Source organism: Triticum urartu, chromosome 5A, assembly GCF_056163025.1.
Source record: "Triticum urartu cultivar PI428250 chromosome 5A, HENAU_Tu73, whole genome shotgun sequence".
In the NCBI taxonomy this organism is placed as follows: domain Eukaryota; kingdom Viridiplantae; phylum Streptophyta; class Magnoliopsida; order Poales; family Poaceae; genus Triticum; species Triticum urartu.
The window spans coordinates 6,741,916-6,884,389 of record NC_141877.1 but is presented as its reverse complement, the minus strand read 5'-3'; the positions used below and the strand labels follow the sequence as shown (position 1 = coordinate 6,884,389).

The 142,474-nt window shown below is 44.9% G+C and overlaps 8 protein-coding genes and 3 pseudogenes across 11 annotated transcripts; 7 read left to right on the top strand and 4 right to left on the bottom strand.

The window, feature by feature from the left end:
• Positions 1-52,719: 52,719 nt before the first annotated feature.
• Positions 52,720-54,437, top strand: LOC125555411 (MEIOTIC F-BOX protein MOF-like). The gene is made up of 3 exons (XM_048718379.2): positions 52,720-53,547; positions 53,772-53,927; positions 54,023-54,437. The coding sequence occupies exons 1-3, from the start codon at positions 52,720-52,722 to the stop codon at positions 54,218-54,220; spliced, it is 1,182 nt and encodes a 393-aa protein (XP_048574336.1). The 3' UTR covers positions 54,221-54,437.
• Positions 54,438-55,242: 805 nt separating this feature from the next.
• On the bottom strand, positions 55,243-58,373 carry LOC125555698 (protein ALWAYS EARLY 2-like; annotated as a pseudogene).
• On the top strand, positions 58,238-62,044 carry LOC125555410 (obtusifoliol 14-alpha demethylase). The gene is made up of 3 exons (XM_048718378.2): positions 58,238-58,351; positions 60,123-60,626; positions 60,911-62,044. The coding sequence occupies exons 2-3, from the start codon at positions 60,138-60,140 to the stop codon at positions 61,892-61,894; spliced, it is 1,473 nt and encodes a 490-aa protein (XP_048574335.2). The 5' UTR covers positions 58,238-58,351; positions 60,123-60,137; the 3' UTR covers positions 61,895-62,044.
• Positions 62,045-65,522: 3,478 nt separating this feature from the next.
• Positions 65,523-66,735, top strand: LOC147967397 (uncharacterized; annotated as a pseudogene).
• Positions 66,736-68,165: 1,430 nt separating this feature from the next.
• On the bottom strand, positions 68,166-69,213 carry LOC147967396 (uncharacterized; annotated as a pseudogene).
• Positions 69,214-72,795: 3,582 nt separating this feature from the next.
• Positions 72,796-87,809, bottom strand: ALY3 (DNA binding protein). 4 transcript variants are annotated; one of them, XM_048671541.2, is made up of 21 exons: positions 87,660-87,809; positions 87,274-87,371; positions 83,966-84,096; positions 83,206-83,301; positions 82,420-82,482; positions 81,914-81,991; positions 81,194-81,383; positions 80,121-80,380; positions 79,661-80,033; positions 79,080-79,163; positions 77,950-78,230; positions 77,804-77,851; positions 76,658-76,969; positions 76,380-76,558; positions 76,030-76,312; positions 74,985-75,143; positions 74,694-74,858; positions 74,454-74,594; positions 74,146-74,370; positions 73,245-73,535; positions 72,796-73,143 (listed from the first exon to the last, which is right to left on the bottom strand). In XM_048671541.2, exons 3-21 carry the CDS (start codon positions 84,068-84,070, stop codon positions 72,970-72,972), a joined length of 3,507 nt encoding a protein of 1,168 aa, XP_048527498.2. In that variant the 5' UTR covers positions 84,071-84,096; positions 87,274-87,371; positions 87,660-87,809; the 3' UTR covers positions 72,796-72,969. The 4 variants fall into 4 exon arrangements, with proteins under 4 accessions (XP_048527498.2, XP_048527500.2, XP_048527499.2 ...); XM_048671543.2 differs by having other exon boundaries at positions 80,121-80,368; XM_048671542.2 differs by lacking the exon at positions 87,274-87,371 and having other exon boundaries at positions 87,660-87,805.
• Positions 87,810-90,680: 2,871 nt separating this feature from the next.
• On the bottom strand, positions 90,681-96,724 carry LOC125506832 (uncharacterized). The gene is made up of 9 exons (XM_087523113.1): positions 96,396-96,724; positions 96,103-96,287; positions 95,764-96,019; positions 95,298-95,520; positions 95,075-95,195; positions 94,648-94,860; positions 94,314-94,367; positions 93,309-93,773; positions 90,681-91,592 (listed from the first exon to the last, which is right to left on the bottom strand). Exons 2-9 carry the CDS (start codon positions 96,262-96,264, stop codon positions 90,681-90,683), a joined length of 2,406 nt encoding a protein of 801 aa, XP_087379239.1. The 5' UTR covers positions 96,265-96,287; positions 96,396-96,724.
• A 10,589-nt stretch (positions 96,725-107,313) lies between these two features.
• LOC125506831 (Leucine-rich repeat protein kinase family protein) lies at positions 107,314-111,164 on the top strand. The gene is made up of 13 exons (XM_048671535.2): positions 107,314-107,512; positions 107,597-107,735; positions 107,986-108,057; positions 108,177-108,248; positions 108,371-108,442; positions 108,541-108,612; positions 108,702-108,773; positions 108,945-109,051; positions 109,161-109,343; positions 109,429-109,761; positions 109,883-110,137; positions 110,363-110,496; positions 110,640-111,164. Exons 1-13 carry the CDS (start codon positions 107,395-107,397, stop codon positions 110,862-110,864), a joined length of 1,854 nt encoding a protein of 617 aa, XP_048527492.2. The 5' UTR covers positions 107,314-107,394; the 3' UTR covers positions 110,865-111,164.
• Positions 111,165-118,264: 7,100 nt separating this feature from the next.
• On the top strand, positions 118,265-119,396 carry LOC147967395 (uncharacterized). Its single transcript, XM_087523112.1, has 3 exons — positions 118,265-118,326; positions 118,775-118,964; positions 119,093-119,396. The coding sequence occupies exons 1-3, from the start codon at positions 118,265-118,267 to the stop codon at positions 119,195-119,197; spliced, it is 357 nt and encodes a 118-aa protein (XP_087379238.1). The 3' UTR covers positions 119,198-119,396.
• A 2,240-nt stretch (positions 119,397-121,636) lies between these two features.
• On the top strand, positions 121,637-123,035 carry LOC147967394 (uncharacterized). The gene is made up of 3 exons (XM_087525271.1): positions 121,637-122,378; positions 122,463-122,599; positions 122,685-123,035. The coding sequence occupies exons 1-3, from the start codon at positions 122,201-122,203 to the stop codon at positions 122,796-122,798; spliced, it is 429 nt and encodes a 142-aa protein (XP_087381397.1). The 5' UTR covers positions 121,637-122,200; the 3' UTR covers positions 122,799-123,035.
• Positions 123,036-130,042: 7,007 nt separating this feature from the next.
• On the top strand, positions 130,043-130,961 carry LOC147967393 (uncharacterized). The gene is made up of 3 exons (XM_087525272.1): positions 130,043-130,323; positions 130,427-130,581; positions 130,682-130,961. Exons 1-3 carry the CDS (start codon positions 130,152-130,154, stop codon positions 130,796-130,798), a joined length of 444 nt encoding a protein of 147 aa, XP_087381398.1. The 5' UTR covers positions 130,043-130,151; the 3' UTR covers positions 130,799-130,961.
• Positions 130,962-142,474: the final 11,513 nt, after the last annotated feature.

Below are 142,474 nucleotides of genomic sequence, written 5' to 3'. Positions count from 1 at the left end.
ATCTGTGTTTCCAGCTGCCAATGTTTAATGCTTGCGTATGCATCGCTTAATGCTTATCTCTGCAATGTTTGAACTATGTTCCTGTAAATACAAAGAAAAGACTGGCATGGTGGTTTAGAACCAAACGGGTTTAAACACCTAATGTAGAGCCAATACAATTACCTCGATAAAAACAGAGACAAATATAAATTCGATCTTTTTTAGTTAATGCAGCAGGTAAGCGTGTATAAGTAATGACCATACCTGATCCCTTTTGATCCTTAGATCGCCGGTTTACGTAAGCCGGGTGACTGAATTTGATAACTCAATATTTATGAAAAGCTAATGCTTCTTGAATACTTAATGATCATTATACCTTATTAGCTCATGCCTTTTGATCCTTGAACCGCTGGATTGAATGACCCGGGCGGCTGTGTTGTCCAATAATTGAGCCGATGAAGAAAACCAGGCTAATTCATTTGTAATATTGAAACAACAACAAACTAAAAAGCAAGCAATAAATAACAAGCATAATTTTAATCTTATATTCAAAAGGTTGGGGGTTTCTGATCCGAATACGACCAGTAAACCGGACCAAAGGGGTTAAGCTAAGGTTCGAATATGACCGTATAGCCCCCAGTGGCTTTGGCGTTGCGCCGATCAAGAGGGTGCCGACAACTATGTTCTCTTTGGTTCGAATATGACCTATGTTTGAACAGGAAGCCCCCTAATGACCTTGCGAGGTTTTTAACGACCCTGATTCGAATACGATCCAAGTCAGACTCAAGAGGGGTTAAGCTATGATTCGGATACGATCAAGAAGCCCCCAAGTGAGTTTGGCCTTGAGCCGATCAAGAGGGTTACGACAGCTATGTTCTCTTTGGTTTGAATACGGCCTATGTTTGAACAGGAAGCCCCCAAGTGACCATGATACTACAGCTTAGATTCGGATACGATCATTAGACAGACAAAAAGGGTAAACTTGATTCAAATATGATCAGCTCCTTAATAGTCATTTGAAAAATAAGATTTAACAAAGATGCATAATCTTTGAAAAGAAAAGAGACCGATGGTCTTACTCTATTGCTTAACATGGTATATACAATGTTAAAATATGTACATGATGAGAGCCTGGTAGCTCAGGTGTAGTATGGCCGAAGTTGAGCAATGTTCCACGGCCGGCGGGTCTCCTCCTCTGACTTACGTGAGTCTGCATGCTCTCGAACATCAATGAGGTAATATGACCCGTTATTTAAATTCTTGCTGACCATAAAGGGTCCTTCCCAAGGTGGGGATAACTTGTGTGCATCTGAGAGATCCTGGATGAGCCGGAGCACCAAGTCGCCTTCCTGAAAAGTCCTGGACTTAACCCGGTGGCTGTGGTATCGGCACAGGTCTTGTTGATAAATTGCCGACCGGGCTGCTGCTAAGTCTCTTTCTTCATCCAACAAATCAAGTGCATCCTGTCTGGCTTGTTCATTATTAGCTTCAACATAAGCCGCCGCACGGGGCGAGTCATGACGGATGTCACTAGGCAATACTGCTTCTGCTCCATAAACCATGAGGAAAGGTGTGTAACCCGTAGACCTATTGGGCGTAGTATTGATACTCCATAATACCGAGGGTAATTCCTCTACCCAACAACCCGGCGTTCGTTGTAAAGGAACCATAAGCCGGGGTTTGAGCCCTTTCAAAATTTCTTGATTGGCTCTCTTAGCTTGACCATTGGATTGAGGGTGAGCTACAGAAGAAACATCAAGCCGGATGTGTTCTCGTTGACAAAATTCCTCCATAGCTCCTTGGGATAGATTAGTGCCATTATTAGTGATAATACTGTGTGGAAACCTGAAACGAAAAATTACTTTTTTCATGAACTGAACCGCCGTGGCTGCGTCACATTTACTCATAGGCTCCGCCTCAACCCACTTGGTGAATTTATCAACTGCCACCAGGAGATGTGTCTTTTTATCCTTAGACCTTTTGAAAGGTCCCACCATGTCAAGCCCCTAGACCACGAACGGCCAAGTGATTGGAATCATCCGGAGCTCTTGAGCCGGCACATGCGCTGTCGTGCAAATTTTTGACATCCATCACATCTGCTGACCAGATCTTCTGCATCAGCGTGACCCGTCAACCAGTAAAAACCGTGACGAAACACCTTGGCCACTAAAGATTTTGACCCGGCGTGATGACCGCAATCGCCTTCGTGGATCTCACGAAGGATTTCTTGACCTTCTTCAGGGGAAACACACCGTTGAAACACTCCGGAAACTCTGCGGTGATATAACTCTCCATCCGAAATCATCATGGCTTAGATCGCCGGGTTATCTGTCGAGCCAGGGTCTCATCCGCTAGCAACTCTCCCCGGGTCATGTAAGCCAAGAATGACACCGTCCAATCTGGGATGACATGAAGAGCCGCTACCAACTGCGCCTACGGGTCAAGAACAGCTAAATCTTCTTCGGTGGGCAACTTGACAGAGGGGTTATGCAAAACATCTAAAAAGGTATTAGGTGGCACCGACTTATGCTGAGACCCCAGCCGGCTTAAAGCATCAGTTGCTTCGTTCTTTCGACGGTTAATGTGTTCCGCCTGATAACCTTTAAAATATCCTGCAACCGCATCAACCTCTCGGCGATAAGCCGCCATGAGAGGGTCCTTGGAATCCCACTTACCAGATACCTGTTGAGCCACTAGATCTGAATCACCAAGACATCTGACCTGGCTCAAGCTCATCTCTTTTGCCACTCGAAGACCCTGGAGCAAGGCTTCATACTCTGCTGCGTTGTTAGTGCAAGGAAACATCAACCGTAAACATAACAAAACTTGTCACCTCGTGGGGAAGTTAGCACGACTCCAGCCCCTGAGCCTTCCAATTGCCTGGATCCATCAAAATGAATAGTCCAATACGTGTTGTGTTGGGGTACTGATCCACGGGCACCTATGGGACCGGCGGACCGGGTCCCTTTCGGTTCGGCGGGGGCGGAGATTGTGCAAAGAGCGGATCGAGGTGATGCACGCGAGCGATTTACCCAGGTTCGGGCCGCACGGATGCGTAAAACCCTACTCCTGCTTTGTGGTTTGTATTGATTTCTTGCTCGGGAGCGCGGAGTGCTATAGTACACACCCGCAGCTAACAAGACCGAGCGTGAGTGTTTGAACTAGCTAACCCCCCTCTACGTTGCACATGGGCCTCCTTTTATATGCTCAAGGGGTTACCGACAGGTGGCAACGGAGGTAAAGGGCAAAAATGGAAAGGGGCTGTGGTAGGCACAGCTACCCGCTACAGTGTATCATACCTAACCCTGACGGCAGGGGACAAGGGCCTTAAATGCCTGTCTGTGTCGCCTAAACAGTGCGAAAAGGGACCGCCAGGGACACCACCGTTCGCCATGATGGCGATCTTGTCAGCGCCGCTTGCCACCGCACGCCGCTGGCTGCACAGCCTCCCGCCACGTACGCCTGGAAGGGCCCCAGAGCGACACGTTGGTGGATGTGCTAGAGCGCGGGCCCAGGGAGGTGGCTTGCCGCGGCAAGCGCCGTGCCGCTGTCGTTGTCTTGTCGCGTCCGGGAGCTTGTCGCTCACCGGGCCTTGCCGGGGCGCGTGGTGCGCCGCGGCAAGTTCCTTGCAATGCCTTGGGTGGCCTTCCCGGCAAGCTCCTCTTGCCGGGGTCTTGGGATGCTTTTGTTAGCCTTCCGGGCAAGCTCCTCTTGCCGGGGTCTTGTCTTCTTGGCTTGGACACTTTGTTATTGAATGGCTCCAAAGGAACCACGGAGGACCTTGGCGGTCACCCGGCAAGCCTTGCCACGGGATGCTGCGACTGCCCGTGCACAAGTTCGGGATACTAGGATACCCCTACTCTAGTACACCGATAGGAGCCCCCGGGCCTGGGCCATACATGGTGCCGAGCGCTGTTGGGCCAGGCCCAAAACAGGGCACGGGCACGCGCGGCCTAGGTTACGCCGTATCTTACTCCGTATCCACCCCCCCCGAACGGCACGCGTCGAATGCGGCGTCGTGGGAGAGATCATGGGGGTTTCTTTATTCGGAAATGCGGAACGTCCGCCCCCTCCCCCTTTATAAGCAGGGGAAATAGGGACAGTTCGCCCATTCGCCCGTTGCTGTTTCCAATCTCAGAAATCTCCGCCGCTCCCTCGCCTTCCCAGAGCAGAGAGAGAGAGAGCAGCGCCCCGCCCCCCGCCGCCGCCAGCATCACCAACGCCGTCGACCTCCTCCACTGCTTCCGCCATGGCTCCAAAAGCCGACAAGGGGAAGGCCGTGAAGTCGACCGAGGCGCAGCGGCTCGCGGCGCTGCGGAAGGAGCGGGCGGTCTTCCCCCCCAAGCTTGGCGCGAAGGAGCTGAGGGAGAACTACTACCTTTTCTGGTCGGCGGAGACACGAGCGCATCCGCGCACAAAGGTACTCCCCGCCGTCGCTTGGAAGAAGGCCCCGAATGGATACCCCTTCTTCGCTCTGTTCTTCTACTGCGGGCTCTGCCCGCCTTTCTCTGATTTCTTCTGTGACATTATGAATACCTATGGATTCCACCTCCTCGACTTCACTCCCAATGCCGTTCTGACCATGGCAGTTTTCGCACATCTCTGCGAAAACTTTGTCGGAGTCCTTCCCAACATAGCCCTATTCCGCCACTTCTTCATACCCCGAGTAGAGAGAGGAGAGCCTCTATCCGGCGGAATTGCCTGGATCTCAAGGGCCGGCAAGAAGGAAACCTATCTGGAGGGAGAGTTCCACGGCAAGTGGGAGGAGTGGAGGGCAGATTGGTGCTGGATTGACGAGGAGAATCCGCAGCCATTCACCACCCGGCGCCAAACCCCAGTAGCCCGCGGCAACGATTGGAGTGACGTGGCCCCGGAAGACGACAGGCTGAAGATTGCCGTCACCAGGATCCTGCGCCTCAGGCTTGCCGGACTCACCATTGGCGCTGTTGGCGCAGACTTCCTTCACCGCCGCATCGCCCCCCTGCAGGAACGGGGGAGGCCCACTTGGGAGTTCAAGAACGCGGCGGACATCATGAGGCTGAGGCCGGGCCTCAACTACAACTTTACAGTCCTGGAGCTCAACGCAATGCTCCAGGAGCTCTTCAAATATGACCCCCAACATCCCGAGGTTTTCAGGTTGCCGGGGGGCGTCGTGCCGTTGTGCAACAATTCATCGCTCGACCGCATCCGTGCAATGATGCCCGAGTGCGACTCGCATGGAATTGTGCCAACTTGGCAGGAGCCTGCAGACGAGGTCGTTCAGCAGTTCTTCGACGACTTGGTGGAAGTGCCAGTCCGCCCCGACGAGAAGGACGGCCTCACCCGCGACACCACGGATGCGGAGTTGGCGCTCATCGCCACTAGGCTGGAGGAGGTGGTGGCAGCCGCAGCCGCGGGCGAGTTCGGATTCACTGTGGAGGAGGCTGATGCAGTGGAAGCGGCAAGCCGTGCCGAGCGAGGGGAGCCCGCCGGCAAGAAGGAGCTTGCCGGGCGTGACGCCGAGCCGAGCGAGCCCGCCATGGACACGAGCGGCTCGTTGGAAATCAACTCTTCTTCCTCCTCATCTTCGAGCAGCTTGCCGCAAGCGGAGCCTCCATTCCCACCAAGAAGGCGTCTCCGCAAGGCCGGTGACGTGGCGGAGCGGCAAGCGGGTCAACAGTCGCCGCGCCGCGTGACACGCTCTACCGCGGCAAACACCGTTGCCGCGGGAGCGCCTCATGGTGCGACGGCAACTGGAGCGGAGTCTAGCCGGACCACCGCTTCAATCCCTGCCGCTACTCACGCCGCGCCGACAGCCGGAGCGGGGTCGTCTCAGCCCACCGCCACCGCTCCCGCCAAGCGGCCAAGGGAAGCTACCCCTCCGCCTCCTCACGCCGGTTGCGCGCCGAACTTCGACTTCTCCGCGTTCAGCTCCGACGAGGAAGAAGAAGAAGAGTAAGCTTCTCTTGCTGTACTTATAGTTCTTTGATTCTTACTGTTTTGTCTTGTTTCTCACTTGCTTTTCCCCGAACCTGTTCCTCTTCAGGACTCTGGCCCAGAGAGCGGCGAAGAGAGCTAAGGCCCCGGTGATCGTCATCGAGGACGAGCCCACTGCGACAGCAGGTGGCGCGCCCGAGACGACCTTGCTGGACCCGGCGACTTTTCTCCAGGGCAGCCCCCAGCGTAAGTGTATGATTTACTTTCTGCTGCGAGGCGCGCTTGGGTACTTGTCTTTGTTGATATTTGCTTGTTGACTTGTGTAGGAGCCGAGCAGCCTTACCAGGAGCCGAGGGAGAATCCCCCGACAAGGGAGAATTCTCCGGCAAGGGAGGGCTTCCCGGTAAGGGAGAAGTCTCCGGCAAGAGAGGTTGAAGTCTCCGGCAAGGGAGGGTTCTCCGGCAAGGGACAGCGCCAGCGGCCCCCCGACGGCGGAGACCACGACTGCAGAACCTAGTGCAGGTACTCCTCTTGCTTCAAAACTTCCCTTGGGTTCTTCTTCTTCTGATCTTCTTGAGTTTTTGCTGGATTTTGCTTGACTCTTCCCCCTTTTCCAGCCGTCAGATCCATCCACTGCGGAGCAGATAGAAACCGAGGTCGCCGCCGACGAAGCAGCCGGTGGTGGCGATGCCGCCGGCGCAGAGGCCGCCAAGGCTGACGCCGCGGCAAATGGCGAGGGGTCCGGCGATTGCACTGACGGCCTTGAGGCCGCAGGAGCGTCAGGCGCTACACCGACCACCGACCCGTCCGCCGCTGCCGCAGCGCCAGGCTCCGGAGAGCCCCAGCCAGGCGTATACCTGAAGGTCGGCGATGACGTCTTCATCAATCTTCCCTGGGCATCAAGCTCCAGAGCGCCGGTCGAGGGGGAGATATTCGACGGAGAAGTTCTTGCCTCCGCGGGGTTGACGCTGGTCGACGCGCCAAGCAGCAGCAACAACAAGCCCGAAGAAGAGCGGCTGCTGCGGAGGTTGATGTCGCTCTACCGCGCGCGACAAGCCAAGCTGGAGTCCCGCGAGGCGCTTGTCGCGAAGGCGGGAGCAGACATTGAAAAGCGCGCGGAAGAGCTCGGGGGTTTCCACCGGGAAGCCCTCTGATCCCTGGCGGAGGAGCGGGAGCAGCTCGTTGAAGCGCGGAAGGCCTTTCTCCTCGAGAAGGCCGAAGCCGAAGAGCGCCAGCGACTTGCCGCTGTGAAGCTAGACGCGGAGGAGGGCAAGCTGGCGCAGCGGAAGGTCAACCTTGACGCCCACGAGGAGGAGCTTGCCTCGCGCGAAGAGAAACTTGGCGGAGCCCTCAAGCAAGCGGAGGATGCTGCCGCTGCCGCCGCCGCCGAGGCCGCCAAGGAGGAATTGAAGACGAAGGTGGCGCGGCTGGAGGCCAATCTCTCCGAGAAGGGCAAGGAGCTCAGCGCCGCCAAGGTCTCCAACGTGGATCTTGAGTTGAAGCTAACCACTTTAACCAAGACTCTGGATAGCGCCAAGAAGCGGGAGGCGGCCTTGAAGGAGGAAATCAAGGCCGACAAGGCGCTACTGGAGAGCGCTGCCACCTCCCAGAACGCCTTCAGGGAGACCGTGATGCACTGGACGGAGAGCCTCGTGAACGCCGCCACGGACATCGACAAGGAGCTAGCGCAACTGGGGATGGAGGATCTCGGGTATCCCTCCGACGACAGCCTCCAACCCAGCGCCAAGCTCGTTCTGTTCTTCAAGGGCGTGGCGATGGCCCTTCAGCGACTCCGGGAGAGGATCCCCAAGCAACTGGCTGATGAGTCGCGCGAGATCTGCGCAGGGGCCCTCCGGAAAGTGTTGATGAAGGTGGCCTTCCGCAATCCGGGCCTCCGCCTCACCAACATCCTTAGGTCCTTGCCGCCAGAAGCTGATCTGGAGGAGCTCAAGGCCCTTGTCACACCCATTGTGGACAAGGTGAGCGGGATCAAGAGGGTTGAAGGCGACCGCGTAGATTAGGCCGCCCATTTCTTCTTCCCTTGTCGCTATTTATCATGTCATGAAAACAATCTATTAGAGCTGCGACAAGCTATCTTTGTAATATAACTCTATTCTGGGCAATGATCGCTACGTTATTCCCTTTACTCGATTCCTCCCTTTGTATGTTTTTTTACCCTACGCTTTTTAGGGAACTTGCCGGTGCAGGCACCTGAGCCGCGAGCGCTGAGTGCGGGACGTCAGCAGCTTGCTGGCGGTGCCGCTACCGGCAAGAAACCTTGTTGCGACTAGTTGCAGCTCACTTAAATTGTCGAGCGGACTCGAAACAAAGTAAGGGCGCTAGCAGCTCACTTAATTTGTTGAGCGGACTCGAAACAAAGTAAGGGCGCTAGCATCTCACTTAAGTTGTTGAGCGGACTCAAGACAAAGTAACGGCGCAACTAGCTACGAGTTGGTTCCTCCGCGCACAGGTTTTCCATACAAAGTGCGGTCGTTCAAGGGAAATAACTTAAATTTAAAAAATTTGATTGCTCAAACTTTGGCAACTTAGCTTTTCTATTATTTGCTTCCCGGCAAGGCGAAACTTTCTTGAACGACGCCTGGTCCATACCATCATCTTCTCCTCTCCCTCCCGGCAAACTTATGGGCGAGGGGAACCTTCCTTTCAAAAGAAAGAAGAGACAATACAGATATGGAGCTTTACGGCTCGTTATTGCTTACCGTGGAGTAGGTGCTGCACAAAGCGTCAGATCATATATGCCAAAAAATAGAAAGCATAAAATCGACAAAATGCGCGGGGCACATGAGCTTTACTTATGCACAGGGTCTGCGCCCGGCTTTGTACAAAGGATTACATGCAACAGCAGCAAGACTTGTACAAAAGGTGGTTGCTGGAACAGGTTCCGGCAACCGCGCCTTACGGGTAAAACTTACGAAGATGCTCAATGTTCCAGGAGTTGCTCACCGGAATTCCATCTTCGGTCTCAAGGCGGACAGCGCCAGGCCTAGTGACTCGTTTCACCCGGTAAGGGCCTTCCCACTTCGGCGTCAACTTGTTGGAATTCTTGGCGGACTGAACGCGCCGAAGAACAAGGTCGCCTTCCTCGAGACTTCTGGCATTAACTTTGCGGCTATGGTAGCGGCGCAAAGCTTGCTGGTAGCGAGCAGCTCGCACAGCAGCCTGAAGACGGTCTTCCTCAAGGAGCAGCGCGTCATCTTGTCGCAGCTGCTCTTGTTCAAGCTCATCGTAAGCGAGCACTCGAGGTGACTCGTATACGAGTTCCGTGGGGAGAACTGCCTCTGCTCCATAGACTAGAGCGAAAGGTGTCTGGCCAGTCGCCCCCTACCTGGCGCGCCAAAGATGCCGGGGTACTGATCCACGGGCACCTATGGGACCGGCGGACCGGGTCCCTTTCGGTTCGGCGGGGGCGGAGATTGTGCAAAGAGCGGATCGAGGCGATGCACGCGAGAGATTTACCCAGGTTCGGGCCGCACGGATGCGTAAAACCCTACTCCTGCTTTGTGGTTTGTATTGATTTCTTGCTCGGGAGCGAGGAGTGCTACAGTACACACCCGCAGCTAACAAGACCGATGTGAGTGTTTGAACTAGCTAACCCCCCTCTACGTTGCACACGGGCCTCCTTTTATATGCTCAAGGGGTTACCGACAGGTGGCAACGGAGGTAAAGGGCAAAAATGGAAAGGGGCTGTGGTAGGCACAGCTACCCGCTATAGTGTATCATACCTAACCCTGACGGCAGGGGACAAGGGCCTTAAATGCCCGTCTGTGTCGCCTAAACAGTGCGAAAAGGGACCGCCAGGGACGCCACCGTTCGCCACGATGGCGATCTTGTCAGCGCCGCTTGCCACCGCACGCCGCTGGCTGCACAGCCTCCCGCCACGTACGCCTGGAAGGGCCCCAGAGCGACACGTTGGTGGATGTGCTGGAGCGCGGGCCTAGGGAGGTGGCTTGCCGCGGCAAGCGCCTTGCCGCTGTCGTTGTCTTGTCGCGTCCGGGAGCTTGTCGCTCACCGGGCCTTGCCGGGGCGCGTGGTGCGCCGCGGCAAGTTCCTTGCAATGCCTTGGGTGGCCTTCCCGGCAAGCTCCTCTTGCCGGGGTCTTGGGATGCTTTAGTTAGCCTTCCCGGCAAGCTCCTCTTGCCGGGGTCTTGTCTTCTTGGCTTGGACACTTTGTTCTTGAATGGCTCCAAAGGAACCACGGAGGACCTTGGCGGTCACCCGGCAAGCCTTGCCGCGGGATGCTGCGACTGCCCGTGCACAAGTTCGGGATACTAGGGTACCCCTACTCTAGTACACCAACATGTTGTCTGGCTTCTCTTCTGGCATCTGCATCTCTATCCAGTCATTGATGAAGTCAACCAGGGCTTGAGACTTAATTGCAGTACGTGGGACATACTTCAACCCATGAGACCCAAGCTCAATTGCCCACTTGGCGACTCGCCCCATGGCTTCTCTGTTTTGAATAATGTCTCCCAAAGGAGCAGAGCTAACCACAGTGATTGGATGTCTCTGAAAGTAATGCTTAAGCTTCCGGCTCGCCATGAACAACCCATAAACAAGCTTCTGCCAATGTGGATATTGTTGCTTAGACTCAATTAGCACTTCACTGACATAATAAATCATACGCTGAACTAGATGCTCTTTGCCAGCCTCCTTGTGCTCTACCACAATAGCCACACTAACAGCCCGTGAGTTGGCAGCCACGTATAACAATAGCGGCTCTTTCTCAATTGGAGCAGCCAGGACCGGCGGCTCAGCCAGCTGTGCCTTCAGATCCTCAAAAGCAACGTTCGCAGCATCGCTCCAAACAAAAACATCCGTTTTCTTCATCAACTGATACAGAGGCATATCCTTTTCCCCTAACCGGCTTATGAACCGGCTCAAAGCAGCCACACGACCCGCCAGCCGCTGAACATCATTGACGCAGGTTGGTTTGGCTAGGGATGTAATTGCCTTGATTTTCTTCGGGTTAGCCTCAATACCTCGGTTAGACACCAAAAAACCCAGGAGCTTGCCTGCTGGCACTCCAAAAACACACTTGGCCGGGTTAAGCATCATTTTGTAAACTCAGAGATTATCAAAAGTCTCTTTCAGGTCTGTGACCAAGGTTTCCTCTTCCCTGGATTTCACCACTATATCATCCACATAAGCATGAACATTGCGCCCAATTTGATTGTGAAGACAATTCTATACACACCGCTGGTAAGTCGCCTGGGCACTCTTAAGCCCAAAAGGCATAGACACATAGCAGAAAGCTCTAAAAGGAGTTATAAAAGTTGTCTTCTCTTGATCCTTGACTGCCATCTTAATCTGATGATAACCGGAATAAGCATCCAAGAAACTCAACCGTGCACAACCCGCCGTAACATCAATGATCTGATTAATATGGGGAAGATCAAAAGGATCAGCCGGACAAGCCTTGTTCAGATCTGCGTAATCCACACACATACGCTAGGTGCCATTCTTTTTTAGTACAAGCACCGGGTTAGCTAACCATTCGGGGTGAAAGACCTCCACAATGAACCCGGCTGCCAAGAGCCAGGCCACTTCTTCCCCAATGGCCTTGCGCCTTTCTTCATTGAACCGTCGGAGAAACTGTCTGACTGGTTTGAACTTTGGATCGATGTTAAGAGTGTGCTCAGCGAGTTCCCTCGGGACACCCGGCATGTCTGAAGGTTTCCATGCAAAGATGTCCCGGTTCTCACGGATGAACTCGATGAGCGTGCTTTCCTATTTTGGATCCAAGTTTGCGCTGATGATGAACTGTTTGGATGAGTCGCCAGGTACAAAGTCAACCATCTTGGTGTCATTAGCTGATTTAAATTTCAACTCCGGCTCATGCTCTGTTGTTGGTTTCTTTAATGACGTCATGTCTGCCGGGTCAACATGATCCTTCTAAAATTTTAAATCCTCTGTTGCACAAACAGATTCAGCATAGGCAGCATCACCTTCTTTACATTCCAAGGCTATCTTCCGGCTCCCATGTACTGTAATGGTGCCTTTATGACCCGGCATCTTGAGCTGCAAATATACGTAACACGGCCGAGCCATGAACTTGGCATAAGCCGGCCGCCCAAACAGAGCATGATATGGGCTCTTGATCTTAACCACCTCAAAGGTTAATTTTTCCACTCTGGAATCATACTCATCCCCAAAGGTACTTCTAGCTCAATCTTACCAACTGGGTATGCCGACTTACCAGGTACCACACCGTGAAAAACAGTGTTGGATTGTTTAAGATTCTTATCCGTCAATCCCATCCGGCGGAACGTCTCATAGTAGAGGATGTTGATGCTGCTGCCTCCATCCATGAGTACCTTAGTAAACTTGTATCCACCAACCTGAGGTGCCACCACGAAAGCCAAGTGACCCGGATTATCAACCCGGGGTGGGTGATCCTCTCTGCTACACACAATAGGCTGCTCCGACCAACGTAGATACCGTGGAATTGCCGGCTCAATGGCATTGACAACCCTCTTGTGAACTTTCTGGTCCCTCTTACATAAACTGGTAGTAAAGACATGATACTGTCCGCTACTCAACTGCTTCGGGTTGCTCTAATAACCGGATTGCTTCTGCTGATTCCCTTGGCCGTGTTGCTGATTATATCCTCCTTGGTGACCATGATAACCCTGACCGTGAAAACCTCCTCCGCCTGAACCGGCGCCCGGGCCCTGAAAGCGGCCTCCTCCTGAACCGCCACCTGGGCCATGACCCCCATCAAATTCATTTGAATTCTTGAATGATTTCATGATCGTGCAATCCTTCCACAAGTGGGTGGCTGGTTTCTCCCGGGTGCCGTGTTTTGGACAAGGTTCATTCAACAACTGCTCAAGGGTGGGGCCTGACCCGACCGATCGAGGGGGTTGTCTGCCCTTGCGCCGCTGATTACCACCCTGCACATTAGTATTAGCAACAAACTCATCAACTTTACGTTTATTACCTCCCTGATTCTTCGGGTTATGCTGGTGACCCTTGCCGTTGCCGTTCTTCTTTCCCTTCGTTGCCTTTTCTTTGTCAGACACCGGGTCCTTGGTGGTATCAGAATCAACATACTTGACAAGAGCCGCCATCAACGTTCCCATGTCATTACAGTCACGCTTAAGCCGCCCCAACTTCTGCTTCAGAGGTTCAAAATGTCAATTCTTCTCCAACATCAAAACTGCTGAGTCGGCATCCATCTTATCAGATGAATGTATTATCTCCTTGACCTGGTGCACCCAATGGGTTGTAGATTCACCATCCTCTTGCTTGCAATTGGTCAGGTCCACAATTGACATTGGCTGCTTACACATGTCTTTAAAGTTTTGGATGAACCGCGCTTTCAACTCTACCCATGAACCGATAGAATTGGGTGGCAATCCCTTCAACCAAGTCCGAGTTGTTCCATCCAACATCATGGTAAAATACTTGGCCATTGCAGTGTTGCTAACCTCCAATAGTTCCATAGCCATCTCATAACTCTCAATCCAAGCCCCCAGCTGTAGGTCAGCCGTGTAATTAGGCACCTTACGAGGCCCCTTGAAATCCTTGGGCAACCGCTCATTGCATATGGCTGGTACCAGGCAAGGCACGCCTCTGGTTCTTATGGCCACTCCTGCCTCAACCTAGGTTGCTGGATAAGCCGGAAAGGTTTGGTGAGCCGCCTGCTCTGCCGCTATCTGAGCCGCTCGTTCCGCCTCTTGACGAATCATCTCTTGATCCGCCAAGTTAAGGGCTCCAGCCCGCACCGGCTCATGCCTATATGGCCGGTTGTGGCGTTGAGCATTACTTGACATCTCTGCGGACTCCATGTGCCTACTGTAACTCGGGCTCCGGCTTGGGTGAGGAGTTGAATGAATCCTGTCTCGACTGTAGGAGTATGCATCCTGCTGGGCCAGAGCTGTCTGAAGTAGTTCCCTTACCCTCCGGGTTTCAATTGCTTCTGGCGAGTCGCCTTCCATTGGGAGAGCCGCCAAACGAGCCGACGCTGCGATGAGATTTTCCATAGGGTTGGATAAGTGACCCGGAGGTGCTGATGCATAACGAGGAGGAGTTGTATTTATGCGAGGTGGCTCCATGGCGCGTGGCTGAACTAGTGCACCGGGTGTCGTGACCCGGTTTGCCTCCCGCGGGTTGCTCCCCCCAGCCCCGGGTGTATGGAACAGGTTCCTCGGATCCAGTGTTAGAGGCAGACGCGATTGAGTTTTCTGATGCCTCCTCCTCATGACCTCGTTTGATGCATTAAGATCCACCGAGTGCTGGAAAGTTTCTGCTTGAAGTTGCTGAGCACGAGCATCCAGAGCTGCTCGTTCTGCTACCGTCCGGGTTTCCTCCATAGCTAGATTTTCCTTAGCTTGCACCATCTCCTCCAACACGCGTGCCACTTCTGCGTCGTGCTGGGCTTTATCCGCCGGTTCTACCATAGCGGTTAATAGAGTCGTCAGCCTATCCATGAGGTCCATTAAAATCTGAGCCGGGCGGTGCGCGGGGTCTCCAGACCCGGCTGCTGCCGACCCGGTAGCTGCTGCCGCTACGGTGGAATCCTGCCCGGGCTGCATCCCCGCCATGAAGACTCTGGCCCAGTTCGGCGGCTCAAGGGGGTCCGGAATACTGCTGCCATCAGAACAGCCCCCGAGCATGCTGTCTTGCAGCTGGTACAACGAGTCCGTCTCACCTGTTGATGAAGCAGTATCAGAGCAGATGGTTGTCTCCCCGCCTTCCACCGATCCTTCGGAGTATTCACCGTCGTGGATGCAACCTATGAAGGCGTGTTTCACGACAGATTGAACACGGGTGGTCCTGGCGCGCTGAGCCGTTTCGATGAGGTTGGTGTGGACGTCCGGCTCAGGGCCCGATGATAACCCACAAGTATAGGGGATCGCAACAGTTTTCGATAAGTAAGAGTGTCGAACCCAACGAGGAGCTAAAGGTAGAACAAATATTCCCTCAAGTTCTATCGACCATCGATACAACTCTACGCACGCTTGACGTTCACTTTACCTAGAACAAGTATGAAACTAGAAGTACTTTGTATGTGTTGTTGGATAGGTTTGCAAGATAATAAAGAGTACGTAAATAAAAAGTAGGAGATGTTTAGATAAATAAACAATAAAGTAAATATAGCGAGTGTGGAAAAGTGGTGGTAGGAGTTGCGAAATTGCCCCTAAGCAATTGACTACTTTAGTAGACCGATAGCAAGTATTATGTGGGAGAGGCCACTGCTAGCATGTCATCCCTGACTTGGAATTCTATGCACTTATGATTGGAACTATTAGCAAGCATCCGCAACTACTAATGTTCATTAAGGTAAAACCCAACCATAGCATTAAGATATATTGGTCCCCCTTCAATCCCGTATGCATCAATTTCTATGCTAGGTTGAAGCTTCTGTCACTCTTGCCCTCCAATACATAGTCCTATCAACATACAACTAACCCTAGGGTGTGATCTACGGGCGCAATCATATGATGGGCACCAAAGGATAGCAACATAACCACAAGAAAATTAAATCAATCATAGCAATTCATCAACCACTGATAGGACAACGAAAATCTACTCAGACATCATAGGATGGCAACACATCATTGGATAATAATATGAAGCATAAAGCACCATGTTCAAGTAGAGGGTACAGTGGGTTGCGGGAGAGTGGACCGCTGTAGATAGAGGGGGAAGGTGATGGAGATGTTGGTGAAGATGGCGGAGGTGTTGGTGTAGATCGCGGTGATGATGATGGCCCCTGGTGGTACTCCAGTGCCACCGGAAGCGAGGGGGAGAGAGCCCCCCCTCCTTCTTCTTCTTCCTTGACCTTCTCCCTAGATGGGAGAAGGGTTTCCCCTCTGGTACATGGCCTCCATGGCACGGGAGGGGCAAGAGCCCCTCCGAGATTGGATCTGTCTCTCTGTCTCTCTATGTTTCTGCGTTCTCAGATTCTTCCCTTTCACCGTTTCTTATATTCCCGGAGATCTGTAACTCCGATTGGGCTGAAATTTTAACACAATCTCTATCCGGAAATTAGCTTTCTTGCGGCGAAAGAAGGGCTCCAACCGCCTTACGGGGTGGCCACGAGGGTCAGGGGCGCGCCTGACACCCTGGGGCGCGCCCCCTACCTCATGCCCCCCTCGGGCACCGTCTCGCGATGATTCCACTTCCCAAAATTCATAAATATTCCAAAATAAATCTCCTTCAGTTTTTATTCTGTTTGGACTCCATTTGGTATGGGTTTTCTGCGAAACAAAAAACATGCAACAAACAGAAACTGGCACTGGGCACTGGATCAATATGTTAGTCCCAAAAAAAGTATAAAAAGTTGCCCAAAAGTATATGAAAGTTGAATAATATTGGCATGGAACAATCAAAAATTATAGATACGATGGAGACGTATCACCCGACTCGCTGATCCGGCCGATGAAGACATGAATGCCACCGAAGGGGACCTGGTACCCGTACTTGATTGAGCCGGCCTCAGGGCCCCAGCCTTCGTCGTCGATGTAGAGCTTGCCGCGACGACTCTTGGTCATCCGGCCCATAGCGTATCCCTTGAGCCGTTCGAAGTTGCCCTTCAAGAACTCAAATCCACCGTGCGCAGGCCCCACGGTGGGCGCCAACTGTCGTGGACTTGACACGGCAGATGTCCTAGAGCAAGGACTTAGTCATAGGGCCATCACACTAGGAAGCTTAAAGGGGTTAATCGGGACAAGGGGCACACGAGAGAGTTTTTATACTAGTTCGGCCCCTTACGATGAAGGTAAAAGCCTACGTCTAGTTGGGATTGGTATTGCTGAAGCTTCGATCTCCAAGAGGCTCAGCTCGCCGGCTTGGTTATCGATTTGGTTGTTTTCTTGCCTAAGCCGCCACCGGGTCGTCCCCTTATATACATGGGTTGACGCTTGGCGGCCTACAGAGTCCCGGCCGGCTCATAATCGTGTCCGGCTCGGTGACTTCCTTTACATGCCTTTCTTTACAAGTCTTTCCTTACATACGGCGGTTTACAATATCGGGCCTTAAGCCGGCCCCAGGCCTTTGGGCCTTCTATATGTTCAATAAACTATCATCTTGAATGTATATTGGGCTTCTTATGTAACCCGCCATTAGGGTTGACCCAGCCCCTCCTGGGCGGGTCATACTGGTAGTAATATCCCCAACAATACCGCTCAAAATATTATTCACCTCTATTTCAAAACCGAGCTCTGACACCTCTATGATGACCCACAAGTATAGGGGATCTATCTTAGTCCTTTCGATAAGTAAGAGTGTCGAACCCAACGAGGAGCAGAAGGAAATGATAAGCGGTTTTCAGCAAGGTATTCTCTGCAAGTACTGAAATAAGTGGAAACAGATAGTTTTGTGATAAGATAAATTGTAACAAGCAACAAGTAACAAAAGTAAATAAAGTGCAGCAAGGTGGCTCCATCCTCTTTGTAGCAAAGGACAAGCCGGAACAAACTCTTATAATAGGAAAAGTGCTCCCGAGGACACATGGGAATATCGTCAAGCTAGTTTTCATCACATTCATATGATTCACGTTCGATACTTTGATAATTTGATATGTGGGTGGACCGGTGCTTGGGTGCTGTTCTTACTTGAACAAGCATCCCACTTATGATTAACCTCTATTGCAAGTATCCGCAACTACAAAAAAAGTATTAAGGTAAACCTAACCATAGCATGAAACATGTGGATCCAAATCAGCCCCTTACGAAGCAACGCATAAACTAGGGTTTAAGCTTCTGTCACTCTAGCAACCCATCATCTACTTATTTCTTCCCAATGCCTTCCTCTAGGCCCAAATAATGGTGAAGTGTTATGTAGTCGACGTTCACATAACACCACTAGAGGCTAGACAACATACATCTTATCAAAATATCAAACGAATACCACATTCACATGACTACTCATAGCAAGACTTCTCCCTTGTCCTTAGGAACAAACGTAATTACTCACAAAGCATATTCGTATTCATAATCAGAGGGATAATAATATGCATATAGGATCTGAACATATGATCTTCCACCAAATAAACCAACTAGCATCAACTACAAGGAGTAATCAACACTACTAGCAACCTACTAGCACCAATCCCGGACTTTGAGACAAGAATTGGATACACGAGATGAACTAGGGTTTGGAGATGAGATGGTGCTGGTGAAGATGTTGATGGAGATTGCCCTCTCCCGATGAGTGGAGCGTTGGTGATGACGATGGTGATGATTTCCCCCTCCGGGAGGGAAGTATCCCCGGCAGAACAGCTTTGCCGGAGCTCTAGATTGGATCCGCCAAGGTTCCACCTCATGGCGGCGGAGTCTCGTCCCGAAAAGTTCCTTCTTATTTTTTTTCTCATCAAAAGACTTCATATAGGAGAAGATGGACATCGGAGAGCCACCAGGGGGCCCACGAGGTAGGGGGGCGCACCCTAGGGGGGGCGCGCCCCCACCCTCGTGAGCAGGGTGTGGGCCCCTTGGCCTTCATCTTTGGCGAGGATTTTTCTTTATTTATTTTAAGATGTTCCGTGGAGTTTCAGGACTTTTGGAGTTGCACAGAATAGGTCTCTAATATTTGCTCCTTTTCCAGCCCAGAATTCCAGCTGCCGGCATTCTCCCTCCTTATGTAAACCTTGTAAAATAAGAGAGAATAGCCATAAGTATTGTGACATAAAGTGAAATAACAGTCCATAATGCAATAAATATCGATATAAAAGCATGATGCAAAATGGACGTATCAACTCCCCCAAGCTTAGACCTCGCTTGTCCTCAAGCGAAAAGCCAATAACAATAAATATGTCCTCATGTTTAGAGGTAGAGGCGTCGATAAAAATAAAATACGGACATGAAGGCATCATGATTATTCTCATAACAGCAACATATATAGATTTTGTTATATGATTACTTATGTTCAAGTGATGATCTATTCACAATGCAAAAGTATAAATCATAAACCTTATTGGGCTCCGACAAAATATAATATCAGTCGTTGAAGCAACTGCAATTTATCATAACATCGGAAAGAGTCTATGTCGGAGCTAAAAAGCAAGTCCACATACTCAACTATCATTTAGTCCTTCATAATTGCTAACACTCACGCAATACTTGTTGTTACGGAGTTTTAATCGGACACAGAGAAAGATAGGGGCTTGTAGTTTTTCCCCACAACCTTTTTCCTCAAGGGTAATGTCAACAATAATAATTCATGCCCCCCTACATCCAATTAGATATATATATCATGTTCTTTCCAACATGCTGAGCTTGCCAAAGGATAAAATGAAAAAGAAAAGGTGAAGATCACCATGACTCTTGCATAAGGTAGAAGATAATAATAGAAGATAGGCCCTTCACAGAGGGAAGCAGAGGTTGCCATGCGCTTTTATGGTTGGATGCATAAAATCTCAATGCGAAAGAACGTCACTTTATACTGCCCCTTGTGATATGAACCTTTATTATGCAGTCCGTCGCTTTTATTACTTCCACATCACAAGATCGTATAAAGCTTATTTCTCCCACACCAATCAATCATACATATTTAGAGCAATTTTTATTGCTTTGCACCGATGACAACTTAGTTGAAGGATCTTACTCAATCCATAGGTAGATATGGTGGACTCTCATGGCGAAACTGGTTTAAGGGTATTTGGAAGCACAAGTAGTATTTCTACTTGGTGCTGAGAATTTGGCTAGCATGAGGGGGAAAGGCAAGCTCAACAAGTTAGAGGATCCATGACAACATACTTTATCTCATATATAAGAAAGACATAACTCATTACGTTGTCTTCCTTGTCCAACATCAACTCTTTAGCATGTCATATTTTAATGAGTGCTCCCAATCATAAAAGATGTCAATGATAATATATCTATATGTGAAAACCTCTCTTTCCTTATTACTTCCTATTAATTGCAACAATGACCAAAGCTATGTCTGCCAACTCCCAACAACTTTTAATCATCATACTCTTTCTATGTGAAGTCATTACTCTCAATAAGATCAATATGAACTCTTTGTTTCTTTTTATTCTTTTTCTCTTTTCTTTTATTCACCCAAGATCATGGCAAAATAATCAAGCCCTTGACTCAACACTAATCTTTATTATATATAGCTCACGGGGTCGATTACAAAGAGAGATCATAAAGCAAAACTCAAAACTAGATCATGCCATAAACTTTATTCTACTAGATCAAGATACTACTGTTAGGATCAAACTAAGAAAAATGGTAAAGGTAGGAGTTGTGATGGTGATACGATACCGGGGCACCTCCCCCAAGCTTGGCAGTTGCCAAGGGGAGTGCCCATACCCATGTGATTATATCTCCTTCGTCGGTGAAGAAGAAGGTGGAGGTGACGGATAATCGCACATCGAGCATAAGAGGTCCTCCAACTTGTGAATAATTCCCTTGAGTGCGACAATATGCTCCTTCAACAAAATATTTTGTTGTGTGAGATACTTGTTTTGTATATGAGCTAACTCAATCATCTTGAAAGCTTCGATCTCAGTTGGGGTAAGAAGGTTATGATCAAGTTGAAGGATGTCTTTTGCTGCCGGAGCTTGATCCTCCGTGGCCTTCTTGATCCTTTCATCCTTGTTGACCCTCGTGGGTTCTTCCCTCTTCAGATCTATCTTCATTAGCCAAGCATCGTTGTCGCCATTGTTGGAGGAGGGAGACGACATGATGCCTAGCCTAGAAAACCCTGACATAAAACAGCTCGAAACAAGAACAGAGGAGGTTTGCGTGATATGGGAATCAAAACCTTCGGGAGAATATATAATGAAGTTTTACCGACCAAAATACGTATCGTGCAAGAAAACGGAGTCTGGAAGGCGCACGAGGTGCTCACGAGGTAGGGGGCGCGCCCAGAGGGGTAGGGCGCTCCCACCACCCTCGTGGGGCCCTCGTGTCCTTCCCGGACTGCTACTTATTTTTCTATTTTTCTAAATATTCCAAAACGGAGAGATATTGCCGTAGAAATTGTTTTGGAGTTGGTTTACTTACCGTACCACATACCTATTCCTTTTCGGAGTCTGAAACGTTCCGAAAAGTGCCCCTTATTTATTCCTCCGGGGTTATGGTTTCAATAATATTGGTTTCAACATTTATGGGATTACCTGAGATATAATGTTTGATTCTTTGACCGTTTACCACCTTCGGATTTGTGCCCTCGAAGTTGTTGATTTTTATGGCACCAGAACGATAGACCTCTTCGATAACGTAGGGGCCTTCCCATTTAGAGAGAAGTTTTCCTGCAAAAAATCTTAAATGAGAGTTGTATAGCAATACATAATCACCTACATTAAACTCACGCTTTTGTATCCTTTTGTCATGCCATCTTTTAACTTTTTCTTTAAACAACTTGGCATTTTCATAAGCTTGGGTTCTCCATTCATCAAGTGAGCTAATATCAAATAACCTCTTCTCACTGGCAAGTTTAAAATCATAGTTGAGCTCTTTAATAGCCCAATATGCCTTATGTTCTAGTTCGAGAGGTAAGTGACATGCTTTTCCATAAACCATTTTATACAGAGACATACCCATAGGATTTTTATATGCATGTCTATAAGCCCATAATGCATCATCAAGTTTCTTAGACCAATTCTTTTTAGACCTATTAACAGTCTTTTGCAAAATTAATTTGAGCTCTCTATTGCTCAATTCTACTTGACCACTAGACTGAGGGTGATAAGGAGATGCAATTCTATGATTAACATCATATTTAGCAAGAATTTTACGGAAGGCACCATGAATAAAGTGTGAACCACCATCAGTCATTAAATATCTAGGGACTCCAAACCTCGGAAAAAATAACTTCCTTAAGCATTTTAATAGAAGTGTTATGATCAGCACTACTAGTTGGAATAGCTTCTACCCACTTAGTAACATAATCAACAGCAACTAGAATATGTGTGTATCCATTGGAGGCAGGAAAAGGTCCCATATAATCAAAGCCCCAAACATCAAACGGTTCAATAACAAGAGAATAATTCATAGGCATTTCTTGACGTCTACTAATATTACCAATTCTTTGACATTCATCACAAGACAAGACAAACTTACGGGCATCCTTGAAGAGAGTAGGCCAATAAAAATCGGATTGCAATACCTTATGTGTAGTTCTATCTCCAGCGTGGTGTCCTCCATAAGTCTCGGAATGACATTTGCGTAGGATCTGTTCCTGTTCATGCTCAGGTACACAACGTCTAATAACACCATCTACTCCTTTATGAAGATGTGGGTCATCCCAAAAGTAATGTCTCAAGTCATAGAAAAACTTTTTCTTTTGTTGGTATGTGAAGCTAGGTGGTATAAATTTAGCAACAATATAATTAGCATAATCAGCATACCATGGAGTACTACGAGAATTACTTATAACATTTAATTGTTCATCAGGAAAGCTATCATTAGTAGGTAGTGGGTCATCAAGAACATTCTCTAACCTAGACAAGTTGTCTGCAACGGGGTTCTCAGCTCCCTTTCTATCAACAATATGCAAATCAAATTCTTGTAGCAAGAGAACCCATCTAATAAGTCTAGGTTTAGCATCTTTCTTTTCCATAAGGTATTTAATAGCAGCATGATCAGTGTGAATAGTTACTTTAGAATCAACAATATAAGATTGGAATTTATCACAGGCAAATACAACTGCTAAAAGTTCTTTTTCAGTAGTAGCATAATTTCTTTGAGCATTGTCTAGAGTCTTACTAGCATAATAAATAACATTTAATTTCTTATCAACTCTTTGCCCTAGAACAGCACCTACAGCATAATCACTAGCATCACACATAATTTCAAAGGGTAAATTCCAATCAGGTGGCTGAACAACAGGTGTAGAGACTAATGTTTTCTTAAGTATTTCAAATGCTTCTACACAATCATCGTCAAAGACAAATGGTATATCTTTTTGCAATAAATTAGTCAGAGGCCGAGAAATTTTTGAGAAGTCCTTAATGAACCTCCTGTAGAATCCGGCGTGACCAAGGAAACTTCTTATACCTTTGATGTCCTTGGGACATGGCATCTTTTCAATAGCATCAACCTTGGCTTTATCAACTTCAATACCTCTTTCAGAAACTTTATGCCCCAAGACAATACCTTCATTAACCATAAAGTGTCACTTTTCCCAATTCAAGACAAGATTAGTTTCTTCACATCTCTGCAAAACTCGATCAAGATTTCTCAAGCAATCATCAAAAGAGGAACCATAGACGGAAAAATCGTCCATGAAAACCTCACAAATCTTTTCACAAAACTCAGAGAATATAGCCATCATGCATCTCTGAAAGGTAGCAGGTGCATTACATAAACCAAAAGGCATACGTCTATAAGCAAAAGTACCAAAAGGGCATGTAAAAGTAGTCTTTGATTGATCTCTAGCCGACACAGGTATTTGAGAGAATCTAGAATAACCATCTAGAAAGCAATAGTGTGTATGTTTGCATAATCTTTCTAGCATTTGATCAATAAAAGGTAAGGGGTAATGATCTTTCTTAGTAGCTTTATTTAATTTACAGAAATCAATTACCATCCTATAACCTGTGATAATTCTTTGTGGAATCAATTCATCTTTATCATTAGGAACAACAGTAATACCTCCCTTCTTAGGGACACAATGGACAGGACTTACCCACTGACTATCAGCAACGAGATAAATTATACCTGCCTCCAGAAGCTTGAGTATTTCTTTTCTTACCAGTTCTTTCATTTTAGGATTCAAACGTTGTTGAGGATCACGAACTGGTTTGGCATCTGCTTCCAAATTTATTTTATGTTGACATAGAGTGGGACTAATGCCCTTAAGATCATCAAGAGTATATCCAATAGCAGCATGATGCTTCTTCAGAGTTTTCAATAATCTTTCTTCTTCATGCTCTGAAAGGTTTGCACTAATAATAACAGGATATATCTTGTTTTCATCAAGATAAGAATATTTAAGATTATCAGGCAAAGGTTTAAGCTCAAACACGGGATCACCCTTGGGTGGAGGAGGATCCCCTAAAATTTCAACAGGCAAGTTGTGTTGCAGAATAGGTTCCTGTTTAAAGAATACTTCATCTATTTCCCTTCTTTCATTCATAAAGATATCATTCTCATGGTCTAGCAAATATTGTTCTAATGGATCAGTAGGAGGCACAGCAATAGAAGCAAGACCAATAATTTCATCCTTACTAGGTAATTCTTCCTCACGATGTTGTTTACTAAACTTAGAGAAATTAAACTCATGAACCATATCATCCAAGCCAATAGTAACAACATTCTTTTTGCAATCTATCCTAGCATTAACAGTGTTCAGGAAGGGTCTACCAAATATAATGGGACAAAAGCTATCTTGTGGAGAAGTAAGAACAAGAAAATCAGCAGGATATTTAGTTTTCCCACACAAGACTTCAACATCTCTAACAATTCCCATCGCTAAAATAGTATCTCTATTGGCAAGTTTAATTGTGACATCAATATCTTCTAACTCAGCAGGTGCAATTTCATGCTTGATTTCTTTATACAAGTCATAAGGTATAACACTAGTACTAGCACCCATATCACATAAGCCATGATAACAATGATCTCCTATTTTAACAGAAATAACAGGCACGCCTACCACAGGTCTATGTTTATCTTTAGCACAAGGTTTAGCAATTCTAGCAGTTTCACCTTCGAACTGAATAACATGCCCATCAATATTATCAGACAAGAGATATTTAACAATAGCAATATTAGGTTCTACTTTAACTTGCTCAGGAGGTGTATAAGTTCTAATATTGCTTTTACGAACAACAGTTGAAGCTTTAGCATGATCCTTTATTCTAACAGGGAAAGGTGGTTTCTCAACATAAGAAGTAGGAACAATAGGATCATTAAAAGTGACAGTCTTTTCTTCAACTTTAATAGGTGCAGCTACTTTTACTTCTATGGGAGGATGATATTTAAACCACTTCTCCTTAGGGAGATCAACGTAAGTAGCAAAAGATTCAGAGAAAGAAGCTACTATCTCAGAGTCAAGTCCATATTTAGTGCTAAAATTACGGAAAATATCGGTATCCATAAAAGATTTAACACAATCAAACTTAGGTGTCATACCTGACTCCTTACCTTTATCGAGGTCCCAATCTTCAGAGTTGCGTTTAATTCTATCCAGTAAATTCCATCTGAATTCAATAGTCTTCATCATAAAAGAGCCAGCACAAGAAGTATCGAGCATGGTGCGATTGTTATCAGAAAGCCGAGCATATAAATTTTGAATAATCATTTCTCTTGAGAGCTCATGATTGGGGCATGAATATAACATTGATTTAAGCCTCCCCCAAGCTTGAGCGATGCTTTCTCCTTCGCGAGGCCAGAAATTATATATATAATTGCGATCATGATGAACAAGATGCATAGGGTAATACTTTTGATGAAATTCCAACTTCAATCTTTTATAGTCCCATGATCTCATATCATCACATAGCCTATACCATATCAATGCGTCTCCCATCAAAGATAAAGGGAAGACCTTCTTCTTAGCAACATCATTGGGTATACCTGCAAGCTTAAATAATCCACAAACTTCATCCACATATATTAAGTGCTCATCAGGATGCTTTGTTCCATCTCCTGTAAAAGGGTTAGCTAGCAGCTTTTCCATCATACCTGAAGGAAATTCAAAAGGAGTTTCATTTTCAATAGGTTCAGTAGGTTGAGGAGCAACTCTTTGCTCTACTGGACGGGGTGAAGATACCCTGAACAAGCCCCTCAGAGAATTACTTTCCATAGTAACAAGTGACAGTAAATTTCAGCACACTATATAAATTTTTCCTTACCAAATTCCACCTACCAAAGGCGCTACACTCCCCGGCAACGGCGCCAGAAAAGAGTCTTGATGACCCACAAGTATAGGGGATCTATCGTAGTCCTTTCGATAAGTAAGAGTGTCGAACCCAACGAGGAGCAGAAGGAAATGATAAGCGGTTTTCAGCAAGGTATTCTCTGCAAGTACTGAAATAAGTGGTAACGGATAGTTTTGTGATAAGATAAATTGTAACGAGCAACAAGTAACAAAAGTAAATAAAGTGCAGCAAGGTGGCCCAATCCTCTTTGTAGCAAAGGACAAGCCGGAACAAACTCTTATAATAGGAAAAGCGCTCCCGAGGACACATGGGGATATCGTCAAGCTAGTTTTCATCACGTTCATATGATTCACGTTTGATACTTTGATAATTTGATATGTGGGTGGACAGGTGCTTGGGTGTTGTTCTTACTTGAAAAGGCATCCCACTTATGATTAACCTCTATTGCAAGCATCCGCAACTACAACAAAAGTATTAAGGTAAACCTAACCATAGCATGAAACATGTGGATCCAAATCAGCCCCTTATGAAGCAACGCATAAACTAGGGTTTAAGCTTCTGTCACTCTAGCAACCCATCATCTAATTATTACTTCCCAATGCCTTCCTCTAGGCCCAAATAATGGTGAAGTGTTATGTAGTCGACGTTCACATAACACCACTAGAGGCTAGACAACATACATCTTATCAAAATATCAAACGAATACCAAATTCACATGACTACTCATAGCAAGACTTCTCCCTTGTCCTCAGGCACAAACGTAATTACTCACAAAGCATATTCATGTTCATAATCAGAGGGGTAATAATATGCATATAGGATCTGAACATATGATCTTCCACCAAATAAACCAACTAGCATCAACTACAAGGAGTAATCAACACTACTAGCAACCTACTAGCACCAATCCCGAACTTTGAGACAAGAATTGGATACAAGAGATGAACTAGGGTTTGGAGATGATATGTTGATGGAGATTGCCCTCTCCCGATGAGAGGAGCGTTGGTGATGACGATGGTGATGATTTCCCCCTCCGGGAGGGAAGTATCCCCGGCAGAACAGCTCTGCCGGAGCTCTAGATTGGATCCGCCAAGGTTTCGCCTCGTGGCGGCGGAGTCTCATCCCGAAAAGTTCCTTCTGATTTTTTTTCTCATCAAAAGACTTCATATAGGAGAAGATGGACGTCGGAGAGCCACCAGGGGGCCCACGAGGTAGGGGGCGCGCCCTAGGGGGCGTCCCCCACCCTCGTGAGCAGGGTGTGGGCCCCCTGGCCTTCATCTTTGGCGAGGATTTTTCTTTATTTATTTTAAGATGTTCCGTGGAGTTTCAGGACTTTTGGAGTTGCACAGAATAGGTCTCTAATATTTGATCCTTTTCCAGCCCAGAATTCCAGCTGTCGGCATTCTCCCTCCTTATGTAAACCTTGTAAAATAAGAGAGAATAGCCATAAGTATTGTGACATAAAGTGAAATAACAGTCCATAATGCAATAAATATCAATATAAAAGCATGATGCAAAATGGACGTATCACTCTACATATCCCTACTTCCCTCTGCGAAGGGCCTATCTATTTACTTTTATGCCGAGTCATCATCCTCTTATTAAAAAGCACCAGTTGGAGAGCACCCCTGTCATTTGCATTCATTACTGTTAGTTTACATTGAGTATGACTTGACTGGATATCTTTTACCATGAATTACAATGTCTAGTCAGTCCTTGGTCTTTAAAGGTGCTCTGCATTTATGTTTTGCGTTCTCAGAAAGGGCTAGCGAGATACCATCTTGTTATATCATATTATGATTGTTTTGAGAAAGTGTTGTCATCCGAGATTTATTATTATTGCTCGCTAGTTGATTATGCCATTGATATGAGTAAACTTGAGACCTAAGCGTTATTGCTAATGTGGTTAGTTATAATCTTTGCTGAAAACTTGAATGATGGCTTTACATATTTAAAACAACAAGAGCAAACAGAGTTTGTAAAAGTTTTTCTTTATCACTTTCAGTTTGTCAACTGAACTGCTTGAGGACAAGCAAAGGTTTAAGCTTGGGGGAGTTGATACGTCTCCATCGTATCTACTTTTCCAAACACTTTTGCCCTTGTTTTGGACTCTATAACTTGCATGATTTGAATGGAACTAACCCGTACTGATGCTGTTTTCAGCAGAATTACCATGGTGTTATTTATGTGCAGAAACAAACGTTCTCGGAATGACCTGAAACTTCATGGAGCAACTTTTTGGAAAATATAAAAAATACCTGCAAAAGTTGAAGGCCAGGGGCCCCACAACCTGCCCATGAGGGTGGGGGCGCGCCCCCTACCTCGTGAGCCCCCTGGAGCTCCTCCGACTCCAACTCCAACTCTATATATTGTGCTTCAGGGAGAAAAAAAATCAAAGAGAAGAATTCATCGCGTTTTATGATACGGAGCCGCCGCCAAGCCCTAAAACCTCTCGGGAGGGTTGATCTGGAGTCCGTTCGGGGCTCCGGAGAGGGGAATCCGTCACCATCGTCATCATCAACCATCCTCCATCGTCAATTTCATGATGCTCACCGCCGTGTGTGATTAATTCCATCGTAGGCTTGCTGGACGGTGATGGGTTGGATGGGATCTATCATGTAATCGCGTTAGTTTTGTTAGGGTTTGATCTGTAGTACCCACTATGTTCTGAGATTGATGTTGCTATGACTTTGCTATGACTTTGTTATGCTTAATGCTTGTCAGTAGGGCCCGAGTGCCATGATTTCAGATCTGAACCTATTATGTTTTCATCAATATATGAGTGTTCTTGATCCTATATTGCAAGTCTATAGTCACCTATTATGTTATGATCAGTTAACCCCGAAGTGACAATAATCGGGATACTTACCGGTGATGACCCTAGTTTGAGGAGTTCATGTATTCACTATGTGTTAATGCTTTGTTCCGGTACTCTATTAAAAGGAGGCCTTAATATCCCTTAGTTTCCGTAAGGACCCCGCTGCCACGGGAGGGTAGGACAAAATATGGCATGCAAGTTCTTTTCCATAAGCACGTATGACTATATTCGAAATACATGCCTACATTACATCAATGAACTGGAGCTAGTTCTGTGTCACCCTAGGTTATGACTGTTACATGATGAACCGCATCCGGCATAATTCTCCATCACTGATCCATTGCCTACGAGCTTTCCATATATTGTTCTTCGCTTATTTACTTTCCCGTTGCTATTGCTATCATCACTACAAAATCCCAAAAACATTACTTTTACTATTGTTACCTTTTGCTACTGTTACCACTACTATCATATTACTTTGCTACTAAACAATTTGCTGCAGATATTAAGTTTCCAGGTGTGGTTGAATTGACAACTCAGCTGCTAATACTTGAGAGTATTCTTTGGCTCCCCTTGTGTCGAATCAATAAATTTGGATTGAATATTTTACCCTCGAAAACTATTGCGATCCCCTATACTTGCGGGTTATCATAAAGCATGTCACTTACCTCTTGAATTATAACATAAGGCATATTGGGATGTTAAAGAGCTCAACTATGACTTCAAACTTGCCGGTGAGAAGACGTTATTTGACATTAGCTCACTTGATGAATGGAGAACCCAAGCCTATGAAAATGCCAAATTGTTTAAAGAAAAATTTTAAAGATGGCATGACAAAAGGATACAAAGGCGTGAGTTTAATGTAGGTGATTATGTATTGCTATACAACTCTCGTTTAAGATTTTTTGCAGGCAAACTCCTCTCTAAATGGGAAGGTCCTTACGTTATCGGGGAGGTCTATCGTTCCGGTGCCATAAAAATCAACAACTTAGAAGGCACAAATCCGAGGGTGGTGAACGGTCAAAGAATCAAACATTATATCTCAGGTAATCCCATAAATGTTGAAACCAATGTTATTGAAACTGTAACCCTAGAGGAATACATAAGGGACACTTTCCAAAATGTTTCAGACTCCGAAAAGGAATAGGTACGTGGTACGGTAAGTAAACGGACTCCAAAACAGTTCTAATGGCAATATTTCTTCGTTTTGGAATATTTAAGAAAATAGGAAAATAAGAAGCAGACCGGAAAGGACACGGGGCTTCCACGAGGGTGGGAGGCGCGCCCTGCCCCCTTGGGCGCGCCCCCTGCCTCGTGGACACCTCGTGTGCTCTCCGGACTCCGTTTTCTTGCATGATACTTCTTTTGGTCGATAAAAATTCATTATATAATCTCCCGAAGGTTTTGACCACCGTATCACACAAAAATCTCCTATTCTTGTTTCGAGCTGTTTTCTGCCAGGGTTGTCAAGGCCAAGCATCATGTCATCTCCCTCCTCCTCCAACAATGAGGGCAATGATGCTTGGCTAATGAAGATAGAGCTGAAGAGAGAAGAGCCCGGAGAGATCAACAAGGATGAAGGGATCAAGAAGGCCACGGAGGACCAAGTTCCGGCAGCAGAAGACATCCTTCAACTTGATCACAATCTTCTTATCCCAACTGAGGTCGAAGCTTCCAAGATGATTGAGTGAGCTCGTATACAAAACAAGTATCTCACACATGAAAATATTTTGTTGAAGGAGCATATCATCACACTCAAGGGCATTATCCGCAAGTTGGAAGACCTCCTACGCTCGATGTGCGACTATCCATCATCACCAACACCCTCTTCACCGACAAAGAAGGAGATAGACACACATGGGTATGGGCACTCCCCTTGGCAACTGCCAAGCTTGGGGGAGTGCCCCGGTATCATATCACCATCACTTTTATCTTTACCGTTTTTCTTAGTTCACTAGTAGAAAATGGATCAAATGTGAAGCACATTAGTGCCGGTTTGATTTTGAGCCGGCACTAATGTGTGCATTAGTGCCGGTTCCAATGGCTAGCCGGCCGCTCTCATTAGTACCGGTTCATGCCGAACCTTTAGCACCGGTTCGTGCCACAAACCGGTACTAAAGTGAGTGGTGGGAGGATGTTGTCAGTCTGGGGCCCCTCCAGCACCTTTAGTACCGGTTCGTATCACGAACCGGTACTAAAGGTCGTCCTACATAAACCCTTCGTCCACCCGAGCTCGCTGTGTTCTTACCCTTTCCCCTCTCCTCTCTGTTCTTCCCCTCTTCCTCTCAATCTCATCACACATTTTGCCCAAAATTCGTCAAGATTTGAAGGCCCCCATCCATTCAAATGATCACAAAGGTTAGCAACTTTGTCCTTTCATCTCTCATTGCTAGATTAGCTCTTGCAATGCTTTATATAGTGATTGATTTGTGAGTTTAGTAATTTGGGAGGAATTATATATATGTGCTAGATTAGCTCACCGCGGTCGGCGCGGGTGCGGTGGCCATGGGGGCCTCCCGGAAGCTTCTGCAAGGTCGAAGCAGGGACGGACGAGAGCGACGGCGGGCTTGTGCTCGGGCAACTCGTCTCGTCCGATGACGACTTGCGTTCTGTGAGAGGAGGAGGGCATGGGGGAGGCCATGGACGGTGGTGAGCTCTGCCGGAGGGAGTTGGAGGTCGGGGCGGGAGGGCGAGTGGTTCTGACTTGGATTGGATCTGGGAGGGAGAAGGGGGCAGCGGCGGCTGGAGTGGGAGGGGAGTTAGGGTTTGGGTGGTTCGGCTGCGGGTGGGACAAGGGGTGAGAGGTGAGGGGGGTGTGGGCCGTTGGATCTAGGAGTATCCGACGGTCTGCGATGCTTGATCTGCGTGACATGTCCATAGGCCAATCAGAACGAAGTATAGGCTTTGATGATGTTATGACCATGTAAATTGGTCTTAATCGATTAACAATAAGTAAAGAACTACGATTCAGCCAGATGATTTTGTCTAGAAATCATCCGCCTAGCTAGCCGCCCTATCTGCGAATTGGCTATCGTTCGATCACATAAATATGTCACGACAGCCCCGAGCGTCAAAAAGTTTCAACGCGGCACCGATAACATGCCCACGAAGCTCCATTACAGCTCTCAACAACGTGCTAAGAGCTCTAACGCAGCACCACGGTGCCCGATGAAGCTCCGTTGCTGTCTTGGGGAGATCCAACGCAGCACCACAATGCCCGGCGGTAAGTTCCCTTCTCTTTTAATGACAATGTTTACGTATGGTTCCCTCAAATAACTAGAGGTAGTTTCATACTAGGTGGGATTTTTGTTGATTCACTACGAAGCGGGTCAAATTTTAACTATAGCTGCCTCATAGTTTGTTCAAATGGTCTCATATTGTGCACAAGGGTGCATCTTGGAATTCCAAACAATGTTGCCTAAGGGAGTTTTCATTTTCTTTGCACAGAAAAATCATTTTCCATTTTTCGAGTGCCCAAAATGAGTTTTTTTGTGAAGGACCTACCATATATTTGTTGCAAAATTGGACCGAATCAATTTTATAAAATACTAGGCCATATTTAATGCACAATTGGCAAAATGGTTGGGTGTCAAAAGCTTTGATCCATCTCTGGTGAAAAAGACAAATTTCCGCCGATTTAGTAGGAAGCGGGTCAAATTTGAACTGTAGCTGCCTCATAGTTTGCTATTTATTTTTTTCCAAAAATCATTTCTAGGTACATAAGTATCTATTTAACCAGAGAAACATCAAAAAAATTCCAAGATTCAACCACTAGCTAGGAACGGTCAAGCCCGCCGTTTTGACCGCATTTTGAAACGGGCATAAAAATTCAAAACAAATCAAAAAATTTGGAAAACCTTCGCATTGTGTCATCATATGTGACCAAGTTTCCAGGAAAAATAAAAAACTTGTAATATAACAATTATTTTAAAAAAGTGTTCTCAGAAATGAGCTATCATGCGTGAACATTCATGGCTTTCAAGCCAAATGATCAATCTTATGGCCACATTCATGGCATAGTTTGTTCAAATGATCTCATATTATGCACAAGGGTGCATCTTGAAATTCCAAACAATGTTGCCTAAGGGAGTTTTCATTTTCTTTGCACGGAAAATTCATTTTCCATTTTCCGAGTGCCCAAAATGAGTTTTTCTTGTGAAGGACCTACCATATATTTGTTGCAAAATTGGAACAAATCAATTTTATAAAATACTAGGCCATATTTAATGCACAATTGACAAAAAATTTGGGTGTCAAAAGTTTTGATCCATCTCTGGTGAAAAAGACAAATTTCCGCCGATTTAGTAGGAAGCGGGTCAAATTTGAACTGTAGCTGCCTGATAGTTTGCTATTTATTTTTTCCAAAAATCATTTCTAGGTACATAAGTATCTATTTAATCAGAGAAACATCAAAAAAAATTCCAAGATTCAACCACTAGCTAGGAACGGTCAAGCCCGTCATTTTGACCGCATTTTGAAACGGGCATAAAAAATCAAAACAAATCAAAAAATTGGAAAACCTCCGCATTGTGTCATCATATGTGACCAAGCTTCCAGGAAAAATAATAAACTTTTAATAAGACAATAATTTTTAAAAAAAAGTGTTCTCGGAAATGAGCTATCATGCGTGAACATTCATGGCTTTCAAGCCAAATGATCAATCTTATGGCCACATTCATGGCATAGTTTGTTCAAATGATCTCATATTATGCACAAGGTTGCATCTTGAAATTCCAAACAATGTTGCCTAAGGGAGTTTTCATTTTCTTTGCACGGAAAATTCATTTTCCATTTTCCGAGTGCCCAAAATGAGTTTTTCTTGTGAAGGACCTACCATATATTTGTTGCAAAATTGGAACAAATCAATTTTATAAAATACTAGGCCATATTTAATTCACAATTGACAAAAAATTTGGGTGTCAAAAGTTTTGATCCATCTCTGGTGAAAAAGACAAATTTCCGCCGATTTAGTAGGAAGCGGGTCAAATTTGAACTGTAGCTGCCTGATAGTTTGCTATTTATTTTTTCCAAAAATCATTTCTAGGTACATAAGTATCTATTTAATCAGAGAAACATCAAAAAAATTCCAAGATTCAACCACTAGCTAGGAACGGTCAAGCCCGTCGTTTTGACCGCATTTTGGAACAGGCATAAAAAATCAAAACAAATCAAAAAATTGGAAAACCTCCGCATTGTGTCATCATATGTGACCAAGCTTCCAGGAAAAATAATAAACTTTTAATAAGACAATAATTTAAAAAAAAAAGTGTTCTCGGAAATGAGCTATCATGCGTGAACATTCATGGCTTTCAAGCCAAATGATCAATCTTATGGCCACATTCATGGCATAGTTTGTTCAAATGATCTCATATTGTGCACAAGGGTGCATCTTGGAATTCCAAACAATGTTACCTAAGGGAGTCTTCATTTTCTTTGCACGGAAAATTTATTTTCCATTTTCCGAGTGCCCAAAATGAGTTTTTCTTGTGAAGGACCTACCATATATTTGTTGCAAAATTGGACCAAATCAATTTTATAAAATACTAGGACATATTTAATGCAAAATTGACAAAATAGTTGGGTGTCAAAAGCTTTGATCCATCTGTGGTGAAAAAGACAAATTTCCGCCGATTCAGTAGGAAGCGGGTCAAATTTGAACTATAGCTTCCTCATAGTTTGCTATTTATTTTTTCCAAAAACCATTTCTAGGTACATAAGTATCTATTTAATCACAGAAACATCAAAAAAAATCCAAGATTCAACCACTAGCTAGGAACGGTCAAGCCCGTTGTTTTGACCGCATTTTGAAACGGGCATAAAAAATTCAAAAAATTTAAAAAATTGGAAAACCTTCGCATTGTGTCATTATATGTGACCAAGTTACCAGTAAAAATAATAAACTTGTAATACAAAAATTATTTTAAAAAAGTGTTCTCAGAAATGAGCTATCATGCGTGAAGATTCATGGCTTTCAAGCCAAACGATCAATCTTATGGCCACATTCATGGCATAGTTTGTTCAAATGATCTCATATTGTGCACTAGGGTGCATCTTGGAATTCCAAACAATGTTGCCTAAGGGAGTTTTCATTTTCTTTGCATGGAAAATTCACTTTCCATTTTTTGAGTGCCTGAAATGAGTTTTTTGTGAAGGACCTACCATGTATTTGTTGCAAAAGTGCACCTAATCAATTTTATAAAAGACTAGGCCATATTTAATGCACAATTGACAAAATGGTTGGGTTTCAAAAGTTTTGATCCACCTCTGGTGAAAAAGACAAATTTCCGCTGATTCAGTAGGAAGCGAGTCAAATTTGAACTGCAGCTACCTTATTGTTTGCTCTTTATTTTTCCCAAAAATCATTTATAGTTACATAAGTATCTATTTAAGCATAAATACATGGTTTGGTGGCGATATGTCAAGTTTTGGATGGTGGCCCAGGGCCCCAACTCCAAAGCACGTAAACTCGCATGCCCGCCGCGTGGTCACCGCGTGACCTTGGTGTTGACATGCATTCTGGGAGGCCTAGGCATGTCTAGTGGGTTGGGCACTCCCCGGGTAGGTTCTAGGAAGAAAATTACAACAGAAGAATCTCACGAGGAGACCGACCTATGTTCAAAGATGAATTAGTAGCCAAGTGTTTGATTAGCGGTACGGGAAATGCATGTGGCCAATGGGCGTGAGTTTTGGTTGAGAATGATCATCTACTAAGAGGAATGTCTTCAAAAAATTTCAGTTCAAAAGGAGGATCCTATGTGGTACTTGGTTTGCAAAGTACCACACTAGACAAAACTATGAATGTTGAAGCTGGGCTCAAAATAATGAATGGATTGAGCTGAAATTTGGTGGAGGATGGTTATTTGGGCATAGGAAATCACTGTAGAAAATTGATACCATTTGGACATGCCAAAGTGGTACTTCCTTCACAATGCTCTTCTCTGGACAGAAACTTGGGAAAATTAACGAGAGAAATTGGATGAATGAAATGAGCTCAAATTTTGTGTAGGTAAGTTACATAGGTATGGTCATGCGCTTGTAAATTTTCAGATCATTTGGGTAAGTCTAGCTAGTACTTACTTCACAATGCTTCTCTCGAGGTAGAAACTTTCGAAATTTCCCGAGAAAGATTTACCAGGAAAATGGAGCTTAATATTATTATGTGGTGATGATTTGGGTATGGAAGAGTGCCCAAAAAGTTTTAGGGTAATAGGAGGGGTCTAGATAACCCTTGCTTTGCAACGTGCCAATCTGGCCGTAAAATATAAATTGAACCTGGCCTCACATAGATGATTTAAATGATCTGCAATTTGGAGGAGGGTGATAATTTGGGCATATGAATGAACTATATAAATTTCATGTCATTTGGATATATAAAAAGGTACTTCCTTCACAATGCTTCTAGGTGGACAAAAACTTGGGAAATTTGCCGAGGAAGATTTGCTAGGAAAATGGAGCTAAATTTTGTCATGAGGCAATGATTTGGATAGGAAAAAGTGCCCAAAAATTTCGAGGGCAATCAAGAATATATAAATAGCACTTCCTTCATAAAGTCATGTTGTGAACAGAATAGGAAAATGAATATTGTTGAATTATTTTTGAACTAGGAAAGGAAGGATTTTTACATATTTGACGAAGATATGACCCAAAGAATTTACGAGAATTTTTTGAGAATTTTGGGAATGACGGAAATATAGGTTGCTTCACAACCTAGGACAAAAATTGACACATGGACATGACACATAGGCAAAACTGATGAGGTGGCGCCAAGTCATACTAATCCACCACAATTTACAAGGTTATGACCATCTATATTGGTCATGATCAGCTAGAAATAAGGCAGTGGACTAGTGATGTCTGCTTTATGACCATTTCGTGTGAGGAAATTACGACCTTTGTGACCAAAATGGTCGATATAGTTTAGGGTTTGGAGCCCCCCGAACAACTTTTGACCAATTGGTCTCAAATGGTCATAGATCTATGACCAATTCTTCCAGGGTCAGTAACAGAAGGTCACTAGTTGACATATTTCTTGTAGTGCGACGGGGCGACGCAACGGCAGCGCGAGGGACGGTGCAGCCTCGGGGACGACCTGGAGCGGACAGCCTCGGTGCGGCGGTTGACCGCGGGCCACGGCACTACGGCCCGAAGGGGCGACGCAGCAGTAGCGTGCGAGGTGGTGCAACCACGGGAACGGTCTCGGGACGGCGGTGTGGACCACGTGACGTGGCACTACGACCCGAAGGGACGACGCAATGGCGGCGCAGATCGGTGCAGCCATGGGGAGAACCACAGGGTGGCGGCGCTGCGGCCCAACGGGGCGACATAGCGGCAGCCCGTTGCTTGATCGGTGGTGGGGCGCGCTGAACTTGGGAACATGGCGGTGATGGCCGGTGCAGGGCGACAGGAGGGCCGACGCGGACGGCGACGGGAGGGCCGACGCGCGGACGGCGGCGGGCCCTGACGGGCTGCCTCAGCGTGCGTGGGTGTCGGGTCGGTGAAGAGGCCGGTCGGTCGTTCCGGTGTCGGAGTAGAGGTGCATGGGGGTCGACGGCGGCAGCGGTGGGCGACGCAAACCGATCAAGATTAGATCGAAAAACTAAAAAGAAAAACGCCGATCAAAACGACCGGCAAGAGAGCGAAAAACCCGGAGCAAGGGCTCGGGAAAAAGACTCTCTAGGGCAGCCGGCCAACACGGCCGGTGGACGAACCCTAGGTACAGGCGGCGCGGCCCCCGGCGGTGGTCATGGAGGCCGACTGCACCGGGGGCGGCGCGCGGGTGCAAAAGTGGTGGCGGCTAGGGTTTAGAACCCGAAAACTGATACCATGTTAGAAGGGAGAGAGAGAGAGATTTGATGGAATATTTTGACGTATAAGTGTGTTACCTAGTCTCTTTCATCAGATCGGTCTGATGGGTGAACTGGTTAGGTGCATAAACTTACAACCAAGAGGTTCAGGGTTCAAAACCCAGTAAACGCAATTAATAATTGCGGCCTGCCCCCGCTTTCGTTGCTCACGTCATATAGCTCCAAAGAAGAATAGACGTGAAGGGGAGTATTGGAGCATAATGTCGTCCGGCCCTCTCCCTTAGATCGGTCTTTTGGTTGCATTGGCTAGAGCATGCACTTCTACATGGTATTGGAGCTAAGAGTATTAAGTTCAAGACTCGGTTGGCGCAATTAAATTGCAGCCCACTTTCGGTCCATGTTTAGGCCTAAGGGAGCCACACGTGAGGGGGGTGTTGACGTATAAATGTGTTACCTAGTCTCTTTTATCAGATCGATCTTTTGATTGCATTGGATAGAGCATGCACTTCTACACTTCTCATTCAGCTCAAGACCAATTTTAACATAGTATCTTTTTTTAAAAGCCCTAGCGTTGCTGCTTCAAATATCTTGAACCAAAGAATGCGAAGATCGACAAATATTTCACTTTTTTGGAAAAGGAGGATGCACCCCCGGTCTCTGCATCTGGGTGATGCATGCGGCCATTTTATTAACTATTCACAAAGACCTTACAAATTAATACATCAGTAAGCCCGAAGCCACCACCTAGACGACACATGTCACTACTCCTATCCCCTTGATGAAGGGGTGCCGAATGTCCGAGCCAAGTACCAAACAGACATCACACCAAAGTCTAACATCTAAAGCCGGATACCCCATCTAAGCCACAAAGCCGGGACTGGGTGACACACCGGTCCGGCGCACTCTCAGTGAGCACCACACACGCATGCTGCAAGGGTCGTCACCTCCGTCTTCCATCGATCTATCCTCAAAGAAGATACTGACGCATCGACCTTGTCAGGTCGACGCCACCATGACGCCAGACATCGTCGTCCTCCTGCGCGAGTCCATCACCACACATCAGACACCGAGCCTCCACTGCTCCACGTTGTCGAGATCCGCCGCCATGAATATCTAGAATGAAAAACCGCGCCACCGAAGATGTTGTCCACTGGTCCCTTGAGCCCGAGTGCACCTCCAAGAATGCCACCCCCAAGAGGTAACGACACAAGATTGCCGCCGTCATCCAATCAACTGATCTAGGGTTTCCCCCGGAGGTATTGGGTGGGGTTGGGGCCTTCACCTCGATGATGCCTTCATGAAGGAAACGATGATATGGGCGTCGTCATCACTGGCTCTGGCCACCGACCAAAGACTAGGTTTTCACCCGGATCCGTCCCAAGAAATCCACCCGACAACCTGTGCACCGTCTCGATCGCCTTCAAAGCCCCAGATCTAGCCACCTAGATCTGGCGACCAACCGCAACAGCAGTGCCACTGTAGGAGTCCTACTGCACCGGCCACTGCTAGAGTGTGACACCATTGGAGCCTGGGAGGAAGGCTCCCACCCAACCACACCAATACCGGGAGAGCCTCCGAGATGGACCCTGCGCTCATCACTATCTCTGATCCGAATCAATCCATAGCAAATACCACCAGATCGCCGGTGCAGATCCGCCTTGGACAGGGACTGCACCACGCCATGCCACCGCGGGAGCCTGAGCTTCACCCGCCGCCACCTTCCAGGGTCGCCGCCCCGGGATCCAGACAAAACATCGTCGCTGCACCGGCCACCGTGACCAAGGCCGCCATGACCAAGCGAATCCACCGAGTGGCCAGTGCCACTAGATCTTCCATGAAGCCTAGCAGCTCCGCCGCCTCCGCCTAGCACCATGGCGCCACCTTGCGCCGTCGCTGGAGGCGGACAGTCGCACCACCGCAACGCAGATCGGGGAGGAACGCCCAGGCGCCACGGGGTGACCTGCCTCACCCAATTCGGCGCGGGAGGGAAGAGGGCCTCCGCCGCCGCCATCAGCCACCCAGGGCTTCGCCCGGCGACCTCCTCCAGCGGCGGCGGAGGGGAGGATGAGGATGCATGTGCCTGGTCGCCCTAGCCTCCCGAGCTGCCCTAGCGTGGGGCGACGCGGGGGTCCTATCTGTTTTCAGCCATCGGCAGATTCTTGGTCTTGGATGACTCGGCACTCCTCCCCTTTTCCCCCTTTTGTATATGGACGTGGATAGACAGCGCTCGTGCGCTCGATGAATCGTCTAGGCACACTTTCCATATAAAGCAAATATGGTTCGATCAGACATCCAGACATTAAAAATAGAAAAAAGCACCCAGTCCCCATGTCCATGTGCATCCTCCGCACCATGCTTTCTCAGACAAGATCCGTGTCCATTTATTTGGGATTTCAAAACTTTAAAAAGCTGTAACTTTTGATTCGAGTGTCAGTTTTCTGATCCGTTTTCACCACCGGGTTTCTCTTGACGAGTTCTTCAGAACTAGATTCCATATGTGTATGTTTCTATGAAACTTTTTTTAGAGCAACTTTGGGTGCTACATAGGCAACTTTAGTACTATAAGAAAACAACTTATTAGTTTTCCTAATATGACTCCCTACCAATGGGAAGTCCTTACATAGTTGGCTACCATGACTATTAAGTTAACTAGATTCACCTCTAAGTTGCCTACCATAAAACTATGGTTCAAATTATAACTACTCGAGCAACGATGATGGACAACTTCCATAATACTATAGGCAACTGATTATCAATGTGATCCTGTTGGGCATCATTGGTAAGAAACTAGTTAACAATATCTATCACCCTTATAGCACCCATCATAGGCAACTAACTATTAATGACAGACAACTGAGCATCGACGATAGACAACTTTGTAGTATTCGAGGGAATTTAGAAACAACAACATACAAGTTTCAATGGAATGCAACCTGGAAGTAGTAGTGAGTAAGTTAGCAGAATGTTAAACAAAATTATCTAGAACACTAAATGTAGTTAAGTTGCCTTTTGTATAACTTGAGTTGTCTCTCGTAGAAGAAAAGTTGCTTAGGAAAAGTGATGTGATATTATCGACATCTATTTTGAAGTTGTTCACTGTTGCTAACTAGTTGCACATTGTTGACTACTGGTTTCTTTTAATGGAGGGAAGTTGTCTACCTTTTTAGCACTAATCCTAATTTGATCGACATTTTACGTTGTAGGCAACTTCAAAGAAAACTAGGAGGATGTTTTACTGCCTTTTTAGAAAACATGGATACGATAATAGGACTGTGTATGCATAATATATGTTGTATGCACCTTCATAACATGAGTTGCTTTCTTTAGTGCCGAAGTTACCTCTGTGTAATGCCAAAGTTGCTTACAGTTGATGCTTAGTTGGCTATATATAATGAAAAATTTTCTAGCATGGTTTTTATGCTAGCTACAATATACTTGCTAGATAAATCCACTAGTACATGGGGCACAACAAAGTTGCTTCTGTTTAGCACTGAAGTTCCCTCATCTGGAACCAAAGTTGCTTTTGAAAAAATTCATTAAAACATGTCCATATGGGATCTAATTCTGAAGATCTCGTCGCAAGAAACCTAATGGTGAAAACGAATCTTAATATTGACGCCCAGTTCACAAGTTATAGCTTTTCAAAAAAACTGAGATGAAATAAAATAGTATAATGTCAGCACATGCATGCAACTAATCTTTACGGACCATCCATCATTAGACTATGCCCAAAATAACTATACATTACATGCGTGGACATTTGCCCCTGACGCATAGCTGTCAATTCAAATCAGACAGCCAGCACAAGGGTGCGCCCGACACAGCAAGATAGCGCAGCTGCACTATTAAGTAATTAGGTTTGTATATTTGCTTGCTGAGGAACGCTCCCTCCCCGACAGCATAGTTGACGGAGATGTCAAAGGGCTCTCTCATCGTCTGCGGGGATTTGTGCCCGGTCTTGTGAGTCAACTCCGGCCATTGGAGGCCAGAAGAGAAGACGATGATCACGTATGTGTCGGGCACTTCGGTCAATTACTTCTTGGCCCAATCAGTTACTAAGCTTTGAAAATGTGCTGCCCAACTTCATCATAAAGAGAAAAAAAATGCTGTTGTTACATGATTGTATAAACCTTAAAAATCTTCTCACATAAAGTCATTCCATCTCCAAAAGCTACAATTGTGCTATTTGTGGTGAGAGTCAGGAGGAAACTCTTTCTTCATCTCTGCTGGAACTGTCCTTTGGCAGAAGACTGTTGGCAGAGTTTTCTTCCTAATAAGCGAAGGGAAATTTCTTTATGATGAAAGCCTGTGAGCAATGCAAGAACTGCCTAAAGCTATTGCTCTAGACATCATGATCAGATCATGGAATGCTAGAGAATATGAAACCAACGAAATGGTAATATCTTTCACGATGCCACTCCTTATGTGCAGAGTTGGATCATAATCTTCAAAGATGGCGTCAAGATCACAGAATTCGGAGCTAAACGTCAAAATGGACCCCATGTCAGGAATTAAATAGATCTCAGCCTCTAACACTCCATGTAAGATGTAACTGACTTGCTTCTTTCTTATCTTAATGTAAATAACTAAATATCTTGTACATCAACACTTTTTAACAAAAAAATACCATAGACCGATACAAGGTACAAAAAATAATTCTCCAATGAAGTGCGGATGACCGGAATCGATTTGGTGGTCAACTGCATAAGCGGTCTTCCAGGGCGCCCCTATGTCTCGCTTATAGTGAGATGCAAGGAACCCGACGTGAAGGCAAGCGCCAGATGGGCCGGCACAGGTGCATGGGAAGCCACAACCTTGTTATTTTTCACTTTTTTTGTTTTTATTTTTTTACTTTTTTCTATAGTTCCAAATATTCTAAATATACATATTAGGGAAAAAATCTACATAAAACATTTGGAAAATGCTAACCAAGCACTTGAAAAATGTTAAAAGTATATAGAGAAAATGTTTCTCACGTGCACAAAAAATGCATACAAAAAATACAATGTGTATGAAAACAATTGATCATGTATTTCAAAAATGTTAATCAAGTATTTGAAATAATTTAATCAGGCATTTGAAAATGTTAAAATGTGTATATAAAAGTGTTGGCCATGTATTAAAAATTTTAATTTTGTATTAAAAAATGTTAACCATGCATTTGAAAAAAATGTGCATAGAAAAAAGCTGAACATGTATTAAAGAAATCTTGTATTTAGAAGATGTTAATAAAGCATTTCTAAAATGTGTATAGCAACATTGTTAACCTTGTATTCAAATAATATTAAATTTTATTTTCAAAATGTTAAACATGTATTAGAAAAATGTATTAGATATATATGCCAAAAATGTATAATGTGTATGGAAAAAATAGACATCAAAATATATCAATTTAAAAAGATGTTAATCACGTATTTTCAAAAGTGCTAAATGTGTATATAAAAATGTGTCTGATGTATACAAAATATTTTGATTGTGTCAGGAAACAAAGAAACAAGAAGAACCGAAGAAAACCAAGAAAGAAACCAAACAAACAAAGGAAAAACGATGGAACCAAAGAAATAAGAAAAACAAAAGTAAAACTGAAAAAAAACAAGTGCAAAAGAATGAAAAACAGTGATACCAAGAAATAAACAAAAAACCAGATGAAAATCAAGAAGAAAAACTGAAGAAAGAAATGAAGAAACTAAGTGAAAACCAAGAAAGAAATAAGAAAATATCAAAGGACTACCAGTTGAAACCGATAAAGGAATAAAGAAAACTGGTAAAAAAAGAAAATTCGGAGAAAACCGAAAAACCAAAGAAAGAAACAAATCTATACTTCTCTACCTCTCTATCTCTAATCTCTAACTAATATTAAAGGACGGATCGTTTCTCCACTTTTTTTGGTTTGCGGTGAGACCAGGTAATTTTTCGTCCGTCGGACCCAGCCGCGCAGCTTTGAACAAAATACGAAAAATAAATCGAACTCCCGATCTAATGCTGTATACCAGCGAAGCCAACCATCCGAGCTAGCGACTTAATATAACTACAAGGCGGTCCAAAAGTTTTTTAAACCCTAACGACAGCAGCAAGTCCGTTTATTCGAGATTTCTTTTAGATGGTACGTCGCTCGCATCCAGTCCCGATTAAAATTGGCAGTCGCTACTGCCTGGGCCGTAGCCCATAACCTGCACTATGGCCCAACTACCCCGAGAGACGGCCAATTAATGTCCATGTGTGAAACTTCACGTACTAAGCCAGCTCCAGGATGATTGGTATGTCGGCTACTTGGCTGTGTACGCCAAAAAAAAGAAACGGACGCCAGGAGTCCAAGGACGCTACAAAAAGGTCGATAGGTCTCACGCTTTCTCAAATATAAGATGGGAAATTAAGTCGAACAAGGACGCTACTACAAAGGCCAACTATATATCCAATTAATTAACTCGTACGTGAACATCAGTTCCGTGCAAAATATGGATTTCTTCCATCAGTGGAATAAAGCAAAAATCATATCCTTCCATGGAAAATATGAATTATTTCCATGACTGGAATAAAGCAAAAATGCCAAAGCAATTGGTCAAAAATGCCAAAACTACGGTACAATTGGAAGGGGAGGTGGCGAGACGCGGGAGAGAAACAAGTTGGCTTTGCTTGCTGTTGTTGTTGTTACAATAGATTATGTATTTAATGTTTTGTTAATTTGGTAATGTTATTTTTTAAAAATTACTTATAAATTTTGGATTGGAAGGCAGAGGAGGTCAAAATCTTTTAATAATGTTATTTTTCCAAATTTAATTTATATTTCAGAATGGAGTAATAATTTAAACTTGACGTGGTTCATCCTAATCCATTGACCTGGGACCACATCACATGGTCTAAACTAGGGTCTTGAAAAACTCTACCTTCAATCAATCCATTGTTTGACATGTCAGAATTATAGGACGTAGATATGTGGTCTGTGGATGGTCTTGAGCATGCTTATCAAGCTATGAGGTGTGCTATTTTTTATGTCCCGTTACAATGCACAGGCATATTTATGACTAGTACTAATAAAGTACTGAGCGTTTCTACCCATCTGTCGTATTTTTTTTAAACAGATGTTTTCTTTAAGTAATCCGCAGTCCAGCGTTTAGTGCCCTGTCCTTCCTGTATCTATATTGGTCTTTGGCCCAACACCAGTAGCCACTGTCTCGAGCGCTTGAGCACTCGTTAGTGCCCCGCGTTCAATCATAGGCCTAGTTTGCTCTATTTTCAGCCCTTTTATGTACCTAGCCTTTATTATATATGGAGAATATGTTAAATATGATCCTGCTATAATTTTGCAATTGTAATTTGGACTAAAATAATTTGTATATGTAATTTGACCCAAAAATGCATAGTTTCTAATTGTGCTATTATTTTGTTCCTAATAACCACTTTAAAATTATGTTTAAGGCATAACATGTCAGGACCCCGATTCTAAGTCACACCTCTAGCATGTAACACATTATATCACTTTGCAGCCTCACACACGGTATTCCCACGGGTGCCACCTTACCTGGCCCGGGACCGTTTGCGCCTTTTGGCTCACGTATATAATAGTGTCGCTAGCATTCATATGACAGAGAACCCGGGCAGACATGACTAGTTGTAAACCCAAAGTGGCGCTAAGTCACAGAGACAGGCATAGATGACCCAGCAATGAACGTGTCGGTCATCAGCGAGTGAATTCGGGTTGTAGCAACTGGGCTAGCAGGACTCCGGGAATCCGGGCTGTACCAGGCTAATAGGACTCCGAAGGACACCTCGTGACATTTTTCCCGAAGGGACAGACACATCATCGAAGAAGGACACATGCCGACCAGGGCCGTACTTAAGAATCTGGGGGCCCGGTGCAAAATTTGAGATTAGGCCTTTACATGGAAATACTAATTAAGTATTTATTAACTGGAAGTAATAGGGTTCAAACTCCACGGAAACCGAAATTCAAACATTTTTCCTTCAAATTTTATGTTTCAAAGAATACACACATACCTATCGATGTATACTACTTTTTGCAAAGTTTGATGCCAAAATATGTTTTATGCAGGTACACAAAAATAACCAAATTATGTATTTCTTGCACATACTATCCACTATAAAGTAGTACATACAAGATTTGTTTTTTGTACAACTCATACCAAAATGTATTTCACAATGAAATGTTTACACAAATCTACAAGTACTTGTGTGTTTATATTCTGTTTTTTTAACTTTAAAAATGTCGATGTTTGAAAAAATAAATAAATGTGGAGCCTGAGAGCTAAAAAGGCTCACTCATTTATTAGCATACAATAAACATAATCTTCTGAGTAATAACACAAGAGCGATGGATGATGGGAAGAAAAACTAAATAGATGACAGCAGAGCGTATGAATCCATTTCTTACCTCAAATATCTCTAAAGAATTTGCAAAGTGATTCGCTGAAATGAGAACAGAGAAGATGTCCCTTTGGATTATGATGCATGCGAAATTTTCTAATTAAACTTGTCGTTGATTAATATCACTAACTGCTACGTACTATTAGAGAGAGAGAGAGAGAGGGGATGGGTACTGGTTGGCGTTGGAAGCTGGAAGGTTCCACTGGACGTTATACATTTCTTCACTGTCCTCTTGATTAACGTTGTTAGTTGCTATTTAAGATAAATTTGGGGGCCCTAAAATTTTACGGGGCCCTGTGTCATTGCACATTCTGCACCTGCTTGTGGTACGGGCCTGATGCCGATCAGTCTAAGTGTTCCGGAGTAGTAGCAACTGGGCTAACAGGATTCCGGTAAACTGGGCTGTAGCAGACTACCATGACTCAGTGGAAGCACTAGACTACAATTCCCCATAAGAGAGGCTACCAAGGATAACAACTAGGTTGTCGGATCCCACACATACCAAGCATTTCAATCATACACACAATATGCTCGATGTGTGCAAATACAACATGGCATCACAACAAAACTCTACGACTCAAAGTATTTATTCAATAGGCTCCGAGGAGCGAGATATTACAAACATGGGTCTCATGACCCAACATTCAGAGCATACAAGTCAAAGCACATGCGGAAGCTTAACATGTCTGAGTACAGACATCTACAAATGAAAAAGGCTGAGAAGCCTGACTATCTACCAGATCCTGCCAAGGGCACAAGATCGTAGCTAAGGTATCAAGCTAAACGTCGAAGTACACGCGGAGCTACTAGCAAGACTGGAGTCTCTCTGCAAAAACATAAATTAAGCAAACGTGAGTACAAATGTACTCAACAAGACTTATATCAGAACTAGCTACATATGCATCAGTATCAACAAAGGGGGTGGTGGAGTTTAACTGCAGCAAGCCAGCTTTGACTCGGTGGCTAACCTGAACTATGGCTGCAAGTAACTCTTTTGAGGTGGCGCACACGAGTCCACATCTTCACTAATCAATACACCATTATGGGTCCGCTCCCGTCTCCTTATGAGAACGCCATCCATAGCACTCACGCTTATCTTGCGTATTTTAGAGTATCTACTTTCACTTGTCTATGAACTGTTATAGGCAACCCAGAAGTCCTTTACCGCGGACGCGGCTATTCAAATAGATCATTTATAACCCTGCAGGAGTGTACTTCTTTCACACATGTTTCCACCACTTAGCGTCTACACACGACATGTGCTCGGCAAACTTCAAGCGAAAGCCGGCGTGGGTGTAGACCACGACCTAACTAACCACACAAGTCTCTAGTCCAGGTTTATCGCCTATTTAGGTTTCATCCGTGAGGAGATCCGGCCGGGGTTTCGCTCACAGCCCCAAACGATGTGTGCAGGGTTCCCGAGGCACCAAACGGGCGCCGGTACACCGTGCCACGGTGTATCTACCGCATCATAGCCCACCCCTAGGGTCAACGCTACGCACGACCTCCAACACATATCTTACAAACACCAGAAACTAGTTGCAACTCCTGGACAGAGGACATGGGCGGCTAATAAGTCAAGTGGGGTCATATTTCAGGGCCCAACGTGTGGTAGTAGCTGTTCATGGATCACAAACACAGAACTCAGTTCCTAAGGACGGCTTCAATGAGACAACCGACCATGTACTCCTACATGGCCTCTCACCGCTACCTTTACCAAATCGTGTTCACACACTTAGCTCACACACAGTAGGACATGTTCATCACCATTCCAAATCATCCCCGATGAATCAGACCTGACTCAACTCTAAGCAGTAGCAGGCATGAAAAACAAGCATGAATGAGTAGGCACATCAGGGCTCAAACTACTCCTACTCATGCTAGTGGGTTTCATCTATTTACTGTGGCAATGACAGGTCATGCAGAGAAAATGGTTCAACTACCGCAGCATGTAACAGTTGAATCGTTGTTGTCCTAATGCAGTAAAAGAGAGTAGGAGCGAGAGAGTGGGATTGTATCGGAATGAACAATGGGGTTTTGCTTGCCTGGCACTTCTAAAGATAGTATAGCTCTTCATCGGTGTCATCGATCACGTCGTTGGAACACGTCTATCGAGAGGGAACAACCACCGAGAAACAAAGAAGAAACACAATCAATGTCATGCAACAATATGATGCATGAATGTGACATGGCAATATGTTGTTGATTGGCCTAATGCAACTAGCAACAAGTTAAATGGAGTTGGTTTGAACACTAGGTTCAAATTCAAACTCCATATGTGCTTTCTTAAATGCCATTTAATTGAATTGTCCTAAATAGAGGACATAAGTTGCTCTAACATGCATGCAAATGCCATAAACAGATTCTTTGGATTTTTCTGATCATTTTTCATATATAAATTATTTCCATTGGAGTTATAGATTATTTTCTATGGATTTTTTAAGTTTAAGTCATTTTCTGGAATTTCTGGTTATTTCAAAAATAAACTAATTCCAGAAAAGATTAACTACGTCAGCATGACGTTAGCAAGTCAACAGGGCTGGTCCAGGTCAAACCTGACCAGTGGTCCCACTGGTCAGTCTCATAGTGCTGGCTCGTGTCACAGACAGGTGGGACCGGTCCACGGACACGTCAGCAAGGTCAATGCTGGCGTGTGGGCCCCCGTGTTTGATTAAATCTAATTAAACTTAACCCGAGGTTATTTAGTCGGTGGGTCCCTATTGTCAGTGGCTGAGGTGATTGAACTAAATGTGATTAGGCCATAATTACGACGCCACATCAGCACCACCGGAGTGTAAACGCCGGCGACCAAATCCGCGGTGGAGGGCATCGAGAAAGCGCTATGGGCGGGGGTTTGGCGCGCTGAGGGCACCAGGGCATAGCCCAGGCTCGTCCGCATCCAGGGGAGCAAGCAGGAGGCTGCGGGGACGCCGGAGCTCGCCGGAAACGAGCTCAGGGCGGCGACTGAAGCACGGCCAAGTGCGCGCACGGGGCTGCAGTGCATGGCAGGAGCTGCGGGCGGCGGCCAAAGCACGGCCAGGTGCGCGTGCGGGGCTGCAGTGCATGGCAGGAGCTGCGGGCAGCGGCGTTGGCCTTCTGGGAGGCTGCTGAGCGCGGGAACACGCGCGGGCGCGAGCTGCGGTGGCCCTGGCCATGGTGGCGACATGAAACGGTGGCGAGGAGCTACGGCCATAGCGGGGAACGGAGCTAGAGCACGCATAAACGAGGGGGAGAAGAGAGGTTCGAAGCAGGATCTCACAGCGGATCCAGCGGCGTGTTCTGTGGGCTCGTGGAAGGACGTGTGGCGACGGGGCGTTGACAGCGATCTCGGGCGGCCGGCGATGAAGAAGACGGCGGTGACGGGTCCGCGGGGCGTCCGGCGTCTCGTGGCTTGACGGAGAGGTAGCAAGCGACATGGCGGAGCTTCTGGGCGCATTGGCGAGGCGTGGGGTGGCCGGTGGCCGCGGTGGTGCTCGGCGTCGCGCTGCGGTGCGCTCGGGCGTGAGAGAGAGGAATCCAGGGAAGGGGGTGAGAGCGAGGAAGAGTGAGAGAGAGAGGCAGGGAGGGGCGTGGCGCCATATGGAGTCGTCCAGGGCGTCGGCAGAAGCAGGAGGTGGCCGTCAGTGGCCGCGGGCGTGCTAGTGCACCGCGGGCACACGCCCTCATGCCCACTGGCACGAGGTTGAGGACGACTGGCGCCAGCAAGTGGACTGGGCCGGCACAGTGCCAGGCCGGCTGGGCTGGACAGGTAAGCCAGGTGAGTTTCTAACCCTTTTCTATTTTTGTTTCTTTTTCTATTTCTGTAATTTGTTTTGGCTTTAATAAAAATGCCAGAGCATTATCAAAAACCCTGAAAATATTTGTAGGCTCTGTTTAGATTATTTCCAACAGCCATCATTTACTTTCAAGATCATTTGGACATTTAAAATTATTTATAGCATTTAAATGTCCAAGAACAAATAATGTATGATTTAATTCAATAACCCAGAATGTCCTAAAAAAGTGTGCATCATTTTTGGCAGAAGTTCTGGACCAAAACAAAAATGATGAACATTTATGAGGGGCATTTTGGGTTCATTGAAAAGATTTAACTTGGCCCTAGTTGAAATTCATTTGGTGCTAGGGTTTCAACAATCTCCATTTCAACTTTCAAAGAAATTTAGACATGATGCATGGATGCTTGTGCAACTATTTGCAGTCAAATTCTAGGGTTGTGACATAATATTAATTAACCTAATTAATTGCTATGGTGTATTAAGTCATAGGTATGTTTTTATGGCAGCTCGCTGGCGAACGCGGGCTTCTGCCCCAAGTTGTTGGGTACTGTCACTGGCTTGATATATTAGGCTGGTCGTAATGGGAATATCATAAGCAATATCATGCATGCCAAGTAGACTTTTTGAATGATGTGGCACACAATTAAATTAGGAAAAAGAGGATGTGGTATCATATCATGATACCATATCATATTAAATGTTGTACTATCTTGTGTTATGCATGACAATTAATAAGGCAACCTATAAGATACTAAATTATGATACTATGCATTACGGAGGTAGTATCATATTATTTTGTTTTTCTTTTATTTTTTCTTATGCATGATACTAGTATATGATACTTTCCATTACAACCAGCCTTAAATGAAGTATGTTAGTGCGGCCTGCATTGCACCGTCCAGATGTGTGTGTGTGTGTGTGTCTATTAGAAAAAAAACATTATCATAATGGTGAATAAGTATTAAAAAATGTTGAACAAGAATTTTAAAAAATATTAAACAAGTATTTGGAAATGTTGAATAAGTATTATAAATGTTAAACAAATATTTAAAAATGTTGAACAAGTATTTTAAAATATTGAGTAAGTATTATGATGTTGAACAAGTATTTGAAAAATGTGAATATTCGTTCGGACAATGTTGAATGTGTATACAAAAACTTGTTAATCATTTTTGACATATACGAAAATGTTGAGTGAAAAAAACATAAGAAAAAAAAATAGAGAAGAAAAAAGAAATCCAAAAAATGGACAAGATAAATAAAAACCAAACAAGATAAATAGTCGCAGAGCGAATCAATCTGTGGTTGAGTTGGTTAGGTGGACAGTGGTATCCTCAACCCACCAGGGTTCAAATCCTGGTGTTCGCATTATTCCTGGATTTATTTCAGGATTTCTGGCGATACGCTTTCAGTGGGAGGAGACGTTCCCGTCGACGACGAGGGCCTACGGTGACTTCGTAAATCTCAAGATGATATGCCGGCTCAGTCTTTCGGAGGTGTTCATAAAGGTAAGGTGTGCGTGTGTGCGTTCATAGGGATGAGTGTATGCGCGTGTATATGAGCGCTTGTGTCTGTACTGATGCTAAAAAAAAAAGATAAATAGTCGCAGCGGGTTTTCAACGGGTCGGCTTTCCATTAGACGTTGATTTTGCTTAATGGTCTGCCACCAAACCGGGCCTAACTATTACAACAGAAAGCAGTCGGTCCAGTTGCTCAGCAGGAAAAACAAGACGAGCCGACGCACAGCATGAGAGAGCGAGACGCCGCCGGTTGCTTCGCACGGCCGCGTCGCCGCCGACGACGCTGCCGGCGACCAGGAGGCAGGACGCCGTATCGCCTCGCTACCGGCTACTACAAGGCAAGGTCAGCGCGCCATTCCTCCAGCCAGTTAGTTTCTTTCTCACAATACGTACGGAGATCGATCGGAGGGCGAAACCCTAGCACTATATCTCTTTTCCCCACCCAACTGTAAGTAAATCTCAGTACATATCCATGCATGCGTGCTTCGGATGATTCCATCGGTCAAAGCCCTAGGTTGCTATATACTACCCCCTCAGTCCCACAATATAAGATGTTTTTACAAGTCATGTTAGCTTTGCCTGTAGAGCACCATCTTTTTCCTCTTGCTGCTCATCAACATCAAGCACAGCGTTTCTTGACCACCACATATGTATTTTCCGTTTTTCTTTCTCTACTTTTCTTTTTCCTTCTTTTTTCTGGAAATCGATGTAAGTGTAACCAAACTGCTCAATGATGGTAATCCTTTTTTATACTCCCTCCGGTCCTTTTTAGTTCGCATATAAGATTTGACTGAAGTCAAGCCTCGTAAAGTTTGACCAGTTTTGTCAAAAAAAGTGTCAACGTTCACAATCTGAAATCAATACCACTAGATGTGTCATGACTTCAAGTTTCATATTATATAATTTTAGCATGGCAGATGTTGATATTTTTTCATATAAAAACGGTCAAACTTTGTGAAGTTTGACTTCAGAGAATTCTAATAAGTAGAGTAAAAAGGACCGGAGGGAGTATCTTAAGACTTGCTGGATTCCTGAATAGGCCTAGATCGTGTTTGGGTGTCCTTGGGTTTTCGCCCCATGGTAAGCTGCTCGATGACGAGTGCTTGCAGTGGGTTTTCCAAGGATGCGTTGAACTCGCGTTCCCCTTTCTAGTCTTCTTAGTAGTTTCAGTATGAGAACTTTGTATTTTCGTTATGTCAAAGTAATGGAAAGGGGTTACGCCCGGTTCAAAAAAAGTGTAACCAAACTGAGTTTCTTAGTTTGGTGCTGTACGAGGTTAATTTTATTAAGGTGGTCATCTTATTTCTGGAGTCTACTCTAAACTGGTAGGCAAGTCTTTTTAATACTCCCTCCGTCCCATGTAATATAAGAAGTGTAAAAAACATTCTTATATTATGGAATGGAGGGAGTAATTTGTACCATGCTAGCTATCCGGTCCCATCAAATAAACTTCCTTTTTTTTTGAAGAGCGAAAGGATTCATAGAATTCCTTGTACTGTTTTAAGGATTATTCATGATTTTTTAGCCCACAAAATAAAGGTGACGAGTTTGTAGATACGTGGTATTCATATCATGTTTTTGGATAAATCGTCCCATGAATGGAACCGGGTCATCTCTCTTTGTGTTTGTAACTTCTAACATGTCTCTGCGGAGTGTACATCTGTGATTTTGACTATTGATTTATTGCCCTGTGCTAGATACATGCAGCTGGCTGTTTGATGAGATGTCGGAACTAGCTTCAATCCCCTGCACTTCCAAGAGGGCGCGAGGCACCAGTGACGGTGTCGACAGGCTCAGCAGCCTTCCAGACGAGCTGCTACACTGCGTGATGTCCTTCCTGCCGATGCCGGAGGCCGTGCGCACAAGTCTGCTCTCGCCAAGGTGGCGTAATCTCTGGGCCTCTGCGCCATACATCCGCATCGACCACCAGGACTTTATGGATGACGACAAGCTGGAGAAATTCGGGGACCGCCTGCTGCGCATGCGCGATGGAACTACTTCCTTGGATAAAGCCTGGATCTCTGTGCACCATGCTGTTGATACGACCATGTGTTGTGACTGGATTCGTCATGCCATCATGCACAAAGTTCGTCTCCTTCATGTTTCTGCATCTGCCCTTTTGGATAGCACAGCCATGTTTCCTTCACAGCACCTCAAAACAGTCAGGCTCCAATATAACTTATTGAGACATGGGTTCTTTAGGCCACTGAACTGTGACTGCCCAGTGCTTGAGCATTTAGAGCTGGAGCATTGTGGTTTGTGGGACCTGAAGGAGATATCATCGAGGTCACTCAAGGTTCTACGTATCATTGGTTGCCATATCTTTGGTGGTCTCGTGATTTGTGCTAGCAACCTTACCCATGTCTCTATCGTTGACCCAATGTGTGATCCTGGTGCTATAGTAACTAGGGATCTGTCTTCTCTAGTAACAGCCTCGGTTAGTCTAACATCTAGGTTTCATTATTATAAGCGAAACACAATAGCGGATCATCGTCTACTTGATGGCCTCTCACATGCCACCACCTTGGAGTTGCATGCACCATTACCTGAGGTACAAACTAGTTCTTCTTTTCATCATATTTGCTTCCTTAGTTAGATTTTGTTATATAGTTGCTTCTCGGATTTAAATTCAGAGGATCTTTGCGTTTTGAGCTTACTTGTTTCTGTCTTATGTGCTGGTCTTATTTTAACAAGCTAGCATGGAAATATCGAGTAATCAAACTATTAACCTCACTGTCTTTGATCATTTCGATTTTACCTCTGATATATATGAAGGTCTCATTCGAGAGGAGTTTGAGGACATGCCCTATGTTCAGCAACCTGACAAGCCTGGTGCTGGGTGAGTGGTGCATTGCTGCTGACTTCTACCCGCTGCTTCGCATTCTCCAGCGCTCGTGCAAGCTGAAGGAGCTAAAACTTAAGCTCACAATGGTATACTTGCTCAAAACTATGTATGTACAGTTATACACCAGTTGATCTGCTAGGGTAGTAGAACCTCTGACCAATAATATGTTGCGATTATGCAGGAGGAATTTAGTACATGCAAGGATTCTGAATCTGCTCTGTCGTCAACCAGGGGAGCACCGCTGTCGGGCTCAGGCAGACACCCTTGCATCGAGAGGGTCAAAATCTACTGCCATGAAGATGATCCAAGGGCCAGCTCGTTGGTGCAGGTGTTGCAGCCGGTTGTTGGCGATGTGAAAATCAGCATCGAGCATCACTGATCTATGGTAATCAAGACCTTGTTTTTGTTTGGGGGACCTGCAACCCTTGGCCAGTGCTGAGTTAATGTGTGGAGACAAGATTGCTTTGGAGACGCTGGCGTTAATGACACAAGGGCATGCTTTAGACAATGGGTGTGAATGTGGTCGAATTTTGCTATAATCCACATGTGATGGTTAATCTGAGTAGTGTCATTTGCATGATGGATTATGAGCTAGTTCTTTGAAAACGCTATGTAATGTTTTAGATAATGGGTGTGAATGTGTGATCGAATTTCGCTATCCACATGTGATGATTGATCCGAGCTAATTCGTCATCGTAGACTAGTTGTGTCATTTGCATGATGGATTTCGAGCTAATTCTTTGAAAATGTTATGTGTATTTGTACATATAGCAGTGTTTTAGCTAAATACTGGATTGCTATCTTTGTTTGCGTGCTGAGAAAGTGGGAAGGTCACAGAAGCCGATGAAAATGCGGTTGGTGAACTGCAGTGGCATCACAGCCTTTCTCATGATTTGCTTTCTATTTGTGATGTTGGCACAACTCATTTGTTTCAAAGTAGATTGTGTGAAGAATCATTTAGGAAACTGTGTGAAGGATCTAGATGCACTGTGTTCTCGTTGTTTCATTCAGCTCAAGACCAATTTTAACATGACTCTCTTCTTCAAACCCCTAGCTGCTGCTGCTGCTGTTTCGGATATTTGGAACCAAGGAATGCAAAGACCTTTGATAATGTTTCACCTAGCAAGGCTTCTTGGTTTGGCAATTTTTCAAAAGAGATCTCTTGTCTTTTCTTTCGGGTTGCCGTGCGCCCCTTTCTTTTGCACTTATTGGTTTTAATATTTTTATAGGGAGACTACACGATAATAGTATAATAATAACTAATAAGATAGGTTAGGTTCACCTTATCCAGACTCTTGTAAGCTTTTAGAAGACAAGCCACATACCATTGTCAAGTTTCTTTCTTCCTACATATGTATATATAAATAACAAAAGAAGAGAATGTTTGGCCATGCATGAACACTAGCCACTAGGGGTGGGTATATATCAGCGCCAGCATCTGGTTCTTGACGATACCCATGCACATCTCAATCTCTCTGAAGATGGGGACGTTCTGCGAGCTGCACGGTTGCAGCCGCGACAGCGCCGAGTCGAGGATGTGCGCCACTTCCGCAGGGTGATACTGCTTCTCGGTGCAATTCTGATGCATCAAAAAAGATGGCCCGTTACATTACAACTCGTAAGATGACCCCGGAAACATTGTGACTGAAGAAAGAATTCGTAAGATCTCTAAAGATTGATCTACTTACCTGTATCATCAGGATGGTCGCTAAACAGGACGAAATCGGCTCCGATGGGAACTGGGCTTCGGAGTCGCTGCCGTTGGGCAATACTCTTGGACTGAAATGTTATTAGTTGCTGCAGCAGGGTCAAAGCGGCCCGAGGCGCTGTTATCTGAATTCGCCTGCCCCGAATCGGGTGGTATCCGTCTTATGCCTAGTATGCTACAACCAGTGCCGGTGCCACGGAGGTTCAGATTGTCTAGTGCTTCCCCTATTTTGGCAAAAGCATTCTCTCCTTCACTTACTTTGCACGTTGCCTAGTTAAACAAAAAAGAGGCACAAAGCAAACATGTATATACATTAAAACAAAAGAGGCACAAATTGCAGTAAAAGTACTTATCTTTGATCAATAATCCTTTTATGACAATTTAGAATGCACATACGGATATAAATATCTGTATATTATTGTCTAAAAAGATACACTTGCCATGCTTCTTTTATTTAGCAAATATAATACAGTACAAACTTGTGGTCAAAACTGTGTTCTGGACACTATGTTGGTGTCCAAACCAACACTTCTTTGTGAATGGAGGACTAAGCAATTGGTAAAGATTGAAGATTCCCAGCAAGAAAAAATTTGACAGCACCAAAAGTCAGAGGTGTACTTGGTCTAAGCATACTCAAATGTAAAGAGTAAAACATAAGGAACGAAAACATAACACATAAATGTATTCTCCTAGTTTCTCAGTTCAGCACTAAAATAATGATTCTCCTAGCTTTTTGGTTCATCCACACGGACATACCATCACTAACAAATGAAGAGGATCGGTTTAGTGAAACCATGCATTGCGGAGTAGAATCCAAGAAATCAAAACAATCAGCAGGAAACGTTTTAAACCAGAAGAGATAAAATAAAGCATGCCAACAAAATGGTCTAAAAAGAAGCTAGATAGATATTGGTTACCATCACAAACTCAATACCCAGCTCCGGCCGACCAAATTGAACCCGACAGCGATTGCGGTCGACAGTCAAAACACTCCCATCATGAAGTTCTCTTGTTTTGGGATGACAGGCTATAACACGCTGCCCAACTGCTAAGGGCCGAGCAAGAACAGTTGGTAGACCTTCTCGAACACCAGACTGAAGTCCAGCATAGTGTTGTCTGACTGACTCACGATACTGAGAAAGCTTTTCCCTCTCCTCTTGTAAAAACTGCTTTGACAATCGACGTAGCTTTCCAAGAGAACTGCAAAACTGTAGACTTGGAAAAACAAACAAAGCAAAAGCAAACAAAGCAATTGCAAAACACCATGCAGTTTTCTTTTTTTGAAAAGGGGGTCAAGCCCCGGCCTCTGCATCAGAACGATGCATACGGCCATATTATTGATAAGCAAAAGGTTCAACAAAAGTCTTCAGGTCTCAAAAATAAAGAAGCTCACAAAGAGCAAAAGCAAAATAACAGGATAACCACAACCGGCGGGCAAAAAGATAAGATAGGAAACTAAACACATATCCTATTACATGACCGTCATTCAAACCGGTTGAAGATATCCCGTGCTACCGTCTCCCATCAGATAGATTCAGTAACCAAATGCTCCCTAGCCTCCGTCGAGTGAGTAGCGACCACATACGGATCAGTTTAGTGGTCCGGAAGATAACCTGCAAGAAATGAATTTTTGTTGTTCTGTTAAAAACCAAATCGTTTCTGCAGTTCCAGACTGCCCATAATAAAGCACATACTCCTACACAGATATGTGTCGCTGTTTCGGAATCTATACCATCTAACCACGTCCCAAATAATGTGTTGATAGTATTCGGAGAAGTAATACTAAATGCTAAGTGGACTGACCGCCACAATTTTTTTTGCCAATGGGCAATCAAGAAAGAGGTGTTTGATGGATTCGTCCTTATCACAGAAACTACATCTTGTAGATCCTGTCCAATTGTGTTTTGCCAAATTGTCCTTAGTTAGAATGACTTGTTTATGGACAAACCACATAAATACTTTGATTTTTAAAGGCACTTTGACTTTCCAAACATGTTTCGAACGAGAAACAGAGCTAGAGTTGATGACATCCAAATACATGGATTTAACCGAAAACTCTCCATTTTTTGTTAGCTTCCAGCGCAACTGATCGGGTTGTCGAGAAAGGTGAATATCCATCAATCTTCTCACAAGATGTATCCAAGCTTCCCAACGGTTTCCCGCTAGCGTCCTCCTGAATTGAATATTCAGAGGATTGGACTGTAATACTGTTGCAACGTAAGCGTCTCTTCGCTGTGCAATATTATAGAGAGAAGGATATTGGAGTGCAAGGGGCGTCTCCCCTAGCCATGTATCCTCCCAGAATCTCGCGGTAGTACCATTTTCAACTACAAATTTTATCCTGTTGAAAAAGACAGATTTTGCTCTCATCGGTCCTTTCCAAAAAGGCGAATCAGTCGGCCTCACCATCGCCTGGGATAGTGTTTTGGATTGAAGGTACTTGTTCCGCAGAATCTACTTGATAGGCTTCCATGCTGTATCATCCAAACATTGACCTCATCATTTTATTGGATATGTTCATGATTTTGTATAGCAGGCTTGATTATGCAGTCACCCTTTGTTATCGCACCCTCTTAATTAGTTTATGTGCCCCCCCCCCCCCCCCCCCCCCCCATGTTATAGCCATGTGTACACGCCACACCCTTATTTGACTTTGTACTACATCTATTATTTATTTTTTGTACACCTGCTGCACGTCAATGCTCAGCGACCTTATTATAAGTGTGTACACTAAGGGTTTGCTGCCGTTGTGGTTCATGGAGTAAAGGAATCGAAACATACCCTTTTGTGCTTCTGATTCAGGTTCGCTCTGATCTCTATCCATCTCTGCTTTGTGCACTTGGTCAGCTAGTTAGCGATCTGCATAGTTCAACTCAAATGAAACTGGCACCCGATTATGCTATCTATTACTCCCTCCGTTCCAATTACTCGTCGTGGTTTTAGTTCAATTACTCGTCGTGGTTTTAGTTCAAATTTGAACAAAAACCACGACGAGTAATTTAGAACGGAGGAAGTACGTGCTATAAATGTTTCCTAGCTAAGCTATTTGTTTCTCAAGAGTTTTGTCCCGTTCTCCGTTAGAGAGAAGAAAATCCCTAGGCGCCGTCGACCGGGTTCATCGTTTCCGTTGGTTCCCCTCTCCTCCCGCAGCTTATCCGGCTTCCGGAGGTGAGGAAAACTACGGATCAACGCTCGGAGTCCAGTTTGCTTTCCATCTATGTCTGATTTTTGGGTCCTTAACGGCAAAGTCTCAACTGTGGAGGTGGAGTCATATACAGAATAAAAGTCACATGGTTCTATCCTCCCTCTGGTCTGGTGTGGCTCTCGTGGATGCATGTGACCTATGCTGGGCAACAATGGTGTTTTGGTCCTATGGATCGACAACTCCCTTCTCGCCGACATGTTGATTTTTTTTATTTTTTTTGCTTCCGACATTCTTTCCCAGTAGTACAACGACAAAGAAGCATTTCGGCAACATCTCTTGCAAGGGGTGTGCTGCCAGCCATAGTGTGTACAGTGATCTTAGGTGCTCATTTGTTGGGGGCTGCGGCTGATACGAGTTGTTCTTTCAAACCTGTGAGGTTAGTACAACTTGTGCATGTTTGGTCTTCTGCAGTTTCTTCACTAGATGTATAGAGAGAAGTAGAGATGCAAGGGAGGATGGATCCAGAGTCAATGAGTACAGAGGACTTTGATGTAGCATTATCTTTTATCTTGGCCTATTATTGCTTTGTTTTTGTTTGATCTTTTGTTGTAATGTGTCCGGTAGAATACTTTTTTGACCAATCCAGGAAAGTTTCATACTTCATTGACAACCATATTTGAAAATACAGTAGAATACGCTTTCAGCCCATTTTTTGTCAAATTTTGACCAAAAAAATTAAAGTGTCCACAGAAAATTGAAAGAATTCTGTAAAATCAACGCTAGCATGGTGACCAATCTAAGAAAGCTTCACACTTTTTGGCAAACAGATTTTGAAAAATAGTAGAAATACCCTTTCAACCCCTTTTTGTGACGCGGCAGTTGACTAGGTGGTCAACTCAGTCAAAACGAGTCGGACTGACAAGAAACCGGTTTGAGGGGTGGTAGGGCTGAAGTTTTGCTGGTTTCTAGAGTACAGAGTTATAGTAAGGCGGTTTTAAAGTTTGGAGTTGTTTCTTAGACATTCATGACAATTTGAGGTTAAAACATGGACTTCTCTCTTTACTAAAAAAAGGTAGCTGTGTTTCTATGTTAAAAAAACTAGCTGTTTCGGTAGGTACATTGTATATACATCCATTTCAGTTTTTTCAAAATCAAACTTTGAAAAGTTTGACAAAATCTAGAAAAAATTGTCAACATTTACAATACCAAAGCAATACCATTAGACTCATATTGAGTACGACATGATATATATTCGGTATTATAGAAAATTTGAAGTAAGTGTACATCTATCATGTTGTCTGGGATACATCCTAGACAACCAAAACATTGAACTAGACTTGGCTGCAAGGAATTAATAGACGTAAAAAGAGGAAGGCAATCCACCATATAGATATATGTCTTCTCTAACTCATACTAATATAATCGCAGGTCAAATATCATCATATGGACTTGACAAGTAGCACCGCCATGTGGTGTGCCATTGTGGTCCTTCTCGTCATGTTATTAGCCACCCAAAAGATCTCAAGAGCTAGAAGAATGAGTTGCATTGATCCACAGTGTACAAGCCAACAACTTCCACCCGTGGTGAATGGAGTTGCTCTCCTGAGACTATTACCTACCCTCCTGAAGGAAGGCCTGCCTTCTATGGCTAATGATCTGTATGTCAAGTATGGCAGTGTCTTCACAGTAAGTTCATTTGGACTCAAGGTAACACTATTGATCGGGCCAGAGGTGACGGTGCATTTCTTTCAAGGTCTGGAGTCAGATATTAGCCACGGCAATCTGCTCGAGTTCACGGTGCCCATGTTTGGCAAAGCGGTTGGTTATGGCAGAGATAAAGCCACGCGAATTGAACAGATGCGCTTCCACACTGAAGCACTGAAGGCATCAGGGCTGAGGAGCCATGTCCATCCCATGCTTCAAGAAGTGGAGGTATATGCGTTTTTTACCAGTCAATTGTAGACTAAATCCATTATCATAGTCTAGCTTTATTTATTTATTTTGGAAATGGAGGCGTACCCCTGCCTCTGCATCATAATGATGCATCCAGCCATCTTATTAAAATAGTCTGACTTTATGCATCCTCGAGTTCTAACTAACTCTTAATATCGCGTTGGCATAGAGATAAAGTGTAATTGGTATCATATTCATATTAATATATCCCTATTATCAAAATAATTGCACAAAGCTTACGTCGAGATTGATTGTATATGCAGGGTTACTTTGCGAAATGGGGAGAGGAGGGCATAGTTGATTTAAAGCTTGAGTTCGAGCAGTTACTCATGTTGATCTCGAGCCGGTGTCTACTCGGAAAAGAGGTTCGGGAGAACATGTTTGATGAGGTCCATGCACTTTTTCATGAGATCGAAAGCAGTATGACCTTGATCAGCTTCTTGTTCCCATATCTCCCTACTCCGGTAAACCGGCGGCGCGATAGGGCACGGATCAGGCTAACACAAATACTCTCTGACGTGGTCGAGTCCCGTAAGAGCTCTGGTAGAGTTGAGCAAGACACACTACAAAAGCTAATCGACTCCGAGTACAAAGATGGCAACCCTACAACGGTAGCAGAGGTAGTCGGGCTTATCATGTCATTGATATTTGTTGGGAAACGCACAAGCTCTCTCGCTAGCACTTGGACCGCATCTTGTCTACTCAGCCATCCAGTCTTCTTGAGAGCTGCCATTGAGGAGCAACAACGAGTCACCAAGAAATACAAAGGTGGGCTAGATTACAATGCTTTTCCAGAGATGGATACGCTGCATAGCTGCATCAAGGAAGCCCTAAGGATGCACCCTCCAGCAGCAATGTTGGTTCGCAGGACACATAAGCCCTTCACGGTGGAGACAAAGCAAGGCAAACAATATGAGATCCCTCAAGACCACATCGTGGCAACTCCTACAATAGTCAACAATAACATCCCTTATATATACAGGGACCCTCACGTGTATGATCCATACCGTTTCGGTCTCGAAAGAAGAGAGGACAAAGTAGGTGGCAAGTTCTCGTACACTTCATTTAGCGGTGGAAGGCACATTTGCGTTGGGGAGGCCTATGCTTACATGCAACTTAAAGTGATATGGAGCCATTTGTTGAGGAACTTTGAGCTCGAATTGATCTCTCCTTTCCCCAAGACAGACTGGAGCAAGATCTTGCCAGAGCCACAAGGAAAGCTATTCATTAGATATAAGAGAAAATAATGGTGTTTTGCATTCGGTTACTTAGTTGACCTACTTGTGTACTTGCAACATATATGTATAGCACGTGTGTTTTCTGTTGTGAAATTACTATGCATACTAGATTGTGCCCATCAAGAAATAAAAATATTGTAGATGAACTACAATGCGTTAGATTCTTTGTTGTGGAACCTGCCCACCCGAGTTCAAGTCCTCGACTTGGTATGAATATTTACATTTTCCTGATTTAGCCAGCCAGTTCCTCTTGCTTACCTAAAAGAAGGTGGGCCCACCAGAATTGTTGCCCTGGTCTAGCCAGCCATTTCCTCTCGCTTGCCTAAAAAACAGTTCCTCCCGCCGCCGTTGAGCCAGCTCACCGTGCCGCCGCCGTCTTCGTTGATCAGGTGCTCCCCCTCGCCCCAGACTACCAGTAGGTCAGTGTGACATTCCTCCAGCTTGTTTCCTTCTAGCAATGGAGGTCAGAGGTTGAAACCCTAGCATTTTTTTCAACTGTAAATAAATCCCTACTATAATACTATTTTGCAAATCAAAAGAATGAATTTTGATTTTGCCATGATTCGACGATATTTGTTGCCCTATGATCTTCCAAGCCTGCACATGTATGTGTATAAAATATTACTACTATATAATTAGTAAGTCAATTACATGTAACAGCTCTCGGGGGCGTCTACACCCTCATGAACAGTAAATTCGTAAAAGATTTAAAAAAAATTAAAAAAATCTGAAACTTTCAGGGACCAAAGATGATCACAGATTTGATGTTCCTGCAAAGTTTCAGCTACAAATAGCATTCGCTGAGCCCTTTTGTTTCCTTAATTAGAACCGAAAGATAACAATACTAACAATAAATCTTAACAAGAGCTTGATGCCCTTTTGGCAATTTCTTGCGTGAAACACCAGACTCGACCCTGAGAGTCTAGTTTTAGGGAAGCAGCAGCTAGACTTAACGGTTCGGTGAAGCAGTGCTGGGAATGCGATCAATACACAGATCCAGATCTATTCACGGGTCTTGATGCAGCTAGACTTAACGCATATATAGTTTTGTTCCACATTGATAGCTTGGAGGTTTGACTAATACCTAGTTGCTGCAAGTGTGTCAGTTTCTTGCATATACTTAAAAAGTGCAGTTGTGCAGCTGGTACTTAAAACTGTAGCGTTTTTTTTAATGTTTGCCGAGGCAAGGGCAGGAGGTGCCATTCCATATACTCCCTCTGTTCACTTTTGTAAGTCCTTTAGGACAGCTGAAATTAAACTGTTTTAGGTGCTGTCTTAAATGTCTAAAAGGTCTTACAAAAGTGAACAGAGGGAGTAAGAAGAATGGAATTGCCCGGTTAATTAGAGGAAAACCGGGCAAAAACCAAAATACTGACACTAAAGTAGAAAAAAAAGAACTAGAGGTTGGGGGTAGGGTTTAACGCAAATATCATGGAACATCGTCTGAGCCAGACACGAGAACGTCGAGGCCCAAAACCGCGAGATGCAGCTTGTGTGCAACCCCCCCCCCCCCCCCCCCCCCCCAAAAAAAAAGACTCGGTACCCGCCTCTCCATGCAAGAATTAGCAAGTGGAGAGCAACCCGGGAGTCGGAATCACCCATCTTGACTAGGTCCTTCTTCGCCTTTCTGTTGATGCCCACCAAAGCACGGATCGTTGCGATCTCCTGCAAAGAAAGTGGCTTAATGTACATATCGAGGTAAGCTTGCATCCTGTTCGCAGAATGCTTGCTGCTCTTGCGCGACAACACTACTTCCTTGGATGAAGCCTAGATCTTTTCTCATGGTGCTGATAGAATCAAGACTTCTGAGTGGATCTGTCAGGCCATCATGCACAAAGTTCGTCCTCTTCATGTTTCTGAATTCTGCAATGGATTCTGTGACTATGTTTATTTGGAGTGAAGAACAATGTTGCCTTCTCAACACCTCAAAAGAGGGCTCGCGGCTGCTCCTGCGGCGAGTGAGCTCACATAGCGGCGCTCGCTCGATCTCGCTGCTCCGGCCGGCCATGCACCTACCTCCACCAGATTCATATAGCGGCGAAGCTGGTGTTCGAACTTGGATCTATTATATCTATATCTATACCAATATATAGTGTGTCAATAGATTCAAATATTATCTGTTGGATATGCTCCATCCAACGGCCGATATATGGCAAATCCGAGCATTATCATCCGTTGGATAAAGTTTTCAACTCAGATTCTGCCACGTTGCCTTCTAATTGAGCCCCCAACTCTACCATCTCATGTGTTCTAGAAGCATCTTTTCACATGCTTATCTGATCAAATGTTTTTATACATTTTTATATATGTGATAAACTTTTCTTTATTCACATTTAACATTTTTCATATGCTTGGTCAGCATTTTACAAAAACAATTATAGTGTTTCTATATTATATATATTTAAATATTTTAAAGCATAAACAAAAGTTAAAAATAAAGAAAAAACGAAAATAGAACATGTAAAAAAACAGAAAAGGAGGTTGTGGCCTCTGGCGCTCCTGAGCCGACCCATCATGGTCTCACCTTCAGCGAGCGTTCCCAAAGTCTCTCCGAAGGCAAGATATAGGGGTGCCCATAGCAACACACCCTAGGCCGCCCAAGGCGAGGGGCGGGGAGTAGGACGCACGTGCCGTCATGCTCTTTCCCGGCGAATACTCTATCGTAAGGAATGCTTATGTTGAAGCTGTCATGCTCTTTCCCGACAAATACTCTATCGTAAGGAATGCTTATATTGAAGTTCTCTCACTTGTTTTGATCTTTTCTCAACCAAGGGAGAGTATGGTACCATCGTAGAGGGTACTGAGGTTTCCTCTTTTGCACACCTAGAAAAGGTGGCGTTATGTCAACCTACATGTATGCTTGATGGCTCTAGGCCGAGGCATAATGTCGCCTTTTCTAGCCATGCAAGAGATGAAACCTCAGTGCCCTCTACCAGATGGAAGATCAAGGTAACTGTTAGATGTATATAGTTCATTGTGTACATCCCCATTGTATAAGGGGTTTTTCTACACTTTATCACATCTGTATATGTACTGGCCGTTGGCCCTCAGTAAAGCTTAGTTGCTCATTATCCAACATGGTATCAGATGTTAGGTTACCCTCTCTCCCGCACGATGCAACTCCATGCCTGCTCCATCCTCGTCGCCGCTGCATCTAGGCCCCGTTCTAGTCCCTGGCCGTCGTTCTGCTTCGTCTTGCCCTCGTTGGATCGTCGTCCTGCTGTCCGTCTCCTCTCGAGCGGGTGCTCTCCAGCGAGCTCGGCTGTAGCCCGACGCAGGCCGTGCGAGGCCTTGCCGGCCCTCTTGTCCGGTCTCCTCTGCTCCAGCAAGCTCGGCCGCCTCCGCGGTTGCCTGGTCCGGCCTCTTGTCCGGTCTCCTCTGCTCCAGCAAGCTCGGACGCCTCTGCGGTTGCCTGGTCCGGTTGCCGCCGCCTCCGTCCAGTCCGCCATCGCCGCCGTCCGGCCCTGGTCCGACACCGGCCCTTCCCCCGCCCCGGCTGGTCGTCCCCGCCCCCTGCCTCCCTGGCTGCCTTCGCTGGCTCTCTCGCTTGCTTCCTGGTTCGAGGAATTCTCTCGATCCAGATCCAGCTGAGGGGCCGTTGACCAAAAAAAGGCAATAGCAGCAGAGTGACTTCCTCATGTCCTCTTCGGGCTATGTAGCGGTTCCTCGGTGCTCAGTAATCTTCGATGGCACCAACTATGCTGAGTTTGTGGGCTTCATGCGCATCCATATGCATGGACTCCTTCTGTGGAGTGTTCTCTCTGGCGAGGTCCCTTGTCCGCCATGCCCGGTTGCGCCAGTGGCCCCAATCTCACCAGTGCCGCCGGTCCTTGCTGCTGAGGCTTCTCAGGCTGATCGAGATGCCGCCAAGGCTCTCGATGATGCTGCGGTTGATGCTTATGATCAGCAGGTATCCGCCTATTCTGATGCTCTTTCTGCCTACTGGGATGATGTGTCTGCTTACACTCAGTGGTGCAATGATGATGCTCGAGCTGCTGCTGTTCTTACTGCGAGTGTCCTTCCTCGGTTTGCTTCGGAGTTCATGGCCCTCGGCACTGTTGCAGCAATGTGGTCATATCTTTGTCAGCGCTATCAACCCTCCGAAAATGCTCTCTACCGCTCTGTGATGCGTCAGGAGCATGCTCTTCAGTAGGGTGACTCGTCTGTTGATGAGTTTTATTCACAGTATTCTGCCATCTGGCGTCAGCTTGACTCCCTGAGGACAGTTGTTTGTGGAACTTGCCGTTGCTGTCAGACTACTCGGTCCGATTTGGAGTTTCAGCGGGTTCATGAGTTCTTATCATGTCTCCGCTCTGAGTTTGAGCCCAGACGTGCTCACTTGCTTGCTCGTGGTCGTGTTCCTATCTCGGAGGTACTTGCCGAGCTTCATGCTGAGGAGACCCGCCTTCGCTCTGCCGGTTTGCTGGTGGTCCCGTCTGTTTTAGCTGCTCTGGCTCATGTGTCGTCTGCTCGGCTCACCGCTCCACCGCTACTTCCCACACCTTCAGGGGGGTGGGTCGCCCTGCTTATACTGAGAGGGGCCGGTCGCGCCGTGACACCTTCTGTGGCTACTGCTCTCGGCCAGGTCATCCAGAGTCTGATTGCCGTGAGAAGAAGCGAGACCAGAGGCGCTCCTCTTCCAGTGGGACTCCTAGATCTTCCTCGACTCCGTCACTCACTGACGAGGACATTGTGAGGCTCAAGTGTCTCTTGGCTTCCTCCGGCTCTTCGTCGACCGGTTCCGCTGCTGCTGTGACTGCATCTGCTTCTCCACCACCGCAGGCATCTACACAGTCAGGTACATCTTCGTGGGTTCTGGATTCTGGAGCCTCCTTTCACATGTCTTCTGATTCTTCTGTGTTGTCTTCCCTTCGACCTCTTGATTCGCCTGTTAATGTTCTTACTGCCGATGGCACACCACTTCCTGTTACTGGTCGTGGTCTTCTTTCCACTCAATCTTTTTCTGTTCCTAGTATTTCACATGTTCCTCGCCTTACAATGAATCTTTTTTCCGCTGCCCAACTTACTGATTCTGGTTGTCGGGTCATTCTTGATACCGACTCTTGCTCCATTCAGGATCGTCGCACCAAGACTTTGGTTGGTGCTGGCCCCCGGCGCTGTGAGTCAGAGGGCCTTTGGGAGGTTGACTGGCTTTGTGTTCCTTCCGCTGCCACCACTTCTGCCAGCTCCCATGCTCTCGCTGCTTCTTCGTCTGCGTCTTTTCAGCAGTGGCATCATCGCCTTGGTCACATCTATGGCTCTCGCTTGTCTTCTTTAGTTCATCAGGGCCTCTTAGGGTCTGTATCTGGAGATGTCTCCTTACATAGTAATGGTTGCAGACTTGGCAAACAGACCCAGTTACCTTATTCTACTAGCGAGTCTGTATCTCAGCGTCCTTTTGACTTAGTTCATTCTGATGTCTGGGGTCCTGCTCCCTTTGATTCGAAAGGTGGTCATCGCTACTATGTTTTGTTTATTGATGATTTCTCTCGCTACACTTGGCTCTACTTCATGAAATCTCATAGCAAGGTTCTCTCTATACAAACATTTTGCTGCCTTGGTTCACACCCAGTTTTCCACGCCCATTCGTACCTTTCGTGCTGACTCCGCTGGAGAGTATATCTCTCAGCTGTTGCGTGGTTTTGTCGCGGAACAGGGCACTCTTGCCCGGTTCTCATGTCCTGGTGCTCATGCTCAGAATGGCGTTGCCGAACGTAAGCATCGTGATCTACTCGAGACAGCTCGTGCACTGATGATTGTCGCTTCTCTTCCACCCCACTTTTGGGCTGAGGCTGTTTCTGCATCCACCTATCTCATCAACATTCAGCCATCGACTGCTCTGCAGGGTGGTATTCCTATGGAGTGCCTCACTGGTCGCTCTCCTGACTACTTTGCTCTTCGTATGTTTGGATGTGTGTGCTATGTTCTCCTTGCCCCGCGAGAACGCACCAAACTGACTGCTCAGTCGGTTGAGTGTGTTTTCCTTGGTTACAGCGATGAGTACAAGGGCTATCGCTGTTGGGACCCTGTTGGTTGCCGCTTACGCATCTCGTGTGAAGTGACCTTTGACGAGTCTCTCTCTTACTATCCACGTCCTTCTTCCTCAAGCTTCTCTGTGGACGATATTTCTTTTCTTCTTCTTCCCGATACGCCCTGCTATGTGCCTCATGTTTCACCTCCTCCTCCTACACCTCTCCTTTCTTCTCCTTCACCACCGACCCCATCTTCCCCATCCTCCTCCTCCACATCTCCACCACCATCTCCCGTTCGTCAACCTCTCTCACCGTTCCCTCTCCACTATACCCGTCGCCCTCGTTCTGAGGATGCTTTTCCTGACGCGCCTTCCACCTCAGGTGCTCCTCCTTTCACGCCTCCCCCGGTTCATAACCTCCGTGCTCGGCCTCGCCCCCTACCTGATTGCTACTTCCCTGATCGGTACGGTCTCTCTGTTCTTGCTGAGCCCACTTCCTATCGGACTGCCATGACTCAGCCTGAATGGCAACTTGCGATGGCCGAAGAGCTTGCTGCCCTTGACCGCTCCGGCACATGGGATTTGGTTCCTCTCCCTTCCGGTGTTCGTCCCATCACCTGCAAGTGGGTCTACAAGATTAAGACTTGCTCTGATGGTTCTCTTGAGCGCTACAAAGCTCGTCTTGTGGCCCGTGGTTTTCAACAGGAGCAGGGACGCGATTATGATGAGACTTTTGCTCCTGTGGCCCACATGACCACTGTCCGCACTCTCCTTGCTGTGGCTTCTATTCGTCATTGGTCTATCTCTCAACTTGATGTCCAGAACGCCTTTCTCAATGGCGAGTTGCGTGAGGAGGTCTATATGCAGCCACCACCGGGGTACTATGCCCCTGATGGTATGGTCTGTAGACTTCGGCGCTCCCTCTATGGTCTTAAACAGGCCCCTCGCGCCTGGTTTGAGCGCTTTGCCTCTGTGGTGACTGCCGCTGGTTTCTTGCCCAGTGATCATGATCCCGCGTTGTTTGTTCACACGTCTTCCTGTGGTCGGACTCTTCTCCTTCTCTATGTTGATGACATGATCATCACTGGTGATGACTCTGAGTACATTGCCTTTGTTAAGGCTCGTCTTCGCGACCAGTTTCTCGTGACTAATCTTGGTCCACTTTGCTATTTTCTTGGGATTGAGATCTCCTCGACCTCTGATGGCTTCTACATCTCCCAAGAAAAAATATATTCAGGACCTTCTTGCTCGCGCTGCTCTCGGTGATGAGCGCACTGTTGTGACTCCTATGGAGCTCAACGTTCAGCTTCGTGCCTCTAATGGTGACCCTCTTCCTAATCCCACTCGCTATCGCCATCTCGTTGGCAGTCTTGTCTATCTTGCTGTTACGCGTCCTGACATCTCCTATCCTGTCCACATCCTGAGTCAGTTTGTTTCCGCCCCCACCTCTGTTCACTATAGTCACCTCCTTCGTGTTCTACGATATCTTCGTGGCACGATCTCTCAGCGCCTTTTCTTTCCCCGCTCTAGCTCTCTTGAGCTTCAGGCCTACTCTGATGCTACCTGGGCTAGTGATCCCTCTGATCGCCAATCGTTGTCTGCTTACTATGTCTGTCTTGGTGGCTCTCTTATTGCCTGGAAGACAAAGAAGCAGACTGACGTTTCTCGCTCGAGTACAGAGGCTGAGTTGCGAGCCATGGCTATGTTGACAGCTGAGGTGATCTGGTTACGATGGTTACTTGAGGACTTTGGTGTGTCTGCTACTACCTCAACTCCTCTACTGTCCGACAGTACCGGTGCTATCAGTATTGCGCGTGACCCGGTGAAGCATGAGCTCACCAAGCACATCGGTGCGGATGCCCACTTTGTGCATGCTGCTATGCAGGATCAGACCCTCGCTCTTCACTATGTACCCTCTGAGCTACAGTTAGCTGACTTCTTCACGAAGGCACAGACTCGAGCGCACCATGGGTTTTTCCTCTTCAAACTCAGTGTTGTTGATCCACCATGAGTTTGAGACGGGGTGTTAGATGTGTATAGTTCATTGTGTACATCCCCATTGTATAAGGGGCTGTACACAATGAACTATACACATCTAACACCTCTCCAAGGACTCAGTACCGCCTCTCCATGCAAGAATTAGCAAGTGGAGAGCAACCCGGGAGTCGGAATCACCCAGCTTGACTAGGTCCTTCTTCACCTTTCTGTTGATGCCCACCAAAGCACGGATCGCTGCAATCTCCTGCAAAGAAAGCGGCTTAATGTACATATCGAGGTAAGCTTGCATCCTGTTCGCAGAATGCTTGCTGCTCTTGCGCGACAACACTACTTCCTTGGATGAAGCCTAGATCTTTTCTCATGGTGCTGATAGAATCAAGACTTCTGAGTGGATCTGTCAGGCCATCATGCACAAAGTCCGTCCTCTTCATGTTTCTGAATTCTGCAATGGATTCTGTGACTATGTTTATTTGGAGTGAAGAACAATGTTGCCTTCTCAACACCTCAAAAGAGGGCTCACGGCTGCTCCTGCGGCGAGTGAGCTCACGTAGCGGCGCTCGCTCGATCTCGCTGCTCCGGCCGGCCATGCACCTACCTCCACCAGATTCGTATAGCGGCGAAGCTGGTGTCCGAACTTGGATCTACTATATCTATATCTATACCAATATATAGTGTGTCAATAGATTCAAATATTATCTGTTGGATATGCTCCATCCAACGGCCGATATATGGCAAATCCGAGCATTATCATCCGTTGGATAAAGTTTTCAACTTAGATTCTGCCACGTTGCCTTCTAATTGAGCCCCCAACTCTACCATCTCATGTGTTCTAGAAGCATCTTTTCACATGCTTATCTGATCAAATGTTTTTATACATTTTTGTATATGTGATAAACATTTTCTCTATTCACATTTAACATTTTTCATATGCTTGGTCAGCATTTTACAAAAACAATTATAGTGTTTCTATATTATATATATTTAAAATATTTTAAAGCATAAACAAAAGTTAAAAATAAAGAAAAAACGAAAACAGAACATGTAAAAAAACAGAAAAGGAGGCTGTGGCCTCTGGCGCTCCTGAGCCGACCCATCATGGTCTCACCTTCAGCGAGTGTTCCCAAAGTCTCGCCGAAGGCAAGATATAGGGATGCCCATAGCAACACACCCTAGGCCGCCCAAGGCGAGGCGCGGGGAGGAGGACGCACGTGCCGTCATGCTCTTTCCCGGCAAATACTCTATCGTAAGGAATGCTTACGTTGAAGTTGCCATGCTCTTTCCCGGCAAATACTCTATCGTAAGGAATGCTTACGTTGAAGTTGTCATGTTCTTTCCCGGCAAATACTCTATCGTAAGGAATGCTTATGTTGAAGTTCTCTCACTTGTTTTGATCTTTCCTCAGCCAAGGGAGAGTATGATACCATCGTACCCCCATCGTAGAGGGCACTGAGGTTTCCTCTCTTGCACACCTAGAAAAGGCGGCGTTATGTCAACCTACATGTATGCTTGATGGCTCTAGGCCGAGGCATAACGTCGCCTTTTCTTTTTTTCGAAAAGGGGGATTCCCCGGCCTCTGCATCAGAACGATGCATACGGCCACATTTATTAAAAAGAGTAAATAAGGTTGAACAAGGTCTTAAAGTCTGCAAACAAAAGGAGCGGCAAGCTCACACAGAGCCTCAATGCCAAAACAGAAAGCCTAACAAGCCACAACCGGCTGGCAAATTAACAGATAGGTAAACTAATCGCCTATCCTATTACATGACCGCCATCCAAACCGGTTGAAGATATCCCGCGCTACCATCTCCCACCGGACAGATCCAGTAACCAAACGCTCCCTGGCCTCCGTCGGAGTGAGTAAGGACCACATACGGATCAGCGCAGTAGCCCGGAATAAAACCTGCAAAAAATGAATAGTTATTGTTCTGTTAAAAGCCAAATCATTTCTGCAGTTCCAAATTGCCCATAACAACGCACAAACTCCTACACGAATGTGTCTAGCTGTTTCGGAGTCTATCCCAGCAAGCCACATCCCGAATAACGTGTTGACCGAAGTCGGGGGAGTAATGTTAAAGGCAATTTGCACAAAGCGCCACAAGCCTCGTGCCAACGAGCAGTCAAAGAAGAGGTGCTTGATGGTCTCCTCCCGATCACAAAAACTACACCTAGTAGAACCTGTCCAGTTACGCTTAACTAGATTGTCCTTTGTTAAAATTACTTGTTTATGTACAAACCACATAAACACTTTAATCTTTAAGGGGACCTTAACTTTCCAATCCTCTTTGAAACTAGGAATCACACTTGAGTTAAGGATATCAATATACATCGATTTAACTGTGAACTCTCCAGATCTAGTAAGCTTCCACCACAACTGATCGGGCTGAGGATTTAACTGAACCCCCATCAATCTCCGAACCAAGTGAAGCCATGCTTTCCATCGGTCACCCACAAGCACCCTCCTAAACTGAATATTGAGCGGAATGGACTGCAGAACCATGGCAACAAGAGCCTCACGGCGCTGAACAATACGATAAAGGGACGGATACTGGGTCGCCAAAGGCGCGTCGCCAAGCCACGTATCCTCCCAAAATCGAGCGTCATTACCATTACCAACAATACAGCCATGCAAGAGATGAAACCTCAGTGCCCTCTACCAGATGGAAGATCAAGGTAACAACCATGTCGATATATTGATCCTTTTGGTTTCGAGTGGCGCGGCAAAGAATACATGTTAGGCAAAATATTGTCGAATATGGGCATTCGAGGTGACCACATGGATAGCCCAGCCTTCGCCCCGTATGTTGGCCCTTATTATAGGTTTTAATTCATATTTTACTACGATTTTCAGCTCGAAAAATTGTCGAGGAAGAGTATCCAAGTTAAATGTATAATTTCTATTGCTCAACAACAAAAAATAACTAACAGGATACGACAACAGTAATAATCATAATATAATACTAATAAGATGCACCTTGTCCAGAGTACAGACAGACTGTTGTAAGCTCGAGAGCACAAGCCACATACCATTGTCAAGTTTTCTTTTTCCCTACAATATTATATGTATATATAGATAACAAAAGAAGAGTCTTTGATACCCATGCATGACACTAGCTAGCTAGCCACTAGGAGTGGGTATCAAGGCCAGCATCTGGTTCTTGATGATACCCATGCACATCTCGATCTCCCTGAAGATGGGTACGTTCTGCGAGCTGCACGGCTGCAGCCGCGACAGCGCCGAGTCGAGGATGTGCGCCACCTCCGCGGGGTGATACTGCTTCTCCGTGCAGTTCTGATGAATCCAAATGATGGCCCATTAAATTTGTTAGAATTCATAAGATGACCAAGAAACATTGTGACAGAAGAATTCTCAAGAATAAATGATTTACTTACCTGTATCATCAGGATGGTCGCTACACAGGACGAAATCAGCTCCGACGGGAACTGGGCTTCGGAGTCGCTGCCGTTGGGCAATACTCTTGGACTGGAAATGTTATTAGTTGCTGCAGCAGGGTCGAAGCGGCCCGAGGCGCTGTTGTCTGAATTTGCCTGCCCCGAATCGGGAGGTATCCGCCTTATGCCGAGTATGCTCGAACCAGAGCCGGTGCCACGGAGGTTCAGATTGTCTAGTGCTTCCCCTATCTTGGCAAAAGCGTTCTCTCCTTCGCTTACTTTGCACATTGCCTGGTTAGACAGAGAAAAAAGAAAGGCACAGAGCAAACATGAACATTAATTAAAACAAAGCACAGACTTGTACTTCAGAAATTGCAAAGACAGAATTAAATAGGGACATGGAACAACTCTACAAGCTGAATGCTCAATGTATCCAACACTAAACATAACTACGCGGGTAGAGCAGACTACAGAGCATGTAGTGCACATACGAAAAAGATAATGTGCTGATGATTAATGAAACTAATTCTGCCTCTTTACTTCCCTCAAGGACTGAACTTTACATATATGATTGTTAGATATAAGAAAACTTGGTTGTCTTTGCTACGTATGTACATCTTCACTTTCAGTTTCACATATTCTACCATTTGCAAAATATTTACTCTTCAATTACCAATTTTAACATATTGCTCAACTGGTTGAAAAGAGTTTACTTTCCTTCGTTCTGATAACACGTATACTTATGATTATTACCATGCAGTGAAACTGATCTTTACAGGATGCTGGTGGTGATGATTCGAAGTATATAAAGGCATGAATATATTATATTCAGAACATCAAGGACTCCTGGACTGGGAGGCATAACATGAAACTGACAGAAATACAAGTGTGACTGTCTAACCTGAACAGCGACATCAACCATCGTTTTAGCTTTGGACCTTGAAGTCTCAATAATTTCCATTACTTGGGATCCAGACTCCTGATTAATATAACCAAAAAGGTTACTAGATGGGTCCGGTGTTCTGTTAGAAGCTCCACCATTTTCCATGGATTTATTAGGATATGACTGCGTTGGCTGCCCATGAAATGTGTTCCGTTGCCGCAGACAAAGCAGGGCTGAAGCCACCTGAGTATGAAAACATATTGTAAGTACATAGAATTCACGAACGGAACCACTGCAAGTAACACGTAGAGCTGGGAATTAATTACATGATCATTCGAATCTCTCAGCTGGACAAGAACCATGGCGTATTGCTTCCTGAAGTGCTCCAAATCTCTAATAATTTCCCCATCCTTTTGCTTTCCAGACACTTCTTCGTTCATGTGCCTCAACTCTACCAGCAAGGCTTCCTACAAAAGATTATATAAGTTCACAACATAAATACAGCTGGATACTTGAGTCGAGTAAATATCCCAAAGCATTAGATAAAATTCCAGACACAAGCTTGCCTTCTTATCAAGAGCACGCGATAGTTCAGCAAGAGCCCTTATATCTGCTTCTCTTTCCTGAATCTGTGACAGCGTACATGGCTGGCCGTACATTGCCTGTTGTGCAGCGACTGTAGCCTCGTTTGCTGTGGTTTTGGCCTGTGCAATCGAATCAAATGCATCCCCCTGCAAGGGAACAGTTAAACACTGAGTATACAGATTATAGTAGCTTGCTTCATTTAAATACTTATGGGGTTGCTTCATTTAAATACTTATGGGGTAACAGTTTCACCAGCACTGTCAAAAACTCACATTTGGTATGAATCTTGGTGCACCTCCACCACCATACTCTTTGGACCGATCCTCAAACTTTACTTCTGAGAAGCTGCTGTAGTATTTATTCACGATATTTTGGCGTCTCAGAGACTCAGGGAAATTTTCCAGTGGGTGTAACGGCATACAATCAATATCCTGCAAAGTAACAATTTCGTCAACAATAACCATGTTTGGGTCAGTAACAGCAACCTATTTGACATGCCACATATTTCATCTTTACATCAGTGTTTCTTATTATATTCCAACAGAAACAAAAACGAATCAGTTGGCACTGAGTCACTCAGGTAGAAAATTCTTCCATAAGCATGCGCCTTCCCTGGATGCAACACAGGTGAAAGCATAGTGTGCAAGAAATGCAATTCACATAGTAGCCAAAACACAGGATGTGTACTCCACACATTGATAGGCATTGTCCTAGAATGTGCGGTCAAATTATTTACCTTTGATCAATGATCCGTTTATGATAATTTAGATTGGACATAAGAATAAATATTGGTAGATTATTGTCTAGAAAGAATACGCTTGCCATACTATAATTCTTTTAAACATTTACAAATAAATACAGTATAAACTTGTGGTTGAAATTGTGTTCTGGACACAATGTGGATGTCCAAAACAAAACTTCTTTGTGACTTTATGACTAAGAAATTGCTAAAGATCCCCAGCAAAATAAAATAAAATTGACAGCACCCAAAAGCAATGCCAAACAGTCTTCAAAGCAAAGACAGGGGTGTACTTGGTCTAAGCATACTCAAATGTAAAGAGTGAAGCATTACAAAAATGTATTATCCTTGTTTCTCAGTTCAGCATTAAATACTTGCTCCCCTAGCCTTTTGGTTCATCCACACAGCCATACATCACTACCAAAGTAAGAGAATAGGTTTACTGAAATCATGCATTGCGGAACATATCCAAGAAATCAAAATATACGACAGGAAATGATTTAAACCAGAAGATATAAAATAAAACATACCACCAAAATAATGAAAAGAAACTTGATAGACATTGGTTACCAACTTACCATCACAAACTCAACACCCAGCTCCGGACGATCAAATTGAACCCGACAGCGACTACGGTCAACAGTCAAAACACCCCCATCATGAAGTTCTCTTGTTTTGGGATGACAGGCTATAACACGCTGCCCAACTGCTAAGGGCCGAGCAAGATCAGTTGGTAGACCTTCTCGAACACCAGACTGAAGTTCAGCATAGTGTTGTCTGACTGACTCGCGATACTGAGAAAGCTTTTCCCTCTCCTCTTGTAAAAACTGCTTTGACAATCGACGTGGCTTTCCAAGAGAACTGCAAAACAATAGACTCAGAAAAACAAACGAAGCAAAAGCAAACAAGGCAACTGAAGATAACAGACCTCCTTATAACACCCCACTCGACACGAGTCAGCCTTGGTACATGACCCAGCTTTACATGATTCAAGTACTCCACAAATTCACTCTTCGCAAACCATGGATAATCAATTGCACTATAGAACCACTCAGACATGCACCATCTCCGGAGGAAACGTGAAGATAAGCAGTGAGAGAGCTTGTCCTGCAACAGGTCAGGGTAAATTTAAGTTGTAACTTTCACACCTTGCAAATGATGGGATGCATTGATCAGCAAACTTATGTTGATAAAACAATATCAAACCTTGAGTTCAGTAACGTTATTCACTGGGTAGGAAACATTATCGCACGAATCATCAGCGCCCTCAGCAGGCTTGCTCTCTGGAGCAAGTGCTTTCAAAATGCCTAACTTGCGCCGGCTTTTAGACTTTGATGCCGAGTCCGATTGCTGAGTTATTGCATTTTCTGTCATGTCCACCGTATCCATGGCTTCTTTTCCAAAATCAGCATGTGCTGGAGAACTTTCCTGTGCTTTGGACTTGTTTTGTTTTGAAACTGGACTGACATGAGTATGCCTACCTTTATTAGAAGATACCTTCCCTTCTTCAGCGGAAGCCTAGCAAATGAAGATGTACAAGCAAATTTATATTCATTTACACACACAGGAGAAAAATAAAAGGTAAACTTGGCTATGTCAGGTTTAGAACAAATCCACAAAGCCTGAGGTTCTTAATTTGTTGGGAGTCACTGTAGTGGTAGTAGGTCACCCAGGGAATATTTACAAAAAAGGCAGGATGTTTGGAAGGGGGATACTTTGTCAATAACAAAAGAGTCACTTCGATTAAGGTACGTCTTAGCAGTACCCTGTTTACTATATATCAATGTATTTACTTCAAAACTATCTACCACATGGATAAGAGAAGGAGAAATTTTCTTTAAAACAAAAGGTCATACAACAAAAAGGTATCATCTCCTAAGGTGGAGAAGCTGCCTTTTCCCAAGGTTAATGGAGGTTTAGGGATTAAGGATTTGTGAAGGCCTAATTTTATTCTTGCTGAATGGTGGTGGAAATTAGATTAAGGGGTCTGCAGCAGGACATTGTCAAAAACACATATTGGCAGCCTCTTGATGTCACAGATGAAAAACAGACATAATCTCCTCGTTGGACTGATTTGTTGACTGAAACTATATTTCCAAAAGATTAAAACAAATCTGCACAATGCGGCCTGGTTTTCAGAAGATTATTTATTATGCTAATATATTCTGTGTTATATAATCAAATGGACAAAACTGCAATTACTGAGACTGCGGTACTAAATCCTTGCTTCAATCGTGCATTGGACTTAAATGCAAAAGAATCAACTGAAAGTTCGTAGTATTTTAGATGAGAACTTGAGAAGTGATTATCAGGAACCAAAGGAAAAGACAAAACTACAAAAGGACAGCACACCTCGGTCTTCTCACTATCTTTTAGTGTATTCTTCTCATCTTTGGAGATCTGTGCATAAAGCAACAAAATATATGCACATCATAAGCAGCATAGACTAACAATAATGTGGCTTGTGTCATATTGAATAGGTACAGTTTTGGAAATACCTTCAATGTGGAAGACTTTCTTTTCTTTTTCTCCATTTTAACACCACATTTACAATCATCCTGCTTTACGTCAGAAGTACTCCCGTCATGATGGTGATCTTTAGAAAGTCTAGCTTTTTTCCTGGTAACCACCTCGTTGCTTGCAATTTCTGACTGCCTTTTGATCTTTTTCGTTTTTCTGGGCTTATCTTTTTTGTCAAATAATGATACTGCTGCAGGCACACCAGGCTTATCATCAGATTCATTGTCTTTGCTTCCATCCTTAAACTGTGCCGATGATTCTGGAAAATGGTTAGGGGTAGTATCAGTAGCACAATCAAACACAGAACATTAACATATCAATCAAAAGTCAACTCTGCAATATCATTTTTTATCCATATCTTTTGTGAGATTTTCACATGAAAGTGTGACGGTTAGAACTTACAAGCAATCTACCTGTGGACCTGGTTAAACAATTTGTTCACTTTAGTTACAAAGCTTATTATTGAGCAGTATCCCCAGTATGTAAAAGTCTTGTGTCGCAAATAGAAACCGGCAAATTGAGTGAAGTGTGTTGCACGTAAAACAGATTGAACGCAGCACAGCAAATCTTTGTTTAGAGTATATATCCAAGGCAGAGCACAACTACAGCGTTGCCCAGAAACTAGTCAACTGTAGACAGGTGCTTAATAGCATTATAATATTGATAAAACAAGAAACATTCATTGCATCCATTTCTTCCAAAAGACATAAAGCAACAACAGTGGTGCAGGCATGTTTAGAGCTGTAGGGTCTAAAAACAGCCCTTGTGTGGAAAGGAATTGACACAGAACTTCTTAAATGATTAGAGCTCGTAGATAATCAACTCTGACTCAACCACTATGCAGCACTGTCTCGTAGCTTTATCCCTATGACTGTATAAACTTTCTGTATCTCCATGCAAAAACATAGTGAACAGGAATGAGATTGGCAAACTAATTTGGTTGCAACAACCCAAGTACTGAACTCTGCTAAATTGTGCATTGCATTTGCATGGTTCTACCACATAATTAGAGAAGTTGCATGATAATGGATAAAATGAGGTGCATGGAAATCGAGTAATGGAAGTATAGCTCACAACATCTGAAATTAGCACCATAGATAAGACTAACCAGATTCAGCGATAGAAGAAGGTTGTAGAATATTCACAGAGATATCAGCTAATGTATGTAATGCGTCGAGAGCTGACAATTCATCTGCAGAACAAAGACCAGTCAGTCAAACAGGACCAAATATTTGGGCTATGTAGATATCAAAGCAAGAAATACAACAAGTTATCCTCCTCAGGAAGTTTGTAGGCAGATTGACTGTTTATTTTGCAGGATGCAACAACCCAACAGGACAATCAATATTATGAAATAAAAACTGATGATAGACAATGCCAGCACAGGGCATACTTATTTTTCATCACATGGTCAAGAAATGCTGCACATATAAGAAGAAACTCAACCAATTTGTCCACCTTGCTGAATACTATTGCCATTTGACAGTTAGGATATGTCTATATTGTATTCGGTGGTTGAGAAAATACTGCACTGCACAACTTTGTAAAAGATGAGACTCAAGCCCCTTAAACCACCATACTGATAGTTTCACACATGCTAGAAGCCTAGAAGAAATAATGCTATGACTGTATTTCAATAATTTAATTACTTTTGCCCAAAAATAAAAGATATTGTTAGCACACACATACCGCCAAAAAATAGTTGGCGGCTTCTTTTGTTTGATTTGTTAGATGGCCATGAACCTTTACTTCCAAATACATCCAAATCTGATATATCCTTGGCCTTTCTGGAACTACACCCTTCTTCGGTGCCACTGCAAGCCTCTCTGTCATCCTCGAATTGATCGTCTGTTTTGTGTGCAGCTTTCTTTCTTCTCTTTTGCGACCTCTTAACTTTTGGCTTAGACTTGCCAGACGCAGAACCTTCGTTATTCAGAAAATAGGAAGCATCTTTGGGATAGTCGCCAGTTTCTGCTTCCCTGCTTCCTAAGCTACCTTCTGGATAATCAGCGTCTACTTGAAATCCATGCATCTTTGAACTTCCCATCTCTGAATCTGCATTCTGCAAGCATCATCCAGAAAATCTGATTATGCAATTACTTTGTGAGACGGGTGACCTAAAGATAAAGAAGAGATTATGGGTTCTTACTTTTCTGTCGATACTTTTACCAGGAGACAGGAACATTTGACCACTGGATCTTCCAGATGTTTGAGAAACCTGAGGTGAGCCTCTTTGACAGACCTCTGCCAGAGCTAAAGCAGCTAGAGCACCTTCTTCATCACCATTATTAGCATCTGGTTTTGCTTGTCTATTTGATGGACCTATCTTGTCATCTCGGTACATGCTTGCAACAGGCACTCGTGGAGTCCTTTTTCCAACAGCACGGGGCTTGTTACCTACAAACAAGTCTAGACAAGTTTCAGACCTCAATCCTGTTTTTCTTTGTTCAAGGAAAGTAAAAGGTGCACCATTGTTTGAACTAACTTCAGCTCCTGCCAGAGAAACTGAAGCTACAAAACATGCCAAGTATATATAATACTATCATGACTGTAATCCTGTGAGATCTTTTACCAAAACTGTTATGATCATAAGATAGTAGAGAATTCTAACTTAGAAGTTTTGATAGAAAACTGTAGGGGGAAGCCTCAACATTTGACACAACTAAACAAGAACCCAAATTCATGTCCGTAAGGACTTGAACCCAGGTTGTGGGATTGTCCATCCACTCCCCCGCCCAAGTGAATTAGGCTTGCTTCTAATTCTAGCTTAGAATTAGTGTGTTGTTGCTGATTTGCTATAACATACTGTCAATTAGAAGTTTACGACAAAACATAGAGGTATCCATATATATTAAATAACAAAGGAAAACATAAAACGGTACACAGATTTCTTGTAGATTGTGAAATGTTTTCTGCTCACAGTTTCATTGTAGATTGTGAATTGTTACAGTAACTACCATGCTAACGTAGAATGAATTTGGACATTGAAACTTTTAGTGAATGAAATTGTGAACTGTTTTGTGTTTTCCTTTGTACTACCTCTATCAAAATAAGACGTTTTTGCAGTTCAATTTGAACTGCAAAAACGTCTTATATTTTGATACAGAGGTAGTACAAAGAACTTTATTAGATCCAAATGACAAAACTCTACTAAAAGATAAACTAAAAGGAAATACGAAAAGAAAAGGACACATGCTTCTTTGATTTCAATGTTCAAATTACCTCCAGAACGTTTCTTCTTCAACAAAGAAAGGCATCCATAGCTCGATGAAGCAGGCTGAGATTGCAATAGATCAGGGTAACGTGTATCAGATGCCTTCGACACAGACTGAAGCTTTGCACGGCCACGCTTCTGTGGCTTCCTAGAAGTTTTTGGTGAACCGTTACTCTCATGATCACTGTTACTCCCATCCTACAGTTCAGAACAGATGTCCATAGACATAAACATTCTTGATAAACGCAATAAAATGATATAGCATACTGACAGACAACTTCTCTAAACTGAAGCAAAGCTGCTCGAGCCACATATGAAAACATAAGTGCTACGTCCACCATTCACCTATGTGTTGTAATCTTCTTACGAGATAAATTCATTTCACTTAATGACGCTGAAGTAATTCCTCAAAAATGTTGCTATAAATGATGGACAAGCAATGGAGTCTGCCTGGAAACCATTAAATAGCTTAAGCTAGTCAACACAAATGACTATTACAATCTTAATAGTGGAGCACCTACGCATTTCAGTACAACTATATTATTAGGTGCAATAAATAGTTCTTGGTCTCAGAATCTGCACTTGATATAGTTTTTGCATATATCAAGAGTCGAATAACATTTCATACACTGCTTCTGGAATTCTTGTTCTACTTCCATAACATTTTCAGGTAAACTACAGTACAGAAGAAGCTTTTGAATATTATAGCCGTTCAAGTTTAACCTTACCAGAATATTATAGTGATCGGTCATCATCGCTATCAACCCTGCAGCAGTAGCAGTTCCCTCTGGAAGAGACAAATATGCCTGGACATGCAGCAAAGCTTGGTCGATTTATCAGCATAACCAAAAATAACAGAAAAACTTGAACTTAGCAAAAGAAAGACAGACACATGCAACATGAACTGTAATACTTATACGATCTATTTGACCGACCTATCATGAATGCATCAGTGCATGGTGGGGGATATGGTTGGAAAAGAAATGGATGGAATCCGAGATCTTGGTAGATGAAACAGAAAATTAGTAGATGGAATCTTATGCTATGAATATTTCAAGTATTGCTTTGCTAGAGATTATCCCACTGATCTACAAGAAGCAGAGCATCATAACAGCAAATTCATGTCACAAATTTTAATCGGGATTGAGAAGTTGAAACTAGGTGGTGCATGAAGTGGAATCAAGTGCAGACAATTCAGAAGAGCCACCGTATACAAAGGAAAGCTGGGATTTACCCTATTCATGTTGTAAAGAGCCTCCACCATATCAGATGTTCTATCATGGACAGCACCAGCCACCTGCAAGTTGTTTTTCATCAGTAATATGAATAGAGGTCTCAAACTAGATATTATTAATCCTTGCCCAAGACACCAGCAGGATCAGAGGAAACAAGACTGGTAACTTTGCCAGGCTAGGTGGCTTCTTAGGACCAGAGATACAGTTAGCCAAAAGATTGGCTGGCCAGAGTAGGATTTTGACTAAGCCGGCCAAGTCAGATTTGGGTGTGCACTGAGTTGAATCTTGGCATTTAGCTGACTAATCCCACTGCCAACAGTCCCGGGGGAATCCAAGGTGGGTACAACACTGCCACTACTACTTGAAACTCACACGGTTGAACTTTCTTAAGGAATGCAAGGATCTAACAAAATATATTATTGCTTATCGGTAGGTGAGAGAATGATGTACGCATAATAATAATATGGTGCATTAGCTTCTCATATACTGTGTACATGATATAACAGCATGACCTGATGGATTACCAAAATTATTTTCCCTGTTTGTAAACCACATGTATTTAATAAAAGGGACCCTTAATAGAAAAAGGGAAATAACAAACATGTAGTCCGAGCAGCGACCCAGGTACACAGGACCACATTGCTGCTAGATATAAGGACTTTCTCAGGTAATCATGTTGATGTAGGACAGTACAACGAAAAGATGGCATGTGGTTGCCTAAATAACAAATTTCTAACTCTTCCATAAAAGTAATACCACTGTACAATAGAGGGTAGAGATCAAACCTTCCTCCAATCTTTTCCATATTTTCTATAAGCTGCATAGAAGCGCTCCAACTCATCTTTGCTCCACTGAGAACCAAGGTCGGATAGTTTCTTCTTCTGCAGATAAATGTTTCTTTGATCAATGGTCAACAATGTAATTGATATAATATAACCCACAGTGATCTAAATAAACAAAACAGATAAATGCATTACTGCATTAGCAATCCCCAATCCATGCTTGAAACTTCTTTCCCAAGGAAATATAAGGCAATTAGAAAATTTGACAATCCTTGACAGTGCACACCATGTACCAGATCATGTGAGCAAGCACAAGTTCAGACTTCAGAATAATACACGATAAGGAAAAAAGAGTAAGTTGCATGCGGGGAAAAAATATTTGTTTGTTGATTGACAAAAATATAATGTACATATACTGTTATAGTTGTCCTAATTGTTACATTTAGCAAGCATGTTAGTATCTAATCTATGCTACTTGCATCTTAATAACATCACACAATTGTACATATCATACAGAAGTAGTGACCATTGAAAACATATGGCAAGCAACATAGCACAGATTTTATAATAAAACCGAGATAACACCAAAACTCCGATAAAACCAGAGGCTGACTGACTTTTTTGTCCAAGTCATACCACTGGCATGTAATTTGGAGCTGCCATTGTTAGCATTTTGCTTATATTGTTATACATGTGCGGAATTTAGATGAATCAAATGCTGATTTAAGACATTTTCAAGACACTGCTGAGTGCAGATACTTACTCGCACTTTATTTTTATGTACAACTGTTGCATCCTTTTCCGGCCAATCTTCATTAATTTTGGCATAGCGCTTGTTTACATTTCTCACTTTTCTGGTGGAAGACATTGAAACTCACAGAACTGCCTGAAAGTCTGGAAGACAATTCACTTGAGATTAGCCAATTTTCTTCAGTAGCTCTTGGATGAAAAATGCAAAGGAAAACTGAATAAAAAAAGAGGTAAACAGGAAGGCTAACAATATTTTTCAGAATAAAACATGTATTTACACACACAATCTTCATGAAATGTTATATATAAGGGAAGTTTTTTTTTGGGGGGGGGGGGGGGGGGGGGGGAGTTATGTACCAAAGAAAAGAACCACTCTTGCAAAATACAATTAAATATTTCTATTTAGCTCTGCCATCAAAAGAGCCTGTTAAGTTATCCATCTCCACCCTTAACTCTACCATTTTATATTTGAATAAACAGTCCCAACCAAGCCTAATCTAAGTATACGCAGCAAGACTGCTATTTTTTCAGTTGTTGCACAGCCTAGCCTTCTCTTCCTTTTCCCCTGGACTGTATTTACTTCATTTTCTTCCAAACAAGAGACAGCCTGTCATTCCTTCTATTCCAGCCGAGACACAACATAAACATAAATGCACTCACACATCGATACCCCAGGCTAAATGAACCATAAATCATTTTCCACTACAACAATTTGGCAGCACCCGTTCCCTTCCAGAATCTCAGCGGAATTAACTTTCTTCCACACCCGCTGAACTTTCCTCCGCAGTTTAGGAAGAATATATACTAGGGTTTCCTGCAGCGAATTGGAAGAACGGTAAGAAAGGATAACCTGGATCTGGATCTGGGAGAGAGGGGGCAGCAGGGGGGAATCGGCGTTAGGAGCATGGGCTGGCGCTGCTCCGGTTGCCGGTGGGGCACCGGGCCACTCCTTACCCCGGCGATGTGCCTTCAGGAGAGGACAAATTGCTCGATCTGTGTCCGCTTAGGGTGTGTGTGAGTGGAGGTGAGGGTGGGTGGAGACAAGGGTGGGGGTGAGGGTGGGTGGGGACGAGGGTGGGTGGGGTGGGGGCAGGATAAGAAATAGGCACCCGGTTTATGGGGTGAAGTGAAGGAAAACGCGGAGCGAACGAACAGAAGGGCAACAGAATGGTAATTTCAGTAACAGGGTGTTCTTTAGGTGCAAAAGGGAGGTTCTTTTGATGGTCTGCGCCCACGTTTCTACATATAAATACCATGAGGAATCAGTTAACAAGTTCCAGGATCGTATACCTTGCTACAATTACAACATGAATAAAAGTCAGCACGCGGCACATGATTAATTTACATGACCAATTTGTAATATAAAAGGGTAGGAAATAACACTCAGACGTACATTCTTGACGCCCAGGTGGTAATTAATTCTTAGATGCAAAAAAGAACTTTGTGCTTTTGATGTGTCTACTCAATCTCTTTCCGTCTTATCATCGACGTACGGCACACTCTTTCTGTTAACTTGTGACTAATTAGTAATTACCAGCACTTCTGTTGATTAATTTCAAGTGTGTTTGACAGTTGTTGAGGGCACTTTATGGTTAAGATGGGGACATTGGGATCTTGGCATGGACAGATAGCTAGAAGTGTGTAAGGTGCATGCATTAACACAAAAAAGTGTGCGTATAATGTTTGAATATGGTCAAACCATGAGTGTCACACATACGGTGTTTTCTGGTCACTCTACTAAGTGGTTCCGTTCTATGGATAGCTCGATAAAGTTAAAATAGGTGCATCCTATACTGGCTAGCCGACATGATCGACAAAGCATGTAGGTTTAGCTTTAAGATAATCGAATGCCTAAGTACTAAAATGCATCACCATAAACTATAGAACAGATTGTGTATTTGCTTGGAATCTTATTAGTTATAACTTCTGCAAAATCAGATGATGAAAAAATTATGAAGTTGCTTAATTGTTCTCAACAGTGAAAGCTTGCATTGCCCTGCTGAACTAGGCCAAGCGTCCAGAATCTATCCTTGCATGGTGACTACTATGTGCCCACAGCAAGATTCTGCAACCTCACCATGGTTGGATGTTGACTAGGTCATGTAAGTTGAAGAAAGAGGCGTTGTACATAAAAGCGAGTGTGAGATCGTCGGAGTCGGGAGAGTCAATGAAAACCTTCCCAACATCGTCACTTGTCAAGCTGAGGGAGGCCTCAAGCCCTAAGTGCCCACGAATGCTATCGTCATCCAACATTCCTGCTCGATACTGTTGTTGCTTGTTTGTCAGAGCAGCTCCGAACAGTCTATACAATTAGGATGATTTACCAAAGCTTGATGAGTAATTTAGACTGGAATTGGTTGAAGTGTGTTTTTGCCTAACTTGACATTCCAGGAGATTCAGATGCGCACAAATGACATCTAGTTTTGGAAGGACGAATTTTCAAAGTTTGGTGCCCGTGAAAGTAAAAGCTAGCTGTTCCATTTCAAATACTTCTATGAGAGCACTCCCATTTCAAATACAACATTCCGCACTAAACCTGACAAGGTTAAGGTGGGGAGGGCAGGCCTGCACACTCGCCTGGAACATGTACACACTGGAAAACACTTCAGCGTGGAAGGTTCCTTCCGACACGAAAAGAGTGTTGCAACACATTCAAGGTCACAGAATGAAAAGGTGTATTTGTCACTCAATCTCACACCTTAAAAAGTATGGGTCCCACCGGTGGCTCCCTTGTATTTTGGTTGGGGTCTCCAGCGAAGGCTTTCCTAATAAGGCCAACACGAAAGCTCACCAATGGCATGAATGACTCCTTTGAAATAACGGCTCACAACTTCACCGCACCTACCAAAATCGCCCGTCCTGAAGCACCTTGCGGTCCCTAAAGGCTAAAGAGTCGGCAGAATTGGAAGGAAGGTGCTCTTCCAGTTCCAAGCCTAAGCATGTTCAGACAGATAGTGTCATTCTTCCATATTTGATCCTCGAGATTAATCCCTTGTCATCCCATCACTATTGTCATATAGTCCTGTTGTCCATCCACAACGCAATATACTACAAATTGTAATTTTGTTGGGGCATTCTACGCAATAACTGCTCACTAATGCCATCATCCATGGAGATAACTAAGCATACATGCCACAGCCGAACAAATTACTAGCATGTTTGTCTTGTTGTCCATCCATCGATAATTCAACATTACAAAAGAGAAAAACCCTCTGCCAACAACCTAACGACATTTAGATGCCAAACCGGCATGCACATCCTGTGCCGAGCATTGGTGTTAAAAGAGGAAGTAGATTGGGAATTAGGGGCGGGAAAAAAAACCTCGGATTTGGCGGGAGGGGAATCGAGGGGGCGGAAGGCGCGGCCGTGAAGCACACACCCCTGCGCGCGCGTCGAGCTCGCGTTCGTCCTCGGAGCTCCTGCAGCAGGAAACCAAGGGAAATGTCACGCTGCTGCTGCTCGACCGCACGCCTAGGGAAATGCCTAGCGCCAAGGAGCTGCCACCCCCGCTACTACCACAGCCGTGCCGCGGCCCCCGCCCGCCTCCCGCGCGCGCGCGCGCCGGCAAGCAGCTGCCCCGCTCGCTCCGCTAGGGCGCGCTGCCGGCCCCGCTCGCGCGCGCGCTTGCGCTTGCTCTGACCTTCCCGCCGGCCGTCTGCCCGGCCCGCCCTATGCGCGGAGGGAGAGGGAGGAGGCGATGGACTCACCTGGCAGTGGAGCCGCCGCGGGAGGCCGCGGCGCGATCTGCGTGCGTCGCCGCGCGGGTCGGAGTCGGAGGAAATCGATGGGGTTTGGTTCGCTCGAGGTCGAGGGTGGGGAAAGTGGCTGGCGCACGCACGCAGGGGGCGGGCTGCACCCGGTGCACTGGACGGAGGACACCGTCGGTTCAAATTTGAATTTTTCTTTCTCTTTCTCAAAAAAGAATCTTCTGAAGAAAAAACTACTATAGCAGGTAGGCACAACTCTCTTTTTTCTTCGAAAATGGCTCGAATCAATTATACAGGTTCACCAGAAATACAAAGAATTCCAATAATATTATTATTATAATAAATAATGTTTCGGGGCCATCAGGACTAGGAAGCGCCGCCATCCGCGAGGATCGCTTCTTCCACATGCCTCCCGGCAGTACAGAGCACCACCGAAACAAGGGTGAGGGCGAGCGAGCCTTTATTCCGTCCTGACGACACCGCCGACAATCTAAGACAAATCTTTAAACTATTCATATTGTTACCATGGATCGGGACACTCAAATTTGGGGTTCCCTCATGCCCCCACCATCGCAGCGCCCGACAGAGACTATGGGAACCCCTTGTAGCGCCGGCAGTTGAAGGAAGGAGCACCTCCTTTTTCGTAACTCTATGTAGACACAATGTGGATATATATATATATAGTCACGGATTTTCCCTCTGATCCGTATTACTTGCCGCTCAAATGGATGCGTGTAGCCCTGAAATTTCAAGTATAATATATAATTTAGTTTCTAACGTGACCAAGTAAAAAAATAGCCAATTTGTTGTCGAAAGTGACTACCCGCCAAATTTTAATCCATAATTACACGAAGTGCTGCTTGATGTCAGAATTATACGTTCCTTTTTTGTTCTGGGCAGCTTGTGTTTGTGAATTCTAATTTGACATGATAAATGCTACTATTATCTATGTCATACTTTAAAATAACTTTTTAAGTCTTCAACTGGGACTTTGTGCACAACGAGTCCCGGTGGACCGCATGTGTCTTCCTTTGGAGTTGAGACTAGCGGCGCCACAGCGGGGAAGGTTGATATTGAGAAAAAAAAATCTAAATGTACATACACCCGATGCACCAGACATCTACTCAAGCTAGAAAGTGTTTCATAAAAGAAGAATTAGGTACTTCTTCTGTTTTAAAATGTAGTGTATACTAAATTTTTTGAAAGTCAAACTTTGCAAATTCTAACCAAATTTATAAAGAGAACTATTTATATCTAGAATACATAATATATAAAATATGAAACTACATCTTGTGATGAGTATAATGATTATATGTTTGGCATTTTAGATGTAAACGTTTTTCTTCAGAAACTTGGTCAAAGTTGGTGAGGTTTAACTTCTTAAAAATTTACATGCACTACATTATGGAGCGGAGGAAGTAATATTTACAGCACATATAGGCAAAAGATTAGAATACATGACGTCAGGGTGATTTATGTATAAATTTTGGATTTTTATAACTAACTCAAAAGTGAAAAAAAATAGCATTGCTCTTTTTTAGTTGGAAAGGAATAACTTAGCAGCAATGATGGACTTTATTTGATACCTAAAATACACCAGCTTGGTTTCAGGTATGTCTACATTATTTCCTCTCGGTGGCTTCTGCCATTATTTCCTCTCGGTGGCTTCTGCAATGAATTCTTATCTGAAGTTTTATGACATGTTAGATACCAATGTCATCCATGTCATAGATATCTTTTTTGAAGATAATATTTTAAGATGTAAAATGGGCCTGGGTGCATCGCCTGCATATCGAGTCAGGGGCGAACCGGATGTTCTCCCTTAGAGGCGAGCCACAGTGCATTCCTTATACCTGCTCTTTTACTCCATTTCAGATTAGTTAAATCATAACCGTGCTCTGAGTCGAATTTCATTTGAGTTCGCCGAAGACGACATCGAAGAAGGTAACAGGCCACCTGGGTTCCCGCCTTCCCGGCCCTTCTCCATCCCCTTGGCTGTTCCTTCCCCGCCCCTTAGTAGATGGGTTTACAAAATGCTATTCAGACAATGACATTATTCAGTACTCCCTCCGTAAAGAAATACTATGAGTGTTTAGTATTTCTCTATAGAGGGAATACTACACAATATGCACAATAATTTTCAGACATACCTCACATACGTACAGTCTAGAAGCAGTGTTGAATTAGTGATTATTTCGGTGAGATCATGAAACAGCACACCGCCAAAGTTCCTTACTGCTAGACATGATCAGAGATAAAAACTGCTCCATGGCTGGCTGGTTATATCCAAGACTGCACTTGCATTTTGTGTTATTTCTTACTCCCTCCGTTCCAAAATAGATGACCCATCTTTGTACTATCTTTGTAATCTGAACTCATGTGCAATACGCTAGCTAACACTACGCGTCTAGGCTTGCTATGAAGAAACTGAATAAAAAGGTAAATGACATAATAAGTCTGAAGGTCCGAGCAGTACAACAAACACAGAGAACGTCACAGTAACTGAAACTCGCCTTCTCCATGTAGAATTTGAGAAGACTTTGTTGTCTGCAGTTTGAGATTCCATTTAGTGCATGATATCATACATGCTTTTTTTCGCGCGGTTTAGAGAAATGGCCAAATGTCATCACCATCAGATAAACGAGAGTCTAGTCGATTGGTACTCTGCGCCAGGCCTTCCCTTCCAACATCAGGCACCGAGCAGTTGTTAGGAGCATGCATCAAGCAACAGCTTGCTACCTCAGAGCAATGATCCTGCAATGGTGACAGTTGTAACACTGACTGACCGTTCAAGGCAAAATTATAAGCAGCAGAAAAACATACCTATAATTTCTTTTGAGATGCATACACTACTGGATATGAATAGACAGTTAGAAACACATGAACACAAGTTCTTTTTTTTTTTGAAACACATGAACACAAATCATTTGCCTGTAGCCCGAAAGCGCACCATTAAGGGCCATTAACAACGTCTGGCTCCTCCTTGTTAGATCCGGCAGGCTGGCGCCCTGACCTGCTGCCTCACCTCATCTGGGCTGGATTTACTCGCCGGCAGACAACTCTGCAGGCGGCTGCTCTATTGGAGGAGTTTGAAACAAGCTGGACTAACCGGTAGGGCGAGGGCAGCACCTTGAGGCCTTTACGCTGTTTCACATCTCGTTGCAGCACCAGCAAGGTTGTATTGCGAATCGACGGAGCACTGGACAGTACTAGCAAGCCCGTATATGTGAAATTTTGAAAATCACCCTTCTCCATTAATTTCAGTAGACTTGTTTTGATCCTTGATTTATTTTGACTCTGATTTTGACCACAAAAATGGAGGAGCAAGGAAGACCACCTGTTTGCTGACAAGGACAAGTTTGTAACATCTGCCTGCAGAAAGGAAAGAAACTCGAGGAGGAGCGAAAATGGCAAGAGGAAGCAAGGCGGCGGCAGCTTCAAGAAGAAGAAGGGGCGTGTGCGGCCGATGGCTTCAACGCAGTCCGCGGCGAGGTAGCCGACGTAGGCTAGGGCCTCGGCCTCGTGTGATGTCGGTGTGGGCAAGCGCGGGTCGAGCACGCGCATGACATCGTCGGCGAGGATGTGCGGAACGGCGAAGTCGACCACGTTCTTGGACGCGGCGGTCTTGGCGGTCCACAAATGGTTGAGGAGGATGTTGGCAGGCTTGATGTCACGGTGGATGATGGGCGGCGAGGCGTAGACGTGCATGTACTCAATGCCGCGCGCGGCGCCCAGCGCGATGGTGAGGCGGCTGGGCCACGACAGCATGGTCGCCGCCATGGGACTGCGCTCGTGGAGCTGGTCATGGAGGGTGCCGTTGATCATGAACTCGTACACTAGCACGCGCTCACCGGATTCGACGCAGCACCCCAGCAGGCACATGATGTTGTCGTGGTTGGCGCGCGCCAGAGCGTGAAAGAATACTACAGTTTTCTAAAACCAATGTTTTTTCTCAGTTTTATATGTGTTTGGTTGCTGCTGTTTAACCAAAGTTTTGACCAAGTATTTTAACATGGATGACTGAGTAATTAGCGGCTGCTAACGTCGACCGGTTGCATGCAGCTGCCATGCACACGATCAGTCAACTAGATTGAAGAAATACCATCCTAGGAGTAGTCAACTAGTAGATTGAAGTAATACAATCCTAGGAGCGTGTTGCCATTATATAAGTCTATATACGTGCATGTACTTTGAGCCGGTCCTAAATTCTTTGTGCGTGTATATGCGCCATTTATACTGAATCGGCTAGTTAGCTAGCATATATAACCTGCTGATTATGAGTGTTCTCCAAAAGGATCAATCAATCTAATCCGTGCGCTACTCGCGGGAAATACATAGGCAGCCAAGGACTCGAGAAATAGCTTGTTGCGGACGAGTGTCCTCCCTGGTGGTGAGCTTGATTCAGTCATGGCACTGCAGAGAGTAATAGAGAGACTCGCACGCGACGCCGGCTGGAAGGTAGACTAATCAAACTGAATCGGCTATAACCAGGAGATATAATATGATCGTTTACCATATAAGAGAAAGAGGGAAAATAGAATGGGATCACTCTGAATATTTTTATCTTGATGTAGACGGCAACGTCAAGTGTGATTTCCCGGAAGATTTTTCTCTGTTCTGTTTTAAAAAAAGAGGTCGGGACCTTTTTTTTGAATACTGCAAAAAAAACATGGTTTCTAGCATACCGTGGTTTCTAAAACTTTGGTTTTTTCTGAAGCCAAACGCATCAAAGTATTCAAAACCTTGGCATTTTTCAGAAACCACGGTATTCTTAGAAAACTTAAAAAAAAACTTTGCTGCCAAACGCAGCCTAACTGGCTTAGTCATTTATTGTTTTATTTCTCAAGTTTTCTAATAAGTAATAGCACATGCATGGTAAAATCACTGGGATATCCTTCTTTTATATCTCTTAGAAAGTTACTAGACATCTGAAAAAAAATCCTTAATTTCGTAATTATTATAAATACCAGTACTAATGTTTTTCTCCTATAAAGAAAGTAAACACCAATATTAGATCTTCTATATCTAAATGGCTAGTAGTCCTTACTAAACCTAGTTCTCTTAACATGCAGAAATTCTCATGCTCCTATTAAATAGAGAAGTTTTAACTGCTTCCACAATTGTCTTGTTTAAATATTTTGATCAAGCTGAAGTCACTTGCGTTATTGCACTACATAGGGGGTGTTAGAAGTCGTCAAAGTCAGTTTGAGTACAAATCATGGAAACCAGTTACTATTTTTTCCAACCGGACTATCACCCCTTTCCATTATTTTCTTAACGGAAGTAAAGCATTTAATATTGTTGTAGTTCATGTTTGTTATCTAGTCATGCTGGCAAACTTGTACTAATGTGGTGTTTGGTTCTCTAGTCCTAGGACTTTTTCTAGTCCCAACTAAAAAGTCCCTAGTCCCTAAAAAGTCCCTCCCTGTTTGTTTCCAGAGACTAAAAAGTCTCTAGTCCTTTCCTAGAGGTTATTAAATGACCATGTTGCCCCTAGTATATAGAAAAATAACAATCAAACAACACCATGAGGTGGAGGGCCAATGGGTGTATGAAGGGGCATTGTTGAAAAAGTCCCAAAAAGACTCTCCTTGAGAGTCTTCTTCATTTAGTCCCAAATGCCTAGTTTAGTCCCTAAAAAGTCCTTCCCGTTTGGTAAAAAAGTCTCTGAGAGGGACTTTTTCTAGTCCCTACACAAAAAAGTCCCTGGAAACAAACATCCCCTAAACCAGCGACAATTAATATGAATCGGAGGGAGTAATAAAACAAGTAACAACCCATGGTTTGAGTTGAAACCATAAATGAACACCCTAAGCATGTAGAGTACAATGCTGCTCCTAGTGGTGGTGTTGGTACATGGTACTGCCGTGACAAGTTTCTGTATATCGTACTGGACGTGACATAGCAGTAGTGAGAGAAGCAGCGATAATGGCAGTGCACAAGGAGTATCTCTGTTCTGCGGAAAAAGGAAAAATGCCTTTTTGTGGTAAAAATTACCTCAGTGTTCGTCTCTCCTAGTCCTCTGGGTGGGCTAATTTGTCGCAGTTGGTCGGATGGTGTTGCAGAAGCAGCCACCGACATCACCTCATCCACCAACTTAGAGACGGGGCTTATCTGCAGCAGCAATATCATCAACAACAAAGGCACACAAATTATATACTACTACCTAATTTGAACTAAAATCACAACACTTATTTTTGGATCGGAGGGGGTAATATTTTTTACAGTGTTGTGTACCTTTGGGATGAATCAACTTATCAATGGACCTTTTAGTACCGACAATTTACTGGCCACTGTGAGTTAAAATTAACAATCATGGCGTATGTACTAGTATGAACCGTACTGATTTCGTTGACTTTCTGTGCTGAATTTCATTGTCCTTTTGTTTAGTGCTTGTAATATACTTCATTTAATCTCTCTCTATATATATAAATTAAGGGCCTCTCTTACTAATAAGGAACACAAGCAAATATGTTGGAATGTAAGTATTTTATTTTGTGGTACATTAATTGCAACAACTGCTCTATCTAATTACCAATGCATATGTTGTGATTATTTTCTGTTATTTTGGATTAATGGAAGTTGAAGGATAGATAATGGAACACTTAAGTATTGCTCGTCTGGAATCAAGAGTTATATGTTGGGATAACTCACCTCAGAGCTTTCCTTAAGTGCACCACGATGCGGATCATCGGAATCAGCTTCCACCTGCATAACAAGCAATGACACTTCATCGGCTCATCCACCGCCAACAAATAAAAGTGGAAACACAACGGATCTACTTTCTGAAGTCGAATATGAACCATTAAATAACTATTTAAGGTTGGCTAAAAAGTAAGGATATAAAAAAGCTCCCAAATACTCCCACTGTAACTTAATACATAAGATGTTTTTTGACATTGTCAGAGTGTAAAAAAACGTCTTATATTAAGTTATAGAGGTAGTATAAGATTGTTGGAGGATGACATATTCCCAGAGTGAACATTACTTGAGATCTTGACGATCTTGTCATGGCATCTTCGATAGAACCGTCCACACTTCTTGTTTCATGGAGCCGAGCGATTATATGTTGCACACTAACCGGTCTTTTCGCTGGGTTGGACTCAATACACTCTATCCCTATCTCAGAACATACCCGTACTTGCTCCAGTTGTATGTCTCTTTGTGATTCATCCAATCTGTTGCTCCAACTTTGAAGTATCTACAGATTGTATATGTAATTCATGAAAATAAGTGTTATAAACTACATATGTACTTTAATATACTATCCCAAAACACGATGTATTGTGTAATTTATTCTAAATAGAGTGAAATCATACATGCAACGTCTAAAAAGTATCATGGAACTAACAAAATAAATTAAGTCAAAGTTAAAATGAAGCCTTTATCTTAGAAAGGTGGCAAGGTGTTCTTACATCCTCAACAGCTTCATACCCCCTCTTTCCGGTTAGTATCTCTATGATTATAACACCAAGACTGTATAAGTCAAACCGGTATGTGACTTCACGGCTGCCGGATTCTGGTGCCAAATATCCCCTTCAAAAAATTAATATTTATCCAATCGTTTAATAAGCAAAGGGTCTAATATAAATCATAGCATAAAGAAAAAACATATTTCAATAGGCTTAGCTAGCTCACATTGTTCCCCATATTTTTGTTGTGAAAGCACGACTTTGCTTTTCATCAAAGCACCTTGCTAGACCAAAATCAGCAATTTTTTGTAACATATTATCATCCAACAAAATGTTTTGAGGTTTAAGATCCAAGTGAAGAATTCGATTTTGCTGCAGGTAGTGTAAACCCTCGCAAACCCCATTGATTATTTTGTAGCGCTTTCTCCAGTCAAGTCCAGTAGATGCATCTATGTAAGGGAGAAGAGAAAGTCAGTTTAGTACCAGTTGACATACATGCAAACGTTAAATCTTTGGGTCGTAGGTACTATACTGCATGGTAAGTTTTATACCGATGGGATATTTAGAACAAATAATCTTAAAAAGGAAATAAATGTGCAAATCAAACTTTGTCTGATATTTGGATTATGGACCAACTAATCTTTAAAATAAATTAATATGCAAATCAAACTTTGTCTGCCACATGATCCTACGAGTGATATATTTATCAAGAGTTCCATGAGGTAGGTACTCAAAGCAGAGCAATCTTTGTAGTACATCTGCCATGACAAATTTTCCATTGTAGCTTTCTGCTCTCCCTTGTGAGTCGACACAATATCCAATAAACCGTACCACATTTTTGTGATTCACCTTTATCAGACATTCAACCTCTCGGTGGAATTCTTTCTCGCACATATATGTCTTAGATAGTCTCTTCACAGCAATTGCCGCACCATTCTTAAGCACTCCCTACATTCGCAATAGTTTGATGGCATGAACTAAAATCTTGAGATCAACTAATATGTTAGTTGGACAGTTGAGAGTTGTTGTACCTTATAGACCACTGCGAACCCACCTCTGCCAATTTCCCGCTCCTCAGAAAATCGGTTGGTGATATCCTCCAGCAGCGATAATGGAAGGGCCTTCGGTTCTACCTTTTCATCACATAGCATGCGCTCCAGGTCGCTTTGTGTAGTAGTTGAATGGCGATCCATTTGCAATTACACACCACAGTATCCTGGAGAGTGAAAACAAGAGCAACCTTTCTAAATCATTGCTAGTGCCCACGTAATAAAAAGCATCGTAAGTGACCGGGAAATATTGTTGAAAGGTAAATAAGAACAACCTACGGACAAGGGCTTCGTTTTCCTCTTGTGGCAATCCCCACAAAATCAACCTAAATAGGAGGAACAGGGAATTAAGATTTTAGGTGTTCAAAGTGATCTGCAAAGTAGTCGATACAGCAAAGTGGATGGAAACCCCTTCATGGCCTTTAATAAAAGAAATGGATGGAGACAACCAAGGACAAGAACAGTTTTTTCTCGTCCAGAATCTTCGTCGGATGAACTAAGCCCGCGGATCCCCCGACCACACACACAAACGCAAAAGAAGGACCAATCCTTGGGGATGCTCGTTGAACCAGAAAGGTCCAATGTTCACTGGAAGCAGGAGAATGGAACAGACCCCATTTGCAGAATATTCTGTTTGACAATTCCGCTTCGCGGGAATATTCGCAGAATATTCTGTTTGACAGTTCCGCTTCGCAGGGTCTGTTCGACAATTAGACAATTTGACCACAATTCTGGTGATTGGCTTCAAATTCAAACAATCAAATATAGTTTGCGCGGAAATTAACCATAGTTTTCAATCATCACGCAAAAGAACCTCATGCAAAAGCAACCACCACCTCCATCACCATCTTCATCATCGTAATCGCTCTCCACCACCGCCACCGAAGCCACCATCACCTCCATGACCATCACCATCAACATCATCACTCTCCACCACCACCACCCATTCTCCCACCGGCACCAAAGCCATCAGACCTTGCGGCTATCATCCTTCTCTTCAAGACCTCTCTCCTTGCGATATCATGTCATTCTTTGGTGATGTCGTCCATGTCATTGCGGTTCATAGTCATGATCTTGTTCTCCTCGGCAAGGGCTTTTCTCTCCTCAATGGCGGCCTTGCACAACCCCTCTTCCTTCAGTAGTTGCCACTTTTCTTACTTCTCTTGTGCCTTCTTCTCGGCCAACTCCTTCTTTGCCTCCAATGTCTTGGCCACCACCAACTCATTTGATTGCACCATGGCATCTATCTTGTCACGCAAGCTTGATGCCTCTAATTCCCTCTTGATCTTGTCCTTGGCTTTCTTATTTCCATCGGGCTCGTTCTTGTTTCTTGGGCCATCTTCATCATCATCATCCATCTCGGTGAGTGAACCTCTTCTCAAGGGGGTTCTTTATCAATCAACTCCCACTTTTGGCTATGTTGAACCAATTTCCAACAATGCTCTAGTGCAAATGACCTGCCATTGGAAGCTTCCATGTCCTTGTACGTTTCTTGCACAATTTTGTCCTACAAAATGAAAACAATGTAAAATATGTCACATGCTACCACTCCAACGGCTACAAATAATTTGCACTACAATGTGAAAACAAACTCACATAATCGGATTCAATGGTACCACATGGAGGTGCATTGCGTACTTACTCCAAGCAAGCAACCCACCGGCTACAAATAGGCTTGATCACGTCCCAACGACCATGAAGTGACCTAAAGGTGCATGGTGTTCTGTTGGGATACTTTGTCATCATGCGGAAGAACCAATCCTCTGTCTTTTGCCAATACCGCTTGGCGGTTTGGTCAGTGTCGGTGCACACATCAAGAGACACCGATTCCCAAGCCTTGATCTTCCAAATACGTGTAGTTCTTCAATCTTGCACACGCTTTTGCTTGCTTTTGGTCGAACACCCCCTTCTCAACCTCCTCCACCTCATCTTCTTCCTCACCGTGACCATGCACGCCACCATCCATCTCATTGTAACCGTAGTCATCGATAGAGCTTGATCGATGTCGACGGCGTTGTCATCCAACAAGTGCACAAACTCGTTAGTCGCATCATGCAAGCCGTCGCTACAGTTTCACTCAACAAGTCACGAACAAGTGCAATGGCAAATAGTGAAACATGTAGAAGAAATCGAAGTATCATACCTTGCGCCCATTTCGTCAAACACGTTGGCGGCGGCGGCGGCGGCAGCTCGTCGGCGGGCATCCTTGGGGTAGCTCTTGCCGGGGCTATAGGGGGAGCTATTGGCAGGGTAGCTCTTGCGGTCGCCTTCGTGCGTTTCACACCCAAAACCTTGCCTTTATTCGTTGGTGTGGGCCGGACCGGATTCACTACGGTGGCGGAGGCGGGCGCGCGTGCCTTCCCGGCAGGGGCTGCGGGAGCGCCGCCCTGGACGACGACGTTACCCTGCCGCTTGCGAGGATGCGACGACGGGCGCGACATGGCGGGTGAGGAGATCTGCCGGAGGGGTTGGCGCGTGGATGACTTCAATGGTGACGGGCGATGGCTGGGAGGCTTCCATGACAGCGACAGGGCGGCCGGGGATGGTGGTCCGGAGCGGGCAGAGGAGGATCAATGGCGGTGGAGGGAAGGGGAAGCGGGAACTGCCGCTCTCCCACCGAAAATCGTTGCCGATAGGGGTCAAGCTCAGGTCGGCTCCCAGCCCGTGTATCTAAAGGTTGAAGACGAAGATTTATCGCGCCCCGCAAGTTTTTTTACACGCCACGGGCCGATATGGTGTCTATTTGGATCACTTTTTTTGCGCAAAACCGTAAACTGACGGTCCGGTTTTACTAGTTGTTCATTTCGTTCTTATTTCTTCGGCTTTATTTGTTCCTTTCTTTGTTTTTTGTTTCTTTATTAGTTTTCGTTTTTCTTGGGTTTTTTTGTCGGGGGGCGCGCCCTTCATCCTTGTGGCTGGCTGGTGACCCCTCTCTGGTTCTTTCTCCGTTCAATATTTTTTATATATTTTAAAAATAAGCTTCGTGAAGTTTCAGGACTTTTGGAGTTGTGTAAAATAGGTCTCTAATATTTGCTCATTTTTCAGTCTAGAATTTCAGCTGCCGGCATTCTTCCTTTTCATGTAAACCTTGTAAATAAAGGGAGAATAGACATAAGTATTGTGATATAATGTGTAATAATAACCCCTAATGCAATAAATATCAATATAAAAGTATGATGCAAAATTGACATATCACTAGCGCACCAGAGTAACAACCATCACCGACGAGTAAATTCATAAATCGGAAGGATCAAACCTGTAAATACCTAAACAAAGACGAACGACGATCGGATCCAAACAGATCCACCAAAGACCAGCATTGACCAAATCCACGAGATCTGAAGACATGCTTGTCAGTGCTAAATCCAACAGTCTTGGGTAGAGGGTCCTGAGATGATGATCTCGGCTAGATGGTAACATGAAGTAGAGAGACACGATATTTACCCAGGTTCGGTCCCTCTCAAAAAGCTAAAACCCTACGTCGTGTTTTTATTGTATTGATTGTGATGGGGTACAAAGTATATGATGATATAACTCGAGATTGTATGTGAATGTAGCTAAGTTTCTTTGACCGTACGAACTAAAACCTGATGCGGAGCATCCCTCGACCATCCCCACGGACGTTAGGTCAACTTCACCGCGCGACCCCAAACGGACGTCCAGTTTGGCCGGATTTTGTCCCTTTGGGGCGCCGATGTGTTCGCCCATATCCGCGTTTGTCCGATGGGTCGTGGGTGCGCCCAACGTGCGGCCGCACCCCAATACCTGTCCGGGATGGACGTGAATAAAAAAATTAAAAACATAAATAAAATGACTAAAAAAGTAAATAAACGCAGTTAAAAAAACATAAAACATATATATAGGGGTTACAGCCACAAAACGGCCTAGTTTATCGGCCCACTTAAATGGCCTAGTTCATAATTAACATAAAACCAAAAAAACGCCTCTCGCGCGCTCCTGCCGCGCCCGTCGATGCCGTGGCCGTCGCCGTCTTCACTGGCCGCCGGTGTCGTCGTCGTCACTGACGAGGTCGACGTATTCCGGCGACGTCCACAGGTGAGCCGGCGGTCCGTGGTGCACGGGGGCGGCGGGCTGCAAGGTGGCCGGTGGTGCCTGCACCACTTCCTCCTGAGGCGAGGCCTCCCGCTCCGGCGACCGCGGCGGTGTGGGGCACCAGTTCACGGCCCCCAGGGCGGCCGCCATCTGCTCAGCGGAGCACGACCAACTCCACCCCTAGCCCACCAGGTCAGGGTGCAACGCGGCCACCGGCGGCTTCTCGGGGATGGCGACGTCGCCAGCCGCAGAGAGGGCCATCGTCGCCTCGAGGTCCGCCCATTGGCGCTCGTCGTGCGTGTGCATGGAGTCCTCCAGCACACGCGCCATGAGCCGGGCCTCTTCCTCCGCCGTCATGCGAGGGGGTAGGGATGGCGATGGAGATGGCGACGGCGGCGGTGTGGGCGTCAGGCCGCGGACCCGCGTACGCCCGCGCGCCCGCCTGGGGAGCCACTCGGGGCTCACGTGGCCGCCGCGGCCCCGTTGACGTGCCGGCGAAGAACGACGCCCGCCGCACGTCATGCTCATCGCGGAACCACGTGTCCCACAATGTCGAGTCGGGGCGTACCTCTCGTCGTGGTAGAGGTCGTCCGGGAGGAGGCGGCGGCGGCGGCGGCGCTCGATCTCCTGGCAGCGCGCACGGCCGCTCTGCGGGACGGGCGAGATCGGCACGCGGTCGGCCGACAGATGCCAGTTATTGGGGAGGTGGACGTCGCTCCAGGGCAGCGGCATCCTCGTCTCCTAATAACGGCGGCAGACGGCCGCCTCGATGTAGTGCCGATCGCGCGAGCCGGCGGCCATGGGCGCGATGGAGAAGGCGGGCGGCGCGGGGGCCCGGCGTGGTGGCGATGGCGACGCGGGCTCCTCTTTCTTCACCGAGCTACGGCGGCGTCCCGACGAGGAACCAGCCTCGCTGTTGTGCTTGCCTTTGCGGCCGTAGTTCCAGAGGCCCATGGCTGCGGGCGGCCGGCCGGCGAGTTCTTGGCTAGGGTTTGGATTCGGCGCTGTCGGGTTTCAAGGAGGCCGTGGGGTGGAGTGGGGCAGTGTGGACGACGATCCGTCCACGCTTCCCACTTAAAGAAGGACGGCGACCGTTCGACGTGCGGATGACAGGTGGGGCCGCTCGCTCGTGCGCATTGATGTGGGCGGGTGGGAGGTAGGTGGCCGCCTGCCACGCGGCCCCGACGCAGACGAGGCGCGCGTCCGTTTGGTGTCCGTCGCGACCCAAACCTGGCGCAAGTTTGCGCTCGAAATGGGCCGGCCCGGACACAAAACGGACAAGATGGGCCCGGGCCGTCGCGCGCTGGGCCGCCTCCTTTGTCCGTTTTACCCCAAACAGACGGGGCCAGACAGGATAGGGTCGCGCGGTGGAGTTGGCCTTACCTCGCCACCGCAAACACGAAGAGGCCCAATGACAAGAGCTCGCGCACGTGCCATCAAAATCGGGGTTAACTCCTTCCTCTTCGAACTCCATTCGAATTCACACGAGAGTTGGGTCCTACCTCAAACGGAAGTGTTATGCATTCTTAGGTACCAAGGAGATGATCGTGACAATGTGAGAATGGAGACGCCAGCATCTACGGAGCAAGAGAGGGAAGAGAAGGACGAGAAGAACGAGGAATCGGAGTTCCTGGACACTCCGGGTGCCCAGGCCCTCTACCCCCGGGTGCCCGGCCACCGGCTGGAAACCGGTCCTGGCCTAGGGACATGGATGTTGGGGCGGCAGTTCCGGGCAGCGGGCTTCACGGTTGGCTTTCCGGCAGGCTCCGTGGTGGCGGTGGTGGCTCCATCTCTTGGTCGTGTGGGCGACAAGGGGTGTAGTGGCGGGAGGCTCAGATCTGCACTAGCAGTGCCCAGCTCTGGGGTGGACAAGTTGGCCATTGTTGGGGTGGTGGCTCGGACTCCTCTTGGTGGTGTAGTTGAGTGTCCGAGTGAAAGGTTCGCGCTTCTGGTGTCGGCGTCGGTGACGCCTGTGGGCGCCGCTTGCTTCTTAAATGCGTTGTCGTGGATCTCGTCCTTGTGCCAGGGCTTCAGGTGAAAACCTTTGTCTGTCATCAGACTCGGCAGCGGCAGCGCTTTGCGCCTTCATCCTCCTGGGGGTGTTGTCATGGAGCTCAGGAGTCTTCGCTCGGGGTTGGAAATGTATCTGGCTTGTTCTAGGTTTTTCTTATATCTTTTGATCTGCTTTGTAAGGGGGCCTCCCCACTATATTATATCCTTTGGCCATGTACTTTGATTTGTTGCTTTATGTATAAAGCGGGGCGAAGCCTATTTCAAGAGATGGGTTCATTATCGGTAGGCCTGGTCATTTTTTTGGGAAAAGGAAGTCCACTAGAGACGATCTTACACTTAGTAGAGCGTGCCATAGTGTAATCTCTAAGGATGTACTCCCTCCATTCCAAAATATAGTGCGCCCGCGCTTCCCGAGGTCCAACTTTGACCATAAATTTAACCAACGAGACCAACTGCGGCGGGAGAAAAAAAATTATATAATTGAAAACTTCTTTTGAATATGAATTCACTGATATAATTTTTGCTCCCGCCGCAATCGGTCTTGGTAGTTAAATTTATGGCCAAAGTTGAAGCACGGGGATAGAGGAAGCACTGCATTGTGAAATGGAGGGAGTAGTGATTTTCTGTCATGAGCTGAGTCACTAGTGTTGAAGGTGCATATGAGATTCCTTTTGAAAAAAAGGATTGCCCCGGCCTCAGCATATAAATGATGCATGCATCCATATTATTAATCAAAAGGTTGCACAAAAGGTCTGTGACATAGTGGTCGCTTTAAAAAAAAAGCCAAAATAAGATGATAAATAAAGTTGTCACAACCGGCAAAAATTGAACAAGATGACTAAACACGTAGTCTATTATTCAGCTGTCATCCAAACCAGTTATAAGTATCCCGTGCTACCATCTTCTATTGATTACACCCAATAGCCATATGATCTTTGGCTTCCACATGATTGAGTAACGACCAGATACGGATCCAAGCAGTGACTCTGTATTTAACCTGGAAAAGAATTATAAGAATTTGTCTGTTAAAAATGATGCCATTTGTGCAGTTCCATATAGCCCCGAGCAATGCACATACTCCTATCCGAATATGTCCTGCAATACTTGGCTCCACTCTATCTAGCCACGATCCAAATAACGTGTTAATACTAGTTGGTGGGTTAACATTAAAGGATACATGAACCGTACCCCACAAAAGTTTGATGAGAGGACATTTGAGAAAGAGGTGTTATATATTTTCCATTGTTGAGGAAATCGTTAACTGGTAGCTGCTCGGTTGGCTGGTGAGTAGGGGATTAATAGGCTAATCGGCAAGTTAATCGGCCATTTAATCAATTAATCGGACGATTTATCAGGTAATCGGCTACTCGGGACCTTATGAATAGGGATTAATCGGCAAGTTAACTGGTTAATCGGATGAATTTCTTGAACAGGGATATTTTCACCTTGATCACAAAAACAACATCATTTACACCCCCCATCTTCGCTTGACTAAGTTAACCTTAATTAGAATAACTTCCTTGTGCACAAACCACAAAAATATTTTAATTCTCAAAGATACTTTAATCTTCTAAATATGACTTGATTTTGGGATCGGGCCCGAATTTATTAAATCTAAATACAAAGACTTGACGGAGAATATCCCATTAACGGATAATTTCTAGTGAATCGTATCTGGCTCATCAGAGAGGTGACCATCCATCAACCTCCAGACGAGATGTGACCAGTTGTCCCATCCGTCACCTATTAAGGACCTTCTAGATTGGATATTCAAAGGAAGGGACTGTAATATTGTAGCAACATAAGATTCCTTATGTTGCACAATATTGTACAGAGAAGGGTATCATGTGGCTAGTGGCATCTTCCCCAATCAAGTACTCCCTTCGTCCCAAAATTCTTGGCTCAGATTTGTCTAAATACGAATGTATCAAGTCATGTTTTAGTATTAGATACACCTATATCTAGACGAATGTAAGACAAGTTTTTTGGGACTGAGGGAGTATCTTTCCAGAATGTAGTCTTGGTACCGTTCTCAAATATAAATTCAGTTTTACGGAAGAATGCAGCTCCCGCTCTCATCAGCGCTTCCCAGAAAGGAGAGTCATTGGGTCTGACCTGACCGTAACCCGGCCAGAGTCTTTGAACCCAGATACTTATTTCGCAAAATTTGCACCCCACATTCTTTCGGTCTCAACAGAAAAGTCTGTACAACCATTTGCCGAGCAAGCATCTGTTCTTGACCTCTGAGCTTCTAATCCTTACCCTGCCCTGGCCCTTGGGTCTATAGATAAAATCCCACTCGAAAGCCGAGTCACTAGTGTTGAAAGAGCATATGAGATGATATATTGATTACACTTTTATCATTGTTTGGTTTAACTCTTGTGCGTAATGCTGGATGGAACCGGGCAGTGGGCGCTCCTTTGTTTGTCTGTCATTTTATATTTTTCAAACGTGAGTGAGTGGGTGAATACTTTGGCCTCGGTTTCTCCTGGTGGCTGCTCGGTGGTGGGCCACCCGCACATCCTTTCCCATCCCATCATCAACGGCTAGCTGAGTCAATCCGTTTCCGTTGTTGAGGTTTTTTGGATTTGGATCTTGCTCCCCGCCCTTCCGACACCGTCCACACTCCCCTCGGTGCTCTACTGAACTGCTGCGTCATACTAATAAGGAAAGCACAAATGGGTTTCTGCTCAGTTCGCTATAAATATTGCCACCTTTGGAGTTCATCGTCTCATCTCTGGTTAGGGCATCTTCAACGCTAGTCACCGAGTGGGCATCTTGAAATGTCCAAGTCTACTTATCCGCCTATTGACCAATGAAGGGAGAAGGAAAAAAAAGGAGAAAAGATACTACCTCCGTAAACTAATATAAAAGCGTTTAGAATATTAAAGTAGTAATCTAAACACTTTTATATTAGTTTACAGAGGGAGTACAAAATAATACTAGGTTTATGATGGGCTTGAGGCTGAGTTGACGGCGTCCGCAGACGTCTGGACCTCCTCACAGCTCCTTTGATTTGACGAGACTTTGTGAGATTTCAGACAGTTCGGACATTTGACGGATTTTTGATGATCCGTGTCGAGGAAATGCACTCGCTCTTCTCGTCCGGCGACGAGCGTAGTCCACATACGGCACCACTCCTTTTCACGCCACTCTTTTGTTTTGCTTGCTTGAACAACAAACGAAAATAACTTGACCAAAGTTGCGCTGCATTATTAGGGCGTAGACAGCAAGGGTAGGGCACTAGCCGAGCTGAGGTGAGAAGCCACTATTGACTGTTTTTGTCTAATCTCCCCTCCCTCCCCTTGTTCACCCCTGTTTTTCTTTGGGGGGTTGTCCTAATGCCATCCGTTTATGCCCAGCCAGATGGATGGCTTTTTACTCCAGCTGATCCGAGGCCAATCCTGAGTGTTTTGTCTAATTTCCCTTTACTTAGCCAGTCCCCTTGTTTTGCTCGAACAAGAACAAAAATGAAAAAAAAAGACTCTGGTAATGGATGGCACTAGTTCCTCCAGTTGAGTTGAGCTGAAGCCACTTCTCACTGCTTTTTTTTTGTCTAAAGCCAACTCCAGCGCGTGACCCATCTTGTTCGGATGCGTTCGTTTGGGATAAAACGAACATACCAAACAGCCCAGCGCGCGGACGTAAACGGACTTTTATCCGTTTTTTGTCCGCTTTTGACCCATCCCCAGTTCAAGTTTGGGTCGCTTTTAAGGTGAAACGGACAGCGCGGATGGGCGGCCATGTGCGTGTGTCCTCCCTTGGCTCGCCCGTCGATGGCACAGGGATCCATTTTTCTATCCGCCACTCCCCCTCCAGCCGCACCCCTCCAATCTTGCCCCTCGGCGCCGCCGCCGCTGCCATTGTAGGTGTGCAGCTAGGACGCGCGCTCGCGCACCCCCCTTTCCCTGACACCCCCGAGCTACCCAACCACGGTCACCTGATTTGCACACCCTGCGGCCGGATTTGGAGCGGATCCAGTCGGGTTTGAGCTCGTTCAGCTGTGGAAGGTCGCGCCGTGCCATGGACTGGCCGTGCACCGGGCCAGAAGGCCCCGGCAAGGCCACATGCAGGTACTGACTCCGCCTCTAGCCGCTCGGATCTACACCGTCGACGGTCCGCCAGTAGATACATGAACGGCGGTCGGCCGGACTCGGTGCTGACCCAAAAGCTCGCCGGCACGCCGTTGCCACTCATTAAGTGCGATGACTGCCTAAAGAAGGTCTTGCGTCGCGTGTCTACAATGCCGAAACATTCCGGATGAGTGTTCATCAAGTGCTCAACCGATGAGGTATGTGCTACTTTAGCTTCCGTTGTGCTCTCGGATTTGACTAGTTGTGCCAACTTAAAATTTTATTGTGTAGAATGGATGCAAGTTTGGGTATTGGAAAAAAGAGTACATCGATATATTGATAGAGCACAATTTAGTAGATGTTCGTGCATTTTTATCTAGCATAGAGGCTAGAGATGAGACTAGTGCACATGTTGCTAGAATAGAGGCTAGACATAAGACTAGATACGAGGAAGCAACGTATACTTCTTTAGACTTGAAGAAGAAAGAAGCACACAAGATCGAGCCTCCGCAGATCAACAATGAATGCATCGAGAGGGCACTGATCCAACTTACGAGAACAATTATGGAGGCTGGTTATCTTCTAAATTATATTCTTGTGGTTCTTGTTTTTTCTTATCTTGCTTTTCTAGTCAACATTTGGTGATATATTTTCATGTATTAAAAATCAATGATGAAAAAAAAGATATGTGCTTGAAAAAAATATACATCAATGGGATACGACTGGGATGTGTCTGCGTGTTGGACACACGGTCACCGGATCTTAAAAATGACTCGAACATAATTTCATGCCTCTATCTAAACGGACAGAATGCGAATAAAACAGATGTCCGTTTGAGGTGGTGCGGTCTAATCTTGAAAGCGGCCTGCGGCCTCCGACTTTTTCGAAAGCGGCCACGACCCCGCCGCGTGGACCACGAGCCCCTGCGTATCTGACTGGGCAGCGGGACCACGGACAAGCATGGCCCCACGGGTCAGGCGCTCTACAGTGCCCCGCCTGGGACTCCCACACATGCGCAGCAATCCAATAATTAAAGCCTTGCCTTGGCTAGCTTCTCCCACACCTCACTCTCACTCCCCAAGCTCACTCACTCAGCCACTTCAAACCCCTCCACCCCAAACCCCAGCCACCCACCATGGCCGCCAACCCCGGGAGCGGGACCAAGAAGCTGAGCGGCGGCAATGGGGGCGCCGCGGCCCTCCTCCTCTTCCTCCTCCTCTGCTGCACCGCGTCCATGGCGCTCACTCCGGACGGTACCGCATCCGCCGCGTTCCATTCCCAATCCATCTACTGTGCTGAATAAATCTTCGCTGACGTGACGTGGTGGTCGGTCGCAGGGGAGGCGCTGCTGGAGCTCAAGGTGGCCTTCAACGCCACGGCGGGGCAGCGGCTGGGGAGCTGGCGGGCCGCCGACCCCAACCCCTGCGGCTGGGAGGGCGTCTCCTGCTCCTTCCCGGACCTCAGGGTCCAGTCCATGTACGCTCCTGCCTCCTCCTCCTTCTTCTTCCCCCCTTCCTCCTTCTCCATTTTAGATCAGATTCATTAGACCGAGTAGTGGCATTTTTGGTTTCTCTGGATTGGATTGTTGCGTGGGTGCTCGCTGGCACGGTTCCCCATGCATATGTGTGTGTGTTCCTTCTTGGATTCCTTCCTTGCTTTCTAGCCCCACCCGTGAATGAATGAATAACCTCTCCCTTTGTTTTTTGGGTGTGTGTTTGTGTGGCAGAAATCTGCCCTACATGCAGTTCGGAGGCATCATCTCCCCCAGCATCGGCAGGCTCACCAAGCTGCAGAGACTGTAAGATTTGATTGGTTTCATAGCTTCCCCCACAAACGAAATCCACTCTGTTTAATTTTTCAGAGCTCTGAAACCACCTGTTTTATTGGCCTCACACCCCCTGTTTCCTCTTTCTTCAGAGCTCTGCACCAGAACAGCCTGCACGGCCCCATCCCCGCCGAGATCAGGAACTGCACCGAGCTCAGGGCGATGTAAGTATGCCACCAGTATACCATCTAGTAGTTCATTGGATTTGTTTTCTTTTGTTTGCTACATTATCAGTTTGCTGAAAGAAAATGTGGGTGTTCTGACTGTCTGCCTGTATGTTCTTCAGTTACCTGAGAGCCAACTACCTGCAAGGCGGCATCCCTCCGGGGATCGGCGACCTCACTCATCTCACCATCCTGTAGGTTCTTTGGCACCACAATCACCCCTTTGTCACACATTTTGACGCTCTAACATGCTGTCGGTCTGATGACGAACGTGTGTCAAATAAAAATGCAGGGACCTGTCCAGCAATCTGCTGCGGGGCGCGATACCGGCGACGATCGGAAGCCTAACTCATCTGCGGTTCCTGTAAGTTGATGCTGGTGTGAATCTCCATGGCAGTGTTTATAACTTGAATTGACAAGAATGCTGATGCTGAACTTGATTTCACAATGTAGGAACCTCTCCACCAACTTCTTCTCGGGAGAGATCCCGAATGTCGGCGTCCTCGGAACCTTCAAGAGCAGCTCGTAAGCTTAGCACTGGCCTCATCTCCATCCAGTTTGTGTGCCTTTCTTTTTGATGATGTCGGTGCATGTTGCAAATATGAATGAGTGGTATCTTTTACGTAGTTTGTACCACAACTATACAGTACTGGATCAGCCTGTTTTTAATGCTCTGGTGTGTTTCAAATGCTGCAGGTATGTCGGAAATCTGGAGCTTTGTGGGCTGCCCATCCAGAAAGGTTGCCGTGGAACCCTCGGGTTCCCTGCGGTGCTGCCGCACTCTGACCCCCTCTCCTCCTCTGGCAAGTCTTAAATTCTAATGCTGCCTTGGCAATGTGGGGACTAATTTTTGAATTTTGCTAGGATCTGTGCCACTGACTGATGTGTTCATTTCTTTTGGTCACAAAACAGGTGTTTCTCCAATCACCAACAATAATAAAACCTCGCACTTTCTGAATGGCGTTGTGATCGGTTCAATGTCAACCATGGCCATCGCGCTGGTCGCGGTGCTAGGCTTCCTCTGGGTATGCTTGCTGTCCAGGAAGAAGACTGGTGTCAACTATGAGAAAATGGACAAGCAAACTCTCCCAGATGGTAATGAAAAACCGACACCAACTATGTCACTTGATTAAATTTGTCAAGTCTCACTAACTAACTGCGTGATGTCTTGACGACTTAGGTGCAAAGCTTGTGACATACCAGTGGAATCTTCCGTATTCGTCGGGCGAGATCATTAGAAGGCTGGAGCTGCTTGATGAAGAGGATGTGGTTGGTTGTGGCGGGTTTGGTACGGTGTACAAGATGGTGATGGACGACGGCACGGCATTCGCTGTCAAGAGGATTGACCTCAACCGAGAGAGGCGAGACAAGACTTTCGAGAAGGAGCTCGAGATCCTGGGCAGCATTAGGCATATCAACCTTGTCAATCTGCGAGGATACTGCCGGCTCTCCACAGCTAAGCTACTCATATATGATTTCATGGAGCTTGGCAGCTTGGATAGCTACCTCCATGGTAAGGCCCACTATATCTATATATCTCTCAAACATACTAACTAATATTTCATCATTATGGTTGCAATGCCATCTTATGTTGACTGGTGCTTACTCTGCTGTGTTACCATTACCAATGGCAGGAGATGCGCAGGAGGATCAGCCATTGAACTGGAATGCACGTATGAAGATTGCCCTGGGCTCCGCTAGAGGGCTGGCGTATTTGCACCATGATTGCTCGCCGGGGATCGTCCACCGGGACATCAAAGCCAGCAACATCCTTCTGGACAGATGCTTGGAGCCACGCGTGTCTGATTTCGGCCTCGCGAGGCTGCTGGTAGACAACGAGACCCACGTAACCACCGTCGTGGCGGGCACCTTCGGGTACCTTGCACCAGGTACTCGTTCTCTCTATGCTAGTTCACATTGTAACACATTTGTTAACTAATATTTGTGCATTACTTTGAGGGAAAGATGTCTTGTTAATTCCTGTAAATTCCTTCGACACCATGGAATTGCTGTGTAGCTTATTGTTAAGAAATTTGGCAAGTTCTGGACAATAAATAAGTAGCTTATCTTTTCATCTAATCTGATAAGAGAGGTCATTTTAACTTTGCTGCCAGAGTACCTGCAAAACGGGCACTCGACCGAGAAATCAGACGTGTATAGCTTTGGGGTGCTTTTGCTGGAACTGGTGACCGGAAAGCGGCCTACGGATTCTTGCTTCCTCAGCAAGGGTCTCAACATCGTCGGCTGGGTAAGTAAAGCAGTCTTGTTCCAAAGCTGTAACCAACTCCAAAGAAGCCTCCATCCATGGCCTGGATCCCAAAACAAGACACTCTGATGAATAATCCACTGTGTGATGTCTGAACTTTTGGTTTACTGTGGCAATGCATGCAGCTGAACACGCTGAGCGGTGAGCACCGTCTGGAGGAGATCCTGGACGAGCGGTCGGGCGACGCGGAGGTGGAGGCGGTGGAGGGGATCCTGGACATCGCGGCCATGTGCACGGACGCCGACCCGGGGCAGCGGCCGTCGATGGGGGCGGTGCTCAAGATGCTGGAGGAGGAGATCCTGTCGCCCTGCCTCAGCGAGCTCTACTACGAGCAGCACCTGGAGCTGTGAGCTCTCTGGGCCGGCGAGTGGGTTAGCTAGCGCTAGCATAACGGTGCCTGTTGTGGTGGTGATGCGCATGGCCGACCGATGATGGCCTGGATGGAAGGATTCCAAGTTTTGTAGATATGCTTGATGATGAATCACCACCACCACCGTGTGTGTAGGATGGACTCAAGTTGGCATCTCTAGACTAGTGTGTGGTTCTTGGGCCAGAACCAATGCAGCAACCGACTGTGCTTTTTGTACATAGGGTTCGGGATCTTTGAACATTTTCTTTCATCCCTTTTTTACGATGCGGTTGCTTCTTCATCTGAGCTTGATTTTTGCTGCGTTTCCCCCCTTTTCCATTTTTCCTTTTCATTTTAGCTGCATTTTGACTGCATTGCCACTTTCTTTGAACCAAATCACGCAGGTGAGACAAGGGTGGGTCAACACCTTTCTATAAGCAGCTGCTAGTTGGTGGTCTCACCTTTGTCAACAGCTTAATGGTGGTTTAGGAGTAGTACTAGTATCATGCAGTGGCATTAGCCTTTATGATTAGTTTATGAGAGGCCGTGCGTGCGTGCATTAGTTTATTATTGTTAGAGAATCTGTTGCCGATGGAGTGGCTCCAAATATTCCAGCTTTTCTTGGGCGAGCAGGAATCCTGGCTGCTGCACAATGCTCTAAGATTAAATTAGTGGCCGCATCCATCCACGCTTGGAAAGCCGAGCGAGCCCCTCCTACTCGAAATCGCCATCGCTTTGGAGACAAACTAGTGCAGCTTGCTTCATGGGGCGTGAGATCTGAATGTATGAATGTTGACGCCATGTTCAAGATGGAGAATGCAGCAGTTTCTTCCTTGTTGGAAACTTGAGCTAGTACAAATGATTTTTCAGACAGTGGCTTGCTCCCGACTGTAGGAGTAGCAGTAGCAGGCCAGAACAGTCGAGCGAGCCCCCCACCACGGCTTTTTTTTTTTGAAATAAAACATCCTCTTTATTTATTAGTAATAATGGTTACATCGTCTATAAAAAAATTTACAATATCATTCATAGGTTTCTCAAACCAATCCCCTGTTTCAGAAAATTTAGCTACTCTAGCAATTTCATGAGCTACTTTATTTGCCTTCCTATTACAATGTTCAAATCTAACTAACGGAAAATCACAAGCCATAAAATAACAATCATCAAACACAGCTGCCGCCGCTCCCGCTGTATGTCCTCCATTCTTCATCGTGTCAATTACTTCCATATTGTCGGAGTTAACAACAAGTCGGTTGCCTCCCGCTTTTTGTGCAAGTAATAACCCAAAACGTAGTGCCATGGCTTCTGCTGTTAAAACATCTGCACACCAATCCATCTTCCAATTCCCTCCAACAATAAATCTTCCTTTATCATCTCTAAGTACAGCTCCCGCTGTGCCTCTAAGCATGTCTTGATCGAAAGAAGCATCGACATTTAATTTCACAAAACCTAGAGGGGGTCTCGTCCATCCCTCTATTTTATTTGTTGCCTTGGAGGATTGGGCAATAACATAGTTCGTCGTTATAGCACGGGCTCCCATCGAAATTTGGTATGTATCTTGGGTCTTCTCCTGATGGACTAGCGAACGTCTTTCCCATCATAAATACCAGGCTGTTACAGCGATCAGTTCGCGAACATTCTGTATGCCCACTGTAGATAGCTCATGTTCTGGCATAAAAAGTAGAGATTCAAGTACTGCCTCTCCTGCACGATCGACCGCACATGCTTTTTTAATGGCTTCGTGTAGTCCCAGTTTCTCCCACACCTCTTTTGCCTTTTGACATAAAAATAATAAGTGTTTAGTATCTTCATGCCCGTTCGAACATGATGGGCAGGTGGGCGAAACTTTCATATGTCTATTAGCAAGTGTAACACGACACGGGAGGGTTCCATGTAAGGTACGCCAAATAAAAATCTTCACTTTTGCTGGACAATATAATTTCCAAATCTTGCTCCAAATAGTATTGACATTTATTCCTCCCATGCCATCTGAGTGTTGCAATTTCCTCCCATGTTGCGTTTTCCATTCCTCCAGATGAGCAGAACGAACCGTGAACAGTCCATTCTTTGTAAAACTCCAAGCTATGAAATCCGACATGTCATATGTGGGGAGGGGGATCATAAGCACCCTCTGGACATCAATTGGCCATAATGTTTGTCTTACCAAATCTTCATCCCAGCAATTGTTGATTGGATCTATAAGATCAACAACTTTTGTTAGAATCTGCCCTTTTCTAGGAGTGATAATTTTCCTATTTGCCCCATTCGGGATCCATGCATCTCTCCAGATATCAATATTCTGTCCATTACCAACTCTCCAAATATAACCTTTTTTGAGAGAATCCACTCCGGCCATAATGCTTTGCCAAGTGAAAGAGGATCCTTTTTTCAGACCCGCATTCATTAAATCTCCATATGGAAAATATTTAGCTCTCAAAATGGTGGCACATAGGGAATCAGGGTTATCAAGCAGGCGCCACGCTTGTTTGGCTAACAAGGCCAGATTGAAACAATGTATGTCTCGAAAACCCATTCCTCCTTGGTCTTTAGGTACACACATCTTCCACCATGCCATCCAATGCATTCTCTTCTGAATGTCTTCGTCACCCCACCAAAAATGCGACATCGCGTCAATGATTCCTTTACAAATCTTTTTAGGAATTTTAAAGACGGACATTGCATAAGTTGGGATAGCTTGTACAACCGATTTGAGAAGGATTTCTTTTCCTCCTGCTGATAGCAACTTTTCCTTCCAACCACTGATTTTCATAACAATTCGATCTATTAAGAGTTGGAAACAATCATTTTTGTCCATACCCACATTTGAAGGCAGACCCAAATATTTGTCATTGAGAGCTTCAGTCATAATGTTCAGAATAGTACATATATGTGCCTTATCTTCCACTTTCGTGTTGGGACTAAAATATATACTAGATTTTTCAACACTCACCATTTGCCCTGATGAAACACAATAAGCATCCAAAACTGCTTTCAGCGCCTCCACGTTCATGGAATTAGCTTGCATCAGGATTAATGAATCATCCGCGAATAGGAGATTTGAAATAGATGGGGCATCTTTGCTAACTTTAATTCCGGAAATTGTCGACAACACAACATGCTCTTGTTGCTTCTCCCATTCCTCCTGAATGCTCATTATCATTATCATTTCGACATCCTTGTCGTCTAAATCCGATGAGTCAATGAACTCTTTTGTATATGAATTCGTCAAGGTCCTATCATTTCTTCTGTTTGACTCCTCCTCTACCGACCTTCTCTCTCTGTACCTCTCGATCAAACTCTTGATCGATCATCTTGTAAGCCACGACAACATCCATATAAATACAAGTGCGGCTCGAGAAAAGGGTTTAACGCTTCCCACAATATTTTACAAAGCTATTCATTTTTTGAATATTTGAGAAATAGGACCACCCACAGGATGGATCCGTTGAAGAAGTGGATTGAGCCTAACCGGGCGGCTAATGCTCAAGGGTGTGAGCTTGTCACGGCTAACCTGCTTATAACGCTCAAGGGTCTGGCCTTGTCACTTATATACATACTTTTAAATCGCGGGCGAAATTACCGCTATAGCGGCGCTATCGCGGTTCAGAATCTTCCCCGCGATTTGCTTCCTTCCCAAAGTCGTGGGTGATCGCGCCAATTTCGCCGGAGATCGTGACCTTCCTTCCTATAATTTCGCTGCCAATTTTCTTTCAGCTAAACTCCTTCGCCCGCGATTTAAAAGTATGCTTATGTCGGGTTTCCTCTGATTGTTCCACATATGCAGGTGGAGCTTTACAAGAGGAACGAGCATCGTAAAATTCCTATGGACGAGCACATATGCAGGTGGAGCTTTACAAGAGGAACGAGCATCGTAAAATTCCTATGGACGAGCACATATGCAGGTGGAGCTTTACAAGAGGAACGAGCATCGTAAAATTCCTATGGACGAGTTATTTTAAATCATCCGCCCAACATGAGTGCATAAGCAACATTGGAGGGCTGTATAGAAGGACGTTTCATGAAGCTTGCTGCATAGAACTACGATCAAGTTGTCGAAGGTGGTGTCTGAAGCATTCCATTCAAATCCTGGCTCTTGTCCTGTCACGCGAAGGCCTGGAAAATGGATAGCGTACTGTCTTTAGTTTCAGCTGTGATTTAGCAGTTGATGGATATGTTTTGGTTCATTGTTCTGCTTGTAACAATGGTACTAGAAGTGAAGCTGTTTGTGCTTTGTCGGCCGGCGTGCTGGTTTGGCGCTCGGTGATGTGTTGTTATCTTTGTTCCAGACCTCTAAATCATGTGAATCTAGTTTCATTATTAGAAGGGTTAACAGTTAGTAATTTGCTTCGAAATATCTTGTCTGCCGTGCGGTATGTGCCTTTTGTTAGTTGGTATCTTGGCTACTCGTATGCTTTCTTTACTCTTTGGAATTACATCTTTACTAGTGAATACCGGTTGCTACTTCAACCATTTTTGTATGCTACTCCCTCTGTTCCATAATATAAAAATGTTTTTTTTACTTTTTTACTCCACTAGAACCAATGGATGCTTAAGTTGATAAGTAGTTGTCTTTGTTTTAGATTCTAGATGTTCTAACCCATTTCTTTGTTTTGTTGCCACGGAAGAACAAAAAATAATGAGATTAAATAACTTTTCAAGTAAAAAAAAAAGTGTCAACCATACCAACTCATGGCTTCAAGTCCTATACAAGAAAATTGTTTCTCACTCCCTCTTCCTTCTTCCCAGGCAATCATCTTTTCCCCCTTCACCTTTTTTCTCACCATCGGACATCGGTGTGTGAGCACTCTTTTCAATCTTGTACTTTTATGTATTATATATACTCCCCCCATTTCATATTAGTTATGGTTGATTTAGTATAAAGTTGCTAGGTCGTACTAGTAATATATTTTTGAGGGAGAAGAAAGACAAAGGATTAAATAAAAGGAGTGCCAAGAACTCATTCAGCTAAGATATAATTTGGTCTCATTCACCTCATATCATTTTTGTTGTTGTAGCCTGTTTTTGTTGTGCAGGCCACACCCATAGTTGCTTCTAGTTTCATTGGGCCACTGGGCTGATTGTTGGTTGTCATTTTTTTTAGATTGTTGATTTGTCTAAAAATTAGCTTGGCCAGTTAAGGAGCGGTGACAGTTAAGTCGTGGGTGCTCCTACATCTCGCATTCAGCAAGACAAGAGGAAGTCTCACAGAAGGTGACTCTCTATTGGGCTGGCCCATCGCACCGCCGATCACAGGCCACAAGACATATTCTCGTTTTCTTTATGTTTTAATGTTTTTTTACTTTATTTTTATTCCCAAATATTCTATATTACAATAAATACTTTACATAAAATATTTCAATAAATTTTAATCAAGCATTTAAAAAATGTTAAATTTTAAATGCATATAAATAAATGTTCATTATGTATACAAAAATATACAACATGAAATGTGTATAGAAAAAATGTTGATCATGAACTTGAAAAAGGTTAATCTATGCATTTAAAAAAATGTTCAACAAGTGTTCAAAAAATGTTAAACATGTATATACATTTTTTGACCATGTATTCAAAAGATATTAAACTTGTATTTGAAAAAGAAAACTTAAATGTGTATATAAAAATGTTGACCATGTATTAGAAAATGTTAAACTTTTTTTTGAGCAAACACGGTGGGGAAGGTCCCCATTGTAACTCTATTTTCATTAATATGATGAGGCAATTACATGAGGCTTTACAAGGATGTGTTCAAAGTAAGGCCAATTCTACAAGTAATCTAGCCAAGACTGCATTTCTTGTTTCAAGCTAGGTTTTGCCTTTTTGAAGATCATATCAAAGTGTTCCTTGAAACTTGATGTACATAATGCCATGCTCTTTGCTTTGTGATCAAATATGATGCTATTTCTATGTTTCCATAGGCTCCACAAACCTGCAATTAGGCATTCTTTGAAGCAGCTGACATTATTCTGCCTTTTTCCATCCATGAGCATCTCTGTGAGGTCATAGTTTGTGTTCCATCGAAAACTAATGGCCAGCCAAAAATTCTGGCTGAAATCACAACTGAAAAATAGGTGAAGTAGGTATTCATTAGGCTTATCATCACATAATACACATCTACAGGTCTCAAAAAAATGTTAAACTTGTCTTTCGAAAATGTTAAATATGTATAGAAAAATCCAAATGATAAGTATCACACGTGTGGGACGAAGCACTCCGGCCCTGACATTTTTTACAACTAAAGTTGCAATCCGAAAAGAGAAAACAAACCAAAAAAAGAAAAAAAAACTGAAACTTGCCCTCCGAAAAGAAGTTGCCATGCTTGACTACTAAAGTTGCCATCCTCGCATCACTAAACTTGCCTTCAAAAATATTTTGAGTTGCCATGTGTCCGTGCCACACGTGTGGCACTTATTAGGTTCTTAAAAAAAATCTTGACCATGTAATCAAAGAATGATGGAAAAAAAATGATCATGTATATAAAAATGTTAGCCAAGCATTAATAGAATGTTTAACAAGTATTTGAAAAATGTTAATCAAGCATTTTTAAAATGTTAAACGTGTTTAGAAAAAATGTTGACCATCTATTCGATATTTTTAATATTGTATTAAAACATGTTAATTAAGCATTTGAAAATGTTAAATGTGCACAGAAAAAAAATTGACCATATATTAGAAAATGGTAATCTTGTATTTAAAAAGTTTTAATCAAACATTTGAAGGACTTTGAGAGTGTGTATAGGAGAAAAGTTGACCATTAAAAAAATTAATCTTGTATTTGAAAAAAAAGTTCATCAAGCATTTGAAAAATGTTTAAAATGTGTATAGAAAAAGTGTTGACCGGATATTAAAAAAAATATTAAATGAGTATTGTAACAATGTTAAACGTTTATTGGGAAAAATAAAAAAATAAAAAATAAAATGAAAAAATAGAAACAAATATTTTTTTTTGAAAAAAGATGAAAAAAATCGGAGAAAAATAAATAAAAGAAACACAAGAAACCAAAGAAAAAATAAAATAAAAAAATAAATAAACAAATGAAAAAAATAAAAAGTTCAGAGAAGAAAAAAGAAAAGAAACAAAAGAAAACGTAAAAAGGAAGAAAAAACCCAGAGAAAACCGGTTCGAATCGCCTCGGTCACTCCTCTAGTACTAACCATGAAGGAAAAAACAAAAAGTACAGTGAAAAGACTAAACAATCAATTTTTCAATATATGGTAAGAAGTGAATATTAAGTAAAAATATAGTATATTGGGAAAAGGGAAAAGAGTGGGACAATGTTCTACTTAATATATTATATTGAAATATGAAAGAAAAAGAAAAAGAAAAAAGAATAAGGCCACATCGCCCAGCTCCGTAGACAAAAAACAAAAGTCAGAAGTCATGCACGTGGGCTGACCTTGAACCAGATGAGCCGCGTCGGTAGCACAAGAGAAACGCACAACGGGAGTGCAATCCCGGCGCGTGAGTGGTAATATCGCGAGCTTGATTACCGGCCGGAGACGCGCCTGCCTGCCTGCCTGCCTATAAAAGGGCTCCTCCTCTCATCTCACATCCACTATCCATCAGCTGCATCAATCACTTGAAACCAAACCAACAAAAACAAACATTCTCTCCTGATCCGGCCGGCCGATCGACCATGGGGCGCCGCTCTGGTACGTTTCTCCGCACGATCTCCTCATTATCCATACCAAATGATCTATGCGTACGTCTATATCGTCCATGCATACATATTTTGAAAATCTCTCGTATGCATGCGTGCGTGCATGCCATGCAGATCTTGTCCGTTTTGATTGATGGATCTATCTACCGAGATGTGCATATCCAGATCTCTGTGTTTGGTTCCATTTCCAAGACACAAACACTACCGGTTGATCGATGATGCAACGATGGGTCTGATGAAATTCGCGTGCGTGCAGGAGGAGGAAGACCGACAGCAACGCCCCCACCTCCATCATCGGATCCATCGGCTCCGCCGTCGCCGACGGGGTCGGGTGGGGCGTCGGGACCAGCATGGCGCACCGGGCCATGGACTCCATACTGGGCCCGCGCACCGTCAGGGTCGTCGAGGAGCCGGCGTGCGGCGTCCAGAACCAGGCCTTCAGCAACGTACGTGCATACTATCTTGTTTCAGTCTCTCTTTTTTCTTTACATGCAGGAATTGGGCCAGTTGCCATCATCGATCTAATCTTGGTACGCTGGTTGATTGAACCTGTGATGTGTGCATGTGTATGCAGTGCATCTACGGCAACGAGAGCGACATCAGCAGGTGCCAGCTGAACTACTTCGACCTGCTCTGCCAGTGCCGCCGAGGAGGAGGAGGAGCGTCCACCATCGCCTGAACCCTAAGATCGATTATTACAGAGCCCTACGTCTCAGCCAGATTGATAGCCAGATGACCCTACTAGCTTGTTTCCTTCCGGGTCTTCAGTTTCCTCGTGTTGCTCATTGACTTGTCAGCCAGTCAGCCGTTCGTCCTTGAATAATAGAGTGAACAAGATATGCCTTATCTTTGTAACAGAACATTTTATAACTCTTTGGTTGTGCCCTACGTGGTAGACCAATGGACCACCGAGAAAAAAAATGATTTTGGGAAATATTAACGGGCGGTCGTCAGATATTAAGACAGTTCCATCGATTGCATCAGCTACCGTTCCATCTAAAGTACGCGTCTTAAGGCTCAAAGCAGCAGCCACGTCACCGCTTTCTTCTCAATCGCTGTGGGTTCTGTTGGTGCAAACGCACACTTTATCCTTTTCTCTCCTCTCGAGGCCATTTCCACTCCCGCAACTGCTGGTTCCCGATGCTACTACCCCTCTCCTCTCCGGCGATCGCTGGTTCCTGAGGCCACCACCCCTCTACTCTCCGGCGACCGGTGCTACCCCGAGGTCACCGGCCATCAAATCCTCGACGACGACATCTGCACGCGCTAGGTTTTACCGCTTTCCATTGCTCGAATTTTGCTCATGTTGCTATTTGGCTTGCATAACAAAGAAATCCTGCTGTTGAACCAAGGCGCCCTTCATTTGTAGCAGACTAGTCCGCGCCTCCTCCCGCCGTCTGACTTCTTCCAGGCGGCCTATAGTAAAGAATGTCATCATCGTTGCAATGCATAAATGGGCTTTCATGTACGTGGAAGAATGAAGATCAATGAAGCAGAACATACCTGCACTTGGCAGGTCATAGGGACATGTCAAACCAAGATTGAGCCCATGTCTTCACATGATTCCCTCTCTTCACCTTGAAGTGGGGGATTAGCACTCTAAGTCCAAAACCTTTGTGCTGGATAGTCTTGCTTGTTTGTGAAGGAAGCGCCACATCAAAGTTGTGTACTAGATCTTTTCACATCACACCACCCTTGTATACATATATTAGGGATACATGCAAGTGGGGATGGATTTCCGACACTCCCTCGCGTGTTTCCGGGCCAAAACCCTGATCCGTGGGCCACACGACGTCCAGCCCTTTGACTAGCTTCAAAAGGGTTTAGACAATGGGGCCTTTCTCTTTGTTTCCATTAGGGTAGGCCATAGGGACATGGAAGAGAAATATTGAGCCCAAGTCTTCAAAAGATTCCCTTTGATCGCCTCGAAGTGCGGGATTCATACTAAAAGTTCACAAGATTCCCTCTCCATAGCTAAATCATATGCCCCTAGCCGAATTCTTATAAGTATTTGTCCTCTCTTTTGTTGCTCAGGGTTCTATGACCAATTATAACACACACAAAGAGGATAGTCCAGATGGAACCACTCCTTTTCAAGAAAAGCTAGGGGGTAGACGATTATGGGCTTATCGAACAGAAGACTCATCAAATCGCTTGAATTATGGTCGGAACAACTTATCTTTTTGCATGTGGTCCTAATATGGGTACACTACAGGGTGTGAAGATTACAAGGCAATACCACAACTTTAAAGTGGCAAAGTGGCGGTAATTAGAAAGCGAATGTGAAATAAATTGAGGGCATCGAAAGGCGACGAAATCTAGCCAGGAGAGATTGAGTGAGAAAGAGAGGAGAAAGAAATAGAATGCAATAAGTAAATATAACCGCAATGAAAAACCTCAAGTTATTTTTGCACTAAGATAAACTCCCTCCTTTTCGGTTTATAGGGCTTAAATCTAAAGTCTCATCAACCAAGGTAGATGGTGAGTGGAGGAATGTATGTCGTAGTTTACAAAAGTACTCAAACTTTAATCTGCATTAACTACGGTGTATGCATGGATGACCACAAAATGAGTAGTAGGATTGTTACATGCATTGATCGGTTTTTTTTTAATCCTTGCATGCACCAATTTATGCACCTCGGAATATGAACATGTGGTGAAAATAAGTGAAAACAAGACTTATAAAATGGAAAAACCAAGAAAATGAGATGAGCCTAATAAACCGGAAAGGAGGGAGTAGTTTTTATAAAAATAGGTAAAAAGCCAAGTGTAATATATCGAGTGGCTTATATTTTGCTATCTTTTGTAAAATGAGATAATTTTGTAATATAAGTCGAGCACCTTTAGGCCCTGTTTGTTTGAGCTTCAGGAACCAGATTCAGCTATGCCGGTGAAGCTGAATCTAGAATATGAAACAAACAGTAACTTTGAATAAGCTTTACCAGTGAAGCCAACTTTGCTAGTGAAACTAAATCTGGAATCTGAAACAAACAACTATTTCAAATCAGCTTTGCCAGTGAAGCTCAATCTTGATTTGAGTCATTTTTAGTGCAATTGTTGAAACACCTTTTCGGTTGATATAATTATGTTTAATTCGTAATAAAACTAGTCATGATGGTCTGTCCTTAAAAAAGAAAAAGAAAAGAAAATGGAGTCTGGGACCGTCACGACTCATGAAGCGCGCGGTTTTGCATGCGCGGCACCATGCATTACCATTGTTATTATTAAGTTAGCCAGGATCGATATCGACTGGACCCGACGGATTAATCCATCACCTTGCGGGAGAAGAAAGACAAAATGGACGATAATGTCACCCCCTTGATTAGCGGAGAGATCGCCGCCAGCCTGCCTGCCTGCCTGCGTATAAAAGGGCTGTGCTCTCGTCCGCGCTTGATTACCATCGATCCATCATCATCTGAAAAGGCTGAAACACACAAGCAAACTTTGTCTCCTGCTGATCCGTCCGGCCGGCCGATCGATCGACCATGGGGCGCCGCTCTGGTACGTCTCCGGCCGATCTCCTCTTCTCAGCATCCATCCTACAGACCGAACCATCTGATGCAGTTTTGCTTTACTTGCTATACGAACTTCGTTACGACCTACGATGATGCATGCATATATGTTGGAGAATACCGGCCAAGATCGTGACTAAATTTTTACTCTCGGCCGCTTGATCAATGCAATGAAATTCGCATGCGTGCAGGAGGAGGCGGCGGTTCCCGCAGCCCCGGCACCCAAGCCGGCGGCCAAGCCAGCGTCCGCTTCGGCGCCGGCCAAGAACTCGTCCGCGCCGGACAAGAAATCTTCTGCGCCGGCGCCGGCCCCGGCCCAGAGCTCCTTCCTCGGATCCGTTAACGACGGTACGTCGGTGAACCGAAATTCTCAGTCCGGGTGACGATCGATGCGATGGAGGTGATGATTTGATCATTTGATTTGTCGGCCAGGGTTCGGATTTGCCGTCGGGATGAGCATGGCGCGCTCCTTATTGGGCGGGCGCAGAGAGGAGCCGGCGCCCGCCTCTCCCGCCCACGCCCACGCCGACGCCGACGCGTGCGGCATCCACAACCAGGACTTCACCAATGTACGTGCGTTCATTTTTTGCAAGGAATTGGACCAGTTTTTGCCATGATCGATCTAAATCTAATTGTACGTGGATTGATGTGCAGTGCATCTACACGAACGCGAGCGACATCAGCCGGTGCCAGAACTACTTCGACCTCCTCTACCAGTGCCGCCGCGGAGGAGGTGCAGGAGCAGGAGAGGCCTCCACCATCGCCTAAACCCTAAGATCTCGAGATCTAGCTCGTCGACTTATCAGCCAGCCAGTCAGCCGTCCTTGAAGAGTAGAGTCAACAACAAATGAGATAGATAGATAGTCAAGAGTCAGAGAGAGAATGAGACGGATATGTCTGTCTTCGTAAAACATTTGTATCTTGTCTCCATTAGCTCAATGGATCGAAGAACAAATTTGTTCATGCTCTTTGGTTTTGCCATGGGTCGATCGATGAACCAATGGATGAGAGTCAATTTGATTTCTGCATCATTGCAGTAGCGTATGAGGAGATGTGGTTTCGCCAACCAAGACATTAGCGGCTGCCTTTACTTTGGGTCCAGTATGTCCATGACTTCAAGTCCGAAATAAAGGTTCTAACAATAGAATGGGATGGTTGTCGTTGTTATGTTTCCCAAAGACGAAGATGACCGACGGGCAAATGTTGTTGTCGAGGCTATGTCGCGTTCTAAACCGGTTGCAAGTGGAAGTGGGAGGCAATTGCCAAGAGCGCAAGTTTGCATGGAGAATATCTATCTTGCACTATTTGGTTTGCGTAGGCCGGTAGCGTGTATTGATCCATCGCACGTGTGATGCACGCACATATGTACAATATATGACCAACAAGTGTGCATACATACATGAACAAGTGATATATGTTGGTCCACGTAGATAGGGCGCATCTATCAAGTGAACATATTTCACCTCTGATGGATCAGGCTTTGTATACTACGCAAGGGCATAGGCCGATGGATGATCTTCTCAATTTTCTCACGCCTCGGGTACCAGAAGCAATGGATGATCGAAGACTCCTGGTGTGGATGGATTTACTGCTAGTTTTTATCAGACACACCGGGATATTCTTTGGGATGACTCAGTGGCGGCCTTGCTGTGGGGTTTGTGAATGGTGGAGTACTGCCATTGGGACTTAACGGAACGGCAATTACTTTAATCACCCATTGCCTTGTATTCGATTCAACAAGGCTACAAGAAACCATTTTAGGGGGATACTTGATGAGGTCATTAGCGAGGAAAAAGTGCCTTGGCTCCTTTGCATTTAATCACAGATAATGTCTTGGTGGCATACGAGAGTATACATGCCCTTCAGAAGAAGAAGAAATGCAAAAGGACGTTTTGTGCAGTTAAACTCGACATGTTGAAGACTGATAGGGTCGAGCGGCACTATTTGGAGACAATGTTGTATAAATTGGGTTTCACCGAAAGTATTACCCGGGTGATCATGAAGTGTGCCTCCTCTGTCAGGTTTACGGTTAACGTTAATGGAGAACGTTTACATGTCTTTACTCCGTCGGGAGGTTTACGGTTAACGTTAATGGAGAACGTTTACATGTCTTTACTCCGTCGGGAGGTTTACGGTTAACGTTAATGGAGAACGTTTACATATCTTTACTCCGCCGGGAGGACTCTGATAGGGAGACCCAATGCCCCAGTATTTATTTCTCACTTGCGCTCGGGGCCTTACTTCACTTCTGAATAACTATGGTGTCAGTTAGGTATAAATGGTACTCGGGTGAGTACCCAATCACGGTGAGTTAATCATCTCCTTCACTTCTGAATAACTATGGTGTCAGCTAGGTATAAATGGTACTCGGGTGAGTACCCAATTACGGTGAGTTAATCATCTCCTTTTCTTAGATGATGCCATGATGGTATGATATTTCTCGGTGCAAAAATATAAAGTGTTGACATTTGAACAAAAATCTCCGGATATATGCCGACTGCTCCGGTCGGATGGTAAACTGGGAGAAGAGCTCGATATTTTTTCAGTCGTAATATTTCGCCCCCGTCAAGAGCGGAGTTGAAATAACGGCTTGGAATTGTTGAGGCCTTTTCTGAAAGATATCTGAGGCTACCCACAACGGTAGGTTAGATAAGTTCTACTTTCGATCACATTAATGGGAGGATCCAAGGGAAAATTGTCTGAGAAAATTTGGGCATGTGTTGGGAGGGAGGCTCTTTCATAGTATGTTATACACACAATTCTTACTCATGGCATGAGTTGTGTTAAGCCAGCAAAGATGGTTTGCAATAATATATTGTCTTAGTCGTGGTGGGGATCTAGAGTTCGATGGCGCGTCCGGGATGTTGTCCCGGTTTGATTCGTTCAATGACAATGGCTTCACTTATGGTGAGCCACCTTGGAGGTCCACAAAGTTGCATATGAGTGATGGAGCCGCATCGAGCTCGGGGTGAGGAGGTGATCCGTAAATCTTTTCTTCGGTGGCTGCTGTGGTGGGGCCGGAGGCAGGTGACGGACATTGGTGTCAAGCTTAGAGATGTTCTACTATCTTTTTAGTTTTGTCATGTCGGTCCTTATGTGACTTGTACTTTAATCTTTATGCTATGAATGAGACACGTATTACCATAAAAAAATGCCAAGAAACAAAGATAGAAACATGAACGCGAGTCATTTTTCCCCATGGGAGGCGACTAAAACCCTAGTTGCCGCCAACGAGTTCCTCCCGACGCCTTCCTCCGGCGGCTCCCCTCCACCAACGACCTCGGTCATCGGTGGTGAGGGAGTCGCCGGATCTATGAGTGTGAGTCGTGTAGCTTTAGGTTAGACCTTAGTAGTTTAGGTTTATGGGTCATCCATCGTCTTGGCTTCGGCGGTGGCGATGACGACGATGAATAAAGAAGTTTTAGATTCTTCCCCAATGAGGCGATCGATTCATGGTTGAGGATGGATTTAGAAACCCGTCTACTCAAGCAAGAATGACATGGCGGAACAGAGATATAAATAAAACACATATTACCATAAAAACAGAGATAGAAACGGGACGAAAAACAAGGAATCTGATAGCACATGATAAATCAAACATTTTTTTAATACAGTATATACGTACATGCTCATATATATGCACATACACTCAGTTATATGAACACACATATGCACACCATACCCCTATAAACACCTTTGGGAGAGAAAATTGCCGTGTATTGTCAACTAACTTGTCATCATCTACTGTATCTAAATAGTTAGCCCCCACTACTAGGAATTCTCTAGCTTCTCCTTGAGCCACATCATCCTAATTATTTTAGCCGTGTACTACTAGACTAGTCTACGATAGCCATCAGATATACACTAGGGAACCGCAGTACCAAGCTCATGCATGCATGCATGCAATGGCACTGGTAACTGACGCCTAAACATGCAAAGGTCGCCATTTATTGTGTCCAAGCCATACACTTGATATATGTGATCACATTGGCTGCCTTGATGTAGGCTTATTGGTCGTGACAAAATTTATTGTTCTATTTAGTACCAAGTAACATATTTATACAAATAGCAGGTTTTTTTTGAGGGAATATACAAATAGAAGGTTATTTTCACTACTGTTGGTAATGTTTTTTTTATGTTCCCGTTGTGTGTCATAACTATTGTCTCCTCAACTGTGCCTTCTGTCCTTATTAGAGCCCTACCTACAGCCATCTTCGATATGTGGAGATCCTTTTATCACAAACTAGCTGAGTGCCCGTGCGTTGCCACGGAACATAAATTTAAACATCGCTCATCATTGTTATTCGCCTCCAACGTTGATCCAACCTTGCTAGTTGCTCGCTGTTATCTACTAACCCACTTGAAGCCCTGACAACCCCTCCTGCTTAAAGCGCTCACCCCACGAAATAGTATGATACCTTCTTCCCTATACAATGTACTCCCTCCGTTTCAAAATAAGTGTCGGTTTAAATTTGAACTAAAACCCGACGTTTATTTTGAACGGAAAGAGTACTACTAAACCAAGTACATGTGACTCAAACTTGAATTCTAGATATACATACTTATCATCACGAGTTAAAAAAAGTATCCCTATGTTGTTAATCAAATCTCGTATAGCTTGAGGGATATTGGTCACCAAGAGAAAAATGTCCGCACAGTGCCAGAAAACAATAAATTTAGGTGTAGAGATCTTGAGTCAGAAAAAAAATCAAGAATTTATGTGTCGTATGTTGCTTATCACTATAGTGTGACAAATATCAAACCACCAAACCAACGTACATAGTGAAGTTTCTGAAGCTTGACATATTATAATCAAATCAAATTATCTCAACTGTAGTAATGCAACATATATCTTTGCCATGATGCTTCCTTGATAGTCTTGTTCAAAAACAATTTTCTCTCTAAAATTTACCAAAGTAGCCTGATAGACAAGCAAGTAGCAAGTAAGAAAATATTAAAAAAAATACACATATCCACATCAAAGGAAGCATCACTGCCTGCACATAACTAAATAAGAATCCTATCAAGCAGGTGCATCTGATATATCCATCTTCAATCTATGTTTTCTTCCAACTAAATAGCTCCAAGTAAACCACTATAATTGTAATCCCAGAAGCTTTACTATTGATAAAAGCATATGAAACAGCAAGTGCAAATGACAGATGAGTTATCGTTCCACGCTAACTATAGACATGTACTCTGTTGTAAAAAAAAAGAACTACTACAGAGATGTACTCTACATAACAGTATTCAAGGCGAATCCTTGTCCATGCCAAAAGGAAAAAAATAGAAGAGGCTCAGCAGTCTGGAATACATTTAGAAAAGGTTCTCCTTAACGACAGAACATGATTCATGGTAGTATTCATTAGGAATCCTACATAGCTACTACGACTCAACGACTTGCAAAACCAGATTGATTAACAATTCACATGACTGATGCTTGTCCTAGTCCTTACTCTGCACCTAGTAGCAGTGGTCACACCAAACAGACTGTAAAATCATTTGATGGAAAAACCTCACCTCGTCGGCGGCCGCAGAATCACTGGAACAAATCCACCTACTAAGTAAGAAAAATACAAATAAACATACATGCTCTATCTCTCCAACAGATGCGCAGCTTACCGCACCACATTCATGCCGGCCCAGAGCTGCAGACCTGTATTGATGTCACGCAATGTGACCGGATGGGAGGGCGGTGCTGACCGCCGGGATCAGACCAACAACACTGCTTCAATGCAAATGCATCGTCCCAAGAAGGCAACTCCGGTCGATTCGCTATATTGATGCAGGCTGACTGTCAATTCATCTGGTTTCTCCATGGGTTTTTTAAAGGACATCTCAAATTAAAAACTGATTTCATCTTATTGCCATGTATGATAGATTTTCCACCGCAGAGAGAGAGAGAGAGAGAGAGAGAGAGAGAGAGAGAGAGGTGTAGAGTACAAATTTATTTAGAGAAACTGAGTGTTATTCAAGTGGCAATATACATCAAGAAACAAAAACTGGAGCATACTACTCAGAGGAAGAGACATATATACATCAAAACTATGTAGCATGTGCATATAAACTTATGTCCAGAAAGGAGTTGGATTAAGATTTTGGTATATGAAATCAATCTGGATGACATTGAGGCAAATCCAAAAACACCAAGAGAACATGAAACTGATATTCTTCAAAACACAATTAGCCAACATCTATCATGGTCCCCATTATGGGATAATCAAAATTACCTCCCAGAATTCTTCCCTTGCCCTGCTGATTCCCACCTTGTAAGGCACTGTGTGATCTGAATTTGGATGTATATACAACCACCTTGATCTGAATAAAGAAAGCGAGGTTGATGAAAACTTCAAAAGAAAAGCATACATAACACGGAATGAGAGGATGATGGGTCTGAGCTAGATATGTTGAGTCTACAATGCAGTGCTAGATCCAATAGATTTTCCTGTCATGGTAGGTAAATATTTTGGAAGTAATGTGGTCTAGCAGGTAAGCTAAATATTACCTGGATCCCAAAAACATATGACACGTCCCTGCTACCTCCAAGTAGGATGTAATTATTCGATAGACGGATTAAAAATATATTCAGCTAGCGTAGAGGCATCAAACCAAGTCTTCCTTCAAACATTTAAGCTGCACCATTACACAAGTACTGTTGGCCTCTCATCCCACAATCCAATAAAAGCAAATTACCTGCAGGTGTACAACACGCTATCTTCAGATTCCTAGCAAGAACCCTGCAAGGTACACAGTGGCGGTGCACGTCATTGCAGAGCATGCATTCTCTCGTCACTTTTGCGCTTGGCTCGTTTGACCGCTGGGAGAGCTCGACCGGGTAGCCTAGCCTACTGCTAAAGTTGTTTCTTCCGCGCAGTCAAGGAGGAGGAGGAGGAGGCCACGAAGGTCACCAACTTCGCAATCAGCTATTACGACTTACGACGTGGACAAGACCATGGCGAGCAGCACACTCCTCCCGGCCAGCCAGGTACGGTACACGAAGTGCGGCCCCGACGAGAGTGCTGGTGTGGCCGACGCCGCGGCCACTCTCGTGCAGGGGGCGGCAGCACCGCGGACTACTCATCACACCGAGGAGGGCCTGCCTTCAGAGAGGAGAAGGGAGACCGTGGAGGCTAGATGGCGACCATACAGGCTTCACGGCGGCGGATCGAGAGGGCAGAGCGGCGAGACCATACAGGCGAGAGATGTGATCGGAAGCGAGGGGCTGGGGAGACCAGGCGTGGGACGTGCGATCGTGGGATGCAGAGTTGCTTCTACACTTCAGTGCTTCTGTTTAATCTCAAGCGAAGTTCTCCATGGAAATAAATTAAATGTGCAATATTAATAACATAGGATGTGTTTAGGGCACATCTAGATGTACTCTAGTTATTGCACATCTAAATGAGTGAATCAAACATAAAGAGAAAAAGAAAAAGAAAAAGAAAATATCCACACGAATCTCGACGTAAGATCAATGGCATAAAACTTAGATGTACGATACTTATGACACATCTAGATGTGCTTTAGCAAAACTGAATAACATATTATTTCATACTTCCTTCGTACCAAAATAAATATTATTAGTACAAAGTAGTATTAAAGTTGAAACATTTATTTTGTGACGGAGTGAGTATATTGCCACGACTACACCAATTACATTATTAAATTAATTTTCATTCTTAATCCATCAAGTCTCTAAAATTTGTCAAGAATTCCTGCAGCAACGCGCGGAGTATCTTCTAGTTGTGTCAATAGGATTGCCATCGAAAACGTTTAATTTGCATGTGCTTGTACCTTACAGTGAGTAGTAGAATTGCTATCCTTTTATTAGTAGAATTGCCATAAAAAAACCCTTTGATTTAAAAGTAGATGTGACATCTTTAGAAAACATCTACGTAGATGTGAATTAGACAAACCGTTCGATTTAACATGTGCTCGTACCTTACGGTCAAGTACTTATCATTTCCCAAAAACGAAGATAGAAACGGATGGATCCATCAACGGTTTTCTCGGGATCGATTCAGATTCGTCACCGTCACCGGCTACCAACCAAGAGCGTCAATCCATCTAAAATCTAATCTGACCTCTCCGGCCAACCGCACCGCCTCGCATCGCCGGCCGGCCATGGGACGCAGAGGAGGAGGAGGAGGAGGAGGAGGAGGAGGGGGTTTCCGGTCCGCGCCTCGCGTTAGGACCCCGCCCACCAAGCCGGCACCCAAGGCCCCGGCTACTGTAACGGCATCCGCCGGCGGCCACAACAACGTCATGTCGGCCCTGGCGTACAACATCGTCGACGGTTCGTTTGATTTTTGTAGTCGTCCGCATTCGTCTACACCAGGATTGATGGAGATGGATAGAGAACGGATTCTGGTGTTCTGACGTACGTGCTTGCATTGCAGGCATCACCTGGGGCGCCGGCAACGCCATGGGCCACAGGTTCGTCGAGTTCTTCGCCGGGCCCCGCACCATCCAGGTCGTCTCCTCGGAACCCCAGGCCGTCGCCGCCGATTCGTCCCTCGACTCGTGCGGCGCCCACAACAAGGCCTTCGCCGACGTAGGTACCCATCTTTCTTCTGGTATCTATCTGTATCTATCTGTATGATGACAGCAAGAGTTTCAGTTGATTGTTTGGTTGAATTGTTTGGTGCGTGCAGTGCCTCAACCACTCCCAGAGCGACATCAGCCGGTGCCAGTTCTACCTCGACTTGCTCAACCAGTGCCGCCGCGGCTCCAGCAATGCCGGCCTCGCCGCTGCAACCACCATTGCTTAGAGATCGAGATCTCGGCTCAACCGGTCGCCTAGTTTTTAGTTCATATCTGTTTATCTACCAAGATTAATTCCTGTTGCCAGTCATGGTATTTGTAGTAGTGCTAGCCATCTCGTGGACTTATCGTCTCAAGTCTCTCCTCCTCTCCTTGAATGAATGAATGATTACTTAGAGATTGATTCATATGCGCTGTTTTTTACTTAGAGATTGATTGATGCCAATGGGGAGCTGCCGACACGGCCATGCTCCACCTACACAACATATTAGTTATTTTGTCGGCCGGTAAAAATTATACATGTCAACTTTTGTACTCTCCCTCTCTCTTTTTTGAGCAGAAATATTAAAACCAATAAGGGCCAAAGGAAGATGCCAAGACTGGGCTATCCATGCAGCGAATTGATATATCTTGTCAAATTACAATATCAAAAGTAGCATATAATATAGTTTATTACATAGTTCTTAAAGATTTAAGCCAAACCATCATTGGGATAACCCTGCAGGGTTCATGGTTGTTGCATTGGTCCAAGAGCTAGTCGGAACTTTACAACGGTGATAGGAAAATCCATCCTCACATAAGAGAAACCGTCTCTTAATTCCATTTATAGGTAACCATTATTAAAACTTGGATCAAATCTAACATAAAATGCTTTGCTTAAATTATCAGGGTGTCGATAAGCCTTTTTCCTTGGCGGAAATGCCCAAAGACAGTACCATAGTAATCCTCGGCCTTTATTTTCTTGAATCTTGCCAGTCGCTTCTCATCCAACAAACCAGGTGCTGGTTCAACCACCGTTTCCACATCCACGCCATAGAATATAGCTACTGAGGTCCTTTCCTTCTCTGCATTTGTCAAGACCCTATGTGGTGGGCTCTTGAAGATGCCATTACTCATTATCTGCGTGAAAAAAAAATTAAATGCAATTTTGTGACGACTCAGAGGCCACACTAGGATATTCAATTAATCAAATTCTTCCATATTTATTAATACACCCTTCGTTTCTCAATAATTCACATTCTGAAAAAATTTGGACAAAATAAGCAAAGCATTTATCAGTTCTATTGAGCCATATAACCAATCAATCAAAACCATGTTAGCAAAAGAAGCCCAAAATAAGGGGTGTGGCTTTTTGTTTTACTGTTGATTACTCCTTGGAACATTAATTCAGATTGTGAAGTAAGATGACATAAATCCAAGACCCATAATCTGAAGTGTTTGACATAGAGGGAGTAGATGAAGTAGCTTGTATTTGTAGGTGCCTACCTCAATGCACTCTGCTATGTTGATCAACAATGTATAAGGCTTGGCTAGAACATTGTACCATTTTCCATTTCTCAGAACTTGCAAGCCACCGACGTTCTCTTCGACGAAAAGGATTGAAAGGGCGCCACCATCATAGTGAGGCTTGAAGCCCAAAACAAGGTCAGGCCTCGAACATGAAGGGTAGTAGCCTAGCCTAGCTAAAGCTCGGGCCCTGGTTGTGGTCCTATTGATGAAGTAATCCTCATCGAGCTCTAGAAGATTTGCCAGGGCTCGCATGATACAATCTTTTATTATCTTGGTTCCTGACGCGTAGTGAAGTAGCACATCCCTGTAGAAATGATCTGGAAAAGTCAAGTTCAAATATTCAACAGAAACATTAGCATACTCTTTCAGTTTCTATATGTTGTTTCACAAATGTTTCACATGGAACTATTGCTTCCTGCTTAGGGTAGTCTCATGTCAAATTTGTTAATAGTGTGGGTAGAATATAGGGAAATCTAGAATACCACTCACTTGGCTAACTGAGAAATTATCTCTAAGCTATCACTGATGTAAAGGTCCCATAGTTCTCTCAAGCTAAGCCTTCTCACCAAATCAAGGCCGCCACCCCTCCCATCCTCTCACTCCCCACCTCATGCAGGGCCCAATTTAATTTGCCAGTCTCTGCTCTGTACCTCGTTCAAAGCCCCATGTTCATTGGTCATGCTTACATACTATTACTTCGTTTATCACAAATATTTTGATGCTTGAGCAAATATTTGTTTTGCTAAATGCTGGTTAATGGTTATTGCTCGTGTGTTCTGTATATTCTGGTGTAGATTCGTATGTTCTCTCGCCATTAGCAGGTAGTCCAAAATGTTGTTAAAATACCCACTTAGAACTTGAGCCCTTCAAAATTAGAAATGGATATGCTAATATTCCCTCTGATTGTCTATTCGAGTCTCTAGAATCTTTGCAACTGCAATGTTATGTACATGACCATTAGTGTGAAAAATTCATCATCAATATCAAATTGATACTCAGGAAGTCGTCGTGCTAAGGCCCCATAGGACCAGCGCACCAGAATAGTAACCGATGCCGATGAAGAGTAGTGTAGATCGGAAGGATCCAATCTGAAGACACGCGAATGCCGACGAAAGACGAGCAGATCCAAAAAAAAACATCAAATTGGTACTACAAATTTATCTTTCACTATCTGCTTCCCAATATTTTCTATCTGAAGGAACCACATCTTTATATATACTCCATACTAATTTGAGGCTTCATACTAAGCTCCTCATCAGTCCACATCATTCAAATTAATTCGGACGTTAGATCTAATAATCAATGGTTGTGATTAAAACATAAATCATGGTATATAATAGCTGTCCCGTTCCACCCTTTTAGTTGGAATATAACTTGAGTTAGTATTTATGATGCCAAACCAGATAAGGCATTAAGTTTGTACCTATACCATATATTTTGGCCCAATTAAGAAAAACAATCACGTACAAAAGAAAACTAAAGCAGACGTAAGAAAAGAGAGTCCTACCCTTTCACGTACTTTTAACAAACATACCCAGCTCTAGTTAGAAAATAAGTAAAAAACCATGTACCAAAAAGGGAATCCTCAACCCACAACAAAGAGAGTCGCCTTATATTTATCAACACTATTAAACTAGTCTCCCTAAAAAAGACTATCCTAAAGCACTCAATGCAGACATAAAAAGGATTGTAATAGTAGTAACCAAAATTTTCTCACACAAATAGTCAATAGATATTTTTAAATCAGATTCTATAATATTATACTTCTGCCATGTATAATTTTTTATAAAATAACTAGCCCGTGCGCTGGCATGAGTTGATGGCTGATTTTCCTAATTGATGGTCCAAATGTCACTTTTACCACCAGATGCCTAAGTCCAAAGGGACTAAAATTTTGAGCCATTTATTGCTTTTAACAGTCTTTGATTTTAGTAAGTGGCTAAAATACATTCACTTTTATCACTCTTATTGTTAATACCTACAGGTACAAACATCTTTACCACATTATTTTCTACGCACAAAATAATTATTATATGAAATTTTGTGTGTGTGTGTGTGTGTGTGAATGCATTGGCTCAACAATCTTATTATTTAGCTATCTGGATGATTAGATAATAATGGTTTTATTTCCTTCTACTTATTAGTGAGCTATGGATAACCAGATTACTTGCCTCAAAGATTTGGGATACTTGGGCCAAAGGTGGAAACTTCTCTCCTCTTCCGGTTCTACTTGCAGAGATAAACGGCAGGACCAATCGAGGGTCTGGCCTTCAGATTGCAGCAGCTCACTTCTGTACCCTTCAAGACGAAAACGCTTGCCATCAATTATGTTGTTGTATTTTTGCTTCTCTTCAATAGGCTGCCCGAAGAACTCCTTGGATGCATTCATCATCGCATCCATAAGAGAGGCCTCGATACCATGGTTAGTAATCTAGGACAAAATAAGTTGGAAATAATTAATAACAAATATTGCATGTACAAAATAAAAGGATTAGAAAAACCGAATATATCAATAATTGGGTTCAGAATACAAGGTGCATAGTGGTTTTTTTGGCTTTGGGGCACCATGGCTCTCAGTGAGCCAAAACTACTTCAGATAATTAAAACCTAATTCCAAAAAAATGTGAAGAATATCAGATGTGTAGATTGGAAGTGTTTATGGCAATGAAATGTTTTAGAAAATAATACAACGATTTAAATCCTGCACACAGAAGTAAAAAAAAGAGAGGTAAAAATAGGGTTCAAAATAGAAGTCTCAAAATTTGAATCTTGGGCTCAAAATTGTTTCATTGTATTTTCTCTAAATGACAAACAAGTGAATTGTTCTATGTATGGAACATCGCTAGGTTAAGTAACATGTCGATGAATACAAGTATAAATTTATTCGAATTTTATGACTTATGGGTAACTGGAAACAGATTTGGTTCGTGCATGGTACCGATGGTGGCCTTGAGGCAAACCTAAGAAATATTTTGCTTTAGACTATTTAGATTCTAGTTAGCTCACTAAACCAAGGGAGCCCGTGATAGTAACTTTAGGTCCGTCACGTAGTTGCACAGCAATAGACCAACGCAAGTATACGTCATATCATGTGGTGTAACCAATAATGTGTGTTTTGTAATTTCAAAGAAATTAGGGCGTCTTTGATTCGCATGGTTCTCAAAATGCGGGAATAGGAAAATGTAGAAATAGACCGTCATGTCCTTTTGTACCCTACAGAATTTGGAAGAGTGTTTGATAGCACAGGAAAAACAAATGAATTCAACAAAAAGGTTTGAGTGGATGAATTTTTTTCCTCCAAAATGTAGTACAAATGAATCCGGAGGGAAAATCCCTAAGGATTTCAATCCTACGAATCAAACGACCATCACAAGAAAAAAATCCTATGGATCCAAATCCTCCAAAAATCCTACGAAATTCCATTGTATCAAAGGAGCCCTTCAAAAAATCATCCATGGGTAGTTTTGTTATGCCATGTGTAAAAACAAAATAACAAATAAGGGCCAAAAAGCAACTATACATTATATTGTTATATGTTAAACAATTGTGTTTTCCTTGTGTATAGAGTAACAGCATGTGCACACTAGTAAATATCCAATTGTCCCCACTGTTTAAGGTGGGTAGAAAATTTAATTGGTTTTGCCTGGTATCAGGTCAGCCGGAGCTATGGCTCAAGTTACCCAAGTTCAACTGTCACGATGAGCTCATCCACAAGACACCGTTAAAATCTTTCAAAAGCTGGACCAGGAAGCATGTGAGCAATTAACAAGATATGCAAATAAAATCTAACTTATACCGTTTGACAAAAAATTAGTCCCCTAAGAATGCACTGTTCCTAGAAAGATTACTAATTTTCTTTTGGTGAAAGAAAGATCACCATGAAGAAGCCCCAGGTCTCGAGCGCCCACCGGAGTTTCGCTACCTCCTCGACGGCACCACCATCGGTGTCAGGCCTGGAAAGGCGGCCGAGGTCGATGACGGGGATAGGCGCAACACCTGCGGCAGCGGACGGGCGGTCCTGCTGCGGCATGACATACCGGGCTGGTACGTTGCCTTCGAGTTTCAGCTCAGGGTTCGCTTCTCCCTCCATTGCCCCTTTCATATTGCCCGGTGGTATACTCAAGTGCATGCGCTATGGGCAGGAGGCCAAAATATATAGTGAAGCTGAAAGGCTGAAACGTCCAGCTTGAGCGTGGCCGGCCCAAAATTTTAATCAGTGTATGACTGCTACCCAAATTTTAGTATAGCACCAACATTTTTTTTGAAGGGAATATATGTATAGCACGTGTACACCTACAAGGCTACAAAGTGCATTGTGAAACATGCGGAGAGGGCAAGAGAGTATTTGTATTACCGCCCAAGTTTTTGAACCTTTTCGAACATGGTTGGTAAGATGCTCATTTCTCCACGTGAATATTTAATGAAGGCCATCGACACATCCACAGGTTCCATGTGGCCATTTGCCTTTCTTTTCAAGATGGAAAAAATATGGTTGTTTGGACAGATGTACGAAAAACCGCTTAATCTTTTGTATTTATGTTTTTTTTAGAACGAAGACGCCAGATGCGTCCGGCTTTAAATTAATAAAGCCCCAACGGCAGCGTACCACAAACCAAGTCTTAATACAACACCAAAAGCCCTGCCGGCTTGAGCACCAAAGTTCAGATGAGACTAAAAACAAGCCGTCAAACGAGATTACAGGGCAGAGCCCGTACAGAGCACGCAGGCTCGTCAAGCAACAAAAGAACTGAAGTCATGACTCCCTAGCCATCGCATACACTTGCACCAGTCGTTGTTGGGCGGTCTTGATTAGCTCAGCATCCTTGCGCCTTCCCAACGGACTCCACTACTGCAATAGAAGGTTGCATTTGAAGATGATATTAGCCGGATGATTTGGGAAGCACCCTTCTATAGTAAACTTGTTCCTAGTTAGCCATAAGGCCCAGAGAAGTGCCCCAACACAACTCCACATAACCCGATATGCTGGGCCCTTAATCGCATCAAGGAGGTTGAAAAGCTCAGTAGCCGAGCGCGGGTCCCAAAGGACACCTGCCGCGGTGCGGACATCACTCCACGCAAACCTTGCTAACGGGCACCGAAAAAACACATGATTGGCATCCTCTGGTTCCCCACATAACGCACACGGACCCGTGGCCGGCCCATTACGTTTGGCTACGTTCAAGGAGGTGGGAAGCCTATCGTGAAACAGTTGCCATATGAAAAGTTTAATCTTCAAAGGCATCCGCGCTTTCCATAATCCTGCAATCACAGGCTGTGTCGGCCCTCGACACAACTTGCGGTATAAGGAGTTCACCGAGAATTTCCCCGAGTTAGTGAGCGCCCAACTCACCGTGTCAGGTTGATCCGAAAGACCCACCAGTTCGATTAATTGCCTCAAGGCCGCGAGGCTTGCCTGCTCGGGTCCGTTGAGTTCCCGTTTGAACTGAATCTCAGGTGGCGTCGCGGCAAGCGCATCCGCCACCGATAGCGCGGTGTCAACGGCAATATCGTACAACTCCCGGAATTCTATCCAAAGGGGTTGAGTACCTATCCAAAGGTCAGTCCAAAAATGCGCGGATCTGTCGTTCCCAACCGCAAATTTTGCCCCCATGGCAAAAGCTGGTTTGATCAACTGAAGATCATTCCAAAATGGTGAGCCCCTTGCCCTTCCTTCAAAAAAATTCCCGTTAGGAAAATATTTGGCCCGTAGGAGATCGACCCACAACCCGGAGGCCCCCTGGGTGATTTTCCAAATCCATTTGCACATCAGCGCGATGTTAAGCCATTTGGAATTGGTGATCCCGAGACCGCCCAAGTCCTTGGGCCGGCACACCCAGGCCCATTTAACCATGTGGTATTTGTGGTGCGGGCCAGTTCCTTCCCAAAAGAACTTGGCTCGCGGCGTGTCAAACTTGGCATGGACCCCTTCTGCAAGCAAAAACAGCCCCATGGCAAACATCGGCAAAGAAGACAGGCTGGAATTTGTGAGCACTAGCCTTGCCGCTTTCGACAAAAAATTGCCCCGCCAAGGACAGACCCTAGTCCTCACTTTGGCGCATAGAGGCTCCCAATCCTCTATCGTGGGTCGTTTGGTGTCTACCGGGAGGCCCAGATAAGTGAACGGGAATTTGCCCACTTTGCAGTTGAGCAAATCCGCAATGCGCCCTCCCTCCTCGGCCTCGATCCCCATCGAGAGCACCTCACATTTGTGGAAGTTAATTTTGAGGCCCGACATGAGCTCAAAACTAAGAAGAATCGCCTTGACCGCAGCAATGCTATGTAGGTCCGGACGAAACAGCAGTAGCGTGTCATCCGCATACTGCAAGTGGGTCACTCCCCCTGGAATGAGATGTCCTACCAACCCTTTGATATGACCAGCCTCCGCCGCTTTGCTCAGCATTGAGGACAGCGCATCGACTACAAAGTTGAACAGGAGGGGGGAAAACGGATCCCCTTGCCTGAGGCCTCGCTTGTTCCGGAAGAAGTGCCCTACTTCTCCGTTCACCGAAATAGCGGTTTGTCCTCCCGAGACCAACTGCATGACGCGGTGCACCCAAACAGCGGAGAAACCCTGGCTGAGTAGCACCTGGCGGAGGAAATTCCAATTAACCCGATCGTAAGCCTTTTCGAAGTCTAGCTTTAACAGCACCGCCGGTTCCTTGGTGCGTTTGAGTTCGTGTATAATCTCCTGAAGGGCCAGAGGGCCCTCAAGAATATTGCGACCACGGATGAACGCGGATTGGTTGCAATGGATCACACGATGAGCTATCGGAACTAACCTAGTCGCACACGCTTTGGCACAAATTTTAAACGGAACGTTGATGAGCGCAATGGGGCGGAATTGCCTAATATCGTCGGCCCCTTGAACCTTTGGTATGAGCGGTAACACTCTAAAGTTAAGGCGCGATATATCTACCAACCCGCGCATAAACCCGTTGCAGATCTCGAAAATCGGGCCCCTAAGTAAGGGCCAGAACCGTTTAAACATTGCCACCGGCCACCCGTCCGGGCCGGGGGCCGTGTCCGCCTTCATACCCATCAGCGCGGCATCGATTTCTTCGGGAAGGAATGCTAGCCCCAGCCCCTCGTTCTCGCAGTCCAGCACCCGTTGCCCTGCTTCCCACACATCCGCATTCAGACCCGCCCTCTGGTCCTCGCACGTCCCCATCAACTTAATGTAGAACTCGTAAATATGCCGAGAGATGTCCTCTTGTCGCAACAGAAGCCCCTGCTCCGATTGCAACCTTAGGATAGAACATTTACGACGTCGGCCATTAGCGTAGGCTTGGAAATACTTGGTATTAGAATCCCCTTTGAGGATCCATTTCAAGCCACTACGGCGACGCCAATATTCTTCCTCTACTCGTAACGACGCTTCGACCTGACTTTCCAGGTCGTATCGATGGGCCCATTCCGTCTCCAAAAGGTCCCGAATATCAGCCTGGGAATCAATCGTTGCGATCTCCGCTAGGATGGCGGCTCTGTGTGCTTTGTCGGACCTCCCAAGGTTAGCGCCCCATCCCTTGAGACTTGCCTTGAGTCGTCCTCCGACAGTGTTCCAGAACTCCATCGGGCCACGCTGGGACCCCACTTGACTCACGCACACCCTCCACTTCTCCCTGAAGAGCTCCTCGAAGCCTGGCACCTCCAACCAGGCCGTTTCAAAGAAAAAACGAGGGCTACGTCGCACTCTATCCTCCCCCGAGGAGTACACCAGAGGTACATGGTCCGACCCAATCCGAGTCTCCGCGACCTAGAGCGCAGAGGGGAAAACCCATTTCCCAATCCGGAGACATGAACACACGATCCAGCACAGAGCGTACCGGGTCTAATTGCTTGTCTGTCCATGTGAATCGAGCGCCCGTTCTAGCCACCTCCCTGAGGGCCATCGAGGCGATCGCAGCATTAAACATAGCCACCCGAGGCCAGTTTATGTTACTGTTACTCTTGTCCGCACCCGACCTAATCAGGTTGAAATCGCCTCCCACCAGGACAGGAAGTGCTACCTCAGTCACGGAGTTAACTTTGGCTTGGAGTTCTCCCAAGAACTCCGCCGATCTCGAGTGATCGGCCGGCCCATAGACCTGAATGACAACCAACTCGCGTCGCGTGGCCCTAACTCTAAAATGAGCTGAGATGAAAAACGAACCAACGTCCCAGGCAATAATCTCATATAGAGCACGATTAAGACCAAGCAACAAACCACCGGAGTGACCAACAGCGGGAACGTGTTGCCACTCAAAGTGCTCCAACGGATCAATAGCAAGCAGCTCATGGAAACGAAAATCCCCCTTGATAGTTTCCTGCAGCCCCACGATATCGACGTTCTCTCTACGCATGTACTCCTTAAGTTGCGTCCTATGCCCCGCGTGGCCAAAGCCACGGATGTTCCAAAAGATGGCCCGCATCTAGATGACTCGGTTGCGGAGCCGGACACCTCGCGAGGTGACCGCCTTAGCCACGCGCCTCACCCTGCCATGGCAAGGCGAGGGAGGGGGGGCAACCCCTGTTGCCTGATCCCCCTCTTCGGGCACAGAGAGAGCCACGGTGGCCCCTCGTACTTATGTTAATCACGGGGTTACCGTTTGATGAGAAATAGACCATACATGGTGGTTTTGTATATATATATTTTTGCGGGAAAACTTCTTATCTCTTCATCTTCAATTATGGCAGCACAACGAACACCATGAAAAAAAATTACGTCGAGATCTAGCCTGAAGACGCGCCGTTGTCATCGTCCCTCCCTCGCTGGAGCCGAGCAGAACTTGTTGTGGCAAACAGCCGGAAGCTTATCGTGCTAAGACCTCATAGGACCAGCGTACTAGAATAGCAATTGTTGCCCACCAAAAATAGTGTATATATCCAAAGGATACAACCTGAAGACACATAAATGTAGACAAAGACAACCAGATCCGAGAAAATTCATCAAAAATAGATCTGCTAGAGACGCACCTCCACACGCCCACCGAGGAGCTAGACGCACAACTGGAACGAGGGCTAGGCGGGAAGAAGCTTATTCCATCTTCAGAGAGCCGCAACTAGCTCGCCTTCCTGAGTAGGATACAAACCTAACAAAACTCGAAGAAACATATAAAAACGAAGCCCTCCCGCCAGTAAGGGGCATGATCCACCGTGTCCCCATGGCCTTAAGGCCACCGGAAACGAGGCGAACCGGTGATGACGCCAACAGGAAGCAGAGAAATCCTAATGTTTCTTACAGGAGGCAGCTACATGAGAGGGGTGGCTTTTCATGTAGGAAAACGTTGCGTGCCGGCGGACCGGCCGAAGCTTCGGCCGGACGCACGTGCGCCGCTCGATCGCACAGCAATCCAAGGGGACAAGTCTGCCGATCCACTTTTTGCGTTGGTTGTTTTTCTCTCTTGGCCCACCAAGTCCCTTTGACCCATCACGAGCTGTTTCTTTTTTTCTCGTCCTCTCTAGTGCCTCATGCGAGGAGCGCACTCCAGGTCTTCTTCAACCTTCATCTTCACAATCGCTCGCTGAACTCCGACATGGGATGGGAAAAGGAGTTGCAACCGCAGCTCGGCAAAGCTGCATCCGTTTTGTCGGCGGTGCTATGATCGTGGCGACCATGGCCATGACCACACCGTCATGACACTGCAAGCTCCAGTGGCGGTGGGGTACTGCATGCTACGATCGTAGTGGTTGTGTGCTCGAACTAGCGCCGTGGCAAGCTGGAACCAGCGACAATTTTTGCTACATCCACTCGTGGAGGAGCTACGACCTGCGACGGTGGAGACAAGGATTTGCTGCAACCGTCGTCTGCTTTTGCTACGACCGATGAGAAAATTTGCTACATCCATTCATGGCAGAGATGCGACCCGGGGCGGTGGCGACGATTTTTGCTGCAACCGTCGTCTGCTTTTGTTACGACCACGAGTAAATTTGCTACATCCATTCATGCAGAGATGCGACCCGGGGCGGTGGCGACGATTTTTGCTACAACCGTCGTCTGCTTTTGCTACGACCGGCGAGAAAATTTGCTACATCCATTCATGGTAGAGATGCGACCCGGGGTGGTGGCGACGATTTTTGCTGCAACCGTCGTTGTTTTTGGCTACGACCATCGAGGTTTTTTTGCTACATGGTGGTGATTGGTGGCCGCCGTTCGTGCTAACCCGTGCAGCGAGCGTCGACCGAAAATAAAAAGGTTCAATGGGCATGAATAAAAGTTTCAACCCGTGTGAGAAAAAGCTTCAACGGTGGGGTGGATAAAAAGCTTCAACGGGCGTGAGAAAAAGCTTCAAACCGAGGTGCGAGCGGTGACACTAAGAGCTGTGGTCGGCGGTACGGTGGTGCTTCGATAGACGTGCTACGGCGACGGCGGCGGTGGGAGCGGCTAGGTGCTGCAACAACAAAGACGTTGGGACACA

Excerpts from the sequence above, each read along its gene's own strand:
- LOC125506831 (XM_048671535.2), top strand. The coding sequence starts at position 107,395 with ATGGCCGCCAACCCCGGGAGCGGGACCAAGAAGCTGAGCGGCGGCAAT. Across the intron at positions 108,443-108,540 it reads CTCACTCATCTCACCATCCT|GGACCTGTCCAGCAATCTGC; the intron begins GTAGGTTCTTTG and ends ATAAAAATGCAG. Across the intron at positions 109,762-109,882 it reads CTTGGATAGCTACCTCCATG|GAGATGCGCAGGAGGATCAG; the intron begins GTAAGGCCCACT and ends TACCAATGGCAG.
- LOC147967394 (XM_087525271.1), top strand. The coding sequence starts at position 122,201 with ATGAAATTCGCATGCGTGCAGGAGGAGGCGGCGGTTCCCGCAGCCCCG. Across the intron at positions 122,379-122,462 it reads CCTCGGATCCGTTAACGACG|GGTTCGGATTTGCCGTCGGG; the intron begins GTACGTCGGTGA and ends TTTGTCGGCCAG. Across the intron at positions 122,600-122,684 it reads ACAACCAGGACTTCACCAAT|TGCATCTACACGAACGCGAG; the intron begins GTACGTGCGTTC and ends ATTGATGTGCAG.
- LOC147967395 (XM_087523112.1), top strand. The coding sequence starts at position 118,265 with ATGAGCCGCGTCGGTAGCACAAGAGAAACGCACAACGGGAGTGCAATC. Across the intron at positions 118,327-118,774 it reads GCAATCCCGGCGCGTGAGTG|GAGGAGGAAGACCGACAGCA; the intron begins GTAATATCGCGA and ends GCGTGCGTGCAG. Across the intron at positions 118,965-119,092 it reads AGAACCAGGCCTTCAGCAAC|TGCATCTACGGCAACGAGAG; the intron begins GTACGTGCATAC and ends ATGTGTATGCAG.
- LOC125555411 (XM_048718379.2), top strand. The coding sequence starts at position 52,720 with ATGTCGGAACTAGCTTCAATCCCCTGCACTTCCAAGAGGGCGCGAGGC. Across the intron at positions 53,548-53,771 it reads TGCATGCACCATTACCTGAG|GTCTCATTCGAGAGGAGTTT; the intron begins GTACAAACTAGT and ends ATATATATGAAG. Across the intron at positions 53,928-54,022 it reads TAAAACTTAAGCTCACAATG|GAGGAATTTAGTACATGCAA; the intron begins GTATACTTGCTC and ends GCGATTATGCAG.
- ALY3 (XM_048671541.2), bottom strand. The coding sequence starts at position 84,070 with ATGTCTTCCACCAGAAAAGTGAGAAATGTAAACAAGCGCTATGCCAAA. Across the intron at positions 81,992-82,419 it reads CTCTTTACAACATGAATAGG|GCATATTTGTCTCTTCCAGA; the intron begins GTAAATCCCAGC and ends CTGCATGTCCAG. Across the intron at positions 74,371-74,453 it reads TGAGAGATTCGAATGATCAT|GTGGCTTCAGCCCTGCTTTG; the intron begins GTAATTAATTCC and ends TTTCATACTCAG.
- LOC147967393 (XM_087525272.1), top strand. The coding sequence starts at position 130,152 with ATGGGACGCAGAGGAGGAGGAGGAGGAGGAGGAGGAGGAGGGGGTTTC. Across the intron at positions 130,324-130,426 it reads GGCGTACAACATCGTCGACG|GCATCACCTGGGGCGCCGGC; the intron begins GTTCGTTTGATT and ends CTTGCATTGCAG. Across the intron at positions 130,582-130,681 it reads ACAACAAGGCCTTCGCCGAC|TGCCTCAACCACTCCCAGAG; the intron begins GTAGGTACCCAT and ends TGGTGCGTGCAG.
- LOC125555410 (XM_048718378.2), top strand. The coding sequence starts at position 60,138 with ATGGACTTGACAAGTAGCACCGCCATGTGGTGTGCCATTGTGGTCCTT. Across the intron at positions 60,627-60,910 it reads CCATGCTTCAAGAAGTGGAG|GGTTACTTTGCGAAATGGGG; the intron begins GTATATGCGTTT and ends TTGTATATGCAG.
- LOC125506832 (XM_087523113.1), bottom strand. The coding sequence starts at position 96,264 with ATGGATCGCCATTCAACTACTACACAAAGCGACCTGGAGCGCATGCTA. Across the intron at positions 94,368-94,647 it reads CAAGATCGTCAAGATCTCAA|GTGGAAGCTGATTCCGATGA; the intron begins GTAATGTTCACT and ends CTTGTTATGCAG. Across the intron at positions 93,774-94,313 it reads CACTTAAGGAAAGCTCTGAG|ATAAGCCCCGTCTCTAAGTT; the intron begins GTGAGTTATCCC and ends TTGCTGCTGCAG.